Source organism: Ceratotherium simum, chromosome 22, assembly GCF_057802395.1.
Source record: "Ceratotherium simum simum isolate JZ-2026a chromosome 22, ASM5780239v1, whole genome shotgun sequence".
In the NCBI taxonomy this organism is placed as follows: domain Eukaryota; kingdom Metazoa; phylum Chordata; class Mammalia; order Perissodactyla; family Rhinocerotidae; genus Ceratotherium; species Ceratotherium simum.
This window is the reverse complement of record NC_141921.1, coordinates 18,712,051-18,856,229: the sequence shown is the minus strand read 5'-3', so window position 1 is coordinate 18,856,229 and position 144,179 is coordinate 18,712,051. Positions and strand designations below refer to the sequence as shown.

Sequence of the window (144,179 nt, the reverse complement as noted above, 5' to 3'; positions counted from 1 at the left end):
GGCTCATAGGTTAAGAAATTTGTACAGGGTGACTTAGCTACTTGTTGGTGGATCAGTGCTTGAATTCTTTTTTTTTTTTTTTTTTTTAAAGATTTTATTTATTTATTTTTCCCCCAAAGCCCCAGTAGATAGTTGTCTGTCATAGCTGCACATCCTTCTAGTTGCTGTATGTGGGACGCGGCCTCAGCATGGCCAGAGGAGCGGTGCGTCGGTGCGCACCCGGGATCCGAACCCGGGCCGCCGGCAGCGGAGTGTGCACACTTAACCACTAAGCCACGGGACCGGCCCAGTGCTTGAATTCTTATCATTCTGACTCCATGGTTTGTATGCTTATGGCACTATTCTACATGAAGCTTTAGGTCATGTAGACCTCACTGCCTTCTTGGTATCCTTTCCTCCACCAGCTAGTTTAATAATTTTTGTCTCCTCTGTCTCTTCTTTCTATGATTGCTTTTTCAGTGCTTCTCATCAATATCCTGTTTCATGCAGACATATCATTTCTGCCTTCATTAGGATAGGTTAAACTACTATAGCAAATAGACTCAAGAATTTGGCTCAAACAGAAGAGGAATTTCTTGCTCATATACTGGTCTGGGGGAACTGTTTACTTCAATGGACAATTCTTTTCCATATGGCGAATCTGGGACCGAGATTCCTTCCACATGGTGGCTCCAGCATCCCCTAGGGCCTCCTCATCATCTAAATTTAACCAGCAGTAGAATAAGAGCACAGAGGAGCTCATATGGGAGGTCTTTATGGGCCAGCCTGAAGTGGTTCACATCACTTACACTCTCATTCATTAACAAGGGACTTTTGTCGCTTCACTCAATCAAATTCAAGGAAGATTGGGAAATACAGTATAGTTGTATGTCAACAAATGGGGAGAATGGATTTCAGTGAACAGGCAACAGTCTCTGCCACAATCCCCGAGGAGCCTTTTACTCTGCTATTCTATTTCTGTACAAACTCTCACAAATGCATTGTGAGGGTTTCAGCTAGCCCTTTGACACCCATATTCTCCATATTTCCACCTTTGTCTTACAGATCCATATGAACTCTATTCCCACATATCCCTGGTATTTAGGACATCTCTGTATAGATGTACTGTTGTCACTTCAACCCCACTATGTCCAAAAAGAGAAGCCATCTTCTCTCCCAAACAAACTTCTCATCCTGACTCCTCGTATTCTTTCAGTCTCTAAGGCTAGAAATCATGGTATCAGCAAGACTGTATCATATTTTGTACTCTCAGTTTTCCCTCATTCCCCAAGTTTTGTTCTTTGATATTACCTTCTAGATTCACTTCTACTCTTCATCTCTGTTGATGCAATGCAGAGCCAAGTTCCCATCATCTCATGTCTGTTATTATAATTTCTAGTTGCATTTGTTGATGTCTTGTTTTCTTTTTCTGAACCATTTTGAATGTTCCTACTAGATTTGACCACTTGAAATATAACATTTATCTTGTTCTTACTTTAAAAAAAAGTGACTCCCTATTCCCTGTAGTCAGTAATATATTTATTTATTTATTTATTTATTTTGAGGAAGATCAGCCCTGAGCTAACATCCATGCTAATCCTCCTCTTTTTGCTGAGGAAGACCGGCTCTGAGCTAACATCTATTGCCAATCCTCCTCCTTTTTTTTTCCCCCAAAGCCCCAGTAGATAGTTGTATGTCATAGTTGCACATCCTTCTAGTTGCTGTATGTGGGATGCGGCCTCAGCATGGCTGGAGATGGCCGGAGAAGCGGTGCGTCGGTGCGCGCCCGGGATCCGAACCCAGGCCACCAGTAGTGTAACGCGTGCACTTAACCGCTAAGCCACGGGGCCGGCCCCCTGTAGTAAGTAATATAAACATCTCTATTTGCTTTTTAAGTTCGCTCCAAAGTTTATCCAGCTATTACCAAGCACTTTGTATGTGCTATTACTAACGTGAGGTTAGGAATCCTGGGCAATAAGATTTTGCTGTGAATAGGAAATATTGGTGCTTTAGGATGGCAGGGTCTGGAATGGATGGATAGGAATAGAAAGAGTAAAAATAGGGAAATGCCTTCATCCAAAAATATTGCCCCATGTATACTATGGATAGAATATATATTCTCTATCATTTAAGATTTTACAGAGTAGTTAATATTTTGTCACAAATTAAGAAACCATTGATTAATATATAGGCAGAAATTGTGAAGATTGATAAAAATCCAGTGAGTTTGCAGGAAAAGGTACCCACATTCACTGAGAGCACACATACTCACAATCCAATAATTCTTCTTTAGTAGATCTTATGAAATACTGACAGGAGTGTACAGAAATGTATGTATAATGACAAAGTGAAAATTTGGAGACAACCTAAATATTTTTCAGTAGGGGAAAGTCAAATTATGATATGTCCATAAAGTGGAATGCAATGCAGTTGTTAAAAAGAATGAGGTAAATCTGAATGTACAGACATGGAAGGGGGCCCATAAGATATAGTTGAGTTAAAAAACCAAACAAAACAGATACAGAACTGTACGTATATTGTGATCCCTTTTTTACTGCATATGAGTATTTGTGACCATATATACATAAATGCACACATTCACATATACATATTGTTGGGTAATGTCTGAACGGAGGTATTGCAAAATCCTAAGAGACTGGAGGAAATGAGGAGGAGATTGAGAGAGGCTATCCCTTTTTAGTGAATGCATCCCTATTATTATTTAATGTTTTGTTTTGTTTTGTTTTTCTGCTAAGGAAGATTTGCCCTGAGCTAGCATCTGTGCCAGTCTTCCTCTACTTTGTATATGGGTTGCTGCCACAGCATGGCTGGATGAGTGGTGTAGGTCCGTGCCTTGGGATCCAAATCCTCAAGCCTGGGCTGCTGAAGCAGAATGCACCGAACTTAACCACTATACCACAGGGCTTGGCCCCTAATGTTTTATTTAATGTTTAAAACATATGAGATAAATACTTAAAAACTTTTTTTAATAAAGAAAATTTTGTCATAGAAATACAGACTTGAGATGATATGGTGTTAGAATCCTGTCTTCTTTAATCTTGACTCTTGATATTTGCCCTTACAATGATGCTCTCTTCTTAGTCCATTTCCTCTTGCGATTCACATAAATGAATTCCTCCCAATTGCTTAACGTCACCTCCCATACTTCTGACAGCTTCTTTCCTTTGACCACTTCTCCACTTCCTTTCATATTAGCTGTCTAGGTGGCAGGATCACATTTGAAGACAGTCCAAGCTTCCTGTACCAGTATGTGTTATTTTATTTCCTTCCTGTTCTCACTATGGCCATTTATTTTTTAAAGTGCAGTGGATATGGTCATTTGTATTTTTGGATTTCTTTCAGACTTGGGGAGTAAAACAGAGACCAAAGAGTCAGCCTTAAAGAATGACATTTCATGGGAAGAATTACACTATGGCCTGGTGATGGAAAGGTCCACAAGAGGAAGCATGTTGTATTCTGCATTGGGAAGAGTCTCCAAATGTGATAAGTTAGAAAGTCACCAGGAAAATGAAGGAATGGGTGAGGGGCAAATCTCCTTGATCCACAAGAAAACACTCACTCAGGAGAGAGACCAAGAATCTAACAGATTTGAGAAAAGTATTAATGTGAGCTCAAAAGTTATTCCAGGACCAGTAGGTCCTCCAAGAAAAAGAGACCATGAATATGACATATCTGGAAAGAGAAGTAGATACAATTTAGATTTGATTAATCATTCAAGGAGTTGTGCAAGAAGGAAAACCTTTGAATGTAATATTTGTGAAAAAATCTTCAAACAGCTCATTCACCTTACAGAACACATGAGAATTCATACTGGAGAGAAACCTTTCAGATGTAAAGAATGTGGAAAAGCCTTTAGCCAAAGTTCATCCCTTATTCCACATCAGAGAATCCATACTGGTGAGAAACCCTATGAATGTAAGGAATGTGGGAAAACCTTCAGACATCCATCATCTCTTACTCAACATGTTAGAATTCATACTGGGGAGAAGCCCTATGAATGTGGTGTATGCGAGAAAGCATTCAGCCAGAGCATTGGGCTGATCCAGCATTTGAGAACTCATGTTAGAGAGAAACCTTTCACATGCAAAGACTGTGGAAAAGCATTTTTCCAGATTAGACACCTTAGGCAGCATGAGATTATTCATACTGGTGTGAAACCCTATATTTGTAATGTATGCAGTAAAACCTTCAGCCATAGCACATACCTAACTCAACACCAGAGAACTCATACTGGGGAAAGACCATATAAATGTAAGGAATGTGGGAAAGCCTTTAGCCAGAGAATACACCTTTCTATCCATCAGAGAGTCCACACTGGAGTGAAACCTTATGAATGCAATCACTGTGGGAAAGCCTTTAGGCATGATTCATCCTTTGCTAAACATCAGAGAATTCATACTGGAGAAAAACCTTATGACTGTAATGAATGTGGAAAAGCCTTCAGCTGCAGTTCATCACTTATTAGACATTGCAAAACACATTTAAGAAATACTTTCAGCAATGATATGTGAAATATGTTTAACATCAAAGAATCCTCATATTGGAGCAACAGCCTCTAAATTAGTGGTTTTCTGACTTTTGGATTTCAAGAACCAATAACTTTTGTTTAATGGTTTGACCCAATGTTATGACTATTAGTTTTCTCATATTAAAAAAACCCACCTATTGTCAGTATTGTTTAAGAAAAGAAAGAGCATTTTAATATTTAAAAATGTAGGAAGGATATAGTCATAAAGAACAGCCTTTTACATTGAATTAAATCAGCTTTATAAAAATTTCTCAAATTTTTCTTTGTTTTTCTCATTTCACTATGGGCCAGTGAAAATTTCATCAAGGCAGGTCAGTGATCTGTGGATTGGCTTTTGAGAATCACTGTGTTAAATATTTATTTAATGAATCAGAATAAAATATAACATTTTACTATAGCCCTTTATATGGTCAGAAGAGATATAAATAAAAATGTTGGTTGGCTCATTTCTAGAAGAAATAATGTTGAAGGAAGCTTTCTAGAATTGATAGATAACCTACTATACATGAGATACTTATGTATATTTTATGGTTTTGTATAGAGAAGAATTAGCAAACTTTTTCTGTAAAGGGCCAGATAGTAAATATGTTAGGTGTTGTGGGCATATGGTCTCTGTCAGAACTACTTAACTCAACCACTTTAGTGCAAAAGCATCCAGAGACAATATATAAACCGGGGTATGTGGACCTCGGCACTGCTGATATTTTGGGTTGGATTCTTTGTTCTGGGCAGCTGTGGTATGTTCAGCAGTATCTCTGGCCACAAGATGCCAGTACTAGATGCCGGTAGTCCCCCCATCCATTGTGACAACCAAAAATGTCTCCAGACATTGCTAGGTGTCCCTTGGGGTTCAAGATTGTCCCTCCTTGAGAACCACTGACATAAATGAATGAGTGTAGCTGTGTTCCAATAAATTTTATTTAAAAAACAAGTGTCGGGTTGCACTTAGCCCAAGGGCTATAGTTTGCCACTCCTGCTATAGAGAATGTAAATGATTAATAATGGCAAGAGACTCTTATTTAATGTCAAATTAGTATGTTTGTGTATATCTATGCCATAAGTCTTATCTCCTTATCAATTCCTTTGGTATTTTGTTGCAAGAATTTTTTAAAAATCACGTGTAATACTATTGTAGAAGACTAGGAATTGTTTACGGAGATACTTATGCATAATTCAGTCCACAATGATGCTTTTTTTGTTCATCCATAAGTACTTCAAGTTGTGTCTCTAAAAGATAACCACTCTTGAAACATAACCACAATGCCATTATTACACCTAAAAATAATAGGCCATAATTCCTTAATATATAGTGATGCCTTTTTGAAGATAGATATATTGAGATTGGTGGCTGGCATTTTATTTTATTTTATTTATTTTTATTTTTTTTTGTGAGGAAGATCAGCTCTGCGCTAACATCTGCCAATCCTCCTGTTTTTTTTGCTGAGGAAGACTGGCCCTGGGCTAACATCCATGCCCATCTTCCTCCACTTTATATGGGACGCTGCCACAGCATGGCTTGGCAAGCGGTGTGACGGTGTGCACCCGGGATCCTAACCAGTGAACCCTGGGCCACTGCAGCGGAGCGTGCACACTTAACCGCTTGCACCACCGGGCCGGCCCCCTGGCTGGCATTTTAATTGTTTTTAACTTTCCCTTTGACAAGCATACAGCATTATATTCGAAAATGTGCTTTCTGTTAATTGGGAGGGTCTTTGGGATAGTTCCCAGAGCAATACATCTAGGGGCCCACCAAAGTGGACCAGAGAGAAAGTGACTATGGGGGCCATATTGAGGCACGGAAGTGTGAGAGAGGAGGTGGAGGAATTGACTCATAGTACTTCACTACACTTAATAGATACTGCATCCTTCCAAACATAATTGGAGGTAGGTCAGGTTCAACTTCTTACTCTTATGTGGCAGAATAATTGAATTGACTGAACATTTTAAGTGTGAACTATCAAAAGTAAAGCTGTAAATCCGGAATTTGTAATATATACCATTATCCCTAGATTTTTTCCTGTTACTACATTTACTTTTTTTTTTTTTTTTTTCCTACTGGCCTCTAACTCTTTCGTCCTTGTATGACTTTGATGGGTCAAAGGACAGAGGGGATACACTGTTCCTTCTATATATTCTACCGTGTTTCTGTGGTCTTAGATTTCCCAAGAATTTGGGTTTCTCTGATTGCTTCTTTCAGTGAAAGGCATGACTCTCACTTTTCTCCGTCTACACTCCCTGCCTCAGTGACCTCATTTAGTCTTATGGCCTAAAATACCATCTCTATTTAACTGCCAAATTCATGTCTCCAGGCCAGACCTCCCTCCTGAACTCCAGCTTTGTTCCTGCCATTGGCCTTTGCACTGGCTGTTCCTTCAGATATCCTAAACCCTTACCTTCTAATCTTTGCTCAGACGTTGCCTTTTCACAGAAGCCTGTCCTGACCATCCTACTTAATACTGCATCCTGTCCCTTACCCCTCCCCCCCAGCATTCCCAAACCCCCTTAACTTGATCTACTGTTTCTTTTTCCATCACATATCACCTAACGTACTAGATACTTAATATGTATTTCGCTTATTGTTTACTGTTGTTTCCCCCTGCTAGTATGTAAGCTCCGTGAGGGCAGGGCTCTACTCCGTTCACTGATGTATCACAAGTGCCTAGAAAAGTGCCTGGCACACAGTAGAGACTCAATAAATATTGAATTGTTTTGATTTGAACTGAATTGAAATATGTACCCATGATGACAATAGAGAAAGGTGATCCCTATACTTTCCTACCTAGATTTTATAGGTGAGGAAATCGGTTTGTTTCCTTTTTTATTTTTGTCTTTGCAAATGGATCAGAATTTCTAGGCCTCTAAGAACTGTGAGTCGTAAATGACATACTTTTAAGATAGAAGAGTACTTTTAAATTAATTTGCTAAAAATGCAGTTAAATATGGCTGATTAACCACATGAATTTATCTTTGTTTTGTAAATGTGAGTTTATAAAAAACTAGGGGAGGATAAAAGACAATACAGCAGCTGGGAGAGAATGCAGCAGCAGACAGATGTCAACACCTTTTTGGTAGTGAGAAAACAGAAGAAATGTTACTGATTCAACAGAGCCTACTGAAAAGTATACAGGCCAGAGGAGGTCCCCGGGAAGACTGAGGCCTTGGAGACACTGGGCATCATGGAAGACAAGGGGCTGGAAATGGGGATTGGTTGAAATTCTGTGGTTAGATCCTGAGGTCCCCTCATCTGCCTCATACAGTGGGCTGCTACACATACATTCCCCCCCTCATACATTTCTCCATTCCGTTACCACCTTCCCTCATCCCAAAGAAGACTAGAAGTTTGTTCTCTGGAGAAGGAGTGGAGTTGATCTGGAATTGGGGACACCAGACACAGTAGAGACAGGGGGTGAGAAGCAGGGCTAAAATGGAGACTAATGTAAGGCTGCATACTGAACTGTGGGACCCCCAGCCCCTTTTGCCACGGAAAGCCAGGCTCCCCTCATTCAACAGTCCCCACTTTCACCCCAGCAGGAGGTTGGAGGAGTCTTCTCTGGAGGCACTGGATGCCCCTCCCGCCAAAAAAGCACTGCCATTTGTGGATACCTCAGTGGAAAATCAAGGTCAATGATCCAAATGCCCTGCACATGCAGGCCGAGCTCCCATCTCCAGAAAGAGAAGGGAAACTGAAGAGTAGGAAATACATAGACACACATGACAATTTTTCAGAATTGAAGGACATGAATCTTCAGATTAAAAGAATCCATGAGTTCAGCACAGTAAATACCAATAGCTACCATTCATCACATACTTGCAATGTATGAGGTACTGTTCTAAGTACTTTATACATATTCACTCATTTAATTCTCAGAAAAATCATCTGAAGTGGGTAATACTATTATTCCCATTTTACAGATGAGGAAATAGAGACACAGAGAGGCTAAGTAAGTAAGGGCACCCAGATAGTAAATGGCAGAGCTGGGATTTGAACCCAGGCAATCTGCTTCCAGAAAGAACACATACCAAGGAACATCATTATGAAATATCACAACCCCAGAGGAAAGGAGAATGTCCTAAAGGATTCTGGGGCAAGATAATAGGTCATTCACCTATATGGGAATCAGAAAAGCTTTAGACTTCTCACAGCAATAATCAAGCAGTGTCTTCTAATATTTTAGAAAAATGACCTTCAGCCTAGAGTTCTTTGCCCAGCCAACTACCAAACGTGAGGTAGATGGTAGTTGCCCACTCAACTACCAAGAGTGAGGGCAAAATAAAGACATTTTCAGATATGCCAAGTGTCAAAATTTACCCCCATATACCCTTTCTTAGAAAGCTACAGGAGGAATGTGATTCACCAGAAGAAGGAAGTAAACCAAAAAGAGGCAAAGGATCCAGGGAACGGTGGTCTCCAAACACAGGAGGACAGAAGAGAAACTCACTTTTTACATTTGTAAAGTGGGATAATTAATATGGAGTGTCTGGGATCCATATAGAAAAATTTCCCTCAGATACACAATCATCCAAATTTTCTTCCATCCAAATTTTCTTCCAGTTTTGTTTGTATATGTATTACATTTTTACATTTTTTATATTTAGCTCATCACTCCACATAGAATTTATTTTTGTAACTTTTGTGAATCTTACCATCACTGACAAGGTTATTTCCTATATTTCGAGTTTGTTGTTTTTACATCTGATGCAATTGAGGATCTAAACATTTCTGCTTTCCAAATTTCTAGTCAGTTATCCAAATGCCCCTCATAATATGTTATCCTTTCTCAACTGATTGTATGTTTCAGACACACTGTGTACATTTACATAGATGACCTTATTTGGAACTACATCATCCCTGTGAAGTGGTACTATTATTTACCCCCATTTTATAAATGAAGACACTGAGGATCTGAGAAGATAAATGATATGCCAAAGGTTGCATAGCTAAGCTGGATAGGAACTGTGTCTCAGCTACTGGGTTAAACTGCTGAGATGGGAGGCTGGGCCATGCGTGACAGTCATGTGTCTTTATATTTGCCAGTGAGACATGGTTTTTATGACAGAAATATATGTAGTAGATTTCAAAACACAGGTAAATTTCCTCTATTTACCTCTATTTTTCTAAAAATTTCTTCCCCAAATTTGTATGTTGAAGCCTTAACCTCCAATGTGATGGTATTTGGAGATGGGGCCTATGGGAAGTAATTGGAGTTAGATGAGTCATGAGAGTGGGGACCTTATGATGGGATTAGTGCCCTTATAGAGACACTAGAGAGTTCTCTCTCTCTCTCTCTGTCTCTCCTTTGAGCACAAAGAAGAGGTGGTGTGCACACACAGTGAGATGGTGGCTGCCTATAAGCCAAAAGAAGAGGCTTCAGAATGAAACCTACCTTGCTGGCACCTTGACCTTGCACTTCCTACCCTCACGAGCCGTGGGAAAAAAATTTCTGTTGTTTAAGCCACTTAGTCTATGGTATTTTGTTATGGCAGCCTGAGCAGACTAATACAATATCACACCTACTTAAATTTCTGGGTAAACTTTAGTATCCTACACTACTTCTCCCAACTCCATTAGATTTGTATCCTCTCCCCACTCCTCTCTCTCTCACTTTAATTTTCTAAAAATATTAAAAATGCAATACTTATTCATAGGTGATATGGGGGGGGCGTGACACCAACCTGGACGATATAGTACACAATACTATAGAGCTAAAGTAATGTCTCTGTATTCTTTATTACAGGGACAACATAGAGGATTATTTTTGTTCTTTTGAATCCTCTTGTCTGTGTGTACTTTTACATAATTGGGATCACGTTTTAGCTGCTTTTGGAATTGGAATTGTTTTTCACTGAATATTAGATTGTGCTCAGATCCTAAGCCTTCATCGCAAAATGGTAAAGAGCTTGCACTCAGGAATCGTAAATATCTATATTCAAATTCCACCTCAACAACCCCCCCTAGCTTTGTAATATTAGTCAAATTACTTAATTTTTCTTAATCTTATTTTTCCATCTGTAAAGAGGCATTCTTAATAGGCACTACACAACAGGTTTGTTATGCTAGGTACACATAACCACTCAAAAATGGAAACCATCAATATTGCATTTTATGTTCTTTTTACTTGTTATAAAAAAGTAAATGCTTATTTATGAAGACACAGAGACGTATAAAGAAAACAAACATGACAGAATCCAAGTATTACCAGTGTTACCAATGTTACCAAAATTTTAATTTGATGTAAAAAGACAAATACTGTATGATTCCACTTACACGAGGTACCAAAGTAGACAAATTCATAGAAACAGAAAGTAGAATTATTGTTGCCGGGGACTAGGGGGAGGGAGGAAAGGGGAGTTGTTGTTTAATGGGTATAGAGTTTAAGATTTGCGAGATGAAAAAGTTCCGGAGATCGGTTTCACAACACTGTGAATATACTTAACACTACTGAACTGTGCACTTAGAAGTGGTTAAGATAGTAAATTTTATGTTATGTGTTTTTTACGACACATGCAAAGTTTTTAGATGTATTTCTTTCCAGCAGACACACTCTAGTGCCCAGTTTGAAAAATTCTTTAAACCCATGAGTACCAATGCCATATCACTTTTTTTTTAAAGATTTTATTTATTTATTTATTTTCCCCCAAAGCCCCAGTAGATAGTTGTGTGTCATAGCTGCACATCCTTCTAGTTGCTGTATGTGGGATGCGGCCTCAGCATGGCCAGAGAAGCAGTGCGTCAGTGTGCGCCCGGGATCCAAACCCAGGCTGCTAGCAGTGGAGAGCGCGCACTTAACCGCTAAGCCACGGGGCCGGCCCCCATATCACTTCTTTACCGACCTTTACTAGTCATGTCCTCTCTTCTCTCCCTACCCAGCTTTTAGTCATGCCCTGGCAAATACCCTCAACTCCATATATAATATGTTGCTAACACCCTGTCTTAGTCATTTCTGGTTGCTAGAACAAAATATCATAGACTGAGTGACTTATAAACAGCAGAAATTTATTGCTCACAGTTTCCGAGGCTATAAGTCGAAGATCAGGGACCAGCATGGTCGGGTTCTGATGAAGACCCTCTTCTGGGTTGCAGACTGCCAACTTCTTGCTGTGTCCTCACATAGTGGAAGGGGCTAGGGAGTCCTGTGGGGTCTCTTTTATAAGAGCACTAATCCCATGGATTCCACCCTCATGACCTAAGCACCTCCCAAAGGCCCTTCTTCCTAAAAACTATCACACTGGGCATTAGGATTTCAATATATGAATTTTGGGGGGACACAAACATTCAGACCATAGCACACTCCAATTTATATTTCCAACTCCAAACTCTCTGCACGTCATACTCTTAATTCCAAGTGCATACTTGACTCTTGGATGTGTATTAGGTATATCAAATTTAACAAGTCCATTTCTGAACCTTCTCTACCTCCAGTATTTCCTGTCTTAGTAAAGGAGAACATCCAATTGCTCAGTCAGAATCATCCTTGACTCCTCTTTCTCTAATACTACATGCAATCCATCAAAAATTCTGTGGGCTCTATCTTCAAAATATGTCTTTTCTCATGACCTCCACTGCTGCTCCCTGATCCAGGTGACTATTTTCCCGCACTTGGATTATTGCACACTTGCATCCCCCACAGTTCATTCTCCAGATAGCACCCAAATGCTTCTGTTAAAACGTAAGTCAGAGCATCTTGCTTCTCAGTTCAACACCGTCAAGCATTTCCCATTTCTCTCAGAATAGAGCCAAAGTTCTTACTATGGTTTGCCTCAAGCAATACAACATTCCTTGCTGGCTCATGCATATGCCCACATATGCTCCCACCTCAGGGCCTTTTCCTTCTGCTAAGATGCTCTTTCTCCAGATATCAGCATGGTTCACCTCCTGACTTCTTTCAAGTCTCTATTCAAATAGCATCTCATCAGAGGGACATTCCTTGATTACCCTCTATAAAACAACTCCCCACTTCTTATAGCTATTCTCTTCGGAGTTGATTATATTTTATCATTCCTTTACCCCTCTTTACTAATTTGAAGTTAGATACTCTACTTCTGTTCTTTTTGTGGGTGCCCTGAAAGTTATAACAGAAAAATGCAGGGCCGGCCCTGTGGCTTGGTGGTTAAGTGCGCGCGCTGCGATGCTGGTGGCCCGGGTTCGGATCCCGGGTGCGCATCGAGGCACCGCTTCTCTGTTCATCCTGAGGCCGAGTCCCACATACAGCAACTAGAAGGATGTGCAGCTACGACATACAACTATCCACTGGGGCTTTGGGGGGAAAAAATAAAATAAATAAAATCTTTAAAAAAAAAAAAAACAGAAAAATGCATACATATAGATAAATAATTTGATGAATCTTCAAAATTAAACACATCTGTGTAACCAGATTAAGAACAGAAATTATAGCATTCCAGAAGCCCTCCTGTGCTCCCTTCCAGTCACTATCTTCCAAAGAGTAACTTCCAACACTATAGATTAATTTCACCTGTTTTTGTACTTTATATAAATGGAATCATATGGTGTGTATTTCTTTTGCGTCTGGCTTCTTTTACTCAACACTATGTGAGATTCATCGATATCATTGTCCGTAGTTATAGGCTGTTTCTTTTTGCTTTGTTTTGTTTATTTTCATTGCTGTGTGTACTCCATTGTGTGATATAGCAATAATTACCCATTCCACTGTTGATGGGCATTTGGGTAGTTTCCAATCTGGGGCTAATATAAAGAGTGTGCTATGAACATTTTATTATATGTCTTTTGGTGAACATATATATGCATTTCTGTTGGGTATATACCTAGGGATGGGTTTGCTGGGTCATAATGTTCAACTTTAGCAGATAACTGCTGAATAATAGTTGCACCAATTTATACCTTCACCAGAAGTGACTGAAATGCCTGATCCTTAATTTTAATCTGGGTTATCATTTTTCCCTTTATGTTTAGCACATTGTATTCAATGTAATAAATCTATGCCTATTTCAAAGTCATAAAAACATTCTTCTACTTTCTTCTTAAAAGTTTTATTGTTTTACTTATTACATTTAGATCCGCAAGCCATCTGATTGATTTTTGTGTAGGTTGTAAAGTAGGGATCAAAATGAATATCCGATTGATCCAGCACCAATTTATTTAAAACACCTTCTTTTCCCCACCCTTGTCATAAATCAGGTGATGGTCTATGTGGGTGTCTGGATCTGAACTCTTTATTCTGTTCCATTGTTCAGTTTATCTATTCTTGCATCAATACCTACCTCTTTGTCTTAATTACTATAACTTTATAACAGGTCTTCATATTCAGTAATATGTCTTTCAGCTAACAATATATATCATTTTTTACTTATCAAAGTTTAATATTAATGAAGACCTCTGTTCTCCTCTGATAGTCCTTAGAGCACATTAATAACACTTTAACTTGGAATACTTTTAGCTCCATTCATCCGCCTCCTGACCTTATATGCTATTGTTCTTGGGTATTTTAATTCTATTTTTTTAAACCTCACAAATTATTAAGATTTTTAGTCTATATCATTAATGCTCATCTAGATTTAGTCACATTTTTCTGCTTTCTTTGTACTTCTTTCCTTTTTTGCATCTTTGTAACTTTCATCTGGAATCATTTTCTTTCTGCCTGAAGTTCAACCTTGAGAATTACTTTTAAGGTAGTCTGTTGACAAACTCTCTTAGCTTTTGTTTGTTTGAAAATGTCTTTATTTTGCCTTTATTCTTGAAGGATTTTTTTTTTTTACTTTGCATTGAATTCTGGGTTGTCAACTATTTCCTCACAACACATTGAAGATTTCATTGCACTGTCTTCTGACTTCCAGTATTGCTGATGATAAATTAGCTGTCATAATGCCACTTGTGTTAGTTATCAAATTTTCCCACTGTTATTAGTTAGTGATTGCTGCATAACAAATAACTCCAAAACTTAATGGCCTAAAAAAGAAACATTTTTTAATCTTACATTTTTCATGAGTCAATAATTCAGAAGCTGCTTAGATGGGAGGTTCTGGCTCAAGATGCAGTCAATATGAGGTTGCAGTCAAGATGGCCAAGGTTGGAGTCATCTGAAGGCCTGACTGGGGCTAGATGATATGCTTCCAAGATGGCTCACTCACATGGCTGGCAAATTGATGCTAGTTATTCAGCTGGCTTTCCTCAGAGCAAGAAATTAAAGAGTATTCAAGGCAGGAGTGGCAATGTCTTTTATGACTTAGCTTCTGAAATCACATACTATCAATTCCACCACATTCTATTCTTCAGAAGTGAGTCTGCCTCACATTTAAGAGGAAAGAAATTAGTCTCCACCTATTGGAGGAAGGCGTGGGCATATTTTAAAGCCACTACAACAACTTTTAAGATTTTCTTTCTGTCTTTAGTTTTTTGAAGTTTCACTGCGATTTGTCTGGGTGTGGATTTCTTCTTATTTATCCCATTAAAGAGTTATTTGGCTTCTTAAATCTATGGTCTGGTTGCTTTCATAGGTACTGAAAAATATTCAGCCATTATCTCTTCAAATACTGTCACTGCCCTAGCTTCTCTCTTAAACTTATGCTAGATCTTCTCACTGTATCGGCTATGTCTCTTATCCTCTCTTCATTATATTCCATCCTTTTGTTTCTTAATGCTTCATTCTAGGTAATCTTTTCTGACCTACTTTCCATTTCATTTATTTTTTATTCAGCTATGTCTAATCTGCTGTTATATGCATCCACTGAATTCTTAATTTTGTTACTGTATTTCTCAGTCATATAATTTCTATTTAGTTCTTTTTTATATCTGTTCTATCACTCTTTTTTTTTTTTTTCCCCCCAAAGCCCCAGTAGATAGTTGTATGTCATAGCTGAACATCCTTCTAGTTGCTGTATGTGGGACTCGGCCTCAGGATGGACGGAGAAGTGGTGCCTCGATGCGCACCCGGGATCCGAACCTGGGCCACCAGCATTGCGGCGCGCGCACTTAACCACCAAGCCACAGGGCCGGCCCAATGTTCTATCACTCTTTATAGTTCCCAGGCACCTGCCAAAGCTATCTGAGTTATCTTTTATTTCTTTGAACAAAAAAACTTAAATTGTTTTACAGTTTGCATCTGATAATTCCTAAAAGCACTTACCATCACAGGTCTATTTCTGTTGTTTGTTTTTGCTGAAATACTCACTAAAAGAGTCTGGTTTCCATGTGTACCTGGTTATCTTTAATTCTGTACTTAATATTTCTTTTTTTTTTTTTGTGAGGAGATCAGCCAGGTGCTAACATCTGCCAATCCTCCTCTTTTTTTGCTGAGGAAGGCTGGCCCTGGGCTAACATCTGTACCCATCTTCCTCCACTTTATATGGGACGCCGCCACAGCATGGCTTGCCAAGCAGTGCATCGGTCCGCGCCTGGAATCCGAACTGGCGAACCCCGGGCTGCCATAGCGGAGCGCGCGCACTTAACCGCTTGTGCCACCGGGCTGGCCCCTGTACTTAATACTTCTATGAAAACTTATGGGTAGGAACAACTTAAGGCCTACATTATAATGCTTTTCTCCAGAGAGGATTTGTATTTGCTTTTGCCAGGCATCTGGTGGCATCACAGTCAGAGGACACCTTAAACTAAGATCAAGACTTGAGACAGGCAACTGGATCCCAGCCTGTAAATTCCTCTGAAGCTGTTCCACTTCCAATTCATCCTCATCCTGAGGTTGTAGCCCTTTGGAGTCCCAATTATTGTACAGAGGGTCTTCTATTTCACTCCCCACACATTGTGATTTATTTATTTTTTCTTTTTGAAGTGCAAAAGGAAGATTATCATTTTCCAGCTAGGTAAATGCCCTCAGGGCAAAAGTTCCTTCCAAGTTGGATTACCATCTTGGATCCTGGCTTTCTAGTGTTTGGTCTGCTAATTCCCTACTATCCTGCCATCTCTTAGACACCTTGTTATGGCTGAATTGTGTCCAGTCCCTTCACCCCCAAATTCATATGTCAAAACCCTAACCCCTAGTACTTCAGGATGTGATTGTATTTAATCACATATTTAACCGATTAAACTTGTTAACCTTAAACAAATATGCAGCCAGTTATTTCTCCAGCAAAAATGGGTTTGTTTGGGATCAACAAAGAATTGCAACTCAAGATCTGCAAAGTATGGGGAGCCACTGCAAGTTCTGAGAAGCAAGAGGAGGAGAAACGTCTATAAAGGGGAAGAGGAAGTTGGGAGGGCTATTGTAAAGGAAGAGTCCATTGGAGGAGACTGGAATTTGGAAGTGTAGCAGCTTTTCACTGGCTGAGTGTGACAGTCTCTCATTGGCTGAGCTCTTGCCAGACGAGAAAAGGACATCTTTCTGTTGGGCTCTGGGGTGTAGCAGGGCATGAGAGCTCCCTCTTCTGGCCTCCTGACTCCATTTTAAATGAGATTTCTGTTTATTAATTTTCACAAACAAGTCACTTTAAAGAGGTGATTAAGTTAAAATGAGGCATTAGGGTATGCTCTAATCCAATCTGACCTTATAAGAAGAGGAAATTTGGACACACAGACACCAGGCACGTGCAAGCACACACAGGCAAAACCACATGAGAACATAGGGAAAAGGCGGCCATTTGCAAGCCAAGGAGAAAGGCCTCAGAGGAAACCAACCCTGCTGAGACCTGGATCCTGGACTTCTAGCCTCCAGAACTGTGAGAATATTAATTTCTGTTGTTTAAGCCACCCAGTCTGTGGTATATTGTTATGGCAGCCCTAGCAAACTAATACACTCCTTTGAGAACATTAAAAATATATATTCCTGACTTTTATTTTTAAATTTCATTGTTGTTTTCTGAAATGGGTTGATATAAATATCCTAGCCTACTATTATCACAGAGAGGAACTCCAGTCATCCTCTGTTCCCATCTCCACAGGCTGCTTCCCTTTTCCCCGTAGCCCTTACCATCACCTGGGGTATTACCTATTTAATTTTCTATTTATAATCATCTAGTATTTACTTTCGCTGGAATTAAGATCCCAGAAAGCAGGGACTGCGTTTTGATCACTGCTGTATCCTCAGAGCCTGTAACAATGCGTGCAGATGTAGGCACTCAGAAGATAGTTGTCGAATGAATGAATGAATGACAGAGAAGGGGCTTCCCCACCGGAAGAGCTGCCCGGCCACGTGGTCTCTCGGGACCACTGTCAGGAAACAGGGCCATCTGCCCGGGTGGCCGCTGCCCGCTGAGTCTGGGCAGCCCGGGGGGTGCGCGTGCCCGGGGGCGCGCTCCGCCACCTCCGGTTCCGGGTTTTCGGTAGCGCCCTGCATCCCCCGGAGAAGGCGGGCTCCGGCGGCCCCTCGTGGGTGGAGCGGGCGGCGGGGGTGTGGAGCCCGCCGGAAGACGCGAGGGCGCCGGGCTGGGGAGCAGCGCAACCGCGTGGGTGGGCCGCACCCGGAGGCCCACCCGGGCCGGTGCGAGGGCGACCTGCGGCGTGAGCCACGGACAGGGCGCGTCGGGAGGACAGAAGCGCCCGGAGACGGCGGGCTGTGGCCCAAGAGGCGGGGCCCCGGGGTGGACCTGGCCGCCGCCGGCCTCGGTGTTACAGCAGCCGCCGGCGGGGTGTTTCCTCGCCTGGCTCTGCGGGAAGCCAGGTCAGGGCATCCCTCCCATTGCGGCCCCCAGAGCTCCACTCCTGGGGGTGCTGGTGGGAAAGGCCGCCTTGGAGGGTGGGTGCGTTGATCTGGTGCAGCTGCACCCGCCCTAGGCCGCCTCGTTGGGAATTTGGAAAAGACCCACGTCAGTTCTGAGGCTGAGGGTCCTCTGGGCTCCCGAAGGAAGCCTATGTGAACGCTGGGCGTTTTTTGAAGAATCATTGTGTTGAGTGGGCGATGTGGTCTGTCTATGAAAGGCTAGGAAAGAACAAAATCAGTTACCACCCACTTCTCGAAAGAGACACCGTCTGGAGCTGAAAGCCTCAGGAGCGGGCGCTCTCACGCCCCCATCTCTGGTCCTACCAGCGTCCGAGGCGGATCTGGTGAGTAGGAGGCTGCGATGTCTGTGTCTGCAGTCTCTAAGTCCGAGGGAGGCATGGCTGGGAGCAAAAGAAGGGGCATCTTCGAAGTGAACCTTCTTGGGCATTAACCATTTCAGAAGTAAGATTTGAAAGTTTCTCCACTTTGGTAACAAGACATTTACTTTTTATATATTCAGAGGCAGGATATTTTCCACGTGTTCCAGCCTGTAGGATGCAGCTCCTTTCTCTGCATCAGTCATAGCTGGAAAAAAAAAAAGCCCATAAGCCACATACCTTTCCTCACAAACTTCAAAAAGTTGGGCTGGCTCCCTTTCCACGGAGTAGGACTATTCTTGGGGCCCCAGATACACTGGACCTGGTCGCTGTGGAGGCACCTGCTCAGATACCAGGGGGTTGGATGAGTTGATGGATTTGGGTTGTTTCCGAATTTGCCTGATACAAACAGTTCTGCAGTAGTCCTCATTATACACGAAGTACTATATCTCCTCCATTTGAAAACATACCCCCTCCTCCAATTTTAACATTTCTGAAACCAGGATGCGTCTTAACAGAGAGGTCAGAAGGACTTGCCAGCTGCTGGGCATCTGCGCAGGTGGTGATGTGTGCTTGCCCATGTGAAAATGCAGCTGTATGATTATTCTGTCAGTTGAGATACTTGAACTTTAAATTTAGATCTCTAATTGTTTTTAAAAATAACTTGAGATAATGCTATGATATAGCGTTGAAGCAAAAAGTTTATAATGTTTATTAAGGGTTTACTGTATGCCCGACATAGTCTCAATCAACATTGCAACCCTATGAAGTACAATTATTATCCCCATTTTATAGATGAAGAAACTGAAGCTCAGAAAGTTGAAATGCTTTAGAGTTTTTAAGCGCAAGTGTCAGGATTCTAACCCAGGCTGTCTGATTTCAAAGCCTGCGCTCTTAACTCCCAAGTCTTTATCCAGACGGAGGATGCATGCAGCTTACAAGAAGGGAAGTCAAGGCAGGGTCTGTGCATGTTTGTGTATCTTTGGTGTTTGCATGTCTTTGACTATTTGTGTATATGTGTGTGGAACTAGGAGAATGAGCCACATCCAAGAATAGTGATTATGCTTATTCCCACATTGATGCCAAATCTTTGTTTTTAGATCTTTTGCAGTTTTAAATATATTTCTGCAAGTTCTGGAGTTCTGGCTGTCTGACCGATGCTTCTGGATCCCTCCTCTCCTGCCTTTTGCTCCTCTAGAAGAATATAGAGGCATGCACTCAAACCCACTCAACCGGCTGCCTCCCAAGGAGGCAGTACTTAATTTAAGAGGGGAGTCAGTTTCTCAGAGTCGTTCAAGTCACACCAGCCTGTAGGAGCCCCCAGGTTCTGGTGCTACAGGGACACACCAAAGTCCTGAGGGCGGGAGACGGTGATCAGAGGAGGACCACCCAACTGTGAAGTCTCTCAGCAGAGGTTCTGACAGTTTCCTCACCAGAAGTGAACAAGCCCAGTCGCGCAGGTGTCGTCATGCTGCAGCAGCTCCTGATCACCCTGCCCACGGAGGCCAGCACCTGGGTGAAGTTGCACCATCCAAAGAAGGCCAAGGAGGGGGTGCCCCTGTGGGAGGACGTGACTAAGATGTTTGAAGGAGAAGGTGAGACTAGACTGATGGAGGGGGGAAGCGGGGAAGAAGGAGGTCTCATTCATGTGTGAAAAGATAGGTACACACTTCCTTGAGGTGGTCTCTTGGGGAGAAAACTGGGGGAAGGCGGGTCTTTGGGATTCATGCTTTGTGGCTTTTGGGAAGAGGATAGCGTGAGGGAAATGTTGGGCTCTCAGCACAAGCTCCTTGCAACATGCGCTCTATGCTGCTCCCGTCTCCTGTCCTCAAGTACAGCACACAACAGGAAGACAGAATACAAGGTGTTCCCCACCAGAGGCTCCCAGTGCGTGAATATGATTCACGGACAGTGGGGTCAGAGATTTCTACCCTCTTAAGCCCTCCAATGGTTTTCCTTCACAAGTTTCAGTCATTTTAGCCCTAAGCCAATATTTTTCACAAGTATCAGTACTTTCTTTTCATCTTTTGTTGAGAGGAAGGAATGATGTGCTTGATTAACTCTCATTTTACCTTGAAATGTATGGGTTCAGTGGGAAACATGTCCAAGATTACACATTATTTAGTGGTCTGGTCAGGATAGATGGGTAGGCAGAGGAATTTATGTGTCTCGTGTGGTCTGTTGGTAAATGCCTTTAACACTTCAAATTCAGCCAGTATTTATTGTGTGTCAGGCAGGGACTTTGCTAAGCATCTTTTTTGTGTGTGTGTGTGAGGAAGATTAGCCCTGAGCTAACATCTGTTGCCAATCGTCCTCTTTTTGCTGAGGAAGATTGGCCCTGGGCTAACATCCGTGCCCATCTTCCTCCACTTTATATGGGACACCGCCACAGCATGGCTTGACAAGCGGTGCGTTGGTGCGTGCCTGGGATCCGAACCCTTGGGCCACCGCAGCGGAGCACGCACAGTTAACCGCTGTGCCACCGGGCCAGCCCACTAAGCGTCTTGACAGATGGAAAAATGGATAATGATCTCTAATGCTAATTACTAACTGATGGAGATAGACGTGTACCCAGATCACAATAATAGAAGGTAGCCTAAGAAAGTGCTATGGTGAGGTTCTTTGGGAATACAAGAGATGGGAAACATTCTTCTGATTGTACTTATCTGAGAAATTTTCACAGAGCAGATGGCATTGAATTGGGCCTTGAAGGATGTCTAAGTTTTTTAAAGAAGATTTGGGGAAAGGATGCAAAAATAGGTACCTTGAAGAGTAGTTCGCAGCACAGAGAATATTCTAGTCTAACTGAGAGTAAAGAATGTGATGGGTGTATGTGTCCCACATATGAAGGGGACAGTTGTTAGAGGAAACCAATGCTGAGACTGTCTTGAAGTCCATGGGGAGGTGTTTGGATTTTTCTTTATCTTGAACCTTTGAACAAAGGAGAGGCCTGGTAGATCTGTGCTTTTGGACCAGCATTAACCATTGGGAAATATTAATGCCTGAAGCAGTGCACTGCAGATTATCATTAAGGAGACTTTGTGTTGTTCTTTGGTTGCTCTAAATATCCCTGTTTGTGAGTGTACTGAGAGAGGAGACACATTCAGCAGGTCTGCAGGCAGTTTTTCTATTGGGAGGATTTGGGGAGATGCAAACCTCACGGCTCTTTTCCTTCCCCAGCTGTGCTGTCTCAGGATGCTGATGAGACCCAGCAACAAAGTTTAAAGGATGAAGTGACCTCTGGGCCCCCAACAGCAGAATCCCAGGTGGGTTGGAGTTCCCTCTCATTTTATTGACATGCTTATTGGTTTTTAAGGCTATAACTTGCCTTTTTTTTTTAAGAGGAGGGTGTTGAGCGTAACAAATTCAGCCTAGGGAGCTCAGTGTAAGTTGTTCTTATACAGAAAACTGGGCCACAGTGGTGGCAACTTCCCTACTCATTGTGGCCTCCCTCCCTGTAACTCTTGTTTCTTTCTTTTTTTAATTGAGATATAATTGACATATTATAAAAAATATGGAACACTTCACAAATTTGCGTGTCATCCTTACTCAGGGGCCATGCTAATCTTCTCTGTATCATTCCAATTTTTGTAACTCTTGTTTCTGACCAACCTCTAGATCTAACATTGTGCCAATTTCTGTAGAGAAAGCAAAATGAGTGATATAATTCTAGCCCCTAAAAACCAACAGATACACTTGGGCTCTAAGATAAACTTCAATTTTTTGGAGTATTTTATACTCCAGAACAAACTTTCTGAGAAGAAAGTTCTGACATTGTTAATGATGTACACATATCACTGGTGAACTTTGTGAGGTGACCCTTAGTATGGTATTGAGAGCAGACGCCCCTGCGAAGGAGAAGTGAGTGGAGAAGAGATGGTCAGGCAACACAGTGCACACATTAGACAGGCTGGGCAGGTACAGCAGGGTGTTGGAAATGGTGTCCTCACCACCTGGTGGAAGCAAAGGTGAAATAGAAGGAAAATTGTAGAATAAATGAGAAAGGAAGACTCTTAAAGAGGAGATGTTATTTGGAGACAGAAGCGTTTTAAGTGAAAAGAACTTGAGTTCTGAAATTAGCTGGTACAGGATTTCAGTTATCTCTTGTATTTACTTGCTCCGTGATCTGGGGCAATTTTTTTAGCCATTTACAATCTCAGTTTCCTCAGCTAATTCAGATGCTAATGCCTTCTAGGATTGAAATGCACTCCAGAGTTATTTACAATAATATAAAAGTAATAATAGTCTATTTAGAGTTATCTCTGCATTCCACTTATCTGGAATTCCTCACTTCCTGCCATTTATCAAAAATGGATGGGATTCTCAGCACTGGGAAAAGATTAAATGTTTTTAAATTAAGGTATAATTTGCATATAGGAAAATACACTTCAGAAAGCATACAGTTCTGTTTTGACATATGTATACACCATGTAACCAAATCCAGATATAGAATATTTCCTCCATCCCAGAAAGTTCCCTCATGCCCCTTTCCAATCAGAACTCTGCTTTGCCCCCAGCAGAGAGTACCTGGGATCTCTGTATTATTTCTTACAACTGCATGTAAATCTACAGTTATCTCAAAATAAAAAATTTAGTTAAAAAAAGAATGTATATTCTGCAGTTGTAAGGTATAGTGTTCTGTAAAGGTCAATTAGGTTAAGTGGGTTGATAGGTTGTTCAAATCTATATCCTTGATGAATTTTTGTGTACTTGTATCAATTACTGAGAGAGGAATGTTAAAATCTCTAATTATTGTGTTTTGTCTAAATCTCTATTTAGTTCTGTCAATTCTGTCTTATTTATTTTAAAGTTCTATTTTCAGATGCATAAACACATAGGATTGTTGTCTTCTTGATGAACTGACCCTTTATCGTAATGAAATGTCTCTCTTTATGCCTAGTAATATTCCTTTTCCTAAGTCTACTTTGCCTGATTTAATATTGCTCCTCCAGTGTTCTTTTCATTATTGTTTGTATGGTATAGCCTTTTCCATTCTTTTACTTTTAACCTATCTGTGTCTTTATATTTAAAGTGTGACCTTTTTTTTTTTTTTTTTTTTTTTTTGTGAGGAAGCTCAGCCCTCAGCTAACATCTGATGCCAATCCTCCTCTTTTTTTTTTGCTGAGGAAGGTTGGCCCTGAGCTAATATCCGTGCCCGTCTTCCTCTAGTTTATGTGGGACGCCGCTACAGCATGGCTTGACAAGTGGTGCGCCAGTGTGCACCGGGGATCCAAACCTGTGAGAACCCCGGGCCACTGAAGCGGAGCACGCGCACTCAACTGCTTGCGCCACCAGGCCGGCCCCAAAGTGTGACTTTCTTAAATATAGCTGGGTCTTGGGCCGGCCCGTGGTTTAGCGGTTAAGTGCGCGCTCCGCTACTGGCGGCCCAGGGGCAGCCTGGGTTCGGATCCCTGGCGCACACCGACGCACCGCTTCTCTGGCCATGCTGAGGCCGCGTCCCACATACAGCAACTAGAAGGATGTGCAACTGTGACATACAACTATCTACTGGGGCTTTGGGGGAAAAAAAAAGGAGGAGGATTGGCAATAGCTGTTAGCTCAGAGCTGGTCTTCCTCAGCAAAAAGAGAAGGATTAGCACGGATGTTAGCTCAGGGCTGATCTTCCTCACACACACACACAAATATATATATATATATATATATATATTTATATATATATATATATATAGCTGGGTCTTGCTTGTTTAGTCCATTTACAGTTAACATAATCATTGATATGTTGGGATTTAAGTGCATATTCTTGTTCTTGTTTGCTGTTTGTTCCATCTATTCTTTGTTTCTTCATTCCTCCTCCCCTGCCTTCTTTTGGATTGCATAGCTTTTTAGTATTCCATTTTATATCCTCTAATGACTTTTTAGCTATGCTTCCTTGATTTGTTTTTAGTGGTTTCTCTAGCCATTAACATATGCATTTTTAACATATCACAGTTGAATTATCATACTGTTTCATATGAAAGCCTTATATTTCCGTTTACTCTTTCCCATTCTTGTGTATTGTCATCATACATTTCACTTGGCATGTTGTAAACTCTACAATATATTGTTTTTATTTTTGCTTTTAACAATAAATTATCTCATAAAAAATTAAGAAAAGGGGAAAAAATGAGTGCTTCATATTTGCCCACCTATTTGCTGATTCAGGCACTCTTCATTCCTTCCTTTAGTTCCAAGTTCTATCTGGTATCATTTCCCTTCAGCTTAAGAATGTCATTTAGCATTTCTTGTAGCATGAGTGTTCTGATGACAAATTCTCACAGCTTTTGTTGATCTACAGATGTCTCTGTATTGTCTTCCTATTTGAGGATCTTTTAGTGGAGACAGAATTCTAGGTTGACCACTATTTCTTTTAAGCACTTTAAAGATGGTCCATTATCTTTTAGCTTATATTATTTCAGATGAGAGGTCAGCTGCTATTCTTATTCTTTCCTTACGTGTGATGTGTCTGCTTGTTATTTTTTATACCACCTTTTCTTCCTTGTTTTTTTTGTTCCTTCTTATCTACCTTCTTTTGGCTACTTTTACAATCTTCCCTTTTATCTTTACTCTTCAGTGTTTTACTATGATGTGCATAAGTGTGGTTTTCTTCAAATTTATTCTTTTTGGGGTTTTCTGAGCTTTTTGGATCTGTGGCTTGAGTTTTTTTACATCAAATTTGGAAAATTTTCAGCCTTTATTTCTTCAAATATATTTTTATGCCTATTCTCTCATCTCCTTCTATATTAGACTATTTGGTATTATCTGAGATTTTCTTTTTTTCTCTTGGTGCTTCAGTTTGAATAATATCTATGGACCTGCCTTAAGTTTCACTGATCTTGTCTTCATCAGGGTCCAATCTGCTGTTAAGCTCATCCAATGGATTTTTCAGATATTGTATTTTTCAGTTGTAGAATTTTTTTTTAGTTCTTTTTTAGTGTTTCTTTCTCTCCTCAATTACCCCCATGTCTTCATGTATTCTATCCATATTTTATTGTAAATTCTTTAACATATATTTTAATAGTTGCTTTAAGTTTCTTGTCTGCTAATTCCAATGACCTATGGATCTGCTTCTATGGATTTTTTTAATCTTGATTATAGGTCAGATTTTTCTCCTTCTTCACGTCTAATATTTTTTTATCGTAGTTCCAATATTGTGTATAAAAGAACAGTGGAGGATGAAGTGTGCATATATATAAGTATATACATAGTTTGTTTGTTTGTTTTGTTTTGTTTTGTTTATTTCCTAGAGACTCTAAGCCCTTTTCCTCTGTTTGGTGGTTAAGGTGAAGGGTGGATTATTCATATTCCTCCCAGAGCTGTGGCTGAGCTCTGGGTGAAATACAGCTTTAATATGATTGAGTTTACTTCTGATTAACCCAGCTACCCCATGCCACCACTGCTGAGGGGCTGATCTTTTTTATATTTTCAGTATTTGAGCCAGGAAGGGGTTAGACTACAGTTCCATGCAGTTTTGTTCATCTTTGCATTCAACTCCAGCAGGGCCCCAGAATTTAAGCTCAGCAAAAATGCATTGTTCTTGTAGTACTATAAAATGTACAAGAAATGTTAAAAACCTCTCTCTCTCTCCTGCCCCAACCTCCCTGATATTATCTTCTTCCACTCTCCCCTTCATTAATCTGCCTCCAGCCTTCCTGTTCCTCAGACAAGCCAAGGATGCTGTCGCCTTAATGTTCTTTGTACCTGCCTGGAATACTCTCCCCTCAGATCTCCACATGGCTCTTCCTCACTGAATTCATGTCTCTGGTCAAATATCACCCTTTTAGAGAGGCCTTCCCCAGCCACCCTGCATAGAAGATCATCCCTACCCTCAGTATGACTCTCCCTTCCCCTTATCCTGCTTAATTTTTTTCCTAAGGCACTTATGACCATCTTTCCTTCTATGTATTTAATTATTGATAGTAATCTCCAGAGAATCGCCAAACAGATCCAGAGGAGGCTCCCAGTAAAACTGGTTTAGAATCTCTCAGAACTTTGAATACTGTCAGAATTCGTTGGACCTTCATGGAAGTGGTCTCTGGCTGAAAAGGATCATATTTGATATTCTAGGAATTGTTGACCTTCAAGGACATATCTGTGGACTTCACCCAGGAGGAGTGGGGGCAACTGGCCCCTGCTCACCGGAGTCTGTACCGGGAGGTGATGCTGGAGAACTATGGGAACCTGGTCTCAGTGGGTAAGGATGGGCTAAGCATACATCAAGAAACCTGCCCATTACGGGAGAGTCATTATTTCTAAATTATTAAACGTTGTGGATTCCCTGGAGCTTGGCCTTGGGTTCTATATTAGAGATGTCTCATTCCTTTTAAAATCAAGCCAGGGCATATCTGATTCTCCTTCCTTGGGGGAACAATTTTTCTTTGTAGAGCTCAAGTAGAAAGACATGCTGTGGTGGCTTTTCCATTTCAGAGTCCCTAAATACCAGAGGACTGGAACTAAATTCTGGGGATGGTTCTTAGATTGCAACATAAGCATTCATACTCTTTTTTAACTCTACAAGCAGGATATCAACTCTCCAAACCTAGTGTGATTTCCCAGTTGGAGAAAGGAGAAGAGCCATGGATAACAGAGAAAGAAGGCCCAGGAGATCCCAGTTCAGGTGAGACCAGGGGAGATGGTACCTTTTAATATGCACGCCCAAAGTCTTCCCAGGTCATGGGGAAGGCTGAGGCCACGGGACAGGGCATCAACTAACCCCAATTTCACCCCTCCCTCTGTCACCCCTTTTCTTCACTTGACCTTGCAAAAGTCTCTCTGGAGTTGGAGGGAAGAGAAGTCTTATCTTTTTTAAGGTTAAACTTGATTTTCCATCTTTCTTCAGTATCCTAAATTCTGCCACTTGGAAGCTCCTTTCCCTGAGCAGTCATATGTATGGGGTCTCTCCTCACAGAAAACAGGTCTTTTTTTAGGACTCTCCTTGCATTCTATAAAGCTTTAATTTTCTTTGTTGCATTCTATTTCCACTTTTCACCAATTTCATTTTACAATCCCAGCTTCTACCAAATATCGCTCTCTTTTTAACTCACGTATCTTAATTTTTTGTAACAACTACTTTACAAAAACTCCTGCAAGAGAAATTAGAGGATTCCTTCTCACCAAATCCAGTGGCCTTTAACAATCTCCTTAAACTTGGCTTTTATTATAAAATATTTTAGACAGAAAGGCATAGAGAACATTATAACAAATTTCTATGTAGGTTCCACATAGATTAAGAAATAAAAGAGTTGAAGCGCTGCTGTCCCCCTCCTACCTTTGGAAATAACCAACTCTTCTGAGTTTAAATATTATTATTCCCTTGTGTTTTCATACTTTTATTACATGTGTATATCCCCAAACAATATATAGCATTGTTTTGCATGTTCTTATTCTTTAAAAAATGGTATTTATACTTTTTCCACTTGCTTTTCTCATTCAACACTATTGATATTTATCCATGTTGTTCTAGTTCACTCGTTTCTGTTGAATTAATAAACCACAATTTATTTCTCCATTTTCCTGTTATAGACATTTATACTGTTTCTAAATTTAGGGGTTACAAGATGCTGCAGTAAATCTTCATGTATATATCTTCTTGTGTACGTATGTAAGTGTTTCTCTGAGATAGTTGGTAGAAGCAAAATTTGTGGATCATGGAGTATATGCACCTTCGTTTTGCTGAGTATTACCGAATTGCTCTTCAAAGCAGTTGTACCAATTTGTACTCCCATCAACAGGTGTTAGGAGTTTCCAGAACTCAGCATCTTTGTTAACACTTGGCATTGTCAAACTTTAAAATTTTCATAAATTCAGTGAGTGAATATGGTATCTTGTTTCTTTTATTTTCCTGATTACTGGTGAGAGGGAGAGTATTTTTCATGTTTATCGACCATCTGTCTAGGATTCCTCTTCTATAAATTACTTGTTTATATCCTTTGCCAATTGTTCTATTATTGCTTATCTTTTTTCCTGTTGATTTACAGAAAAAAATATATATATAATATTGTTATCCTATATTTTAAAAATTTTGCTTTTCATATTTAGGTTTAATTTACCTGGAATGTATTTTACGTGTAGTGTGAGGTGAGGATCTAGTTTAACTTTTTCTATGTGGATAATCAGCCCAGGAACCATTTGTTTAATAGTTAATTCCCCTCTGTCACCTGTCAAGTTTTCTTATATGCTTGGGTCTGTTTCTGGGCCCTCTCTATTCTGTTCCACTTTTCTATTTTTTTTAATCCCCACTCTAATACCAGGCTATCTTAATTACTGTGTTTCGTAGTGAAACTTAATATCTGGTAGAGGTAGTTCTCCCACCGTGTTCTTCAAAATTGTCCTGGCTATTCCTAGCCCCTTGTTTTTCCATATGAATCATATAATGAGCGCATCAGATTACACACACACACACACACACACACAAATACTCTGGTGGTATTTTGATTGGAATAGAATTGAATTTATAGATCAATTTTGGGGGGAATTAATATTATGATATTGAGTTCCTATTATCCCAGAACATGGTATATTACTCCATTTATTGATATTTCCTAATTTTTTTTTCAAAAAAGTTTTAGGATTTTTCCCATAAAGGTCTCATACATATTGCATCTCTTTTGCTAGATTCATCTTGAAGACCTTACAGTTTGTTGCTATTGTAGATGGTATATTTTTTTTAATTATTTTTTTAAATTATTATTTTTAAATTATTTTCTGTTTGTTGCTGTTGTGTAATAACACAATTGGTGTTGTATATTGATCTTATAGTCAGCCACCTTGTTTCACTCTGTTATTAATTCCCATCATTTGTTTGTACATTCTCCTGGGTTTTCTCTTTTTCAACTTATAATAATGAAAATAATAAATAAAAGTTACCATGAATGTTCTCTCCCTGCCTCTGGATGAAATCTTGAAGAGGTCCCATAGATGGCCCAGTCCCTTTAAATAATAATAACAGTCTGATTTTAGTAAAATGTTTAGGTCAGTGCAATAATAAAACCTGCCAACTTCGTTCAAAGTTAAATCTTCTCTTTGAGCGTGGGCCTGCTTCAGGCTTTGATATTGAATTGGGAAGGGGGACACAGATGGCTTCTTCTCTCTTTCCCTATCTTCTTCTCTTCCTTCTCCCTTACTCATGACCAGAATCAGGGGCCTGGAGAACATAGACTCTATTATTGCCTCTATTCATTTGGAATTTCAAAGTGCTAATGATCCTTTTGTGTTGACCAAAAAATCCTACAAGAAGTTATACCTCTCAGGAATACAGAGCTGTCAGTTGAAATATTAGTCATGGGTACAACAAATTATCAAGTAAGAAAACCTGTCAGAATTTTAAAGGTTAAAGGATATTTTCATAGAACATAGCAATAGTAGCAACGTAGCAGTCTGGGTTTTTTACAAGTCTCCTTTGCATAAATAACACTTCCAGGGACAGATTAATAACCACAGGAAACAACAATGTATAAATATTAATACAAGTTTCAATAAAAGACAGCTTAATGTTCTTGTGAATGTTCTTAGTTTGAACCTTATTTTTTGAACTAGTGTCTCTCTTTCTACTGCTGGAGTGAGGAGAGGGACATCTTTTTATCTTTCTGAGATTGTTTTCCAAGAATAGTTGTCGATTAAAAAGACATATTATTAAGACATAGATCTGAAATTTCATCATTTAGTATTATGAGAAAGAGCAGGACTAAAATGCTCAAATTTTCTCTACATATAAAATCACACTTTTACCATGTTTACTGTTTCTTAATTTCCCATTACCTCTCTGGGCTGCATAACCATATTTAAATATAATAAAAATCTCATGCAATTGATATGTATTATTATCTACATCTCTATTCCATACCCACTAGAATAATTGACTTTTCAAAGGATAATGAATATGAGTTATTTGCATTTTTTCCATTTCTTTCAGACTTGAAGAGTAAAACAGAAACCAATATGTCAACTGCAAAGAATGACATTTTACAGGAACAGTTATATCATGGCATTATGATGGAAAGGTTCATGAGGGATGATGTAATTTATTCCACATTGAGAAAAGTCTCCAAATATGATGACGAGTTAGAAAGGCACCAGGAAACCCATGGAAGAGATGTGATACAAGCCATCTCGATCCACAAGAAGAGAGGCCAAGAAACTAACAAATTTGGGGAAAACATTGTGAGTTCAAATGTTATAAAACAGAGGCACCGTAAATGTGACACACTTAGAAAGAGGAACAAATACAAATTAGATTTGATTAATCATCCACCAAGTTACATAAGAACAAAGACCTATGAATGTACTATATGTGAAAAAATCTTCAAACAACCCATTCACCTCACTGAACACATGAGAATTCATACTGGTGAGAAACCTTTCAGATGTAAGGAATGTGGAAGGGCCTTTAGTCAAAGCGCATCCCTTACTACACACCAGAGAATCCATACTGGTGAGAAACCCTTTGAATGTGAAGAATGTGGCAAAACCTTCAGACATCGCTCATCTCTTAATCAGCATCATAGAACTCACACTGGGGAGAAACCTTATGTATGTGATAAATGTCAGAAAGCTTTCAGCCAGAACATTAGCTTGATCCAACATTTGAGAACTCATTCTGGAGAGAAACCCTTTACGTGCAATGAATGTGGGAAAACCTTTCGACAGATTAGACACCTTAGTGAACATATAAGAATTCATACTGGGGAGAAACCCTATGCATGCACTGCATGTTGTAAAACCTTTAGTCATAGAGCATATCTAACGCATCACCAGAGAATCCATACTGGGGAGAGACCCTACAAATGTAAGGAATGTGGGAAAGCCTTTAGGCAGAGGATACACCTCAGCAACCATAAAACTGTTCATACAGGAGTGAAAGCATATGAATGCAACCGCTGTGGAAAAGCCTACAGGCATGATTCATCCTTTAAGAAACATCAGAGACATCACACTGGAGAAAAACCTTATGAATGTAATGAATGTGGAAAAGCCTTCAGCTATAACTCATCACTTACTCGACACCATGAAATACACAGGAGGAATGCCTTCCGAAATAATGTGTAAAAACAGATTATTCATAAAAACAAAAACCAAGTCTAAATCAATGATTCTATGCTTTTAAATTTCAGGACTGTAAATTTGATGAATTGATATAATGTTGCCAACTTTTAATTTTGCCAATTGTGTAAATAAACACTACATTGATAGCTACTATCTACTAACACCTCCATACAAAGTACTTAAGAATAAAGGATGGTCTTTCAAATGAAATTCAGCAATATGGAAAATCCACACGTTATTATTATTTTTCTGATTTCATGGTAGGTTAATAAATTATTCTTCATGGGTGTTCACTGATTTACAGACCAGCATTTGGGAACTACTGTTTAAAATATCACCACCCCTATTTTTTTAATTAAAATTTTATTTTTTTAATGGGGAAAACTTTCACGTGGTATAAAGTTCAAAAGGCACAAACAGTTGTATAAGTGAAAAGCCTCCTTCCTCCATCCCTCACCACGAATTTATACCTAGAGGCAACCATTTTTTATAACTAATTTTTTTGTGTACCCTTGCAGAGATTTTTCTGTTTATATCCAAGAGAATACAAATATACAGTTTTTCTTTTTAAGCAAAAATGACAGCCTCCTATACAAACACATCTGCACATTACTTTTATTAACCGTATATCATGGAGGTCATTCCACATCCGTAGATAAAGTGCCTACTCATTCTTTTTTACAGCTGCATAGTATTCTATGGCTTGAATGTACTTTATTTATCCAGTTCACAATGGATGGACTTTTGGATTTTCAATCTTTTGTTTATATAATGTTGCAATGAATAGTCTTATACATTTTCATTTCTCACACATGTAGGTATATATACAGGGTAAATTCCTAGAACTGGAATTTGTGTGCTGGAGAGTATGTGCATGTGTATGATGGATATTGCCAAATTGACCTTCATAGAGGTTGGACCAATTTATTTTCCCACCAGCAAGATAGAGAACTATCAGAGCCATATCTGGTGCTGAAGCATCTCCTGGACCAACAGCTGTGTCAGCCATCAAAGAAGTATCAGCTTGTCTCAATAACAGCCTAGAAGTACCGGCTGAGCCGCATCCCCAGAAAGAGCAGCACTTGTCATCTCTGAAGCCAGAGAGGAATCTGCGTGTTACCAAATAGCAGCCAAGCCCCCAAGGCCTCAGCTGGAAAAGGAGTAGACATCTCTCCACCGACTGCTCCAGTCCCTGACTTCTGAGGCTGGAGCTGTCTGATGAATGAGAGTTCCCTTAAAGAGACTGATCCACCTGCCTTAGCAAATATAATCTTGGCTGCAACTCTGATTGGAATGGAGGAAAACTGACAATTGAGTCAGGGTGCTTAAGATGGCAGGGTCTACCTTGGGTGATCAAATGACCGCATGTAGCATTTTCCGGGATGGTTATATTAGTGAGTTATAGTTAACACACGGAGGGAGACAGAAAAGAGGTAGGACATGACCTAATTAATAAACATTAATGAATGAATGAGAGCATTAATTAGTTAACATTGCTTATTATGTTGTGAAAGCTGAGCACCAAGGTCAGGACCACAACGATTTTGTATGTGTTCATTTTGCAGTCTGGTAAAGTTTTATTAAAGTTTTAGTGATTCTGTGAAATGTTGATGGTTTCCCCTCATCTCCACCTCCAGAACCTCTACTCCAGTTATAAACCAAAGCTTGGCACTTAAGATCCTCTATTATATCTAGTCCTACCTTATAGCTTCATCTCCCATTTACTTTTCTCCTTCCCATATGGGCTCTGACCAAGTCCAGTATATTCGTTGGGACTCTTTAGGTTGCCAAAAGCAGAAATAGACTGGGACTATTTAGGTCTCAAAGAGGGGTATTATTAGAGGGATATAGGGCTATCTCATGTAATTCGAGGGTTGTGATACATTCTAACAGTGGACTGGGACCAGGATCTGAAGCACTTGGGAAAGCCCAGGCAGTTTTCTCTCCATCACTCACCTATGCTTCTTGTGTCTTCTTCATTCTGGCTTTTTTTTTTTTTTTTAACAATTCAATGCAAATCACACTTACCATCAGCTCCAGATTTTACAGATATTCAGCTTCCATCACCCAGAGAAAAGCTGTCTTCTTTTTCTCATTGCCAATCTCAAAATCCTGAGGAAGGTCTCTTATTGGCCTAGCTAAGTCAGGTGCCCACCCCTCAACAAGTCAATTTTAGACAGAGATTTCAGCTTCTGTGGGAACTATGTGGATGGTGTGGTGGTGATGGGGGATCTGGAGGGGCACGAGAGCAGAAGAAAGGGTTACTGTTCATGGAATTCCAAGTCCTACCCACTCTTCAATGCCAGCTCATAGGATCAGAATTTTAGAACTGGAAAGGGTGTTCACCTAATTGAAACTCCTCACTTTATATTTTTTATTTTTTTTACATTTATTTTTTGTGTGTGTGAGGAAGATTGGCCCTGAGCGAACATCTGCCAATCCTCCTCTTTTTGCTGAGGAAGACAGGCCCTGGGCTGACATCCATGCCCATCCACCTCCGCTTTATATGGGACGCCTGCCACAGCATAGCCTGACAAGCTGTGCGTTGGTGCGCCCCCGGGATCCTAACGGGGGAACCCTGGGCTGCCGCAGCGGAGCGTGCGCACTTAACCGCTTGCGCCACTGAGCCGGCCCGAAACTCCTCACTTTATAGATAAAGAAATGGAGAATCTGTTTCTTTAGTTACTCATGTTTTTTTACCTGAGTCACATTTTTGAGCATTTTCCCCCCAAGTTTGTTAGCCTAGCTTTCCAAACACCTGCCTTCAATGGCTGAACATAGCTGCTCTTTGCCATTCTAAGAGTTTTACTTCTTAGATCTACCATTGCCCCAAGAGGTCTTCATAAGTTATGCTTCAGAAACTACCTTGGCTTCGCCTGTTATCGGTGCCTGTTCATTGATTCCGTTTATCTCACAGACACTTCTCCCTCTGCTGATCCCATAAAAGAAGTTTTTCCCTAGGGCTGTGTCCTTAGGCATATTCTCTTTTCAAGCTACACATTTTGTCTAATTGATCTTGTTAATAGCCCAACACTTCTTACATCTACATCTATATCTTAGAAATCTCTCCTAAGCTCCAAAACATTATATTCAACTTCTCACTGAATATCGCCACTTGGATATCCCATAGTCACCTCAAAGTCAGTATGTCCTGTGAAAATTAATAAACAGAAACCTCACTTAAAATGGATTCGGGAGGCCAGAAGGGGGAGCGCTCATGTCCTATGATGATGGCAGAGCCCAACAGGAAGAAGAAAGACTTCCTCTTCTTGCCTGGTAAGAACTCAGCCAATGAGAGACTGTCACAACTCAGCCAATGAAAAGCCACTATACTTTGAACTCTCAATTTCTCCAATGGACTCTTTGTTTATAATAGTCCTCTCAACTTCCTTTTCCCCTCTATGAAAGTTTCTCCTCCCCTTGTTGCTCAGAACTTGCACATGGCTTGCCATGGTTGCAGGACTCAAATTGCAATTCTTTGTTGATCTGGGATAAACCCATTTTTGCTGGAGAAATAACTGGCTATTTGTTTTAGGCCAACATTTGGTGGCCTGTATGGGATCCAGAGAAGACCACCAACAACTTCGAGGCTGGTGGGCAAACAGGTGTTGGCACCCATATTGAGCTCACTGCTTTGCTCACTGACCCTGGAGGTTGAGGGGAAATCTTTCTCCTGGATCCAAGCTTCCACTCTCTTTGCATTTTAAAGCTCTCCAGGCTCTATTTGGGATCTATTTTAAGGCTTCATCCTTTTTTGGTTAAGGCTTTGTGTTATCTGTGAGTACTTGGTTGGCACTTCGTCCTGACTCTTCTGAATCATGCTGTTCCATTGCAACTGTGCTGCTCAGCCTTCTGTCCAATTCGTCTGAAATCAGACTGTTTCATTGAAACTGTGCCATTCAGCTTTTGGCCTAATTCCTCTTCATTGGAACTGTGCCATTCAGCCTATGGCCCCACCCCTTCAGAACCAGGCTGTTCTATTGTGTTCTAGTGTGCTGTTCAGCCTTCAGCTTGACTCCTTCAGGATTAGGCCATCCCCTTAGTACTGTGCTGGTATTAAGCCTGCAGGGTGTTTGAGCTGTTCAAGCTGTTTAAGTTGCAAGCTGTTTGAGCTGTTTAGGCTGTTTGAAAATTATGATTTTACTCTAGAGAAAAGCCTATGAGAAATGGGATCCCAGTTATCTAAATATTTTAAGGGCACCCCCACTACAGGGACCCTAGCCGATTTTATGTTTAAAAACCATGGTTGTTCCTCATGCGCATTTCTAACTAAATGGACTGACTTAAGCAAAGGTCATTTAGAACACCAATGGCCACTATGGGGAACTTTTGAACTTCCCAAACTTACTTTTCTTAAAACTGATTGGACAACCATAGCTCTGAAATTTCCAAAACTGAATGGAGCTTATTTTGATTGGTATTTTGAGGCTTCCAAACATTATCAGGAGTCTAAAATTGCCTCTTTACAAAATGAAATTTTAAGATTAACTGAGGCAAATAAACAATTAAAGAAAGATAATATGGCTTCCAAAGCTTCATTTTCCTCTTCCCCAGCTTGTCTTAGGCTCTGCCTCTGATGGCATCATGTTCTTCTCCCCTGGCTCCTCATGCTCAGGCCCCATCTCTGGCACCATCTTCCTCCTTCCCTTCTATACCATCTACATCTCTTCTATACGCTCAGTTCCCCTATACTAACTCTCTTGCCAAACTTTCCCCTTTCCCAGAACCTCTCCCCACTCCCTCTTCCTCTGAACCTATCAGAACCTGTCCCTTTAAAATCAAGCCTTCTGAGGATCCAAAGGCTAAACCTTTAATTTCTTATACTCCCTGGACTAAAGCTGAACTGTGGGCGATAGCCAAAGATTTTCCCAAAGTAACCAAAGATCCTCACAGATTTGCTGGGGAATTTATTATAGTCATTCAAACTTATCAGCCTGGTTTTTCTGACTTATGTCAGCTAGTTCATATGCTTGTCAGTGATGGCCAGGCCCAGCATCGAATGAGAACCACAAATTGGGAAAATCCTAAAAGGTCTCTAGGATTACAACTGGGAGACCGACCGCTGACCTGTTATATGATCAGGCTTAGGCAATTGCTGGGCAACTTCATCAGGCAATTTCTAGAGCTTTCCTAAAGCCTGTTGATTGGAATAAAATTCAGTCTTGTGCACAAAAACCTGATGAACTTGTTCATGACTATTACAATCGACTACAGATTGTTTTTAGAGAAAATCCTGGTCTTCCTTTAGATGTTGGTTCCAGCTGGGTGGTTTTTAACTCTACGTTTATTAATGGGCTGAACTGGGACATTTCCCTTGTAATAAAAAGGACCAGGATGGAATGGGAGACTATGTCCACTTCAGATTTAGTTAATCCGGCACACTAGCTCTCTTGTACCCTCGATGAGACACCTAAAAGAAAGAACACTAAAATTCTTAATCTTCAACTCCAGCAAATGAAGGTCCCTAAATGAAACCACAATTCTAGTTTCTGTTACTATTGCAAAGAGCCAGGACATTGGAAAAGAGGTTGTTGCAAATTTAAGTATTTCAGGCACCTTCAGCCCTCTAACTAGCCTTTCCAATGTCCTCCAAATTCTCAATAATGGGGCTCTGAGGAACTACAGGGGCTCTTCCCAATCCTCTCTCTTAATTGGCTTGGAGAAACACTTCTCCAGATTGGGAATAAATCTTTTTCTGTCCTAATTGACACTGGAGCTACACTCTTGGTGCTCAACCCCATGACTGTAAAGCAGCCCCTGCCTCAGAGTGCCAAAAGAGTTCCAATAGTGGGATAACAAATCTAATAAATCTCAAACAGTTCCTGTCTCTGAACCTGTTCCCTTTTGTTTAGGCCCTTTGAGAGACACACCCCCTTTTCTCCTTAGTTCCTCCATCCCTACTCATATATTAGGCCAAAACTTCTTGGAAACGTATCATGCCAGAATTTCTTTCTCTCAAAAGGGGGAAATAATTCTAGAATTTGATAGTAGTCATCAAAACATTGAATTAAATGACCCTTTGACATATTTTATTTGCTCCATCTCTGACAGTACCAGAGCCAATTCTGGAAACACTGACCATTTGCCCCTATTGAATCAGCTACCACCTTATGGGCAAAATCTCCAACTGATATTGATAAAATTGACAGTGCACCTCCCATCAAGATTCAAATAGATCCCTCAAGACCTCTGCCCAGAATAAATCAATACCTTGTAAGTAAAGAAGCCCTTCAAGGTATAAAGACCCTAATAGAGGATTACAAGGATCAAGGTCTCATTATCCGTTGTATTAACCCCTGTAACACTCCTATTTTACCTGTGAGGAAACCCAAGGGCTGAGTGTAGAGGTTGTCCAGGACCTCCAAGCAATATTGTTATCCCTCAACACTCTGTTGTTCCTAACCCTCATATACTACTAACATCCAATCCCACTGGAAGTAAATTCTTTACTACAATTGATTTATGCAGTGCATTCTTTTGTATTCCAGTTGATGAAGCTCGCCTCTTTGTCTTCACTTGAGAAGGAAAACAATTCACCTGGACAGTAATGTCTCAGGGTTTTACTGAGAGCCCTTATTTCTCACAAATCCTGAAGACTGATCTGGTTGGTAAGTGCCCTCGGAGTTCTACTTTGTTACAATATGTGGACAATTTGCTTCTTTGCTCTCCCTCCCAAGTCTCCTCACAGGAAGACAGCATCCACTTGCTAAGGCTTTTAGCCTTGAAGGGACATAAGGTCACCGAAGAGAAATTGCAGTTTGCCCAAGCCCAGGTTTGATATTTAGGGCATCTGATATCAGAATAAGGGCTACACCTAGATCCAGATAGGCTTCATGGTGTCCTAAGTTTCCCCAAACCCAAAACTAAATGCCAACTGTGAGGGTTTCTCAGGCTAGTTAGTTATTGCTGAAACTGGATTCCAAATTTCTCTCTTATGGCCAAACCTCTGTATGTTTTACTCAAGAACAACAATCCCAACCCAATTTTATGGGAAGAACAAGACGACATAGCCTTTAAGGCCTTGAAGGAGAGTTTGATGAACACACTTGCCCTTGGACATCCCAATTATCAAATTCCTTTTTTCTTTTCTGTATATGAAAAGGGAAGGAATGCCCTTGGGGTACTCATCCCAAAACACAGGGGCCACCATTGGCCTATAGGGTATTACAGCCAGCAACTGGACCCTGTGGCATGGGGATACCCCCCTTGCCTTAGAGCCATTACTGCCACTGCCCTTTTGGTTAAGGCCACCAAGAAAATCATTGTGGAATCCCCTTTAACCATCTTTGTACCTCATGCAGAAGCCCTCCTGAAATCTCATCACCCTCAAAATATTTCAGCCAACTGCGTCACCTCCTATGAAGTCCTTTTGTTAACTGCTCCTCACATAACTTTTTCACTTTAATAAGCTTAACCCTACCACTCCTCTCCCCTCTGTTACTGATGAATCTCCTCATAACTGTTTAACACCAACAGATTACCTCCCGATCCCTTGTGATGATCTGCAGGAAACTCTTTTGAGTAACTCCAACTTCTCATCCTTCACTGATGGTTCTTATTTAAAAGGCGAAACTGGCAAATATTGTTCTGGGTATACTATTGAAACTCCTTTTGACTTCATGGAGGTAGCACTTTTACCTATGACTACTCTGGCCCAACAGGCTGAATTATACACTCTTGCATGGGCTTGTACTTTAGCTGACGGCAGAACTGCCAACATTTATACTGCAAGATACGCTTGTAGCATATCTCATAGTATGAGATATGCTACAAGATATGCTTTTGGAGTAGCTCTTGATTTGGGGATGTTGTGGAAGCAACATGGCTTCCTTACATCCGGTGGAAATAAAATTAAAAATGCCTCCTATGTTCAAGAATTATTTCACCTGTTGCTTTAGCTATTGTTAAGATCGTGGGGCATTCTAAACTTGACTCTCTGGAAGCTAAAGGGAAATCACCTTGCTGACACTTCCATAAGGTATGCTGCCCTTAAAGGAACCAACAGCAGCCAAACCTCTGTCATGGTCCAAAGGGATATTGTCCTAAATAATAACTTAGAAAAACCAACTAGAGGATCCCAACAACTGGCCTCAGAAAATGGAAAACAAGAGTGGAAATTCAACAATTGTTACTTTGATAAAAAGAGAAAGCTCTGGTTTGGACCAAATAACAACCCGGTCTTACCAGACTCTAAAATTCTCACTCCTAACCACTGCACATGCATTTAACCATTGGACTACTGACAAAATGATAGCGTTCATAAATCAATATTGGTGGGGAAGTATTGACAAGGCCGCAAAAAGTGCCTACCTCACTTGTCCCACTTGTCCAAAATACAATTCAAGGAAGCGTGTTCATACTGCTCCTGCACATTTTAAACTGCCTAAGGAGCCATTCGAGGTTCGACAAAGGTATTTCATACAACTTCCCCCAACTCATGGATATATATATGTTTTAATCATGGTCTATATGTTTTCTCAAAGTCTTCCCTTATGGACAGGCTACTGCCTCTTCTTCGGCTAAAGTCCTTTTGGAAAAGATTATCCCTACCTGAGGAATTCCTCTTAACATCCACAGTGACTGAGGACCCCACTTTACTGGTCAGGTACTTCAACAAGTTTGGCTGGTTTTATAACACCTTCACTGTGCTTACCACCCTCAATCCTCTAGTTTAGTTGAACACACTAACAGCATTATTAAGACTTAACTGCAAAAATTTGTAGAGACCCTCCAAAAAATTTGGCCAAAAGCATTGCCATTGGTCCTTCTAAATCTCAGATCCACCTCTTTTGGAACTCATAAACTCTCATCCTTTGAGATAGTCACAGGACATCCAGTGCACTTGACTCCTGTCTCTTTTGACCCACAGTTGATAAAAGGAGATATAATCCAATATTACAAAGGCCTAAATGCTTCTATTAAAAATAACCATGTTTTGGGGCCAGCCCGGTGGCATAGCAGTTAAGTGTGTGTGCTCTGCTGCAGCGGCCGGGGGTTCGCAGGTTCATATCCTGGGCGTGGACCGACACACCACTTGTCAAGCCATGCTGTGGCAATGTCCCATATAAAGTAGAGGAAGATGGGCATGGATGTTAGCCCAGGGCCAATCTTCTTCAGCAAAAATAGGAAGATTGGCAACAGATGTTAACTCAGGGTTAATCTTACTCACAAGAAATAAAAAATAAAAATAATAAAAATAAAAATAACCATGTTTGGTAGAGCAATCTTTTCACAGTGCACTCCAGGAAGATGAAGACCTTAAGCATCATACCTTGCAACCTGGAGATGTCATCTATTGGAAAAGACACCTCTAGAAGGATTCTCTTCAACCTTGCTAGAAAGCCCCCTTTCAGGTACTGCTAACTAACTCTTGTGCTGCAAAACTCCAGGGAATAGACTCTTGGATTCATGTGACACACCTAAAGACTGCACCAAACCCTGACTAGACCAGTACATCATCTGGTGACCTAAAAGTAAAGATTTCCCAGAATTGAAGCAGATGACATCCAATGAGACAGCTTTCCCAAGATGTCTGGACCAGGACTGTTGGAAGTTTGTCTACCAAACCTTTGAGGATGACATAACACTTCAGATGATCTCCAGTGCCTATAATCTGGATAACATACCGACTTTAGAAAAAGAAAATGCCTGAGAGTTCTCCCTCCCACCCCTCCTTGTTACTCAAATGTGAGCTTAATAAGTTTCCAAGCTGTGCACTTTCCTTCTGATGTGGGACATGATACCCAAGAAAGGTCCTTCTTGGCATAGAGGGAAAAGGCCAATGAAACCAGAAAAACCTAACTCTTGATTAGTGATGCTTTCAGAGAAAGATCTTGATGAAAAGGGGAAAATATGAAAATTAATAAACAGAAACCTCATTTAAAGTGGAGTTGGGAGGCCAGAAGGGGGAGCTCTCATACCCTATGATGATGGCAGAGCCCAACAGGAAAGAGAAAGACTTCCTCTTCTTGCCTTGCAACAGCTCAGTCAATGAGAGACTGTCGCAACTCAGCCAATGAAAAGCCACTTTTTTTTTTTTTTTTTGCTGAGGAAGATTTGCCCTAAGCTAACATCCACTGCCAATCTTCCTCTTTTTCTTTTTGTATGTGAGCTGCCACCACAGCATGGCCACTGACAGACGAGTGGTGTAGGTCTGCGCCCAGGAACCAAACCCGGGCCCCGAAGTGGAGTGTGCCAAACTTAACCACTAGGCCACCGGGACTGGCCCGAAAAGCCACTATACTTTGAATTCTCAATTTCTCCAATGGACTCTTCATTTACAATAGCCCTCCCAACTTCCTCTTCCCTTCTACAAAAGAGTTTCTTCTCCCCTTGTTGCTCAGAACTTGCACATGGTTCTCCATGGTTTCAGGTCCTGAATTGCAATTCTTTGTTGATCCCAAATAAACCCATTTTTGCTGGAGAAATAACTGGCTGCCTATTTGTTTAAAGTCAACAGTCCAAAATTCAACTCATAATCTTCTTAATAAAATCTGTATTCCTTAGTCCGGGATGTGGTACCACCCTCCATCTAATTCTCCAGTTTAAACTTCTGCCTCTTCCTCTCATCCATCACCTCCCCCAATCAGTCATCAAGTCCTATATATTCTATTTAGGATCTCTTCAGTCTACATTCTCCTCTCCATTCCTATTGTCAGTGCTTTAATCAGGCTCTTAGTGCTTCCCAACTGTTTTCCTAGATTCCCAACTGGTTTTTCTGTATCTAACCTGGACTCATTTCTCTATCCTCCCCACTGCTGCTGGAGTGATCATTCTAAACCACATATCCAATCAAACTACATTATTGCTTAAAATCTCTCAATGGTTCCTCATAACTTGAAAAGAAAGGTCAGATTTCTTGATATAGAACACTTGGTATAGAGCATTGCCTATTTTTTCTGGCAGTGGGTACCAAATTTCCCCTCAAGCATACTTTACCCTAGCCATAAATATTTAATGGTCCTCCATGCTATTTCATGGTTTCTGGTCCTCGACTGTGCTATTTTTTCTTCCTTCTGTCTAATATCTTTGGTTAGCTCCTACTCATCCTCCCAGATTTAGTTTGTGTCACATCATTAGGGAATACTACACTTCACACAATTTATGCCTTGTTGGGTGAACATTTGAATTCTTGGTTGAATTTACTAAATAAACTAAAGAAATAGGCCTTATATTACAGGATTTTTGACCAGAGAGTGACAACATGGGATTTTAATTTTATAAAATTACTCTAGAATCACTGTGGAAGACCATGGCTCAATATGAAGCAATAGGCAGTACAATAATGCACCACTTCTATTTGCTTCATGTTGTTGCTTGCTTCACCTCTTTCTTTTCTTACCTTTTCTCCCATGGGTTTGCACCTTCAAAGAAAAAAAAAAAGCATCTAATTTTTGCCTTAGGCTTTGTATTCTAGGAAACTCTGGCTAAGACAAGCATATAACCAAGGTTTGACTAATCAGGACCAATGGGACAATTTCTAGACTTATATTTGAGGTATTGGGGAAATGGACTTCCTTTTTTTCCACTGGACACAAATCTGGAAGGCTGTAGCCCTGGAATCTACTGGCAGTGGAAGTGGAGGGAGGCTGCCTGGAAATGGAGCAAACACAGAGGAAATAGATCCAAGAAATGGAGAGAGAAAACTCAATTCTGGTTACACTGTTTTATCCCTGGATCAAGCCTCACCTGAAGCTGGAGCTCCTGGATTTTCAAGCTCTTATAAATGACTAAACCCTAATTGATTCAAGAGTTCAAATGTCTTATATCTGAAGCCACCTGTTTTTAGTAGAAGCATGCCCCAGTCTTAAATCATTAGCTCATTCCCACCTCCCCCAACTTCCTAGCTTTGGGCTATCTTCTCTGGCTTTCTCCAACTAAGCAATGCCCTTTTCAATTATCAGAAATTGATGTTTGGCTGAAGAGAGGTGGATCTTAATATGGGAAAGAGAAGATTCTCAAATACAGAATATTGTCAATGGGCTTCTCGAGCATATAAAAATTATGTCAATAATTGTTCTAGCACCTGTGAGGAACACAAACTTGAACAAGATAAATTCCCTGCCCTTAGGCTCTGATGCTCTAGAGCAGCACTGTCCAAGAGAAATATAATGTGAGCCACAACACATATGTGAAATATTTATGTAATTTAAAATTTTCTAGCAGCCACATTAATAGAATAAAAAGCAATAAGTAAAATTATTTTTAAAAATATATTTAATTTAACCCAATATATCCAAAATATTATCATTTCAACACGTAATCAATATAAAAAATTATTAGTGAGCTATTTTACATTCCTTTTTTTTTGGTACTAAGTCTTCAAAATATGATGCGTATTTTATAATTACAGCACATCTCATTTTGGATTAGCCATATTTCAAGTGCTTGAGAGCCACAAGTGGCTAGTGGCCACTGTGTTGGGCAGTGCAGCTCTAGAGAGTACTCATAAACACTTACTTTTATCGTATAAATACTTATGTGGTAGAATGTAATCAGTATGATGTTAGAAGCACAAATTCTGTGCTCTAAAAGAGTAGGGAAGGAAAGATGGAAAGAGAGGAAAACAGACCATTTGTGTCTAACAGGATTCCCATGGTTACAGATATTCCTGGAGATGGAAGAACTAAATCAATGACTTTTGGGTACAGATGGGCCTTAAATGCCCAGACTTCTTTGGATAGCCTTTTGGGGAAAGAACATCCTTTTCTGAAATTTGAGTCCCAGTGTTGAGAACGAAAGCTTTGAGGAACATGGTCCTACTGTCTTCGATATTTCTTTAAATCACAGACTCCATGATCGTTTCTGCATCTCTTATGCTTCACCCAACTCCTCTGAAGACATGTCCATGTGTGAACCTGGGTTGAGGAGGGGATTTCCTGTCATAGGGAGTTACTTGGAAGCGAAGGAAGGTTATACTGGGGAGGAGGCAGCAACTGTCTCATAGGCCTACTCATATTTCACTTGATTAAACAGATTTTCTTCAATTTTCACATTTCCGAGAACAAGGATGTTTTCCTACACAACCACAAAATCATTATCACACCCAGGATACTTATAATTGATTGATACTATTATCTAATACACGTCACATTTAAATTTCCCCAACTCAAAATGTTCTTCGTAGTTTTTTATTTAACATTTTTGTATTTTTATTTAAGAAGCCTTTCCCTATTCTGAAGTCCAAAAGGTATATTCCTCTATCATATTCTAAAACCTTTACAGTTTAGCTTTTCACATTTAGGACTTAATCCTCCCGGAATTGATTTCTGTGATGAAGTGAGATAGAGGTCTTATTTTATATATTTTCTTTATAAGGATACCCTACTGTCACAGAACCTTCATTGAAAAGACCATCTTTTCTCCATTGCTATGCAATACCACCTTCGTCATAAATCAAGTTCGCAAATATGTGATAAAACTGTAAAGAAAAGCAAAGAAGCCATTGTTATAAAAGTTAGGCTAGTGGTTTCCTCAGGAAGGGGGCATGGGAGGGTACGTGGGAAGGGCCTGACACTTCTATTTTTGCTCTAATGATGCCACGTCTGTTCAATAATTATTATACTTACCTTTATATTTCAGAATATAATTGTGTTATAGTTCCTTTTAAAAAGGTTAACTAAAAAGTAAGCAAATAGAAACAAGTACACTGCAGAGACGTGCGCCAGCGTCTTGGAAGGTGAGTTCGTGGTTATTCTGTCAGCTGGGACAGCTGGTGCGAGGTGCAGAGGGGGATGGAGAATCCAAGGGTGGCAAAGCGAAGACGCGGCCCTTAACAGGCAGAGGCACGTGCCCCGGGGAAAGGGACATGCCCAGACCTTTCTCGGCCCCTGGCTTGGCAGCAGCCGTGAGACCGCGCCAGAGAGGGAGCTTCTAGGTCCAGCGACAGCGCAGTTCCGTCCGGAACGAAACCTCAGGCCCAGCCAGCGGCGCCCAGGCCGCGCCTGCCCAGAGGCGGACCCCGCAGCAGGACCCTCCTCCGCCGGCGGCGACGCGGGTTCCCGTCCGCGCCGCAGACTCGCGAGGAGTGGGCGGCGCCGCCGAGGCCTCCCGGAGGGTGCGGTGCGAGGGCGGCCGCTGGGCTTCCTGGGCCTGGGCTCCGGGTGGCGTTGTGCGAAACGCGGACCGAAAGGGCCTCTGCCCGCCCTGCTCGTGCTCGTCGGAGGAGAGTCCGGGAGCAGGTGCGAGGCCGCGGCGGAGCCGGGTGGAGTCCGCGGTTCGGAGGAGTATTCGAGGTTAGGGGAAGGCCGGCGGATGGGGGTGGCGGGCTGAGGGGCTGCGTTTTGGAGCCCAAGGGTCTGTCCCGCGGTTGCCGCGTCCCCCTCCCCCCTCCCCGGGTAGGAGCGGCTCCGGGACGGCGGCGGGTCTCGTGTGCCCTCGCAGGCCGTGCTCCTGTGGGTTCTGCACCTTCCGCCCGCGGAAGACCCTGCGGTCGGCTGGGACCCCTTGCTGTCATTCCCGGCTCCTCCAGGACATTGAAGGAAGTGCTCAGTAAACTTTGGGGCATGCATGGAACTCCCGGGGAGACAGTGGTTTGGGGCCAGTGGGAAGGTCCCCGCTGAAGGCAGACGTTCTGGAGCCCGCAAATCCAGGCTGCACGGAAGAAGTCAGGATGTTGAGGGTGAAGGCAGCGGCAGTTCAGCAAGCAGTGGGAGCCCATCAGAGAAGAAAAGCTTCTGTCTGACCTGCGGTCTCTGCCCCAGCTTCTGGGCTGAGGTTGGGCCTGGAAGAGGGAACTGACCTCGAAGCTCCCTGGGGGACCTTGGTTATTTTTGACCCTTTTAGGAGCAGGGAGCAGGGATTGGATCAAGTAACTGCATCCAGGGTATGGGGAAAATAAAGAAGTCATGGAGAATTTGCCCTGGGAGAGAGGCAAGCATTACCTAGGATCTGGGCTGGGCAACAGTCTGTGCAGTGTGGATCAGAGAGGAGAAAGCGCCACAATGTGAGGGACTGGTCAGGTGACAAAGGGGCAAAAGTCCCTGTTCTACCACAGCAAGGCCCAGAGTTGCTAATCTGGATTCTTCGATGCAGACCTGGTCTTTCAGAGCTCCTTTCTCCTTCCCCAACCTTGTCATTTCAGCATTCTGCCTTTCCTTGCCAGGAGGAAGATCAACCAAGTCCCAGGTGAGTGGAAATTTCCTCTCCTAGAGTTGAATCTCATTTGTCAGAGGGAATAGTTACAGTATCTCATCTCTGCCTTGGGAAGGGGAAGGAAATACACATTTGTTGAGTCTTAATATATGTACTATGTTTTATACTACATGTTTTATATGTTTACCCAATCTGTTGGGTAGTGAGTACAGTTGGAAGGAGTACTCTAATTTTAAACATGTGTCAGTAGCCTCAGGAAAACTAAACACTTGCTCAAGAGTACTTATTAGGCAAGTAGTGTACTACTAAAGGCTACTGACCTAGTCAGGATCAGGTTCAGAATCCAGATTTGTGGGACCCTCAGACTCTTGACACTATACTGGTGTTTCCCTAACATTTCATTCACCAACTACCTAATGATTTCTGCCATACCTATGTAGCTACCTGTATTGTTATTCTCATATTTTAAGTTTTCTACTTATGTTTATTTAAAAATCAAACTTGTCCTAAGAAACACTATCTATGAAATTATGCATTTGATGGACAGTCTAATAGCTTTATATTTATTATAAGATATATCTAAAAATGTCCATCCATGTACCATGTAAAATCATCTCGTGTCAAAAAGATGCAGACTGTGGTCTGGGACACACTGCACTGCATCATGCTCTTGCCTGGACTTTTTCTGCATAGGAAGGTCCAGGCAACATATCTAAATCTAAGTTGTCCATCCCCAGTATATTGTTTTCTTCTTTTAGATAAATAATTCCACAGAGAATGCCCCCTTTTTGTGTCTTCTCTACAAAACATTTCAATCACCTGTTCAGGGCCACCCTGTTCTCAGTGTTGTATATAAAACAAGTACGAAGTCCATACTTTTCAGGAGCTTACTCTGTTTTTGAGGAATTAATACATACATATGTCCAATAGAACTTTCTGTGATCAGGGAAATGTTCTATATCTGTGCCTTATATAATGTGGTACCCACTAGCTACATGTAGCTACTGAGCACTTGAAATGTGCCTAATGCAACTGAGAAAATATTTTCAATTTTATTTAATTTCAATAATTTAGATAGCTGCATGTGGCTGGTGGCTATATTTTGAACAGCCCAGGTCTAGATATAAGAAATAAAATATTTTCAAGGTCAGTTGATTTGGATTTAGTGCCCTCCCCTGGAAACAAACTATACATGTTAATTGACATTTAACTTTAGTTTCTTGGTGGAGGTTAAAGATTCTCTCTAACATTCAGGTACTTCATAGTCCAAATAAAACTACTCATTTTGAAACTGTCATCATTTAAGGCATATTTACAGTTTAAGACACTTTTGCAAATGTGTAGCTTCTGTGTTTTATTACTATTGAAGTATACTATAAAGCAATAACTTTAGAAGATATAAGCAAAAGCCTTAGCGTCGTATTACTTTTGTTCATTGCAAATAACTTTTCTTCCAGCTATCTATGTTTTCTTTCATTAGGGACATTTAGACTATTTAAAAATTAGTTAAGTAATTTAACAAATAATAATACCATTTTCAAGGCATCAATTCTTAAGCTTTTAACATGAAAGTTGGTGCTTTCACCAACTTATTCACTGCTTATTAGAATAGCAAGGAGGAAATGGCTCATTTCCTCCATCAGCTTACATTCTATGTCAAATTATTTATTTTCCTGGCACCCAAAGTCAAATACTAGTGCCCTGGTCATACCTTGTTTTGTTTTGTTTTCTCTCTGTGCAAGATTAGATATGTGAGGTTACGAGGAAGGCTCAAAAAAGAGTATCTTCACAAGTTGATTTGCCTAGTTTCTTAAGATTAAAAATACTTGAGAGACAAAACAATCAAACATAATGTGTGGTCTTTGTTTCTTGGTTTAAAGAAAAGCTATCCAAGACGTTTCTAGGGTAGTTGGAGAAATTTGAATACAGACTGGAGTGTTACGGAATTATTAGTATTGTTAGATGTGATAATGTATTGTAGTTAATGTAGGAGAATGTACTTATTTGGAAATATATGCTGAAGTATTTATATTTGAAGTGTTACAATGTCTGTAATTTACTTTAAAATAGTTCAGTTGAAAAAAAATATGCACATGAAAGAAGCAAACACGGCAACATGTCAACAGTTGTTTATCTAGGTAGTGTGTATATGGGTGTTCATTGTTCTGTTCTCTTTGTTTCTCTGTATGTGTGAAATTTTTCATAGTAAAAAGTTAAAACAGAGTACCTGTCCCACAGTAGAGTAGTGAGGTATTGGATGTGAAGCACATGGCTCAGTGTCTAGCACACAACAACTGCACAATAAATATTCACTGTTATTTATAGCAAATACAGTAGTACTATAAATAGCAAATACTTATTAGTGCTTATTGACATTTATTTTCAATCATAAGCCAATTTCTTGTGGAGGGAAAAAATAAACTTAGTGGGAAACACCAATTTCTATAATGTTAGGAGAATAATTTATAAAGTCAGTAAGGTAAAGTAAAACCCACCAGGAGCTTTTCTCTCCTTGCCGTTTCCTTAATATATCTCAAGTATAAAAAAGCAGCAGATTTCCACATGTTATTTGTATTTATCTATAATTAGTCTTTGAATTTTGCCATACTGTGTTCAAGAGAACTACATTTAAAAAGTCATTATAGAGCTGATTTTTCTTAAGAATTGTAGGGTCACACTTGTCTAGCAGTAACCTACGTGCCCTATAGTAACCATGTGTCCTTCTGGCCTCCTTCTAGGCGTGACGCCAACCATCTGGTATTGTAATGCTCCAGGGCCTGGCCAACCTGAATCTGCGTATCTCAAAGAACATCACCTCTTGAAGGAACACAGAGCCTTCCACGTAAGCTACTGGTCCTTGGAATGCTGGTCATGCAAGGACAGTCCCTCTTGGCAAGCACGTGGCCTTTGTTCCCCTGCCTACTTAAGCAGCCCCCTCTCAGTTCACAGTAGTGGTGCGCAATTCTGTCCAGCTGGCCGCTCCTGGACTCCCTGTATGTAAGTTCCCAATAAACTGTTATGTCTCCTACCCCGTCTCCAGGTCTTCTTTCAGTCTCTCTGCTGCATATCCAGAACTGCTTGCCCAATTAGGCATGTGGTCAGTCAGGAACAGTTTGTGATTGAGATTTATTTTCCTAGTCAAGGACTTTGTAGCAAAGGAACTATAGAAGTGGCCCATGGTAAACTGTCAGACATGGCTCCAACATTTTCAAAGTTCTGTATTCACTTAAAATAAGGAAATAATGTCCCAAGTCAGTAGAATTTTGAAGCAGAAAAGGCAAACCTCAAATCTCCTTTTAAATGAAGAAATTGAGGCGAAGGAAGGTGATTTGCTTAAAGTCACACACAATGTTAGTGCCAGATTTAGGAATAAAACTATTTTGCACTTAAAAAATTTGGCCAAGTGTTCATATATGGGTGATACGAGGAGCCCTTTTATTGTAAATTGTACCCATACCACAACTCTATAGCAGTACTACTGGGTCATAAATAAATAGGCTTCTTTAAAGAATGTAAATATATAATTAGTCATGATTCTTTCTACCTCATTGGAATTTGAAAGTGCTTTTGAGAAATTTTTTATTTGGATAATGCATTTTTTTAACTTGATATGCAGGACCTTTGCCCGATCCAGAGCTGTGCCATGGCAGAGACTGAGGAAGAGGTGGTGGCGTCAGCAGAGGCCTCAGGGTTCTCAGACTTGAGTGACTCAGAGTTTCTAGAGGTTTTGGACCTGGAAGATACCCAAGAGTCAAATGCTTCACTTAGCAAGCCTGGCCCTTCATCTGAACTCCCTGGGAAGGATGGCAAGCTCATAAGCTTGGAAAAGTGGAAAAGAGGATTGGATGTCTCATCACCCATGGAGCGATTCCACCTTAAATATTTGTACGTCACTGACCTGTCTACTCAGAACTGGTGTGAACAGCAAATGGTATATGAGAAGGAGCTTCCTGGTTTCTTAGTACCTGAGAAGGCAGCTGTTTTGGACACTGGTGCCTGCATCCACCTAGCTAGAGAACTAGAAGTTCATGATCTTGTGACTATCCCCATCACCACTAAAGAAGATGCTTGGGCAGTTAAGTTTCTGAACATATTATCAATGATTCCTACCCTGCAGTCAGAAGGGCGCATCAGAGAGTTTCCAGTGTTTGGAGAAGTCGAGGGTGTGCTTCTTGTTGGAGTGATTGATGAGCTGCACTATACAGCCAAGGGAGAACTGGAACTGGTTGAACTCAAGACACGCAGGCGCCCTGTGCTCCCTCTGGAAGCGCAGAAAAAAAAAGATTGTTTTCAAGTCAGCCTATACAAACATATCTTTGATGCCATGGTACAAGGGAAAGTGACCACTGATAGCCTAATCCACCACACAAAATTGCGTCCAGAAAAGCCACTGGGACCTTCAGTGCTGAGGCATGCCCAGCAGGGAGGCTTCTCTGTGAAGTCCTTGGGTGACCTCATGGAGCTGGTCTTCTTGTCTCTAACATTGTCTGACCTCCCAGTTATTGATATCCTGAAGATTGAGTATATCCACCAAGAGACTTCCACTGTGCTGGGTACAGAGATCGTGGCCTTTGAAGAGAAGGAGGTGAGAGGCAAAGTGCAACACTATATGGCCTACTGGATGGGCCACCGAGAGCCCCAAGGGGTTGATATGGAGGAGGCTTGGAAATGCCGGACATGCAACTATGCAGATATCTGTGAGTGGAGGAAGGGCGGTGGGGTGCACAGCTCCATGCTAGAGCCCCAAGCCAAAAAAGCCAAATGAAGAGAAAGTATGCCTTTAGGAACTTTGATCCTTCCTGCTCCTAATGTACTCAACAGAGTAAAAGAGGACCAGTCTCTGAGCTTGGCTTTCCTGGAGAGTGTTCTTATTTTGGTTCTTTTCATATTTCCTCAACCTCTAACTACTCAAATCCAGGACCAAGGCTCAGGAGTGAGTGGGAAACATCTGGGATTACATTGTATTGTCCCTGGAGCTTTGCTGTAGAGTGCCAAGAAGACAGATGCTCATCATGGCTGGAGCAAAGGTATCCTTCAGCAATCATTGCTTTCCTAAGAATATTCTTCAGTTTCTGTTAAGTCTCTTTCCTATTTTTTCTCATTCAAGGCTTTCTACATTTTATATAATAAAATAAAATGAAACACTGTCCACGTCAGTTGAACTGACTGGTTTTTTTGTAATCTCGTTCTTTCAAAGATGACTCTACTATAAATAGTTATGTGTGTGTTATTCCAAGCCTTTAAGTACATACATAAACATATTTCTGAAGCAGAATTAGGGGAATGAGAAGACAAAGACTTTTAAATAAGCATAATGTGCTCAAAGAAATAAGGAAAAATGAAGCAGGAACAGGAAGTCATGAAAAGTTACAATATTAGATATGAAAAATATAATACATGAAGTAACATGTAACATTCACACACTGTATAATCCAGCAATACCACTCTTAGGTATATACTAAGAGAAACTCTTATACAAGTACAACAGGAAATATGAACAGGAATATACTTTGTAGCACTTCCACAATAGCAAAACCTAAACCTAGAAACTACCCAGGTGCCCATCATCAGAAGAGTGGATGATATGGTACAGCAGCCAAAACAAATGAGCTACAAAGACATGCAACAATGTGGATGAATCTTAGCACAGTATTAAGTGAAAAAGTAAGTCCCCAAAAGGTTACATAGGGTATAATACCCTTTTTATAAAGTGAGAAACAAAAAAATTAAAAACATTTTAAGGAAAATGTAAAGATAGTGGAGAGGAGTCTCAGTGCATCTTAGAAGGCAGTGGAGCCCTTAGCTGCAAACATCACCAAAGAGGCCAGAGGAAAGAAGGATATGGACATCACCTGGAAGGTAAAGGCTTATTTATGGAGACACTTCGGGAGAATTTGCAGAAGTAGGTGGAGGGGGAGAGGAGTTCACCCATTGCACATTCAGCATAAAGCTGAAATAGGAAAAGGGCATCATTTTAAGGACACTTCCTAAATTGGCACCACCATTCCCACTTACATCCCACTGGCCCAAACTTGGCCCAAAAGATATGCCCAGACAAAAACTGGAGATTCTGTGAACTGCAAAAAAGGGAGAATGGATATTGAGTGACAGCTTGCAATCTCTGCCCCGTTGAGATTTTCAGGAACAGAGCTGGCACTTTTTGCCTTGTTAAGGACCCTACACTCTTGGTGAAAAGAGGAAAAGAGGAAGAGATGAACATGACTCGTCCTAAGTTGGTCCCACAATTCCATCCTGACACCAAAATGTGTCAGAACTGACAGTTTCAGATTAAGGCTCATAATTTAAAAAATCTGATGTCATCTGCTAGATGCAATCTGGACAACTTTCCCTGCCTTGCATATGCTGGGGCAAAAGCATCAAGTTGAGAGGGTCACCTTTCAGAATTTGATACTTACAAAACAATTGGAGGCCTGCAGGAGGCAGATCCTCAAGGCCGTGAAATTCTTGGAGACTTAACTGATTCTGGGCATCCTGTGGCACCGAGAAGAGAGCAGGCTTGAGAGGACCCAGCCAAGAGATGTTCAGTTCCAGCCCTCATGTTTTGTATAGTCTAGCAGAGAATACAGACAAGTAAATAGGCAGTGACAGAGCTATGTGATAAGAGCTAGTAGAGGGTGGTACAAGATACTAGAGACTCACAAAAGGAAATCTACACTGGACTTTTAAAGTCAGGACAGCTTTCTGGTGGAAGAGAAGACTGCTGAGAACTAAACAGACTGAATTAGCTGGGTAAAGAGAGTTTGAGCGATAATTTTTCAGGCAGAGAGTGGTATGTGCAACAACCTGGCAGATACAGGATCTGGTGTGTTGAGGGATCAAAGAAGTTTATTAAATTTAGACAATAGGATGAAGGGAAATGGGAGGAGATGAAGGTAAAGAGGTAAGCGGGGCACAGATTACATAAAACCTTATAAATCTTGTTTAAAATTTTGGAGTGAGAGTTGATGAATTTTCTGCCTGCTTGCCCCTAATGTCTCCTTTTCTCAATTTTCAATATCTTAAAAAAATTTTTTAACTGTTGTAAAACACAATGTAAAATTTTAATGGTTTTTAAGTGTACAATTCAGTGGCATTAAGTACATTCATGCTGTTGTGCAACCATCTCCGCCATCCATCTCCAGAACTTTTTCATCTTCCCCCAGCTGAAACTCTGTGCCCATTAAGCGTGAACTCCCTATTCCTCCCTCCCCCCAGTCCCTGCAACCACTATTCTACTTTCTGTCTCTATGAATTTAACTACTCTACCTCATATAAGTGGAATTACTTCCATATTTGTCCTTTTTTGACTTGCTTATTTCACTTAGCGTAATATCTTCAAATTTCATCCATGTTATAGCATTTGTCAGAATTTCCTTCTTTTTTAAGGCTGAATAACATTCCATTGTGCCAATATCTTTTAAAAGTAAGTGGGAGCAAAGTAGGATTCCAGAGGAGGAGCTGACTTGGTAAAAGTTATATTACAGAATAATTTATCTCAGACAGATCTGAAGTCAGAAGTATTGTAGTGCCATCAGTCCACCAGGTTGTGTGGTTATCAGCTCCTCAAATGTAGAAGTAGAAAATGCAGAGAGGTCCTGTTGCTGTGTAAGAAAGGGGAGGCTCCAAGCCCTGAAGGTCTAGACGAAATGAAAAATGAGCTGTATTGAATTCTAGTTCAGTATCCTAGAAACAATGATGATTCAGCCCCATAAGCAGAAGCTGTGAGTATGAGGCACAAGTAAGCTAAGGATCATCATCCTAGCCTCAGTTTCTCCAACTCCACTGAACGTCCCTTCCACCCTCCTTCAATGAAGACTCCAATAACTGTAACCCTCATTGGATATATTTATTGGGAGTATCTTTGTGAGTCTGTGGCTTGCATTTTTACTGTCTTTTGATGATGAAAATTTTAATGAAGCCCAGTCTCAATGTTTTATTAGTGCTTTTTGTGTCCCATTTAAGATATATTTTCCTGCTTCAACACACCTTGCTTCTTTTACTTATCAATTTATTTTGGGGTTGTTTCATATTAATATTTATAGTTTATTCCTTTTAGCAGTGGCAAAGGATTCCATTGTAAAGATATATTGTAGTTTATCTAACCAGGCCTCTATTTATATACATTTAGGTTATTTCCTATCTTTTCCTATTACAAACACTATATAATATGTAAAGTAGAAAGTAAAAGTTGCTCTCACATACACACCCAGTAATCCTAAACCCCAAAATACCCATTGATAGGAAGCTGATAAGGTTCTTCAAGATATTTTTATGGACATATCAAAATATATTTAAGTATAAAACAAATATGTGTGTATTGGGGTGTATGTGATTAGACACAAAAAAATCCTCTGTAGTATCCTTGTTTCAGTCAAGTTTTATCATGGATACAGTTTCATATCAATAGCTGGATAATATAGTATTTCATTGTATGGCTGTAATATAATTCACATAATTATCCCTTCTTAATAGGCACATACAGGGATAGATATAGACACAAATGTATATAGCCTATATAAGTCCATTGATTTTGTGAATATTTTTCTGATTTTCTCCCTCTTACTCCTAGGCCTAGAAATTTGGGGATATAAGATGTGCACATTTAAAATACATCTGGATCCAGATTGCCCTCCAGAAATATTATACCTTTTAGACTCCAGGATCTCTCAAAGCAAGGGTCTTTTGTACTTATCATTATATTATCATCATAGGATATAATAACTCAGATTATTTTCCAGAAAGAAGTACATAAAAGTGTATGTTCCTCCACACTAACACTAGTATTATAATTCTTTTTAATTGACGCCAATATGATGGATAATTGATATCTTAACCTTAGTATTGTTTTAATTTGCACTATTCAGATAATCTGGGAAGATGAATATCTGTCCTTATTGTTAATTTGTATTTCTTTCATGAATTGACTGCTCATATTCACTGCCCATTTTTAATGAAGATTTTAATCTTTTTAAATGATTCTTAAAAGCTAGTTTATTGCATGTCTTTTGATTTCCTTTATGGTAGATTTTTCTGATTAAATAATACATGCTCATTGTAAAAAATCCAAACAATACATTAAAATGTAAAGAAAAATTTCTTCATTATTACTGTTTTAGTTATTGCTTCTTTGTCTGGGTTATTGCTTCTCTGTTCTGTTTTCTCTTTCTGGAATCCTATTACGTTTATTTCTATTATATATACTTTCTGTATCACCTAATTTTTCCTTTCATTATTCTCTTTGTTATTTTCTCTGAACATTGAGAAAATTATTTGTGCTGCTCTTCAACTTCTTCAACTTAGAAAATATTTCCTTGATTTTATTCTCTCTCCATTCATTTTTCTCCTTCTGGACTGCCTGTTATATTAAATTTCCTTGACCTGCATTCTAACCTGTTATCTTTTATATTTCACTTTTTTAATTTTTTGTTTTTACATGCTAAGAATTTTTTCACCCGGTAATCTAGTGAACTAATTGATATTCCTGCATTTTCCAGTCTTTTCTTCTGCTATTCAAGTAGCCATTGAAGTTTTTGTTCAATGATTTTATTTTTCATGCCTCCAAATTTTGCTGTTCTCTGATGTTCCCCTTTTTCTACACGGGGAGTAAATGTTATAAGTATAGCAAATATGGTAGAGGCTCCAGCCTGAGTATTGAGCTCATCATAAAGTCCATACAGAAACCTTTTAAACGTGATGAATGTGGTGGGGATTCAGAGCATAGCTTTTTGCTATAATCAGAGAGTTTACACAGGGGGGAAACCGTTTAAACATGATACATGTGGTAAAGGCTTCAGTTATAATTCTTCATGTCCTCCTGAAAGGAGGAAAAAAAACATTTAAATGTGAGAAATGCAGAAAAGCTTCAGTGCTAGCTCAAATGTTCATATTCATCAGAGAATCTCTACAGGGAGAAGCCCCACAGGTGTGGTGAGTGTGACAAGAGCACAGCTAGAGCACAGATCTTCAAGTTCTTCAGGGAGATTATACAGGAGAAAGGCTTTATAAAGGTGTGAAGAGAGGTAAAGTTTCAGTGATAGCTCAAAACTTTACTTCCGTCAGAGTGCATGCAGCAGAGGAACCCAGTAAGTGTGCTGTGTGTGTTAAGAGCTTCAGCCAGAGTGCAGATCTCTCCATGTACATCAGCGAGAGTCCACACAGAAGGAAAACCCTATAAATGTGAAGAATATGGTGAGGGCTTCTGTCAGAGCTCAAAGTCTTTGTATTCCTCAGAGTCCACACTGGAGAAAAACCTTATACACATGACAATTGTGGAACGGCCTTCAGTTAGAGCTCAAGTCTTCACATTCTTCACAAAGTCCATTGCAGATGAGTTTAAGGAGCTTCAGTCAAAGCGTAGATGATCAAAATCACCATCTTTTCACATATAGGAAACTTTATGAAATTGAAGAATGTACCAAGATTTTCAGTCAGAGCACAGGTCTTCACATTTGTTGCACAGGCCATACGGGAGTGAGAGTCTATAAAAATGAATGTAAGAATTTCATTCAGAGGATAATTATTTGCTTTGTTAACCAATATGGTAAGGGCCTTTTCAATGGTGTAAATTGAAAAGAGAATCAATGGAGCCAGAGAAACTCTTTTTTGATACATTTATGTATTGCAAACTGGAATAGTTTTAGCAAACATCTTTATCATGCCACATAATTATCATTTCCTTTTTGTGTTGAGAACAGTTAAGATCTAGTCTCTTAGCAACTTTGATGTTTATAATACAATATCGTTGACTATAATTAGCATATTGTTCATTAGATATCCAGAACTTATTTATCTATTAGTTGCAAGTTTTTACCCTTAAACAACTGCGCAATTCCCACACCCCCCAGCTTCTGCTAACCACGATTCTACTCTCTGTTTTTATACACTGAAATACAGAGAAACTTTTAAATGTGAAATTTGGGGAGAACATTTTAGTGAAGTTCACAGTTTCTAACCCCATAAAGGATTATATCTAGGAAAGTAATCTCATCAATACCTCAAATAGAGTGAAATATATAAAATTGGTATTCATGTAAAAGGGATCAGGGATGTTTACATGCAAGCCACTCAGTAGCTATAGCTATATTTCACTTTTAGATTTATGTTTATATAGAAACTAATAGAATCACCTGTCGCTTAATGACGGAGATACGTTCTGAGAAACGCGTTGTTTGTTAGGCAATTTCATTGTTGTGCGAACTTCATAGAGGGTACACACACAACCTAGATGATATAGCCTCCTACACATCTAGGCTACATGGTACTAATCTTAGAGGACCCCCATCATATATGCAGTCCGTCATTGACTGAAACATCATTATTGCAACGTATGACTATAGAAGTTTTTTATCTTTTAATCTCACAGTTTATTAGCTGCATTATGCACATAATAATATAAATTCCCTCCTAACATACTCTCTGGAGTCCTGCTTAGAGACATAATTGTTTCATCTGTAACTGTCTCAATTTTCTACTGAAAATGTTACATTCAGTGATCAAGATCAGTGTCTTATCTTCCAGACCGCTTCTTAACCTCCCTTTTGTTTAATTTCAGACATATTAGCCTTTGAAACTGGAAGTCATAATTCTCAGAGTCTAGAGTAGTTATTAATGACATGGATCGTCTGTTTTAATAGACCTTGATAATAACTGACTTAAGATTTTTTTAAATACCCAAATTAAACTTCTAGAAATGAAAAAGACAATGTCTGAGATGAAAAATACAGTGGATGGAATTAATGACAGATTTGACACTGTAGAAGAAAAGATAAGTGAACTTGAAGACATAGCAGTAGAAAGTATTCAAAATGAAGCACAGAGAGAAAAAATACTGAAAGGGAGAAACAGCACATCAGTTAGCTATGGGAAAAATTTTAGCGACGGTCTAATATAAGTGTAATTGTAGTTTACAAAGAAAAGGAAGGGAAGGAGGGCAGAAAAAATATTTGAAGAAATAATGATTAAAAAACTTGCCAAATTTAATGAAAACTATAAACCTACAGATCCAAGAAGCATAATGACCTCCATGCCTAAGAAACATGGGGAAAATTACACCAAGGCACATCATAATCAAATCGCTTAAAGCCAGTGATATAGAGAAAATCTTAAAAGCAGCCAGAGGGAAAAAATACATCACATACAGAGGGAAAAAAGAAAAAAGATGACAGCAGATGGCTCTTTGGAAATAACAGAAGCCAGAGAAAGTGGTGGAGAAATATCTTTAAAGTCCTGAAGTTAAAACTGTCAACCTAGAATTCTTTATGCTGTGAAAATATTTTTCAAAAGTGAAAGTGAAAGACTTATTGACATAGGAAAGTTGAAAGAATTAATCACAAGCAGACCTATATAGAAGGAATGTTATAGGAAGTTCTTCAAGCAGAAGGAAAGTGATACCAAATGGAAATCTGGATATATACAAAGGAAAGAAGACCACAGAAAATGGTAACTGCATGAGTAAATACAAACACTTTAAAAATTATTTAAATCTCTTTAAAAGATAACTTGCCTATTTAAAGTGATGATAATAGCGTGCTTTGTGGGATTTATAACATATGTAGAAGTATGACAATAATAGCACAAAAACCAGGAAGGGAGAAATGAAAGTTTACTGTTGTAAATTTCTTTTTCTTTTTAAGCTGTTTTTTATTAATTTTTATTTATTTTATTTTATTTTTTCCCCCAAAGCCCCAGTAGATAGTTGTATGTCATAGTTGCACAGCCTTCTAGTTGCTGTATGTGGGACGCGGCCTCATCGTGGCAGGAGAAGCGGTGTGTCGGTGCGCGCCCGGGATCCGAACCCAGGCCGCCAGCAGCAGAGCACGCACACTTAACCGCTAAGCCACGGGGCCGGCCCTAAGCTGTTTTTCAAATTGAGATATGATTGACATATAACATTACATGCTGTAGGGTTCTTATTCTCTGGTAAGTGAAGTGGTATAATACACCTTGAAAGATAGCCTGATAAGTTAAAGCTGTATACTATAAACCTGAAAGCAACCACTAAAGAGACAAAATACAGATATATAGCTAATAAGCCAACAAAAGAGATTAAAGTGCAATCATAAAAAATGTTCAGTCCAAAGGAAGGCAAGAAAAAAGGAATAAAGAACAAATGGGAGAAATATAAAACACTTAGCAAGTTGGTAGATTTAAACCAGTCATATCAATCATCACATTAAATGTAAATGTTCTGAAGATCTCAATTAAAAGGCCGTGATTGCCAGATTATATAAAAAAGAAAGACCCACACATATGCTTCCTAAAAGAAACTCACTTTAAATATAAAGATAATAATAGATTAAAACTCAAAGAATTGAAGAAAATATACTATGTTAACACTACTTTGAGAAACCTTGTCAGTAGAGGGTACTGGAGGTACACTGGAGGAAGAAGATGTGATGGTTAATTTTATGTGTCAAACTTGACTAGGCTAAAGGATGCCCAGATAGCTGGAAAAAAAATTATTTTTGGGTATTTCTGTGAGGGTGTCTCCAGAAGAGATTAGCATTTGAATCAGGATTCTGACAGAGTAAAAAAGATCTGCACTCACCAATGTGGAAAGGCATTATCCAATCCGTTGAGGGCCCAAATAGAACAAAAATGGTGAAGGAAGAGAAATTTCTTGCTCTCTTTTGTGCTGAGACATCCATCTTCTGTTCTCAGACATTGGAGCTCCTGGTACTCCAAGACTTACACTAGCATGCCCACTCTACCCCAATTCTCAGGCCTTTGGCCTCAGACTGGGCAATACACCATTGGCTTCCCTGGTTCTTGGGCATTCAGACTTGGAATGAATTATACACACTGTCTTTCCTGGTTCTCCAGCTTGTAGACAGCAGATTGGGGGACTTCGTAGCCTCCATAACTGCTTGAACCAGTTCCTATAATAAATCTCTAGATAGGTAGGTAGATAGATAGATAGATAGATAGATAGATAGATAGATAGATAGATAGGATAGACAGATAGATGGATAGATAGATAGATAGATATAGAGATAGTTATATCTCCCCTATTGGTTTTGTTTCTCTGGAGAATACTGACAAATACAGAAGTTTTCTCTCCTAGTTCCAGTATGCTCATCTGGTTGGGCTCTTGCGGGGTGATGTCTTTTTCGGTAGTGCCCCAGCAGCAAGTGGCACCTGGCTAACTTCCCCACTTCCAACCTGCTCTAGCAGTTTCCAAAAATATCTGGTGGTACTTCCTCATGAACAAGTTCTCCTTGCACACACCCCATCTCAAGCATTTTCAAGAGGCAAGCAGCACCTCCCTGTGAACGGTTTCATCCTATGAATTCAGCACTCCCAAGGGCAGCTAATGAGTTCCACGGATGCCCCAATTCACTTCGTAGCCTTTTACTAGTGACAGCTTTCCCGTGAGTCAACAACAACCACCCTCTCATCAAGTGGCTTCTGGGAGGCTTTCCTGTGAGTCCTGTCCATGCTTCAGTGAGTCAGTCCATGCTGGCTTTCCAGCAAGTCAACTCTAACCCTGCAGGCAGTTTCCTAGCAAATCTCATCAGCATTCTAGCAGGTGGTTCTTTACTCAACAGCCTTGGATTGTCAATTGTGCATCAGCTGTGGTCTGTGACAACCCAGGAAAATTTGTCATTCAGTGGGCTTCAAACATAGCCTCACCTGAATCCCAGCCTTGGGAAGGATTCTCCCCTTCCAAGTTTATTCCTTTTGGAAGGACCCTCCCCAGCTCTAGGGTATTCTTTACAGAGCTTTTTATTAGCCAATTAATAATTCTTTATATTTAACTTTCCCTGTTCAAAATACTTTGCAGTTTCTGTCTCTGGATTGAACTCTAACTAATACACCAGGGATATAGAGGGACACTTAATGATAAAGGGGTCAGTTTATTAGAGGTCATAACAATCCTAAATGTTTAGGCATCTAATACAGAACATCAAAATGCAGAAGGGAAAAAATGATAGGAATACAAGGAGAAATGGACTAGACAAGCCCACAATCATAGAATGAGATTTCAATAGCCCTCTCTCTATAAATGATAGAGGCCAAAATTAGTAAAAATATAGAAGAGTTGAACAACAATATCAACCATTTGATCTAATACTTATACAACACTCTACCCAACGAAAGCAGAGCACATATTTTTTTCAAGTGCACACAGAATATTTACCAAGATAAACTATGTTCTGGGCCATAAAACAAGTGTGAATAAATTTATGTGGATGCAAGTCATACAAAGTATGCTATCTGATGACAATGGAATTAAATTAGAATTTGATAACAGAAAGATATCTGAACAATCAAAAAATATGTGGAAACTAAATAACACACTTAAGTAAGCTATGAGTCAATAAAGAAATCACAAGGAAAATGAGAAATTATTTAGATTTGATTGAAAATGAAAACATAACATATGAAAATGTCTGGGATACAGCAGTACTTATAGGGAAATTGATACCACTAAAAGCCTATATTGGAAAAGAAGAAAGATCTCAAATTACTCACCTCAGTGTCCTCCTTCAACTAAGAAAGGGAGAGAAAATGAAACCCAAAGGAAGCATAAAAAATGAAATAAACATCAGAGCTGAATTCAATGACATAGAACACATAAATAACAGAGAAAAACTGATGAAACCAAAAGCTGGTTCTTTGAGATTAATAAAACTGATAAAGTTCTAGCCAGACTGATCAGAAAAAACAAGAGGGAATTCATATGACCAATATCAGGAATGAGAGGGGTGACATCACTATAAATACCACAGATATTAAAAGAAGAATAAAGGAATATTATGAACAACTTTATGCCAATATATTGACAGCTTAGATGAAATAGGCAAATTCCTCAGAAGATGCAAACTACCAAAGCTCTCTCAAGAAGAAATTTATAACCTGAACATCCCTATATCTAACAAAGAAATTGACCTTGTGGTTAAAGACTTTCCTACAAAGAAAACTCCAGGCCCAGATGACTGCACTGATGAATTCTGCCAAATATTTAAGGAAGAAATAATACTAAAGTCTACACAAACTTCCAAAAATAGAAGAGGAGGGAAACTTCCCTACTCATTCTATGATACCACCATTACTTTGATACCCAGACCAGATATTACAAGAAAAGAAAACTATAGACCAATATGCCCCATGAACACAGATGCAAAAATGTTAAATAAAATTTAGCAAATAGAATCCAACAATATATTAAAAGGAGAATACACCACGACCAAGTGAGGTTTATTCCACAAATGCAAGATTGGTTTGATATTTAAAAAAATCAATCAATGTAATTCACCACTTTCATAGACCAAAAGTGAAAAACAAGATGATAATCTCAATAAAAGCAAAAAAAAAAAAAAAAGAATTTGACAAAATACACCATCCATTCTTCATTAAACTCTTGGAAAACCATATGATAATCTCAAAAAATGCAAAAAAAAAAAAAAGAATTTGACAAAATACACCAACCATTCTTCATTAAACTCTTGGAAAACTAAAACTGAAAGGGAATTTCTTCAGCCTCATGGAAGGCATCTACACAAAACCTACAGCTAAGCTCATACTTAGTGGTGAAAGACAATGTTTTTCCCCTAAGTTCAGGAAAAAGGCAATTATGTCCCCTGTCACCATTTCTATTCATCATTGTAGTGGTGGATAGAGCCAGTGCAATAAGTCAAGGAAAATTGATAAAAGGCATCCAGATTGAAAAGGAAAAAATAAAACTTTTTATTTGCAGAAAACATGATTGTCCATGTAGAAAATCCTGTGGAAATCTTTAAAAAGCTACTAGATCAATATTAAAAAATAAATTGTATTTCTACATAGTCACAACAAACAATCAGAAATGGAAATTTAAAAATACAACTTATAATATCAAAAATATGAAATACTTAGGGATAAATCTGACCAAAAAATATGCAAGAGTTGTACACTGAAAACATTGATGAGAGAAATTAAACCAGACCTAAATAAATGAGTAGATATACCATGCTCATAGATCAGAAAACTCAATATTTTTAAGATATCAGTTCTCTCCAAATTGATCGATAGATTCAAGACCCTGAGCTAGACAAGTTCCATGATGCATTTATGGAGATGAAACTATAGACAATTTCACATTTATTCACTAGTCACAAATATTTATTTAGCACCTATTATGTGCCAGGCTCTGGAGATATAGTCATGAATAAAACTAAGATTCTACTCACACCCATTCCAATGTGTGGGTTTTTTCTCCATCACCAAGCAATTCTCCAACACCAGCTGGGTGTCCTACAATTCAACTGAATTCTAATACTATCTACCTGGTAATAGTGTCAGATCCCACAGGTAACAGCTCAATCCTACAACACTTTCCCCCGCCGCCCCCCCCAACTCCCCTTCAGACACCAATTGCAAGTGCAGGTTGTCTCCTGTGCTTCTGACTTACTAGCTATTGATTGGAGGCTCCAACGACCCCCTCCTGGGGTTCAATTAATTTGCTAGAACAGCTCACAGAACTCAGAGAAACATTTTACTTACTAGATTACCAGTTTATTATAAAAGGATATAACTCAGGAACAGCCAGATGAAAGAGAAGCATAGGGCAAGGTATGGAGAAATGGCATGGAGCTTCCATGCCCTCTCTAGGCGCACCACTCTCCCCACATCTCCACATGTTCACCAACCCAGAAGCTCTCTGAAAACCATCCTTTTGGTATTTTATGGAGGCTTCACTATATAGGCACAATTGACTAAATCGTTGACCATTGATTCAGCCTCTATCCCCTCTCTCATCCCCAGAGGTCAGGGGTGGGGGTGAGGACTGAAAGTTCCAACACTCTAATCACATGGTTGGTTCTCCTGGCACCCAGCCCCCATCATTAGGTGCAGTCCAAAAGTCACCTCATTCATATAACAAAAGATAGTATTATTGCTCTCATCACTTAAGAAATTCCAAGAGTTTTAGGACCTCTGAGCTAGAAATGGGGATGAAGTCCAAATATGTTTCTTATTATAAATCACAATATCACAAAAACAAAAAATATATATGCCCTCATAAAACATATATACTATGAGAGAAAGAGAGGGAAAGGAACAAGATAAATCAAGGATGCCTCCTAAATTTTTGAGTAACCAGGTGGTTGATGGTACATTTATTGAACTAGGAGAAGTGCTACATTGGGGAGGAGGGCAGGAATTAAGAGTTTGATGCGGACATGTGACGTTGGAAGTGGCTTTTAGACATCCAAGGGAAGATTTCAGGTAGGCAGAAGGAATTAGGGGTCTGAAGTTCAGGGGAGAGGTAGGGGCTGGAGATATAGATTTGTAAGCCATTGTCATATAAATCATATTTAAAGCCATGAGACCAAATGAGATCATTTAGAGAAAAATTTCAAAAAGAAAAGGCCCAAGGCCAAACCCATGAGTATTCCAACATTTGGAAGTGGAACAGAGGAAGAGTATTCAGTAAAGGAAATAGAGGAGTAGTCTTAGTGACGTGGGAGAAACTACCTTTTGTGAGATGTTCTAGAAACCAAGATAAGGAAGTATTTCAGCTTTGTTGAATGCTGTTGAGGTCAAATATGGTGAGGACAGAGAGAGTCTCTTTAATGATTCAACTGGAATTTCACTGATAACTTGACAAGAGTAGTTTCAGGACAGTAGTCAGTGTCAAGAAACCAATTAAAGTTGACTGAAGAGAGAATTGGACGTGAGAAAATGTAGGCAGCAACAAGAAGCAACCCTTCAGAAAAATTTTCTATGAAGGAAAGCTAGGAAACGGAGCAATTGCTCAAGTGGGCTATAGGTCAAGAAAGGATTTTTTAAAGATGAGATATAAAAATATGTCTTTATGAGATTGAAAATGCCAGCAAAGTCAATGGCTACTAGCATCAAGTGGGCTCTTAATTGCCAGGCAATACTACTACATTTCCTTAATCCATTCACTCTCCCATATTCCTAAATAACATTAGAATGTCAAATGCCATTGATTATAAAATACATTATTATTTTATGTACTAGTAAGAAAGAAAAAAATGTTGCCAATTAAACTACGGCATGCCATCATTTGCAAGATAGCAATTACACAGATGTTGAAATAGGAAAAAATTGTGTATTAGAATCAATGTAATACAGTATTTATCTTTTCTCTTCTCAAGCCTTGAATACCTTCTCCTTATCTTCACTTTCAGCTTCCCATTTCACTGAGAAAATAGAAGCACACAGAAGAGGCCATCCTCATTCTCCCACCACCAAATCTGTCCACCTATCTACATCTGTACCTGTAAACTCTGCCTCTCCTTTTACTTCAATGGATGAATTGTTCATACTCTTATCTAGAACAGAGCCTTCCAATTGTGTACTGGATTCCATTCCTTCTCTCAAGGACTTTTCCTCCTGCAACTGTCCTGTCTCTCCTGCATTGTCAATTTCCCCCTCTCTCCTGTATCATTTTAATTAGGGTACAAACATACTGTAATCTCTTCCATCTTTAAAAAAAAAATTCTGGACCCAAAATCCATATGCAACAGCAGCATTATTTTTCTGCTCAACTTAAAAAAGCAAAACTTCTTAAAAGTATTGTCTATACTTGCTTTTTCCACTTCCTCTCCTCCCATTCTTTCACCCCACTCTTATCAAACTCTTATCAGACCTCCAAGACTGCCAAAATGGCATGTTTCAACAACCTCCACATTGCTAAATCCAATGGTCAATTCTTAGTTCTCATCCTTCTTGACCTATAGGCACCATTTAACACAGTGGATCACTTCCTACTTGAAATATTTTCTTCCCTTGATTGTGCACATCCAAACGTTCCTACTTTTCCATTTACCTCACGGATTATTACTTCTCAGTCTTTGTTGGGTCCTCTTCATCTCCCTGACCTAAGCTAGTGCACTGCTAGAAGAAATCGAACTGAGTAAGCGTAAATTATTCTCTTAGCATACTGCTGACTTAGATTTGCTAGTATTAAAAATTCCGATGTCTATTTTTTTTTTAACGAAAACGATATAACCACCTCCCTTTTAAAAAGGAGCGTGCGCTCTCAGCGCAGCCCCGGAGACACCATCCCAGGAATCTCTCCGCAAAGACGCCTTCCGGAAACGAGCTCCACAAGCCTTATGGGGAATGTAGTCTCCGATGGATGGCCTGCACCGCAGGGGAGGCTGGGAACTCTGGGTGGGCAATTACTTCCGCACACGCGCAGTGGGGCAGTAACCGGTATTCTGTAATCTTCGAACCAGCGCTCCGTGAAGTGAGAGCAGGGATTGCTCCCCGAGCCTCTCTGGGAGATCCCTGTAACCTGATCTCGGGCTTAGAGCCGGAGCTGGGAGCCTGGCGGTAAAAGGTTCGCAGGTATGACTGTGGGACTCCGAGGACGTAAGGGAAGGGCGGGGAGAAAGAGCAGGACAGGTTTATTGGCTTACCCAACTGAAGATAAAACTTCACAACCCCCACGTGCGATGACTTCGTGTTTGGGTGTGTGGGTCCTGTCCAATTCAGGAGTAGTTCAGAGAAAGCAAGAGCACAGCTCCGACTGCCGCTCAGTGGGTTCCAGATCCCAGGTGGGGTTGGGGCAGACTCAGTTTGCATCCCTGCCGTTGTAGGTAAAGGTGACTCTGTAGGAGTCTGTGCATCAAACTGTACCTTTCGTGGTTACAAGAGCACCGTTGGCCCTACCAGACTGCCACAGGAAATATTAAACCAATTCAAGCGATCTAGAAAGCATTTCTAGAGAAACTGCTATGCACTCTGCTTAGGGCATTCTCACAACAATCATCTGAAGTAAATGTTATCTCCGAATTTCATCTTGTTTTGCAAGACAGCACCCTGCAAAAAATAGAGTTGGATTTATTCTCCTTTTGAAATATTTGAGCAATGAATGCTGCATAAATTTCAATTTGTCTTTTTTTTTTTTTGGAGTCTCTTGGTAAACCTGCAGATCTTTCAGGGGAGAATGTGTAAATAAAGCTGTGAGTCCCTCTTGCACATTTTAGCCTTTCTAGGGCCCCAACAGTGCTGGTTGGAATTTCAAAAAGCCCAGACTGGGCTCATTGGAGATGATGAGTTCCCAGAGAGAGAGAGAAACGGATTTGGAGGCTAAACTGAAGGCTCCAGCTTAAAAAAAAAAAAAAAATTGTTCCTGGGTCCCTGGATCCAGCCTTCTCAAGAAAGCCCAACCTAATTTGAGATCTCTTACCCCAGCTTCAGAGCAGAGACCAGAGAAAAACAGGAAGGAATGACTTCCAGAGATACTGAGCTTGAGAGACCAGGCTTTTAGTTAGTCTTTTAACTCATTCACTATTATTTTCTTCAGCTAAATTTCTGGGAGGGAAAAAAAATGTCACTGGTTCAAAGGTTAATGACTTGCTGTTAGACCAGTAGGACAGAAATGTACAACATCCGTATCTAAACTCCATATATTCATAACAGAATCACAATTAAGAGATTGGTGCTTATAAAATATGGACTTTTCTGACTTGTTGGAAATGTCATTCTCCCACTAGGTGGCATTTTATGAGGCTGCAATGTGGGTGATTCTGTTCTGCGAGAGCAGGGTTCTACATTGCAGTCCTGGTTTTTAATATCTTTCTGTTTTCTTTCCCATTTCTACTTTCATAGATCTCTGTGCAAGAGCTTCACAAAATGATCAACTTCCAGGTAAGACATCCTTTTATTCAGTCATTTAAATCTCTGAAAAATCCACATAAAAGGGAAATGTATAGTCAGGGAAAACGTAGATTGAATAAATCAGATCCAAAAGGGAATTTAGCAAATTGATAAGTTGATATCCATGTCATAAGGTGTACACATAGTTGGAATAAATTTGAGCTGCGTATGTGTAGCCAATCTTTTTGGCAATCATAGAAAGTCGATAGCCAACAAGTTAAAGTAATGGCATTGTCCATGAGGATAAAGCAAAACAATTCCCCAGATAAGTAAAGTTTTTCCTGCCACACTTCTCTGAAGAAAATGTCTTATAATGAGTTTTCATAGAGATAGTGTTAGAATAACATTCACAGCAACAACCCTGTGATAAATATAACATCAGATTTCCTATAACTTTCTTAGAGTGGTCCCTAGAGTCAGCAGAGAACATAATGCCAAGCAGCACTATATGAACTCAATTTGTAAGTCCAGGTACATAGACTTTTAAATGTTCATCCATAAGTAAACCCTGTATCTTTTACAGAGTCTCCAGCTAGTCTTGAGCATTTCCTTTTCCATGTGAATTTTAAAATCAGCTTGTCAAGGTCCATAAAAGAGTATGTTAGGTATTTTTATTGTGATTGCATTACACTTTTAGATTAATTTGGAGAGAATTCATAACTTCAATAATGAGTCCTCCATTTATTCAGTTATTCTTATAGGACCTTCATTACATTTTTATAGGTTTATTATTGTAATTCTTGAACCTTTCTTGTAATGTTTGTTCTTACATATGGTTTAAGTTGATATTGACAATGGGACAGATCTTTTTTCATTATATTTTTTAATTGGCTATTCTGGTATATAGGAAAGTATGAATTTATCTATTTGACTTTATATCAACTTACAGAACTCTTATTAAGTCCAAGAGTTTTTTAGTTGATTCTAGATTTTCTTTATTTTTTTTTTAATTTGGTGTGTAAGATTGGCCCTGAGCTAGCATCTGTTGCCAGTCTTCCTCTTTTTGCTTAATGAAGATTGTCCCTGAGCTAACATCTGTGCCAGTCTTCCTCTATTTTGTATGTGGGACGCCGCCACAGCATGGCTTGATATGAGCAGTGTGTAGGTCTGTGCCCGGGATCTGAACCTGTGAACCCCGGGCCGCTGAAGTGGAGCACACGAACTTAACCACCATGCCTCTGGGCTGGCCCCAATTCTCGATTTTCTAGGTAGAGAGTCATATACTCTTCAAATGGAATTTTGTCCCTTATTGCCCAATACGTAAGTCTCCATTTTTTTTTCTTGTCTTATTGCAATGGACAGGACTTCTAGTAACTATAATTTTGAATGTAATTGCTAGCCAGAATCTTTTTTGTTCCAATTTTAATGGGAATACTTCCAGTGCTTCACTGTTTCCTCTTGTATTTTGGTATATAATTGTTTTTTGGTTTTGTTTTTAATCAAGTTAAGCATATTTAGCTTGTGAAGATTGTTTTCATAAATTAAAGTTTTTTTCTCATATCCTTTTTTTTATAGCTGTCAATAAAATCCTATGTTTTGTCTTCTTTAACATAGCAGTTTAGAGAATTTCTAATACATTTCCCAATATTGAACTATCTGTGCATTCCTGGGATAAACCCTACCTAGTCTCTTAACTTTTTAAAGGGCCACATAGTCAATATTTTAGGCTTGAAGACTATACAGCCTCTGTGGCAACTACTCAACTGAAGTAAATGAATGGGTGTAACTATGTTCCAGTGACATTGTATTTACAAAAACAGGAGGTCAGCCCATGGGTTGTAGTTTGCTGTCCCCTGCTCTATATGGTCTTAACTGTCTCTTTGTGATAGACATGTAACCACATGCTTTTTCAATTTCAGTTTAAACAAACATGGTTTTGGCTTTATGGTTGAGAGGATATATGTTATCATGTAAAAAAAAAACATATCTTCCTATTTTATTATGGTTATGTGAGTCTGGCATATTAACCTTATAGCCCTTGTAACATCTTACTGTACTTATGTGTTTACTTTGTAGTGTCTAATAGATTGTAAGATCTCTGAGGCAGTATTAATTTTATTATTTTTGTATCACTAGTACAGTATCTGGTAGTTTCTCATTAAATATTTTATGAGTGAATGAATGAACATATAAGCAGTATTTTAAAATAATATTGAGATATAATTCACATATTACAAATCAACACATTTAAAGTATATACAATTCAGTGGTTTTTAGTATATTCACCAAATTTTGAAACCATCACCACTATCAATTTCAGAACATTTCCATTACCCTCAAAAGAAAACACCATACCTGTTAGTAGTCACTCCCCATTCCTCCCCTCCCCAGCCCTAATTTACTTTCTGTTTCTATGGATTTGCCTATTCTGAACATTTTATGGAACCATACAATATGTAATCTTTTGTAACTGACTTCTTTCACCCAGCACAGTATTTTCAAGGCTCATCTATGTTGTAGATTCCTTTTTATTGCCAAATAATATTGCATCATATGGATATACCTCATTTTGTTTATCTGTTCATCTGATGATGGATACCCATATTGTTTCCACTTTTTGGCTATTAAGAATAATTCTGCTATGAACATTTGTGTACAGGTTTCTTTTGTGAACGTATGTTTTCAATTCTCTTGTGTATATACCTAGGAGGAATTGCTGGGTCATATGGTAACTCTACGTTTAACATTTTGAGAAACTGCCAAACTGTTTTCCATGGTTGCTGCACCATTTTACAATCCCACCAGCAATGTATGAGAATTCCATTTTCTCCACATCCCTGTCAACACATGTCATTGTCTGTCTTTGATTTTAGCCATCCTAGTGGGTGTGAAGTGATAACCTCATTGTGGTTTTGATTTGCATTTGACTAATGACTAATGCTCTTGAATATATTTTCATGTGCTTATGGACCATATATGTCTTTGGAGAAATGTCTATTCAAATCCTTTGCCCATTTTTAAATTGAGTTGTCTTTTTATTGTTGTGTTGTAAGATTTCTTTTTACATTCTACGTGCAAATCTCTTTTCAGATATATGATTTGCAAATATTTCCTCCCATTCTGTGGATTGTCTTTTCACTTTCTTGATGGTGTTCATTGAAGCACAAAATTTTTAAGTTTTGATGAATTCCAATTTATCTATTTTTTGTTTTGTTACTTATACTTTTTCTGTCATGTCTAAGAAACCACTGCCTAATCCAAGGTCACAAAGATTTACTCCTATGTTTCCGTCTAAGAATTTTATAGTTTTAGCTCTTACATTTAGGTCTCCGATCCATTTTGAGTTCATTTTTATATATGATGTGAGGGGTGTAGGGGAGGGGGAGTCCAACTTCATTCTTTTGCATGTGGATATCCAGTTGTCCCAACACCATTTGTTAAAAAGACTATTCTTTCTCTTATTGAATTGTCTTGGCATTAGTTGAATATTTTTAATAAGATTTTTGTTTCTGTGACAAAGTATATTTCTGAATCAAGTGTACAGTAGTTATCATATGTAACTTTCTGAAAACTCAGCAGTGAACATGATATGATCATAAGAAGCTGCTGTGATTCTCTTGCAAGTCCCCAAATGATACACACTTTAGTTTGAAGATAAATGTGCTGTTACAGGGATCAGTGACATTCCAGGATGTGGCTGTGGACTTCACCCCAGAGGAGTGGCAGCTGCTTGACTGTGATCAGAGAACCTTGTATTGGGATGTGATGTTGGAGAACTTTAGAAACCTCATCTCAGTGGGTAAGGACAGTGGGTGGTAACTTTTCAGTGTAACTCAGAATGTGTTAATAGTGCCCTTCCTTTAAGACTTGTGCAAGCTGTGACCATTCTGAAGCAATAATAAGTCTGGTCCTGAATTTTAGGGGTCAGAGATTGGTCTGATCCCTTTAGGGATCAGATGGTCTGTTTATGCTTCTACTTCCCAAATGGAGGAGAAGGGTCTTTTCTGTTCTAAGGCCCATTTGTCATCCGTTACAGGCCCTGAGACTCAAGGAGGCAGACCTGAATTGTGAGGTAGTTGGTTGTCCCTGGCACTTTGTCTCCAGTTCTGTGTTGTTTCCCATGAACAGGGAGTCCAGTTACCGAAACAAAAGTGATCTTCAAGGTGGAGCAAGGACAAGAGCCGTGGGTGCTGAAGGGAGAGAACTCACACTGGAGCTGTCCACGTGAGTGAGAAAACCAGGTAGACAGGAGTCTTTGGAATTGAGATCCCAGGTGGTCAGAGAGAGACAGGCACCTTTGAAGACTTTTCAGGAAGCACCTCTTAAAAGCCACACACCTTTGGAAGTGACTGGGTCCACTTGACATAGCATCATCATGTCCCCAAATGAGACCTTCACTTTCACTCTCCCCACACAGCTGCTCTTTCTCTCTGCTCAGCTCTCGTGTGGAGGGATGTCCCTCTCCTCTCTACTCTGGCTCCTTGCACTGCCTGTTTCATCTAGATCCTTGCCTTGTTCTCTTAATTCCTAAAATCCTCATTCTTCCCTCCTCCACATGATCTTTTCCATACAGTTAGTCCGTATAATGTAATCACATTGTGTGGATTTGAAGTCTTACTCCACCAGTCACTGTCTAACCTAATTATTTTGTAGCACAGCTTTCTTTATTACATGCAAAACCCTTCAAATAGTTGGCAGATAGTAAGCGTTCAGCATTTGTTAGTTTTTATTTCAAAACGTTTAGTAACATTATGTTCTTCCTAATTATTTTCCTTTCTGTTTTAAACTCATTCCTTTTCTTGTATCATATACCCTACCTGTGTACCCCACCTTGCTCATCTTTAGCCTCACTGCTGACTTGGGGAATCTACTTTCTAGTGCATCTTTCTGCTTCACTTGGTAATAATTCTCCAACTTTATTTGGGTTGGTTCCTTGCTAATCTGCCCTCACCCTTTCTTCTTGCTTATTCATCTTTTGCTTCTTGCCTTCTCTTCCATCTTCTGAACTTCTCTCCACAGTAACTCCCTCAGAAACTTCATCCCTGTAAAGACTAAAGTTATTTGTTTTATGCCATCTCTAGCATCTTTGCCTCACCAACTTTCCATTCCCATAATTTTACCCCACTTGGCCTTATTCTCTGTTTTCTCATGGTAACCAATTTTTAATATTCTTCAACCTTCACCTTTATCTTTACATTACAATAAAGGATAATAACTGGCCTGCTGCTTTGCAATCTGAAAATCACTGTGGTAAGCAATTTGGTTGTTTTTCTCTCAAGAGTTTCTCCTTAAATATTATTGTGACTTATTGCCTATGATTTCAACTATTGTTTATCTCAGACTGATTCAAAATAAGATTTTCCATTTCCACAGAGCCCATAAAAGAAGTATGTTTTAAATGATTAAGACACCAATTAAGTGTACTTTAGATTCCCTGGGACCCGAGCTTCTACTGACATAAACCAAATGAATTTTAACTCCTGATATGGTGTCTAGGCTGTTTATTTTCCTATATTGCCATTTCTGTTTCCTGGTTTATCTTAGATGTTCCTGCAAGATTTATCCAAATTATTTCATTTTTCTTGTCACTCTCCTGACAAATAAACATAAGTTATTCCTTTATAACCTGTATTGTGAAATTTAAATGGCTTTTAAGGCCCTCTTTAATGTGATCCCATTTTGTTTATCCAGAATTGTCCATCTTGTCCCTATTCCATGGCAATTTGGCTCTTTTAGTGTCCTCTGTACACAGTTTTCTTCTCTTCATCAGTCCTTTTGTTTCTGGTGTGCTCCACCTAACTAAAATCAGCGTGCTATTAAGCCTGGATTCAGTTTTCTCTTCTTTCATGGTAACTCCAGCCTAAATTAATCTGTACCTTCTTTGAATTCCCATCCCAACTCTACTATGGCTCCATCATAAAAACTTGACATATACTATCTTATATTTTTTTAAGCCTTATGGCTTTTAAGGCATGTTTTCTCATGATAACACTTGGAAGAGAAAGCCCTATATCATTTTTTCCTTTATACTATTGCTGAGCACATAATGGGCATTCAATGAACATTTCGTTAATTCATTGTTGTAAAGTCAGCCATTGTGGGGGATGCTTCTTATTCTTTCATTCAACAAAGCTTCTTAATGTCTCCTGAGAAGGATTCAAAGAAAGCAAAGAAAAAAGAAATCCATTACCATTTTTCAGACATGTAAATTGTAGTTGAAAAGGCAAAACATAGCCATATAAAATATTTTAAAATTTGACAAGTGCAGCACATTTGTTCAATGCACAATAACATTGTAGTTTTGTTCTAGTTAATTGTCAAAATGAATGGTTTAGGCAGCAGTGGTGACTATCTTAGAAGTTCAGAGAAAATGGAACTTAAAGTATGCAAAGATTGGAGGAGTCTTTTTTGAGATCATGGAACAATGGCTCCTCCCTAACGAATATCTAAGTACTAGATAGGATGAGAGAGGATGAGGGAGGGAAAGTTAAGGTGGGGAAGGAACATGACAAAAAGATTGCAGTTATTTACTCTAGAATCTTTGGAACAGAAGGTATTTGTTGAGGACTAGTGGAATGCATGCTTAGACACCATGAATAAATTCATTATATTGCATAACTTTGTTCACCAGGCTGATTACCCTGGATTTTTCAGTTGGTTGTCATTGGTAGAGGTATGACAGGATGCTGTTTCCCATTGGTTGAAGTAGAGAGGAAAGAAGACAGAATCCGAATCCTCATACTTGGAACCACTCTATAAAGAAATGTATACTGATGGCTGTGTAGCTCACTACTCAGTCCAGCTCCACAGAAGAGGATAAGGCATGGAGCAAGAGGCTGGGGTGTTGTACTAACACTCCACATGGAAGGAAACTCAGGAGTAGGGAATTATAACCTCCTCTCCCTAATTTCTTTATTTTTTTTTTTTTATGGAGCAATGGATTTGGGATTTATAGGATTTTGAAGATAGTGAAAAAATGTGACTTCAAGAGCAAAGCAGCTTTCTGGGGACTAGTTTGTTAGGCAGATTGAAAGAGGATGTAAAAACAGTACTTATCAAATACAAATATGACAGATAGTTGTTATATATAGAAACCCAGCTAGAATAAAAATGATAGCAAGCAGCCAGAATCTGTGCCTGGGCTAAGGATGACTTGCCTTTGAATGACCTGCTGGACAGTTGTGTGCCTGGGCTTACAAGTCCATGTAAAAATGAATCCAAGCTGTAGTAGAGTTGGAGCCCTGTCTACAGATACGTTTCAGCTCTGGTTTTGAGGGGGTTAGAGGGCTGGAGATATAAGAATGCTCCTGAAGGGAACTGACATTGTGCCAGGTGATTAAGAGGAAAAAGAGATGTGAATGAGGGAAACAGGGAGCTATGCTGCCAGGGTAATCTAGGAATTAGGTTGTGAGACCTCTGATTCTGATCTGTCTCCTCAAAATCTAGTCTGTCCTGTGATATTTTCCCTCAATTCCCTTGTCTCTTGTTCCCCTGGTTACCCTATCCCTTAATCAGATCTCCATGGGCTCTAATGGGCTCTCTTTATTCTATGAGCTAGCCATGCACCCTTGTTGAGCAACCTTTTGACTTCCTTTGTACCCTACTCACTGTATCTTGTGCCTATTTTACTGTCTTTCCGCAGGTCACAAGTTAAGCCATCTGTTCTCATTATTGCCATGTATCTGCTCCCATTCCCTCTTTAATGCTTTTATTCTTAAAGCTTAGGAGCAAGGCAAATACAGGATTTGTTTCAAAATGAGAGAATAGATTTGAAATCATATAAGTTTCTTTCTATAACATGTTGATGGAAAAAATTAACTAGGAATATTTTTTTGTACTCCTTTTTAGAGGCTGACTGCCCATGTGTTGATGAATCAGAGAAGCACCAGGAAAGCAAAGACAATTTTTTGAATTCAGTTTTGTTCACGTTCACTAAAATTCTGACTATGGAGAGACTCCATGGTTATAATATGATCACAAGTCTTAATCCTACAAGAAAAAAATCATATAAATGTAAATCATATGGGAAGAGCTTGCAACCTACTTTAGACTTACTTAATTATAATAGAAGTTATACTGGAGAAAACTCTTATGAATGCAATGAATGTGGGAAAGCCTTCAAAAAGAAGTTTCATTTCATTAGGCATGAAAAAAATCATACAAGAAAAAAACCCTTTGAGTGCAATGACTGTGGGAAAGCCTATAGCAGGAAGGCACACCTTACAACTCATCAGAAAATTCATAATGGAGAGAGACCCTTTGTGTGCAGTGATTGTGGGAAAGCGTTTATGCATAAAGCACAACTGGTGGTCCATCAGAGACTTCACACTGGAGAGAAACCTTATGAATGCAGTCAGTGTGGGAAATCATTCACTTGGAACTCTTCCTTTACTCAACATGTGAAATCTCATACACTCGAGAACTCATTTGAATGTAAGGAATGTGGGAAAACCTTCAGGTACAGTTCATCCCTTTATAAACATTCTAGATTTCACACAGGAGAGAAACCCTACCGATGTATTGTATGTGGCAAAGCCTTTGGCAACACATCTGTGCTTGTTACACATCAGAGAATTCATACAGGAGAGAAACCTTATGGATGTATTGAATGTGGCAAAGCCTTCATCAAGAAGTCTCATCTCCTTAGACATCAGATAACTCATACAGGAGAAAAGCCTTATGAATGTAACAAATGTGGGAAAGCATTTTCCCAGAAGTCAAATCTTATCGTACATCAGAAAATTCATACATAATACTCACTTTATGAATTTGAAAAAGCCTTAAATATTACTTAAATCTTATTAAATAGCAGATAATTCATGGTGAGAAGAAATCCATCAATTTGAATGAATTTGGAAGAGTAGATCCCCATAAAAAATAATCAATGCCAATCATGTTCTGGAATTGATAAAGTTTTCACAGAAAAGATGACAGAAAACATTGAATTATAAATAATAGAGCGTAGAGCTTGGAAAGTAAGCATAACTTAATCAAGGAATCAATACATTTACCATCTCTGATTTTTTATTTTTATAATAAATTATACAAGTGTGAGTATAAAATATGTTTATACATTATATCTATTAAGTTTCTGCAGTAAATATCACCATTTTTTTCTTCCAATCCTAACAATACTATGCAAGTGAAAAAATGGTTAAATATATTGTATGATATATTTCAGTAATATTTTCATCCATTTGCTGGCACTTTTAGTGGGCATGGCAGTGTTACTGAATCTGAGAGTCTCGTCTTTATAAAACTCATTATAAAAATGTTTTCCTATGTATGTAAACACCAAAACAAAAAATTTAACAAGATGCCAATTGAGAGGGGAAAAGCAGTTGTATTCTGTATTACAGTAAGTATTTGTTGAGGAAAAGAAGTATTTAAATAAGTATGTAAATAAAACATTTGCACTCAGATATTCCTGTTTTTCATTGGTGTATCTACATAAGATGTAAGCATAGCTCAAGTAGTATTTAACTGGGGTATCATCTGTATTTGATTTTAGTAAAGTGGTGTCATGATACTTTGCAACTTTCAGAGAGCAAGTTTTTGAGTCTGGTTTTTGGGTTTTTTTGGTAAGTAATTGATACAGGTTTAGCTTCTGGGGTGCCTGGAATTTTCCATATGACAGCATAGGCAGCATTAATCGAGTTGCAAAGAGCAAGTTTTTCTGCTTAGCAACTTCACTTTGGGGTATGACACTTTTTTAAGTTCTCCCTTAAAAGGATGAACCATCCATTATTTAAGCTCAAGTTTTTATTGCTGTCTGCAATATTCCTTCATAATGTCAAAAAATCTTTATGCCTTTTCTTGAGTGATGACAAAACAGCTTGAACCTAAATTCAGGAATCAAGCCTCTTCCTTTCAGCTTTAAGCTCAGTTACAACTATGTTGCATTGCTTTTCCTTCATTAGCCATTTTTTGAAGAGTAATGTTGAGTAATGATTATAAATAAATGATAGTGCTTTTTTGAACAAGCACACTAGAACTTAAGGATCTAAATTAAATCTTGTCTGCTGACAAAGAGTCTTTGCTTGACCAAACTTTAGTCAGACTCCTCAGGCTTCTCCTGGGCCCATGTGTGCACCTCCCTGTAAAATTTAGTTTTAGCAAGAATCCTGCTAATTCACTCTAACCAGAACCCCCACTCTGGATAGCTGATCAGTTCCTTCAGGTGACGTGTGATCACCCTGGCTTGTTTTCAGCAAGAATTCCATTAGGTTGATTTAGCCAGAACCTTTCTTACCCCTGATGTTTCCTTTAGTAATTTTCCATCCCTTCCCCCCACCCTGCTCCTTGGCTATACATTCCCACTTGCCCATGCTGTATTTGGAGTTGAGCCCAATCTATCTCCCCGACTAAAATCCCATTGCAGTGGTCCCTATACCTATTGTGATGGTCCTGAATAAAGTCAGTCTTGCTATCTTCAACAAGGAGGCTACATGCTACTTTCACTTCTGCAATCATTCCAACAGTTTCTGGAACCTTCTTGCTTTTGGAATTGTCTTCAGAATCAGTTTGCCAGCTACCCAGGAAATTCTTCAGGTATTTATAGTCACAGGACTTGCAATTTTTGTGTGTGTGTGTGAGGAAGATTAGCCCTGAGCTAACATCTGTTGCCAATCCTCCTCTTTTTGCTGAGGAAGATTGGCCCTGGGCTAACATCCATTTCCATCTTCCTCTACTTTTTCTTTTTTTGTGTGAGGAAGATCAGCCCTGAGCTAACATCCATGCCAATCTTCCTCTTTTTGCTGAGGAAGACTGGCCCTGGGCTAACATCTGTGCCTATCTTCCTCTATTTTATATGGGACACCACCACAGCATGGCTTGACAAGCGGTGTGTCGGTGCGCGCCCAGGATCCGAACCTGCAAACCCCGGGCTGCCCGTGGTGGAGCACATGCACCTAACCGCTACACTACCAGGCCAGCCCAGGACTTGTATTTTTTTCAGGTCAACAGTTTTCTCTCATTTCCTACATAAAATCCTCATTTTTCCCTACTTAGTGGTTACCATTCCCATCCTATCTTCCCTTCCCATGCCCATGCCTCTCATCTGAGAAGCTCCAAACTACTTAAGACTACAGAAAGAGGAAACATTTTAGGAGGGAGTTGGGGGCTCCACTGTTGCCAGCATGATGTGAGGTCCCCTTGAAAGAGCAGCCATGTAGGTCAAGGTGGCAAGAAGTGTGCAATGGTCTGCTCTAGGAATAAGGAAATAGAACAAGGAAGTTTGTTACAAACAAACAAACACAGAGATATGGAGACCAGATTGGTGCTTCCCAGAGGAGAAGGGGGCAGGATGAAGGTGAAAGGGACACATTTGTACAGTGACAGAGGGCAACTAGACTTGTTGTGGTGAACATGATGCGTTCTATACAGAAATTGAAATATGTATACCTGAAATTTATATAATGTTATAAACCAATGTGACCTCAAAAAAATAATAATAAATAAACAAGTGAGTTTTAATTGTAATATATCAGGAAGCATGTAATCTGGGTTCCACAAATTAATTTGTTCCTTTCCTTAAATGAAAGAAGGAATACGGTAGAATAAGTTAAAATATATTTCCACTACTGGACAAATATAAACTGCCACCTGGAGAGCTTTCATCGCTGACCTCATTGTCTTCTTAGGCTGCAAAAGATTTTGGCAAGAAGAAAACCAAAACTATGCTCAGCTCCATCCAAACATCTCGGATTCCCAGAACTCCCTAGTCTATTTGTGCTCTGTGCTGAAACAGCTGTGCACAATCTAAGTGAGAAATCCTCCAATTTTTCCAACCTCTAAGAGTTTGTCATAAATTGAGATATTCTTTCTTTTTTTTTACTCTATAAAAAGATCACTCAAAAATGCCCTCTTTCTCTTTTTTTTACACATAGATGGTAGAGTGGCATTTCCCCCCCAAGGAAACTGTTCATTTTTTCTGATTACATCATATATGCTAATTTTTAAGAATCAAATACAAAAAGTATAATGAAAAGAAACAGAAGAAGTGGAAAAGGGAGAACTGTGTTTGGAGTCCTTGTGTTGTTCTCAAAAAGGACAGAAAGTTTAGGCCTTATAAGACGTAAAAAAATTTAAGGGTAACTAGAAAAGCATAGAAATAGAATGTGTAACATAAATCTGAAGAGAGGAATAATGAAAACTCAATAAACCCAACAGAGGGCAGGAAAGGAGAAAGTTGCAGGAAAAAGGTATGATAAATAGAAAGCAAAAATAATGGCAGAAATACATAAAAGCATATCAATAGTAACATTAACTGCAAATGAGTTAAACTTCACCTATGACGAGAAATAAACAATGACCTGTTATAATGTTTTTAGAAGCACTTGAATCTTTTTATAATTTCCTTTGCAAACTAAAAGCATCTGATTTCCAGTGAGTTAGAGCGGACCACTGCTCACTTGTTGCCACCTTGACCTATGCAGCTGCTCTTGCAAGTGGATCTCCCACTATACACGCAACACTGGAGCCCTCCACACACTTCTTGTTGTCTTAAGTACAGTTTGCAGTTTCTCAGATGAGGGACAGGAGCAGGGGAGAGAAATTACAGTACCAATATTGTATGTTTTATGTACTCTGTTCAAAGTTATTTAAATTGCTTCATTTCTTTGCATGTTTGTTACTGATTTAATACACAGGTTCTTTTTTTTCTGTTTGTATTTGATTTTACAGTTTTGGTTTTTTCTTTTTAGGTAATTAATTTTTAACTTTAGATTATGAAAAAGTTCAAACATTCACAAAAGTGGAGAGAACAGTATAATGAATTCCCATCATATCTCCTACTTCAACAATCAGCAATTCAAGGCCAATCTTATTTCTTCTATCTCCTTTCCTAGTATCCACTCACTCTCAAATTATTTTTTAAGTGAATCCCAGACACTAGATCATTTCATTCACAATACTTCAGCACCTATCTCTAAAAGTTAAGGATTCATTTTAAAGCGCATGACCACAATAGCATTATCTCTACAAACAACATTTATTAAAATAATGCAATATAAATATTGAAACGGTATTTGAATTCTTCTTATTTATTTTTTCTAATTTATTTATTTACTTGTTGCTGAGGAAGATTCGCCCTGAGCTAACATCTGTGCCAATCTTCCTCTATTTTGTACATGGGTCACTGCCACAGCATGGCTGATGAGTGGTGTGGGTCCGTGCCTGGGATCTGAACCCATGAACCCAGGCCGCCAAAGTGGAGCACACTGAACTTAACCACTATGCCACAGGGCTGGCCCCTCTAATTTATTTTTAAACAAATATTTCCAAGGTTCAAAAATCAAAACTATATTTCCTCCATCCCATTACCACCCACCCTATAGATAATCACTTTCATTAATTTCTGATTTATTCTTCTAGGTTCTTTCTGCCAAACACACACACACATACGTATACATATATGTTATTAGTATATATTCTTTCTCCTTTTTTCTTATATAAAAGGTAGCATACTATATATAATCTTTTGCACCTTGCTTGGTTTTTTTTTCGCTTAATGTCTGTATCAATCAAGGTCCAATCAGGAGACAGAAACCACACAGGGAAAGTTTAATATAAGATTTTTTAACTGCAGTCATGCATCCCTTAACAACTGGGGTACATTCTCAGAAATGCATCATTAGGCAATTTCATCATTGTGCAAACGTCATAGAGTGTACTTACACAAACCTAGATAGTATAGCCTACTATACGCCTAGCCTATATGGCACTAATCTTATGGGACCACCATTGTATATGCGATCTGTCCTTGACCAAAACGTCATTATGCAGTGAGGGACTGTATAATGGAATTGGAATAACAAGGGACTGGCTGATAAGACATAAAGAGAACTCTAAAGAATACAGAAATAACAGGTATAAGGACAAGCCACTATCTCTAGGGCTCAGATAGAGTGTCTGAAGGAAGAGCACTCTCCTAGCTTGTGCTGAGCTCCAGGCCTTGGTGGTAAGACCTCAGCTGTGGCTCACTGGATGGCAGAGACGTTGCAGGGGTGGGGGTGGCAGTGAGCTATTTATTGGGAGGTGGATCACAGAAGAAATGTGCTAAAAAAGAACTGCTATGGGAGGCCAGGGGCAGCTGCTAGCCGAGGGGTGCTGCTGGCCACCACGCACAGCAGAAGCCAGGCACAGCAGGAGGTGCAAACGCTGCAGGAGCTACAGGTGCTTTGCTATGACACCAGCCGAGGGGGACACTGGGGCTCATTTACTGCTTTTCATTCCCTGAGATAAACCAAGAGAGCTGCTGAGGAAAAAAAAACTGAATAAAACTCAGTCTTGCAGCAAGGATCAAATCAAGGTTATGGCTGACACATACATTATTAAAACTTCTCAACAGCTTAAGATTTCTCAGAGAAAATACCCAATTAATGTTATGATGCTCATAAATACCTTCAACGAGTAAAATATCTGGAGGTGGGAAGCCAAGACTAAATACAGGTGTGCTTCTCCCCTCAAAGCCTCAAAGTACTTGAATTAAGATGAGAAAGAGAGAGAGGCCTGGGGCCAAGAAAGAAGATAAATGTAGTAAATATAAAAAGTATATCCAGAAAAGAGCTGTGGGTGTGGCTATAGACACCTGGGGCTGACTGGAATCACAAGGGTAGAAGTCTTTGAGACAATTGTACTACCTGAACTATAAGAGACTGCAACTATTCAAGACTTTAAACAGCTCTGGGAGCCCCAATTGTCCACAAGCAGAAAATGGGCTAAGAAAGCTGCACAGGGGGCATATTCTCCAAAGCCTTTTTTAGATGGGGTTGAGGATAATGGAAAAGGAAGAAATTCCCAGAGAGGGAGCCAAGGGCTATGGAGAATAATGGACAAGGAGAACCAAGACCTACACAAGGATCATTTCTCACCACAAGGGAGTGCTGTATTCAGAGTTAAAATGGACTTACTGTGTCTTCCATTTTTCACCTTTCATAATGGGAGTGTATGTTGTGGTCATTCTGTCTCTGTTTTGCCCTATTCCAAATCAAGTTGTGTGAGCTACAGAAAATTTGGCCATTTAGTTCACAGATCTTCAGATCAAGAGGAGCCACACCTGGACTTGATGAAAAGACTACCACGTATCACCCTCTTATTTATACACTACTGTGCATTACCTAGAAATCCTGAACTTAGGAGTTTGATACTGTGACGGAATGGGACTTTTGGGTTTCTCCATTGGGAAGGTGACTGTATTTTGCCATCAGGAGGGAGCATGAGTTGAATATTTGGTGACAAGTGGTTGTTAATGCATTCACCAAATATTTCTAACTCTCTACCTTCTAGGCACTTGGTAGGATAGAATTTCCTGGTTTCTTTGTGTTTGGATGATGCCAAGGGATTAGTTCTGGCCCATTAATTAGTAAATAAAGCTGACGTGTTACTCCCAGTCATAGAATTTAATTGCTAATGCAAGACCCCTCAAAGCTCGATTTTCCCTCTGGCACAGCAACTGACAACATTCAAGATGGTGACTTTTCTTCCAGCTGCATCTTGAGTGACTACAAGGGACAGAGCCCCATGCTGTATTGCAATGGATGTGTAGCAAGTGCTAGAAATAAATCTTTGCTGTTTTAAGCCACTGAGATTTGGGGGTTCTGATAATTAAACTGTTGACCATGACTCCACTCAATCAATTCTAACGAACTCAATTCAATTTAATTACTCAATCCATTCTAAAGCCTGAAGACCCTTTTAATATCAGGAATGCATCTAAAAACAATCCTTCTCACAAACGTAATTTCTCTAGAAAAAGTTTTGTCTCCAACAGATTTTCTTTTACAAATTCTGATTTACTACAACAAAGTATTGCCTCTGGAATAACTCTGCTTCAATCACCTTACATCATTTTGTCACTGTTATGGGCTGACTTGTGTCTCCTCTAAAATTCATACGTTCAAGCCCTAACCCCCAGTACCTCAGAATGTAGCCATATTTGGAGATAAGGTCTTTAAATAGGTAATTAAGTTAAAATAAGGTCTGTAGGGTGGGCCCTAATCCAATCTGACTAGTGTCCTTATCAGAAGAGGAAATTTGGACATGACATGCACACAGAGGAAAGACCATGACAGGAGACAGCAAGAAGGAGACTGTTTGCAAGCCAAGGAGAGAGCCTCAGAAGAAACCACAGCTGTCAAAACCTTGGACTTCCAGCCTCTAGAACTGTGAGAAAATAAAGTTCTACTGTTGAAGCCACCTGGTCTGTGGTATTTTGTTATTGATGCTGGCCCTGATATCGGTTCCCTTCCATTAAACCCAGCATATATGCGGTTAAAACCAAAAGCACTCATCCTCTTTCCCTGCTTCTCTAAGTTACATTCATATGTAAATATCGTTTTTTTAAACATTCCTATCCCTGAACTTCACAAGGCAAATAGAAGTTACAAATTGTTAGAGCCCAGGTGGCCTCATGCTAACATTTTGTAACTTGGCTAGTTACAAGTCCTTTGTTTTGGTTTTTTGTGTGTGTGTGTGAGGATGTTAGCCCTGAGCTAACATCCAATGCCAATCCTCCTCTTTTTTGCTGAGGAAGATTGGCCCTGGGCTAACATCCGTGCCCAGCTTCCTCCACTTTATATGGGATGCTGCCACAGCATGGCTTGACAAGCAGTGTATCGGTGCACGCCCAGGATCTGAACCTGCGAACCCCAGGCCACCAAAGAGAAGCGTGTGCACGTAACCACTGCGCCACCAGGCCGGCCCCAGTTACAGGTCCCTTGAAGTTTTGTTACAGGGAAACTGATATCCAGAGAATATCAAGAAGCTAATGCTTCTCAGACCTCAACTCCTTGGCTTTCTTGCACCAGAATCTACCATCCACTACGGAGACAGACAACCAAGGACACCCACCTTTGATTCCCTTATCTCGCCATCCTCATCAGCAGCCTCACAAGGCCAAAAGCAGGCTAGTGGGAAAGCGCCAACCAGCAAGGCCACAGGCTTCCCCTCCCTAAAAGCAGTCACATTCCTCACATTTAAAACCCTTGCCTCCCATCTTTCAGGGAGACCGGACAAATTTGAGAGCCCTCGTCTCCCGGCTGATGTCACCAGAAATAAAAACTCTTTCCTTGCCATAAGCCTGGCATTCCAGTTTTATTTGGCCCCTCTTGTGTGGCGCGTAAAGAACCTGGGTATGACCCGGTAACATGGCAGCCCTAGCAAAAGAATACACTCACTCTATTAAATATTTAAATTCCTGGGTGGGTGTCAGCCTAGAGTGGATAACATGTTCACCCCTTGGCAGGAGAGCAGGAAAACTTGATTTACATTACCACCAAGATCTCATGTAACAGGGACATCTAGCCCCACCAAAGAAAAACAGGGTCTGTTACCAAAAGAAGGAAGAAGTGGGGCTGAGCAGATGTCCACTAACATTTCACCCCTTTGAACATGGACATTCTGTTACATAACCACAGTTAAATTATCAAAATCAAAAAATTTACCACTGATATAATACTATTACCTAATCTGTTATCCACAAAATTCCTCAATTGTCTCAATAATGTTCTTTTTAAAATAAAATTTTAATTTTGGGAAAATTTTAGATTTACCAAAAAGTTTCAAAGATAGTATAGAGAGTTCCCATATACCCCTCACCTATTTCCCCTAATGTTAACGTCTTATGTTACCAGAGTACAACTAAGAAACCCATATTGGTGCATCACTATTAACTAAACTCCAGCATTTATTCATATTTCACTAGTTTTTCCATGAATGTCCTTTTTCTGTTCTAGGACCCAATCCAAGATATGACATTGCATTTAAACCAATAATGTTCTTTTTAATAAATTTTTTTTCCAGTCAGGATCCAAACCAGGATTACCTGCTATATTTAGTTGTCATATTTTTTAGACTCCTTTAATCTGGAACAATTCCTCAGCCTTTCAACTTCTTTCACGACATTGATATCTTTGAAGAGTACAGGCCAGTTATTTTGTAGAATGCCCCTCAGTTTTGTTTGGTCTGATGTTTCCTCATAATTAGATTCAAGTCACGCATTTTTGGCAAGTATATCACAGAAGTGATACTGTTCTCAGAATTTCATGTGAGGAGACACAGTGTCGACTTGTCTCATTATTGGTGATTTTAACTTTGATCACTTGGTTAAGGTGGCATCCACCAGTCTTCTCCATTGTAAAATTACCATTCTTCCCTTTGTAATTAAGTAATTAGCAGGGGAAATAATATCCTGTTTTTCATCAAATTTTCACTAGAATGCTTGTTTTAACTCTAAATCTGTTAATCTATAGGTTTCCTTCCATCTTTTTTTTTTTTCCTTCTTGAAAATTTTTTGCCAAAGAAACCAGTTCTTTGTCTTATTGAAATTCCCCCAATCTAGACTTTTCAGGCCATGGTCTCTTCAACCCACCCCAAATAGGCTTTTCCCCATACCACTCCACTGAAACTGTTCTTGTCAAGGTCACCAATAAATTCTAATTGCCACACCCAATAATAAATTGTCAGTCTTAATTATCAAGAGTTTTGGACACACTGTATCACTCCCTTCTCCGACACACTTTTTTCACTTGGCTTACAGGATCCACACTCGCCTCGTTCTCCTCCTAGTTCTCTGATTTTCCTTTCAGTCTCTTTGCTGATTTCTTCTCATCTTTATAACCTTTTAACTTGGAAATATACCAGGGCTCACTCCTCAGACATCTTCTCTCTCTATACTCCCTTCATTGGTAACCTCATCTGTCTGATGGTTTTAAAATCTATATAACGATAACTCCCACATTTATTTCCTGTAGACGTCTTCTTCGAACTCAAGAATATTTGCCCAACTTCACCACTTGGATGTCTGTAATAGCATCTCAAACTCAACATGTTCAAACCTGAGGTCCTGATCTCCCTCTCTCTCTCTAGATGTGCTCCTCCAGCAGTGTTCTCCATCTCAGCTGATGGCAATTCCATCCTTTCACTTGCTCAGACCCCAAACTTGGGAATCATCCTTGAGTCCCCTTTTTCTCTCATACCTTACATACAGTCTGCAATAAATCCCATAGACTCTCCCTTCAAATTAGACTTTGAATTCAATTACTTCTCACTACCTCTTCTGCTATGATTTGGTCCAAGCCACCATCATCTCACTTCTTGATTATTCTCATAACGTCCTAACTGGTTGTACCCTTGCTCCCCTCTAGTTTTTTCTCCACACAGCAGCCACAGTGATCTTATTAAAACTTGAGATCATGCCACTCCTCTGCTCAAAATTCTTTTGGCTTCTATTTTCTCTCAGAGGAAAAGCCAGTCCTTACATTGATTGCAAGGCCCTCCACAGTCTGGGCCCTCACCCCTCCTTACCTCTCTGTTACTCTCCCATCTCCAAGCACATGGCCCTCCTTGCTGTTCTTTAAATATATTTGGTACTTTCTGCCTCAGGTCTTTGTTCTAGCTGTTTCCTCTACCTAAAACTCTTTTTCATCTGGCATGAGTTTGCAACTTCATTTCCTTCAGGTCACTTCCTTCCTTTCTTCCTTGAGGCCTTCCTTGACTACTCTATTTAAAATTGCAACCCTCCACTACTTCCTATCCTCTTTCATTGTGCTGTTTTTCTCCATAGCACTTATTAGTATCTAATAAAATAGAACATTAGCTCCATGAGGGCAGGTATTTTTGTCTGCTTTGTTCATTACTGCACATCTAGAACAATGCCTGGAAATAAGTATCCATATGCCAGCTACAGAAAAGGCTATTGGTGGAAGAATGACCTTTCAAACCTTTCCATGTTCTGGAAGCACAGCCTGTCCACTTTTAATACTCCCCCCAGTCTTGTTTTCATAGATATGTGTTCTTTTCTGTGAGCAGCAGAAAAATGACCATTTTCCAGGCAAGACGTCCATCTATCCAGTCATTTCTTCATTCCAATTCCACTTCGTTTTCCGGTGAATTTGCAATGACTTTTAAGAATCCATATACTAAAGTCGAAAAGTAGTAATACTAAGAATATAAATGGGAAAAATATAGATTGAAAGTTAAACTGAACAGAGCTATAAAATTGATATGGTGACCACAGGGTCTGCATGCAGTTTGTAATGTTGAGATGCAAATTTGTATTTGATCTTGTTAGTCATAGAAAAAGATAACGATCAGTGACATTATTGGCCTTGTCCTAGAGAATAAGGTATAACAATTCTTTTTTTTTTTTTTTTTTTTAAAGATTTTATTTATTCATGTTTTTCCCCCCAAAGCCGCAGTAGATAGTTGTATCTCGTAGGTTCACATTCTTCTAGTTGCTGTACGTGGGACTCGGCCTCGCGTTGGACGGAGAAGTGGTGTCTTGGGGCGCGCCCGGGATCCGAACCCGGGCTGCCAGCATCAGAGCGCACGCACTTAACCGCTAAGCCACGGAGCCGGCCAGGTATAACAATTCTATAGATAAATGTTTTCTTGGCACTTATTATGAAGGAAAAATTTTTGATGAGTTTATATAGGAGATTTGTTACACATGCAGTTGCAGTTTTCATATGACCATTTTTTGGTGTCCCTTTATGCAAGCAGAATACATGAGGCCAAAGCAATGCTCAGTAAACTTAATATTTTCTCTCTCTTTTTCCTTCTCTTTCTCTCTCCCTCTTTCCATATGTATGTATGAATGTATATGGTTTAATATGATTTTGTTCTCTGACAAATTTTAATCCTGAATCAAGTATGTAGTAGTTTCTAGTTATCCTATATAACTTATTGCAAACTCTGAACAATGGACATAATCAGAGGACTTGCTCTGAATGCCCTCCACATCCCCCAGTGGTGCTCACTACTGGGTGAAGATGAATGTGCTGTTACAGGGATCAGTGACATTCCAGGATGTGGCTGTGGACTTCACCCCAGAGGAGTGGCAGCTGCTGGGATGTGCTCAGAGGAAAATGTGTTGGAATGTGATGCTGGAGAACTTTAGAAACCTCATCTCAGTGGGAAAGGACAACTTCCCTGTGTAACTCAGAATGTATTAATAGTGCCCTTCCTTTAAGATTTGTGAAAGCTTTGACCATTCTGAAGCATTAATAAATTCGGCTCTGAATGTTAGTGGTCAGAGATTCTTAACCCCTTTGAGATTAAGCATAAACAGATAGTGTGTTTATGCTTCTACCTCCTAAATAGAGGACAAGGGTTTTTTCTATTCTAAAGCCCATTTGTCATCCTTTACAGGCCCTGAGACTCAAGGAGGCAGACCTGAATTGTGAGGTAGTTGGTTGTCCCTGGCACTTTGTCTCCAGTTCTGTGTTGTTTCCCATGAACAGGGGGTCCAATTACCAAAACAAAAGTGATCTTCAAGGTGAAGCAAGGACAAGAGCCATGGATGCTGAAGGGAGAGAGCTCACACTGGAGCTGTCCAGGTGAGTGAGAAAACCAGGTAGACAGGAGTCTTTGGAATTGAGATCCCAGGTGGTCACTGAGGGACAGGCACCTTTGAAAGACTTTTCAGGAAGCACCTCTTAAAAGCCACACACCTTTGGAAGTGACTGGGGACACTTGACATGGCATCATCATGTCCCCAAATGACACCTTCACTTTCACTCTCCCCACACAGCTGCTCTTTCTCTCTGCTCAGCTCTCGTGTGGAGGGATGTCCCTCTCCTCTCTCCTCTGGCTCCTTGCACTGCCTGTTTTATCTAGGTCCTTGCCTTGTTCTCTTAATTCCTAAAATCCTCATTCTTCCCTCCTCCACATGATCTGAGATCTTTTCCATACAGTTAGTTCTTATAATGCAGTAATATTGTGTGGATTTCAGAAATAAGGAATGTTAAGGAGTCCAGAGCATTGCACTAATAAGACTTGCTCTTCAAAGATGGAAATCTCAGAAATAGTGAAGAATTATCTATGTTTCCTAACATTATCATATCAGTGGACTTACCGTTTGTAGAGTTTTGAGCTTGGCAGTGATAATGTCCAATGCTTGCATTGGACATGGTGTGGCGTCATGGTAACAGTCAGAATTAACCTTCTTAACCACAAAGTATATACAGGCAAAGGTTGGTAAAGACTAGGAGTCTTGTGTTTCAGGTCCCCAGAGTTAATGGAAGCCCTAAGTGTAGAAACCAAAATGTGAAATTTGAGTTGAAGAGTGTGGTGTCAGGGGCAAAGCAGGGTTCTGGAGGCTAGTATATCTGGCAGATTGAAAGAGGTTATAAAAAGCAGATTATTAAGACAAATTCATATCAAGTAGTAGAAAATAACTGATGATAGAAGCAAAAGGAATTTGTCTGGTCTCTTTTATTTTTAATTAATTAATTATTATTATTTTTTTTTGCTGAGGAAGATTTGCCCTGAGCTAAAATCTGCTGTCAATCTTCCTCTTTTTCTATGTGAGCCACCACCACAGCATGGCCATGGACAGACGAGTGGTGTAGGTCCACGCCCAGGAACCGAACCTGGGCTGCCAAAGCAGAGTGTGCTGAACTTAACCACTAGGCCACAGGGGCTTGCCCTAAGTCTGGTCTCTTTTAAATGTTCTGCTGGGCCTCTGTGTTCCTGGGTGTATGTAGGCATTGGAGAATGAATCTTAGCTAGAAGTGCAGTTGGGGAACTTTCTACAAATATGCCTCAACTGTGGTTTGGATGGTTTGAGAGGATATAGGAATGTGCCTATAGATAAAAGGGAGTTAATGGTTTGACAGAATTCATTTGGTGGTTTTGTGCAGAATGAGTAAGGAGAAAGAGAAGTGCATGAAAGAGACTAGGGAGTGTCCTAACAGAATAATTTAAATTTTAGATGTTGTAGACCTTGACTCAAATCAAACTTCTCCAGACCAATCCACCTCTTCTCATTTCCCCATAAAGCCTTTATCTCCTTGTTCTCTGATTACCCCAGTTATTCATTCCTCTGAAATGGCTCACCGCATTCTAGAGCTTAGTCTGCATCATCGTTAAGAGTCCTTTTTAAATTCCTATGTCATCATTATAACTTTACTTTGTGCCTATCTCATGATCTTTCACAGGTTGGAAAGTCACATTTATAAATAGAAAAAGCTACTTGTTCTCATTGTTGTTTTCCAGAAGCCCCCATTTCAGCGATTTTTTTCTTAAAGCCCAGGGGCAGGGCAAATACAGATTTCTCTTTTGTTTTGTTGTCCAGAATGGGAAACGAGACCTGAAACCAGAGACTTTTTTGTGTGGTAAAAAACACATAATATGAAATCTACCCTTTTGACAGATTTTTAAGCATACAGTACAATATTGTTAACTATATGCCCATTGTTGTACAGCATATCTCTAGAACTTTTTCATCTTGCATGACTGAAACTCTATACCCATTGAACAGCAACTTTCCATTTCCCACTCCTCCCAGCCCCTGGCAACCACCATTCTACTTTCTGCTTCTATGAGTTGACTATTTTAAATACCTCATATAAGTGGAATCATGTATTTGTTCTTGCAGTATTTGTTCTTCTGTGACTGGCTTATTTCACTTAGCTTAATGTCCTTGATGTTCAACCATATTGTATCATATGACAGGATTTCTTCTTTTTTAAAGTATGTATATACTACATTTTCTTAATCCATTCATCTGTCAATTGACATTTAGATTGTTTCCAACTCTTGGCTATTGTGAATAATGCTGCAATGAACATGAGAGTGCAAATATCTCTAGGAAATCCTGTTTTCAATTTTTTGGATGAATACCCAGAAGTGGGATTGCTGGATACTATGGTGGTTCTATTTTTGATATTTTGAGGAAACTCCATACTGTTTTACATAGTGGTTGCACCATTTTTCATTCCCATCAAGGGCGCACAAGAGTTCCAATTTCTCCACATCCTTGCCAACACTTATCATCTTCTGTTTTTTTGATAATGGACATCCTAACAGATGTGAGGTGATATCGTATTGTGGTTTTGATTTGTATTTCCCTGATGATTAGTGATGTTGAGCATCTTTTCATATACCTGTTGACCATTTGTATGTTTCCTTTGGAGACAGCCCTCTTAAAGTCCATTGCCCACTTTTTTGCTATTGAGTTATAGGGGTTCCTTATGTGTTTTGGATGTTAACCTGTTATCCAATATATGTTTTTTAAATATTTTCTCCTATTTTGTAGATTGCCTTTTCACTCTGTTGATTGTTTCCTTTCCTTTCCTTTCCTTTGCTGCAGAAGCTTTTTAGTTTGATGTAGTCTCACTTGTCTATTTTTGCTTTTGTTACTGGTGCTTTTGGTGTCATATCCAAGAAATCATTGCCAAGACCAGTGTTATGAAGCTTTCCCCCTATGTTTTCTTTCAGGACTTGTATAGCTTCAGGTCTTACGTTTAAGTCTTTAATACATTTTGAGTTGATTTTTGTGTATGATATAAGAGTAGAGTTCAATTTCACTTATTATATGTGGATGTCTGGTTTTCCCAACACCATTTGTTGAAGAGACTATCCTTTCCCCTTGTGTAGTCTTGGCAACTTGTTGAAGACCATATACGCATGGGTGTATTTCTGGGCTCTCTATTCTGTTCCATTGGTCTATATGTCTGTCTTTATGTCAGTACCATATTTTGATTACTGTAACTTTCTAATATGGTTTCAAGTCAGGAAGTGTGAGGCATCCTGCTTTGTTCTTCTTTCTCAAGAATGTTTTGGCTATTTGGAGTCCTTTGTGGTCCCATATGAATTTTAGAGTTGTTTTTTCTATTCCTGCAAAAAAATGCCATTGAGATTGCCTTGAATCTACAGATCGCTTTGGGTAGTATGGACATTTTAACACTATTAAATCTTCTAGTCCATGAACACAGGATATCTTTCCATTTGTTTGTGTTTAATTTCTTTTAGCAGTGTTTTGTAGTTGTCTGTGTACAAGTATTTCACCTTCTTGGTTAAATTTATTCATAAGTATTTTATTCTTTTTGATGCTATTGTAAATAGGATTGTTTTCTTAATTTCCTTTTTGGATTGTTTGTTTTTAGTGTGTAGAAATGCAACTGAATTTTGTATGTTGATTTTGTATCCTATAACTTTGCTGAATTTGTTTATTCTAATAGTTTTTTGTGGAATCTTTAGGGTTTTCTACATATAAGATCATGTCATCTGTGAACAGAGATACTTTTACTTCTTCCTTTCTAATTTGGATGCCTTTTATTTCTTTTTTTTACCTAATTGGTCTAGCTAGGACTTCAGTACTATGTTGAATAGAAGTGGGCAGAATAGGCATCCATGCCTGGAACAATAGACTTTAAAATTTTTCTTTCTATAACATGATATTGGATGAAGTAACTGGGAATATTTCATTTTACTCCTTTTTAGAAGTTATCTACTTACTTGATGATGAGCTAGAGAAACAAGAGGGAAGCAAAGACAATTTTTTGAACCAAGATATGTTCACCTTCAAGAAAAAACTGATCAAGGAGAGAGTCCAAAATTATAATCTGAGTATAAACTTTATTCAAGACGAAAATAACATAAATATGAATCAAATGGAAAGAGTTTGCAACCTAATTTACACTTACTTAGATATAATAAAAGTTATATTGGAGAAAACTCTTATGAATACAAGGAATGTGGAAAAGCCTTCAAAAACAAGTTTTGTCTCATTAGACATGAAAAAAAGCATACAAGAAAAAAGACTTTTGGATGCAGTGAATGTGGGAAAGCCTTCCAAAAGAAGTCTCATCTCATTAGACATGAAAAAAAGCATACAAGGAAAAAAAAAACCTTTGAATGCAATGACTGTGGGAAAGCTTTTAACAGTAAGGGACACCTGGCAGTTCACCAAAAAATTCATAGTGGAGAGAGACCCTTTGTGTTCAGTGATTGTGGGAAAGCATTTATGCATAAAGCACAACTCATGGTCCACCAGAGACTTCACAGTGGAGAGAAGCCTTATGAATGCAGTCAGTGCAGGAAATCATTCACTTGGAACACCTCTTTTACTCAAGATGTGAAATCTCATACACTTGAGAACTTATTTGAATGTAAGGAATGTGGGAAAACCTTCAAGTGCAGTTCATCTCTTTATAAACATTCTAGGTTTCATACAGGAGAAAAACCATATAGATGTAGAGAATGTGGCAAAGCCTTTGCAGACTCATCAGTGCTTGTCATGCATCAGAGAATTCATACAGGTGAGAAACCCCATGGGTGTACTGAATGTGGCAAAGCCTTCATCAAGAAGTCACCTCTCCTTAAACATTACTTAACCCATGCAGCAGAGCAACAAAACAAATGCAACATATATGGGAAATCTTTTAACAAGAAGACACATCTCATTCTCCATCAAAGAAGTCATAAAAACATGGAAGATTTGTGAATGTGGGAAAACTTAAAATTAGCCTTTTAATAAAGCAGCAAAGAATTCATCATGAGAAAAACCCTGACAGTTGAATAAATGTGGAAAAGCATGTTCTGAAGTTCATATTCTGTGATATTATTAATTTTATTGAAAAGATTACAGAAAATTTTGAGTTATAAATAAACAACTTTACTGTATAGTATAAAGCTGAGGAAGTTGTGAAGCACTGGATAAACAGGGCATCAGACTAACTATTATTACATATATGCACTGCCCCTGATTTACGATTTTTACACCTTATTACAAATATCTGCATTGCTTAAGAAATTTGTATAGTCATAGGTTTGAAATATATGCTGCACACATTATACAAAATTATGTCTGTTATGGTGATGGTTGCACAACATTGTGAATGTACTTAATGCCAATGAATTGTACACTTAAAAATGGTTAAAATAGTAAATTTTATGTTATGTATATTTCACCACAATAAAAATATATAAATAAAACTTAAAACAAAACAACCTCCCCCCCAAATTATATCCATTAAAATCTCTAGTAAACACCATCCTCGTCTCTTCAAAGCCTAAAATCACCATATGCAGAATTGTCAATTATAAGTGAAATAATATAGTTATACAGAACGAAGTTCAGTGCTATGAACTTTAACCATTTCCTGGCACCTATAAATAGTTGTGACAGTTGTTACTGAGCCTTTTTGAGCCTCCTTTTAAATAACAGAAGTCAAGAACAGTTAGGAAGTCTTCTACTGCCTCTGCTCAGCTGAGGACATTGTGTAATGTTTTTTTCTCTATGCAGAACACCAAAGTGTGTGTGTGTGTGTGTGTGTGTGTGTGTGTGTGTGTGTATTTAATCCTGTCAACCTAACACTGAAGAAAGCAAGCATCTGCGTTCCGTATTACTCTAAGCACTTAGTACAGGAAAAGAGGCATTTCTTCAGGTAAACAGTCATGTAAATAAAAGCCATGCTATTTCACTGGCACAGCTACATAAGTAGGAGTAAGCTTAGCTCAGGCAGCATATAAGTGGGGTACTTAGTTTAGAAAAATTAGGCATCATGATACTTTGCAGAGACTTCTGGAAGAAAATCAATTATTGCTTTTTTTGTTTTAGAAATTGATTCAGAGATATGTCAGGCTTGTTTGGAAATTTATAGGTGAATAGCATATGTATCATATCGAGCTATTTGAACAGCTTTTCTGCTTCCTTGAGCTGCTTAGCAACTCTTTTATAATTTGACATTATGCAAGTTCTGTGCATTCCCTTTAAAAACACATGAACTAACAATGATTTAAGTGAAAATTCTGTATTTCACTTTGTGTTGCTTGATAATGTTAAAAAGTCTTTAAGCCCTTTCTTCAGTGGTTGTGAAGCTTGGGGACAGCATTGACCCTGAACCTGAAGTCACAAAATCAGGTTTTCTCTTTCAAGCATAAGTTTTCGGATTAAATGAGTGAACTTGCAATTGTTTTTCTCTCATTAGCATTTTTGCAAGGTGATGATGAGTAAAGATTTATGAATGAGAGTGATTTTCTGAATATCCATCAGATCTAAGTTAAGCCTTATCTCACAAAGTTTTCACACTAAGACTGTATGCTAATTAAATTTACACCGAATCTCTTGGCAAACCACAAAAGTACATGTGACTTAATTATAAACTCAGGGAGCTTTATTCAAGTTGGACTGTCTTCTCTCGCATTTTCTTTCTTTTTTTTTTTTTTGTGAGGAAGAGCAGCCCTGAGCTAACATCCATGCCAATCCTCCTCCTTTTTTTTCCCCCAAAGCCCCAGTAGATAGTTGTATATCATAGTTGCACATCCTTATAGTTGCTGTATGTGGGACACGGCCTCACCATGGCCGGAGAAGCGGTGCGTTGGTGCGCGCCTGGGATCCGAACGGAGGTCGCCAGTAGCGGAGCGCACGCAAGTAACCGCTAAGCCACGGGGCCAGCCCTCTCGCATTTTCTTTTAAAGCTGTCATTTTGCTTTATTTAACATTTACTCTTCTCCTCCTAGCTCTTTCTCAGCTCCCGTCCTTAGCAGTAATAGCATCTGAGAAAATCCAAGCTTTAAGACAGCAAGAAGACTCCTTTAGGGAGTAGGACGTGTCTCATTGCTGCCAGAATGATGTGAGACCCCTTTAAAAAGAGGGGCCTGGTGCATCTAGGTGGCAGACTGAAATTAAGAAGGAACCTGGGAGTTTTATTTGGCATTATGATCTGTGCTCTATGAATTAAACTGTTTGCTCCCTTTCTTAAATGCCAGAATTAATAGAGTAAAAGAATTAGGTAAGTATGAACCATAATGAATCAAAATTAAACAGATGTTTGAAAATCGAAACAAGTCATTATTATTATTTTACTATTTAAACCAAGTCATTGTCAGGCACTAAAACAAAACCATCAATCCCTCTAATTCAAATATAATTCATGGGTCTATAGCTCACATTTGAGAAGGAAAAACTGGGCTGCGCTGTTGTACATATGCAAATGCACAGGTCAGCAGCAACATTCTGAGATTAATTTGGAGGAGTGCAGAAAATCATGTCTACTAATAATTGAGTATGTAAATTATTTTTAAGTAATCAAGTGAATTTAAAGTTCTTTTTATAATACATCATATACATTATTGAATAAAATAGGGTTACAAGGAGCACTAGATATTTACACATAATTGGAAGACTCTCTTATCTCTGCCAAGACCCTGTGTTGTTAATTATTCCTGTGATCACAAGTTATTTTAGTGTCTTACTTTCTTGAACATATTTTTTTCTTTTTAAAAAATATATTGCTTAATTTATCTTTTCTTTCATTAAGATATAATTGACATATAACATTATATTAGTTTCAGCTGTACAACATGATTTGATATTTGTATGTATCGTAAAATATTCACCACAGTGGGGCCAGCCTGGTGGCGCAGCAGTTAAGTGCGCACTCCCCTTCAGTGGCCCAGGGTTTGCAGGTCGGATCCTGGGCATGCACTGACACACCACTTGTCACCCCAGACTGTGGCGACGTCCCATATAGGGTAGAGGAAGATGGGCATGGATGTTAGCCCAGGGCCAATCTTCCTCAGCAAAGAGGAGGATTGGCATCGGATGTTAGCTCAGGGCTGATCTTCCTCACCAAAAAAAAAAAATTGTTCACCACAGTAAGTCTAGTTAATGTCCATCACCACACAGTCACAAAAATTTTTTCTTGTGATGAGAACTTTTAAGATTTATTCTCTTAGCAACTTTCAAATATACAATACAGTATTATTAATTATAGTCACCATGCTGTATGTTACATCTCCATGACATTTATTTTATAACTGGAATTTTGTACCTTTTGACCACCACCCATTTTGCCCACCACCCACTTCCTGCCTCTGGCCACCACCAACCTGTTCTCTGTATCTACAAGTTTGGTTTTTGTTTCATTTTTTTTTTAGATTCCACATATAAGAGATCATATGGTATTTGTCTTTCTCTGTCTGACATTTCACTTAGCATAGTGCTCTCAAGGTCCATCCATGATGTTACAAATGGCAAGATTTCCTTCCTTTTTATGGCATTGTATAGATAATCCACAATTTCATTATCCATTCATCCATCAATGGACATTTAGGTTGCTTCCATGTCTTGGCTATTGTAAATAATGCAGCAAGAAAATTTTTAAATGATAACATTTTCTTTTCTTTTTTTTTTTTTTAAGATTTTATTTATTCATTTTTTCCCCCCAAAGCCCCAGTAGATAGTTGTATGTCGTAGGTTCACGTCCTTCTAGTTGCTGTACGCGGGACTCGGCCTCGGGTTGGACGGAGATGTGGTGCCTCGGGGCGCGCCCGGGATCCGAACCCGGGCTGCCAGCATCAGAGCGTGCGCACTTAACCGCTAAGCCACGGAGCCGGCCCACATTTTATTTTCAAATAATATGTTTAATATGTTTTCTTTCAGCCTCAGACACATTTGTGGGCAAAGTACTTCTATACTTAAAGCTATAGGTATGACCATTAATCTGAAAAAAGAACAATAAAAAATTGTTTTCCCACATTTCCGGACTTCTTTAACACCTAGTATTCTAGTACTGGACACATATATTGCTACATGGGGAGCTTTCTACCATTGACTTCATTCTTTTCTTGTAAGATCTCAACCCCAAAACATTATTTTGACAAGAAGAAACCAAAATGTTATTTACACTCAGCTCAAACATGATCTTAGAAGCCCAGAAGTCCATTTTTCTTTATTTGAAGTCTGTGCCTTTGTCTAGTTGTAAAAACCGTCTGACATAGTCATGCATAATGTAAGCAGAATATCCTTTTTCACACCTTCCTTCCCTCTCGAATGTTACACCTTGAGATATTTTTACTTTCACTTTTTTCCCTTCTAACAGGAACGCTAATATGCTACCTTTTCTTTGTTTAAAGTGTTTATACTCAGACATTAGGTTGATTTTTTCCAATATGATGATAGGTTTATTTTTATGCTTATATAATATCTGCTTATTAAAATATATGTATATAGAATACCAAAAAATTTTGATGAAGAAAATATCACCTGAAATCTCATTTTCCTGAGAAAAGCATCATTAACATCAGCCACTCGAGAAGGAAAGAGTAGAACGCAAGAGGCACTGATGATAAAACAAATTGTAAACACTTTGGTAAATTTGAATTTATGTTGAGTGTAAGTAATTTAAATAATTACTGATTTGGAAGAGGACTAGAAATAGGTGAAATGAATATACTACATAATAACATTGGAAAAATGGGAGGAATCAGGGTTAAAGTGTTGTCAAGTCCCTGTTCTGGGAAAGGATAGAGATAACTAACTTTATACTTTGTTGAATATGCATGTTAAAAATTCTAGGCTAATCACTAAAATAAATAGACTATGTTGCAGCAAATCACTAAAGAGAAAAAAGGGAATAAAGAGAACTGTAAATCCAATAGAAAACAGGAAAGGAAAACTAAAGCAACAGAGAAAAGCCACGGTAAACAGAAAGCAAAAATAAAATGTCAGGAATGTGTCCTAGTATATCACCAATCACAATAAATGCAAATGGGCTAAATCACCTATTGTGAGGAATACTAATGTTTTATTTTATATTTAAGGTTTTTTTTTTAATTTTTAATCTCTCAGAAATATTTTATAACTTACGTTGCAAAACACAATCAGGTGCTCTCCCCCAATCCCAAATCAAAAGAGCTGGTACCTTTTTGGAGAAAGGAAGGAAAAGAGAAGATAAATTGGTGATATTAAATTACTTCATAAACTAATACTATCTCAGGTAAAAACTGTTTTCAAATAATTTTTTCAAGTCTAGAAATTAAGTACAACTAGTAAGGCAGTAAACATGTTTAATCAGTATAAGAGTTAATCACTTTCTTGTGGTGATAAACTCCCTTAGCTTTATCTGGGAAAGTTTTTATTTCTCCATTACATCTGAAGGATATTTTTGCTGGATAGTGTTCTCGGCTGAAAGTTTTTGTCTTTCAGAATTTTGAATATATCATTCCACTCTCTCCTAGCCTGTAAGGTTTCTGCTGAGAAATCCACTGAAAGCCTGATAAGGGTTCCTTTGTAAGTTATTTTCTTCTGCCTTACTGCCCTTAATATTTTTTCTTTGTCATTGACTTCTGCCAGCTTTACTACTATATGCCTTGGAGAAGGTCTTCTTACATTGATATATTTAGGAATTCTGTTGGCTTCTTCCACTTGCGTTTCCAGCTCCTTCCCCAGTTTGGGAAGTTCTCAGCTATTATTCCTTTGAACAAGCTTTCTGCTCCATTCTCCTTCTCTTCTCCCTCTGGAATACCTATAATCCTTATGTTGCATTTCCTAATTGAGTCAGATATTTGTCAGAGAATTTCTTCATCTCTTTTTAGTCTTAGTTCTCTCTCCTCCTCCATCTGAAGCATTTCTATATTTCTGTTCTCCAAGCTACTAATTCTGTCCTCCATAATATCAGCTGTGTTGTTCAGGGATTCCAGATTTTTCCTTATCTCATCCATTGTCTTTTTCATCTCCAACATTTCTGATTGGTTTTTCTTTATACTTTCAATCTCTTGTGAAGAAGTTCCTGATTTCATTGAACTGTCTATCTGTATTCTCTTGTAACTTGTTGAGATATTTTATGACAGCTATTTTGAATTATCTGTCATTTAGATCATAAATTTCTGTGCCTTCAGGATTGATTTCTGGGTGCTTGTCATTTTCCTTCTGGTCTGGAGATTTAATATATTTTTTCATACTGTTTGACCCTGTAGATTTGTGCCTCTGCATAGTGGTAGTATCTGTTCGCAGCTTCCACCTGCCACCACTGGGTGGGGGTCAAGAGCTGTGTATTCTGAGGCCACTGTCACCCCGGGTCGCTCCCAGCTGCTAGTTTTCTATCCTTTGCGAGGGCGCTCTGGCCAACCAGCTTAGCTGGAGTGCCGGGTGGGGGGAGGGGCACTTTGTTTACCCTGTGCAATCCCAGGGGTGTTCTCTGCCCTTGCTATCTACTCTCCTAGGGTGCTGGCTTGATGAAGACACCCCCACAGTAGCTTAGTCACCTCTGTGTGGGGCTTTTCCAAGCACTGTGAGGGAACTTGGAGAGCAACAGTGTTCCCGCAGAGGGCTACCCCTCCCCCCCCCCGAGAGCCGCGTGATCCAGAGCCCAGGGTCGCTGCAATTGTGGAGGGAGAAGGGATCTCCTTACCTCCTTCCACTTCTTCCAGGGGGTCCAGCACCTCCACCTTCAGGCATATGGCTGCGTGGGTCTCTCTGACATCTTTTGTGTTGTGTGAATGTCCTCTATTGGTATATGAATGTCCTTTTTGTTGTATCTTAGGGGGGAGAGTCTAAGTCACTCCACCATGATGCTGATGTCACTCCAAGAGTTAATCACTTTCTGTTGGACAGAGAAAGGATGAATTTTGTCTTATTTTTGAGCAAGGCCTTTCACAGCACAGCAGCAGTACAGAGTATCTTTAAGGTCAAAGTGACTCTTTCATTTGCATCAAGGTTCTCTGTCTTCATTATATTTTAATCAAGAGGGAGAAGGAGATACTTTTTATTCCTCCTCCTTTTGTCTTAACAAAAGAGAGCCTAAAAACCCATACTTTTCCAAAGCAGAGACTATCAGATTATTTTTTAAATCTAGATATAAACTGAAAGCAAGACCATTGAAGCCAAATCATAGAGAAAGGATGAAAAATAAAGGAATGAAACAAGATTCACTAGGCAAATAACAGAAAGCTGATGCATCAATATTAACTGCTATAGACCAGAGGCTGGCAAACTTTTTCTGCAAAGGGCCAGATATTAAATATTTTAGGCTTTGTGGGCAATACAGTCTCTGTTAAAACTACTCAGTTCTGTTGCTGTAACATGAAAGCAGCCACAGATATGTAAACGAATGAGTGTGGTTGTATTCTAATAAAACTATTTACAGACAGCAAACCAGATTTGGTCCTCAGGGTGTAGACTGCTGACCCCTGTTCTGACTGTATACTGATTATATAGCAGTGAGCAAAAAAGGCAAGATAGCAGCACTCAGAGAACTCAAAAAACAATAATCAAATGTAATCTCAGATATTAATAATTCAAATATTTTTAAAAACCTGTGAGGAGATTGAATGTGATAGGAAACTAAGATAGAGTGGCCAAGGAAGTCCTCTGGAAAGAGGAGACCTTTAAACAGAGACCTGAATGCAGTGATGGAGGGAGACTTGGAAAGATCATGCAAGGGTCCTGAGGCAAGACTGAGTCTGGCCTGTTGAATATCAGCAAGAAGTCCAGTGTGGCTGGAGCAGTGAAGCGGAGATGAGTTTTCTGCATTAGACAGGTGCCAGATTATGTGAGATTTCAATCTAAATGTGATGGGAAGGTGTGATATTGTGATTTATAAAAAATATATTTTGGTCATTCAGATGATCAAAATATATTTCTCATATATATTTGGTCTTCATCCACAGTTCCTAGCTCACAGCTTCTAAAATCCTTGAAATTTCCTGTGATAAGAGAAATAAAAGTGTCTTTTGTTGTAAGACACCTTTTTTGTTATGAGGTGTCACCTCATTGGTGACTTCTGAAAAGTCCTTAGGTAACCTAGATGGGGGGCTGGTTGCCAAGAGAACCATCCATGTGATTAGAGGGTTGGAACTTTCAGTCCCCTCCTCCCCCACCACCACTGGGGAGGGGCGAGGGGCTAGAGATTGACAATGGCCAATGATTTACTCAATCATGTCTATGTAATGAAGCCGCTATAAAAACCCAAAAGGACAGAGTTTGGAGAGCTTCCACGTTGGTGAACACATGGAGATTTCGGGAGAGTGGCAAGCTTAGAGAGAGTGTGGAAGCTCTGAGACCTTTCCCCATACCTTGCTCTATGCATCTCTTCCATCTGGCTGTTTCTGAGTTATATCTTTTTATAATAAACTGGTAATCTAGTAAGTAAACAGGTTTCCCGAGTTCTGTGAGCCACTCCAGCAAGTTAATTGAACCCAAGGAAGGGGTCTTGGGAACCTCTAATTTATAGCCAGTTGGTCAGAAGTACAGGTAACAACCTGATCTTGTAACTGACCTTTGAAGTGGGCGGGTAGGGGGAAGTCTTATAGTACTGAACCCTTAACCGGTGGAATCTGACACTATCTCTGGGTAGTGTCAGAGTTGAGGTGGATTGTAGGACACCAAGCTGGTGTTGAAGCATTGCCTGTTGTTGGTGTGTTGACCCTCTCCCCCACCAACCACACACACATGTTAGAACTGGGTCTCAGGACACCTAAAGAGGAGGCTTTGAAGATTTTGAGCAGAAGTGGTATAGTCTCATTTACTTTTGAAAAGTTCTCTCTGGATGAATGTAGGGAATATATTCCTACAGGAATGGCAAGAGGGCAAACAGGGATACCAGTTAAGAGGCAATTGCCTCGGAGTCCAGACAAGAGATGATGGTGTATTGGACTAAAGTGGTAGTGGAGATGCTCCTCTGGGACTAGAATGTGTCAGCCAGAGCAACTTTGGAAGCAATGTGTTGAAGAAGGCAGAGCCACTGTCAGTCTGGGTCACTGCTATGGTCTGATTATTTGTGCCTCCCCTAAATCCAAATGTTGAAAACCTAATGCTCAAGGTGATGGTATTAGGAGGTGGGATCTTTGGGAGATGATTAGGTCATAAAGGCAGAGTCCTCATGACTGGATTAGTGCCCTTATAAAAGAGGCCCCACAGAATTAATTAGCCCTTTCCCCTATTTGAGGATACAAGGAGAAGTCTGCCACCCAGAAGAAGGCCCTCACTCGACCATGCTAGTGTCCTGATCTCAGACTTTTAGCCTCTAGAACTGTGAGAAATAAATTTCTGTTTATAGGTTATCTGTTCTATGGTATTTTGTTATAGCAGCCTGAAAGGACAAAGATAGTCACTGAATGACCACACAGAAAAGAGCTGCCCATCAACATGGACCACCTCCCTGGACTGTGAAATGAAGACGAGATATACTTCTATTTTTCCTGAGTCAATGCATTATAAGGTTTATTTGTTACAGCAGTTTAGTCTACTGTAACTAATACAGGGGTTGGCATTGAAGTAGTTCAAGCAGGAGAATAATGATCAGGTTAATATTTTTTGAAAGATCATTTAGGCAAGCTGTGTGGCAGATTGATTAGAGAAAGCAAGACCAGTAGTAGAATATTGCAGTGGGCCACATAAGGAATGATGAAGGCCTCAACCAAGACTGTGGTACTGGGGGATAGAAAGCATCATATTTAAAAAATACTTAGGAAGGGGGAATGAACAGGTTTTTACATCAACATATATGCTTATGATTGCAAGGCAAATAAACTGGTCAGGGTTTGGTGAATCAAACTCCTCCTCAGTGGTAGAAATGTAAATTGGCATAACCTTTTGGACCATAATTTGGTAATGTGCATTAAAAGTCTTAAAACTTCATACCACTTGACTGAGCAATTCCATTTCTAAGAATCTGTCTTAAGATTAGAAACTTGGTAAATGACTTATGTACAAAGATGTTTATCATTATGTTATTTACAGTTGCATAGCTTAGTGCAGTACTCAACCAACCCTCAAATCTACTTAGTGGCTTATAATAAAAAAGATTTCTTTCTCACCCATAACACATGCCCATACTGGACAGGCTGGGGACTCAACTCCACATTGCCTCACTCTGGAATCATCCTGAACGTATTTGTTATCTACTGCTGCATAACAAATGACTCCAACACTTAGTAGCTGAAAACAAACAATTATTATCTCACAATTTCTGTGGGTCAGGAATCTGGTCATAGCTTTACTGGATCCTCTGGCTCAGGGTCTAAGATTTCAACTGAGGTGTTGGCTGGGGCTGCAGTCATCTCAAGGCTCAACTGAGGGAAGGACATGCTTCCAAGCTCACTTATGTGGTGACTGGCAGGCCTCAGCAGATCCACCTCCAAACTTATTCACGTGGCTGTTGGCAGCCCTCAGGTCCTACCTGGCGGGAGACATCAGTTCTTTGCCACACAGACCTCCCCATGTACCACATGAACAGCTCACAACAAAGCAGCTGGCTGCTCTTAGAGTCAGGGAGTGAGGGAGGGTAAAGAGGGCAAGCAAGATGGAAGCCAGAGTCTTTTTGTAACCTAATCTTGGAAGTGATATCCCATCACTTTTGCCATATTCTGTTCCTTAGAAGCAAGTCACTAGGTTCAGCCCACACTCAAGGAGAGGGGATTATAAGGGCTTGAATATCAGGAGAAGGGATCATTGGAGGCCATTTTAGAGGCTGCCTGCCACACTGAACATTACAATTTCTGGGGCAGAGGGTAAAGAAACATGACAAATTGTGCCTTAGCTCTTAAAAGATTCCTTTTGGAAGTGGCACACTTTACATTACAATACTACACATTACATTGCTCATATTGTGTGGCCAAACAAGTCACATTGTCACCACTAACTTCCAAGAAATGGGAAATTGCAATTCTACCACCTACTAGGAGAAGAGGAAACCCAGAATATTTGCGAATGGTGCTGACTACCACAGCTACAGTTTCAACAATGGTAGAACAGTTTACAATTTTTGATACATCCATGTGCAGAACGTGATGTAACTCTAACAGATCTTAAGCAGGATTTGTCCTTTAGCCCAGGAATGGAAACGTGGATCAACAAGTGAGGACCATCAAATACTCTACATTATAAAAAGAGCCACAAATAATTGTGGGCCAGGCAACCTCTCCACTTCCAGGACTTATTACAAGGTGACCAAACCAATTTCTCTATCCTCAGCCATCTTCCCAGGCCTGCTCCACCCACACCCACAACCTCATATAACTAGAAGATTGGCTGGAGGGGAGGAGTGGGAATCAGAAGAGTCTTGAATCAGCCCTGGAGGAGAATGCCCTGGTATTTCTCTCCAAAAATCGAATGAGAAGGATTCCAAGAGATTCCCCCATGGAGACTGGGGCTACTTGCAAGAAGCAGCTTGAAAGCCTGTATAGAAACAGCAACGCAGACAGAGGGGCGGCCAAGTGGACACCACGTGAAGTACACTACCTGGGGGCGGGGGATGGACCCAGAGGGTTGGAACGGGTCACACTGGGGTGGAGCTACCCATCAGAGAATTGCGCGGGAGGGCCGCAGATACCAGCCCCTGGGGACCCTGCCTTAGCACGCCTGCCCGCCCGGAAGCGCCTGTGCGGTGGCATTCCAGGGGGGCCACAGGCCAAGTGAGAGACACCAGTCCCTCTCCCCTCTCTGAGTCCCTAACCCCTAAGCAGCCAGACTCCGAAGTGCGAGGGGAAGAAGTCATCCCCGCCCGCCGCGCTTGGAGCTCCGCCGTACAGCCCGAGCTTCTACCTCGGAAGGAAGGAGGCTGTCGGCACTCCCATTATAGGATCCCAGGAAATAAAATTAAAAAGTGATTTTTCTACCCTTGGCAAGGCTGAAAGTGGAGTCTCCACACGCCACACCGCGAAAGCGAGCGCAGCACCGTCCGGCGGCACAAGTAACCCAGGAGGCAGCCGAGTGGCCCGAAGCGGCGCGCCGCACGGGCTTGTGGGAGGTGCCGCGAGCCCACTCCGCGCAGGCGCAGTGCGGCCGGGCGGCGGAGTTGGCCCTGCATGCAGGTTCAGGGCAGGTGAGACTCGGCGGCTATTCGCAGCGCCCGCGGTTACTCGCGGCAAGACTGGAGGCGCTCCTAGGTCAGCGGGGAGATGGTGATCAGAGGGCCAGAGTGAGGGTGAGATTGAGGGACTTGAAACCCCAAATCTGGGGCTCCTGGAGCAATGGTCCCAAAAAGTGTGGCGCCCGCGATTTGGCTGTGGAGGGTCGGATGCTTCCAGGTTCTCTAAAGTGGTCACTTTACCCAGCTCTACTCACCGCAGGCAGGAGCATTAGTGGAAACTACGGGTAAGGGAGGACTACTTTACCCGAAAGACTTCAGGGTCCCTTTCTCCTTCAGACTCCAGCCTTGTCTTCGCAGCCCTGTGCCCCGCTGCTCCTGGCTGTGAGCACCCCAAATCGGGGCCGCGATCCCTGGATAGCAGCGGGTCCGCCGCGTATCTCCCCTCACGGAGCAGTGTGTGCAGGGTGCTTCCACGCTTTGGTGCCTCAGGTTTCTCCTTAAGTGTTTAGTCGCCTGCTTTGCAATCCCAGTGTCCAGAGGTCCCTAGCCTGAGTTCCTCCAGGTATGTATCCAGGGAGGAGCTTAGTGTAACTTTGAGCCTAGCTGGGTTTCCGACTGTGGGACTCTGGCTGGGGGTACAGAGATTTGGGGCCCAGGAGAAAAATGCCAGCCAAGAAAAAGCTGTTCCTGAGCCCATAGGAATAAGCCATGCTCTTACGAATGAAGGCTGCAGCTCCACAGGCAGCTGGTACCCATCTTGAGAGGACACACCTGTGACCTGAGGCCTCCTGCCAAAACTATGAGCCAAGGCTGGAGTCTGGAGGTGGAAGGGGTTCTGGAGCTGCTGGGGCTGCAGAGGTTACTTAGCAAGGCTTGGATCAGGTGGCCACTTTCAGAGAACAGGGAGAGACCATGGAGGTTTTGACTCAGAATAGAGGGGAGACGATTTACCTGAGATGGTGAACAATCTATAGGGTGGAGAAGAGAAGGCATTGTAGGGCAGGGTGGTTGAGGGAATAGTTCAGGCGGGGCAGAAACAGTTGTCCCAGCTGGCCACTCTGCAAGCTGCAAGGCAGGCTTGGTGTCTCATGGCTCCTTTCTCCTCCAGCTCTGCCTCCTTAACTCCCTGACCTTGCCCAAGAGGAAGAAGAGATGACCAATTCCCAGGTGAGGTGCAGTTTTTGTTTTTCAGTCCAGAAGGTGTCTACTCTTGAGGAAAAAGATAAGTTCCTCTTTCTTCCTTAGGAAAGAAGGAAACCAACATTTATGGAGCACTTACTGCATGCTAGATATACTCAACATTGATTTTTCTTTTAATTCTCACAACAGTTGTGAGAAGTGGATATTATTCCCATTTTACAGATGAAGCAACTGGCTCAGTGAGGTGTAGAGACGTGTAAAGTTCACCAAGCTGTTAAATGGTGGAGCCAGGATTCATCTCTAGGTCTATTGCCTCTGATGTACATGTTGTCCATGGACAAGTCTTCTTATCCAGGGACGGAGCCTAAATTGTCCACATCTAGAGGACTGGGCCTAATCTGTGAAATGAAGAACTCCAAAGGGAGTGCTCCCTTCTTGCCTGGTGCCCTTCTTTAATTTTGGTCTTTTCTGTACCTAACATGATGCTTGTTCATTTCTCTACTTAGTCATGGCTGCTCTGTGCTCATTTGTAAGAGCAAAACAAATTGACTTAGATGCAGTTCTTACTTCAAAGTGTGCGGTTTCTTTGGGGGAGATCAATATATCCATGTATAAAATAGAGATTACAGTAGTCCCCCCTTATCCGAGGGGAGGGATTCAAAGATCCCCAGTGGATGCCTGAAACCATGGATAGTACTCAACTCTATATATACTATGTTTTTTCCTAATTGACAGGCTAATGGGTAGGTAGTGTTTGCAGCGTGGATATACTGGACAAAGGGATGATTCATGTTCCAGGCAGGCCGCTAGGCAACTCAGAACTGGCACGAAATTTCAAACTTACAAATTGTTTATATCTGGAATTTTCCATCTCACGTTTTCAGACCATGGTTGACCTTGGGTAACTGAAAGTGTGGGAAGTGAAACCAAAAAAAGTGAAACTACGGGTAAGGGAGGACTACTCGACTACTCATGTATACATTAAATAAAATGAGAAGAAGCTGTACTTAAGTGCCAGTTTGAGGACTGCAGTCAGTGGTGTCTGTGCTAGAGGAGGGGAAAAATCAGTGTGCACCCGGTGATTGAGGAAGACTTCCTGAAGGAGGTGAGCTTTATATTTCTTAAAGGGAAGACTGGAGTGTATGGTGAGCTTCCATACCTCTTTTAAGTCTCCGCTTTTTTTGGTGTTAATAATTGCTTTGTGGCCTTTATGATCAGTTTTTACAGTGTTTCGTGGGTGCTTGAGTAGAATGTATATTCTCTAACAGAAGGTGCCAACTTCTATAGGTGTCCATAAGATCTGACTTGTTCAAAATTTCTGTATCTTTACTGATTTATTTTTTTTGCTCGACCCATCAATAATTGAGAAAAAATGTGTGGAATCTCTTTGAGTAGTGGATATGTCAATTTCTCTCTGTAGTACTTCCATTTTTTAAAATGTAATTGGAGGATATTTTATGAGGTACATAAAACTTTAGAGTTCTTATGTCTTCATGGAGAATTGAACTTTTTATCCTTATGTAGTCACATTTTATATCACTAGTGATACTTTTTGTCTAGAAATGTATTTTGTTTGATGTTAGTATAGCTATTCCAGCCTTCTTTTGGTTATTATTTGCATAGTTTATCTTTTTTCATACTTTGACTTTTAGCTTTTTCATGACCTTATGCTTTAGGTGTATCTTTTGTTAACAGTTTATAGCTGAATTCCCCCTCTCCCCCTCAATCTGATAATCCCTGCCTTTTTAACTGGCAAGTTTAGTCTATTTGCATTTAGTGTAGTTATTGATCTATTTGATGTGTTTATACTATCTTACATATTTTATTTGTCCTTTTTTTCCTGTTTTTTCCCTCCTTTCTTACCTCTTTGTTGTTGTTGTTGGTTTTTAGGTGGTGAGAGGTTTTTTTTTCGCTCTGTACTTCTTTGAAATTTATAACCTATATCTATTCTTCTGATGGTTACCCTTGAAATTTTATCACGCATATTTGCAAGTCTGAGTTTAAATATTTTAACGCCTTTCAGAATAATGAAAGGACTTTAAAACTCTTTACTACTGGTCACATCCCCACTTGACTTATAAGCTATTGTTTTCTGCATTTTAGTTCTGTCTTTTAAACTTAATAACTTAGATGTTATGAGAATTATTATTTTATACAGACAATGTTCATTTGGATTTGCATATATATTTACCACTTATTTGCTTGTTATTCCCTCTTGTATCTCAGCCCTTCCTCTGGAATCACTTTTCTTTTCCCAGAATACATTCTTTAGAAGGTCCTTTTTAATGATCTTTAGGCATTCCATTTGTTATTTTTTTCACAATTGCATGTTATTTCTAGATAATTTCTTTGCTTAATCATCTTATAATTGCATCTTTTATTTTTTCAAATAATTCATGTATTGCTGTTCAGGTTCTGTATCTGATAGTTTAAATATCTATAATTGGTGGTAGTCTAAATCTGTTTTCTGCTGATTCTCACCTTTGGTGACTTTAATTGTGAGCTCACTGATATGAGTCCTATGGGAAATTATCTCCAGAGAGAATTTGCTTCTGCTCCTAACGTGGGGTGATTCCATTTCCTCAGAGGTCCCAGGTTAAGCTAAGCTCCCCACCCTGCAGCTGGTACAAGGTTCCATATCCCATAGCAGTGCTGCTGTTGGCATCTCTCCAAGGGGCAAACCTTATCCCTTCCAACTGACTGTCACTCTGCTCTCAGTTCACTGGGTTGTTTTGTTTTATTTTTCCTTTTCAGTTGTGGGGAAAAGAGTATTCCTTGTTCTTTGTTTCTAGTTAGGTGAAATTCCTTGTTTTTGTAAAATAATGGTGTTGACCTGTAAAACTTATAAATATTTTTACCATCTGGTGTAGTATTTTTAAACTTCACTAGTAATCCAAGAAATGTTAATTAGAATATAATGAATTTTTTCTATTAGAAAATATTTCTATTAGAAATGTTAATTAGAATATAATGGATTTTTTTGCCACCTATCAAATTGGCAGAGATGTCTAGTAAAACTGTTAAATTAAATGTCATTTTTCTACAAACTTTTTGGAGGGCTTTTGGAAATAAGTGTCAAAAGTCTTTAAAATGCCTATACCTTTGACCTAACAATTCTACTTCAAGGAATTTTCCATAAGAAAAAGAACTGATAAATGCATAAAATTTAAATACAGTGATATAACTTGCAGTATCATTATAATAGTGAAAACTGGGAAGCAACTTAAGTGTCCAATACCAGGAGATTGTTAAATAAATTATGATATATCCATAAGATAAACCACTATGCAGCCATTAACAAGATGTAGGAGAATATTTACTAATAAGGGAAAATGTTCATGATATTTTAATTGAAAAATGTTAAAAAAAGAGGTAAAGAATATCCTTAATTTTAAAAATTTACGTATATATGCCAAAATGTAAATACGGTAGTCCACCCCCCCTTATCTGCGGTTTTGTTTTCTATGGTTTCAGTTATCTGCAGTCAACCGGGGTCCGAAATATTAAATGGAAAATTCCAGAAATAAACGATTCATATGTTTTTTTTTTTAATTTTATGTATTTATTTATTTATTTTCCCCCAAAGCCCCAGTAGATGGTTGTATGTCATAGCTGCACATCCTTCTAGTTGCTGTATGTGGGACGCGGCCTCAGCATGGCTGGAGAAGCGGTGCGTCAGTGCGTGCCCTGGATCCGAACCCTGGCCGCCCGCAGCGGAGCTCACGCACTTGACCGCTAAGCCATGGGGCCGCCCGATTCATATGTTTTAAATTGCACATTGTTCTGAGTAGTGTGATGAAATCTCCTGCCTTCTGCCATCAGCTCCCTCTTTCCTGGGACACGAATCATCCCTTTGTCCAGCGTATCCATGCCGTATGTGCTACCAGCCCATTAGTCATTTAGTAGAGGTCTAGGTTATCAGATGACTGTCTCGGTATCCCAGTGCTTGTGCTCAAGTAACCCTTATTTTAGTTAATAATGGCCCCAAAGTGCAAGAGTAGTGATGCTGGCAATTCAGATATGCCGAAGAAAAGCCATAAAGTGCTTCCTGTAGGTGAAAAGGTAAAAGTTCTTAACTTAATCAGGAAAGAAAAAGAATCATATGCTGAGGTTGCTAAGATCTATGGTAATTTTTGTTACAGTATATTGTTATAATTGTTCTATTTTATTATTATTGTTCATCTCTTACTGTGCCTAATTTATGAATTAAACATTATCATAAGTATGTATTTATAGGAAACTCATAGTATATATCGGGTCTGGTACTGTCCATGCTTTCAGGCATCCACTGGGGGTCTTAGAATGTATCTCGGGCAGATAAGGAGGGACTGCTGTAGTAGTTATTTTGGAGCAATGTGATTATATATTTTGTATTCTTTTCTGTAGTTTTCTCTTATTTTCTGTAATAATTAGCACTTTTGTTATCAGAAAAAAAGTAGCAAATGAGGAGCCGGCCCCGTGGCATAGCGGTTAAGCTCGCCCACTCTGCTGCTGGCGGTCCGGGTTCGGATCCCGGGCTCGGATCCTGGGACGCACCGACGCACCGCTTGTCGGGCCATGCTGTGGCAGCGTCCCACATAAAGTGGAGGAAGATGGGCACAAATGTTAGCTCGGTGCCAGTCTTCCTCGGCAAAGAGAGGAGGATTGGCATGGATGTTAGCTCAGGGCTGATCTTCCTCACCAAAAGAAAAAAAAAAAAAAAAGCAAATGAAATGTGATTCTCTTTGCAGTGGCAGGGGGAGGGGGTTATTTGAAATGTTTGTTGTTTTATCATCAAATTTTCTTTCCATAGATGAATGGTAATTATATCAATACATACCCTAGGCAAAAAGTCATAATTTAAGTGTCTAGGCTAGAAATACAAGCCAGCACTCTATCAAACTAGTGGGCTAGATTACAGACTCAGAGTTCCCAGTGTATTTTTTTAATTATATAAAAAGAATATGCAGCATGTGGAAAAAATCCTCAGCCAAGTGAATAAATAGTACAACTGTATTGCAGAGACATTCTAGAAGCAAGGAATATGAAGAAAAACCAGAGATTGTACTTTCTTTGCATAAGAGCAAATAGATCATAGGCTGAGAGGTTTCATTTCTATTGGCAGCTAACTTAAGTGTGCCTGTCCTACTCACCGTATGTAGGATCATTATAGACATGGGAACATTTCAACACTGCAAATGATTTTTCAGCTTAATCTGTAGTGGTACAGCCATATATACACTTGAGGTTGCTTCTTCTTTAATAGCTGAAATAAAACCTTGGGTTGGGCATTAAAAACTGTGGGTTTAGGCATTTAAACCTACTGTATAGGTTATTTCTATTATATTTCTATACATTTCTATTATATTTAGGAATAAATTTTAGAAAATAACAAAATGTAACTGATGCGATTATTCATTATTGACTAAGAACAAATCCAATTTTATGTATGTACCTGAGTAAATTTGTAAAACAAATTCCTTAACAAATATTGTCAATCTCCCAATATTCAAGACCAAGTCAAAATATTAGCAATGTCCCTATATTCAAGACCAACTTGAATATTTTCATTTTTACAGCCAGTTCCCAAAAGCTTCTGATAATTAAGAATTGAAAATGAGTGCTGCAGTATGAACATGCCTAATTACTGGGAATTTATTTTGATCAGCTTTGTTTTAAAGTTGCTGTATCTCTAGATTTAGCAATTTTGCATTAATTCACTGTGTTATGATGAATGTTTTATATTGGAAATAAGTTTGTGATGATTGAGAAACAGAATTAAGACAGTGGATAGGTATCTAGAACATACGTCTTAAGTGTACCTTTGTCACATATAATATGTACTCTTAGAAAATAAGAGTTACAGTTATTATAGACTAAGCATGAATGATTTGATGCTTGAATTTCAAGACTAACAAATCATTATTGAATTATTTCAAAGCTTTACAAAAGACATTGAATTTCATTCTTAGAGTCTTCCCATGATACAACTTAGTCTTTCTTCTTAGAACCGTAATAAATACAAATAACCACACTAAAAGATCTATCACATCCTTATTCATATTAGACGTTTTATAGTAATTGGGAAGAAAAGCACTAGCTTTTAAGTAATCCCAGAAAATCTTTTTCAGTTCATAGGACACCTGCTTGCCTATTGCCAAAACTGCCAGTTCTTATCAAGGGCATTTTAATACCTGTCCACTCTATTCAGGTATGAATGCAGCTGTGTTTACACTTAGTAGTAGTTAGTCTGTAAGATAGTCTAAGAACCTACAGGTTTGCTTGAAAATAGGAATGACATCTTCCTACTCAAATGAAAACTTTCCATTTCAGGAAAATAGGAGTCAAGAAACTGTCAATATGATCTATCAGAAGAGTTCTGAACTCCTAAGCAAATAGTTACTGTTTAAAAATATTATCATTGCATATTGATATCTGTTATTCTCATTTGGGTTTATATTTTGACTCTTTATTTCACTGATGTATCCCAGGTACCTAGACCAAAGTTCTTTAAAAGTCTTTTTAAATTAGAAGTTGATTTATTTTATTAAATGCTGTTTTGCCATCCTGTGAGGTGATCATATGGATTTTCCTCTTTCACTTGCTATGGTTATATATGTAATAGATTTTCTAGTGCCACCGGTATCAGTCTAAATTCTTAGGTTCAAATAACAAAAACTCACTCTAGCTAAAAGGAATTTATTGAAGGATATTTGGTAGCTCATAGAATCTCCTCAACAGCCAGAGAGACAGGCCTGGAAGCCACACAGTTTGGAACAATGCCCAAATCACATAGCTGGACTGTCCCAGTGGAGACACCACTGCTGCTGGGCCAGACACCACAGTTTGCACTGCTGACCCGGGACCCTAGACACCACCCCTAGAACATTTGCTTCTACTCTTCAGGAAGCTGGTTGCCTCTGCTGCTGTCCTTACCATTTCCAGCCACTAGCTTCTGAATTAAAGACTTGTGCAAATGCAGCTGGTCGGCCGACCAAGCTACAAGGGATGATGGCAAGCTAGTTTCTGGCTTCTATCTTGGGGACACACAAATTCATAAGGTGAAGAATTCCCTAGACATAGGACAGGTGTTTAAAGGTGCTGGGTTACTAAAAAGAATGATAGATCTTGTTTAATAATAAAAGTATCCGTTAGCCTGCCTAGTTAGGCAGCATTCAGTGAACTTAATGTGAAAATATACCTTTGAAATCAAATGTAATGGAACCTGGCTGTGTAGATAAGTAAGTGTATAAAGAATATGGACATCTCCAAGTATGGGTCTAAAACATATATATAACATTATGGGTCTGTGTATAGTTGTGGAGAATAAGGGAAAGGGGAATAGTTAAGGCTGAAACAAGTTTTAGACAGCTAGGTGAAGGGTGATACTCTTCACTGAGATAAGGAACAGAGGAGATGGAGGCTGTGTGTGTGTGTGTGTGTGTGTGTGTGTGTGTGTCTGTGTAGGGGGGAGTTAGAGGACAGTTTGAAGTGCCTGTGGGACACCCAATTAAAGAAGTCTAGAAGGCAGATATCAAGGTTTGAGACAGACCCAGGTTAAAGATACAAATTTCTGTGTTGTCACCATGTATATGGTCATTAAAGTCATACGCTTGGTTGAGATCATCTGGTCAATATGTGAGAAGAAAAGAAAAAGAAGATAATCAGAGAAGACCATTGAAGAACACAGATAGTTATGGAATGGGCGCAAAAAGAGGGGCCAGAGTAGAGGTTATGTTGCAGGAAGGCAAGATGGTACAGACCAACTAGGAGGCAGAAGTGAGAGATCATGGTGGGTCAGAATCAAGTGGTGGCAGCAGAGATAAAAGAGACCTTTAAAAAGACTTAGTGATGGATCAGATATGAGGGGTGAGAGGGAGGAAGTCAAGATGACTCCTGTTTTTCTGACTTGAATATCTGGGTGGTTGGAAGTATGGTTTCCTGAGTTAGGGAACACTGGGAGAGAAGCAGGTTTGGAAAGGGAGATAAAGTCAGAATTGAGCATGTTGATTTAAATGCCTTTGAGACATCCAAGTGGAGATTTATTTCACTTGGTAGATACTCACTGATTATCTGTTATAGATCAGGCACTGTGCTTCACCCTGGATGTTCATCAAGCAGATAGCTGGGTCTGGAACTCTAGGTCTGGCGTGAGGTCTTGTCTACCAATGTACATTTGAGAGATGTCAGTATTCAGATGGCATTTGAAGCTATCAGGATAGATGAGATCACACAGGGAGAGTGAGAAGAGGGCCTAGGCTCCAACCCAGGGAACCCCAACATTGATGAGTTGAGTAGAGAAGGAGATTGAGAAAGAGTGATCAGAGAGGTAGGAGAAAAACCAGATTACTATGATATCCAGACTAGGAGGAGAGAGTTTTGAGGAAGAGTTTGTGTCAGCAGGGCCAAATAATGCCAAGGAATGAAGCATAAAAAGAATTGAAAACTTTGCATTGAATTTATCAGCAAGGAAGTCATTAGTTATCTTAGTGAGGATGAATTTGTAGAATTGCGATTGCTGGATCAAAGAATATGTTTGATAAATATTGCCAAATTGTTCCCCAAAAAATTTTGTACCAGTTTATACTCCTTTCAACAGTATATGAGGGTGCCTGTTTGCTCACACTCTCACTAGTAATGGGTATGATAAGTCTTAATCTTTGCCCAATGGATGGGGAAAATAATGGCTCATTGTTATCTGAATGTCCATTTCTTTGATAATTTGTGAGGCAGCATATCTTTTCATGTGTTTATTGGCCAGTTGTTTTTCTGCTAGGAAGTACTCATTCAGATCATTTTTCATTTGTCCATTTTTAACTGGAGCGTTATATCTTTTTTAAATTGATTTTTAAGAGCCCTTTGTATTATTAGGGTTGGTGGGCCTCTGCATTAGGTATATGTATCTTTTAAATTTTCTTATTGTTCTTTTAATTATCCTTATGGCTCGGGGCAGAGCTCTGAAGTCCCTTTGACTCTGTCTTCCTTTCTCAGTGTTGCCAAGTTTACCCTTTGTACCACGAACACTGGTGTAGATGGTTGCTCATTACTGTTCATTGGTGTTTTAGGAACCTGTTACATTCAAGGATGTGGCCATGGACTTCACCGAGGAGGAGTGGGGGCAACTAGACCCTGCACAAAGGGCCCTGTACAAAGAGGTGATGCTGGAGATCTATGGCAACCTGGTCTCAGTGGGTGAGGACAATTACTCTTCAAGAATTTTTGTTTCCTTGGTTGTTAAAAGCTGTCGGCTCTTAAAGCGTTTAACTAAGCGAGGGCTTGAGAGTCAGATATCAGAGTGTCCAAATCACTATTGAAAGAAAAATGTTGCTACTTAAGTAAAAACCTGAGTCCCCCCGGCCCCCGCATATGTATGTCTTTTTTTTCTTCATTTTGTTGAGGTGAAATTCACATAATATAAAGTTAACTGTTTTAAAGTGTATAATTCAGTGGTATTTATTACATAACCTCCTCTATCAAGTTCCAAAACATTTTCATCACCCCAAAAGAAAACCCCATATCCATTAAACAGTCACTCCCCCTCCCCCCTCCCTGTAATTACTTTTTAATTAGAAAAATATTAAAACAAAGTATATTGCACATAAAGTAAAAAGTGTCTTTTAGGCTACTTTCTATTTATATTTGCATATAAGCAGGCAGAAAATATATAGCTCACACATATATTTATTTTATGTCTGTTCATGTATTTATCTATTTGTTTATTTTACAGAAATGAGTTCTACAACTTTCCTTTCAGTCAATAATATATTAGATATCTTTACATGTCAAAGTATTTAAACCTATTTCATTCTTTTTAATGGCTGTATCATATTCCGTTGTGTGATATATTGATGTACTGAAATTAACTTCTTAACCAATGCTTTATTGATGGATATTTAAGATACCAATTTTTCTCTATTATAAATAATGCTGAAATAAATGTCCTTGTACATGTATTTTGGGATACTTGTTCCAGTGTTTCTATAGAATAAATATCTAGAAGGGGAATTGGTGGATCAGAGATTATATATTTACTTTACTATCAAATTGCCCCCTGAGAAGTTTGAGTCAATTTATATCCCATCATGAGAATTCCCATTCTTCACACTCTCACTGACTCATAGTCTTTTTATTCTTTGCCTGTCTGTAAAGTAGGAATTACCATCTTTTGATTTTCTGCTAGTCTTTTTTTCCTCACAGTAAAACGGAAACGCCACTCTTCAAGTTGCTTAGGCCAAAAACCTTGAAGTCATCTCTGACTCCTTTCTCTCTCACCTCCAAATCAATACATCAGCAAATCTGTCAGCTCTGCTTTCAAATTATATCCAGAATCAAATAACTCCTTACCACCTCCACTGCTGTTACCCTAATCTAATCAACCGCCCTCCCTCATTGTTGAATAGCCTCCTACCTGGTCTTCCTTCCTCCCTTACCTCATCCCAGCCTATTTTTCATATGGCAATCACTCTGATCTTTTAAAACTCTAGTTCAAATCAAAACCTTTTCATATCGTTGTCTTTCAGTTGGTGAATGGTTAAACAAACTGTGGTACTTCCATGCTATGGAACACTCAGCAGTAAAAAGAAACAAGCAATTGATTCACACAGCACCTTGAATAGATCTGAAGGGACTTGTGCTAAGTAAAAAAAAGTCAGTCTCAAAAGGTTACATACCATATGATTTTGTTTATATAACATTCTTGAAATGACAAAATTATAGAGATGCAGAACAGCTTAGTGGTTGCCAGGGATTAGGGATGGGGAGAAGGGGAGTGAGAAGGATCTGGCTATAAAAGAGTAACACAAGGGATCTTTGTGATCAAACAGTTCTATATCTTGGGCCGGCCCCGTGGCTTGGCGGTTAAGTGCGCGCGCTCCGCTGCTGGTGGCCTGGGTTCGGATCCCGGGCGCGCACTGGCGCACCGCTTGTCCGGCCATGCTGATGCCGTGTCCCATGTGCAGGGGCTAGAAGGATGTGCAGCCATGACATGCAACTATCTGCTGGGGCTTTGGGGGGAAAAATAAATAAATAAATAAAATTATAAAAAAAAAACAAAACAGTTCTATATCTTGACTGTGGTAGTTACACATCTATACATGTAATAAAATTGTAGAAATAAGTACACACACTCACAAATGAGTACATATAAAATTGGTGAAATTTGAATGAAGTCTGTGAATTGTTGAGCTCATCATCTTAAATGTAAACAAAATTATAAAAATTGGATTTGAAAAAATATATTTTCGGGCCGGCCCTGTGGCTTAGCGGTTAAGTGCGTGCGCTCCGCTACTGGCGGCCCAGGTTCGGATCCCTGGGGCACACCAACACACTGCTTCTCTGGCCGTGCTGAGGCTGTGTCCCACATACAGCAACTAGAAGGATGTGCAGCTATGACATACAACTATCTACTGGGGCTTTGGGGGGGAAAAAAAAATAAATCTTAGAAAATACAGATGATTAATGAAATTCCATTCCCCGTTTTATTTTTAAATATATTCCATTAAAAATGGAATATTATTCAGTGCTAAAAAGAAATGAGCTATCAAGCCATCAAAAGACATGGAGCAAACTTAAATGCATATAACTAAGTGAAAGAAGCCAATCTGAAAATGCTATATATTGTATGATTCTAACTATGTAACATTCTGGAAAAGGCAAAACTATGGAGACAATAAAAATATGGTTGCCAGGGGTTAGAGGGGCAGTGGGATGAATAGGCAGAGCACAGAGCATTTTTAGGACAGTGAAACTATTTTGTATGATGCTGTAATGGTGGATACATGTCATTATACATTTGTCATTATACAACACCTATGGAATGTTTTCCATACACCAGGAATGAACCCTATTGTAAACTCTGGACTTTGGATGATAATGTGTCAATGTAGGTTGATTGATTATAACAAATGTACCACTCTGTCGAGGGATGTTGATAGTGAGGGAGGTTTGTTGAGGGAAAAGGGGAATGGGCAGGGGGCATATGGGAACTCTCTCCATTTTCTGTTATATTTTGCTGTGAATCTAAAATTGCTCTATAGAATAAAGTCTATTAAAAAACAAAACAAAACACTGCAGCAAAAACAAAAAACCAAAGTAAAGGGGTTGGGGTTAAAAAAATCAAACCCACAAACCGCAGAAAACATCTTGTAAGATTTGATGTGTACACTTCCGTTATTATTTCTCATACATAATATATACACATATGTAAATATGTACTTATACAAAATGGTGTTATACAATTCATACTTTTGTAATCTGCACTTTACACTTAATATATTGTGCCCATCTTTCTATTTTTTTATCTTTTCTGACTCACCAATCGCAGAAGATCCTTACCCCTAAAAGTTAACAGAAGTACATTTTGCATACAAAATTTTATATATATTTCAGGAGATTCATCAACTCCCTGAAGCCCATCCATGAATCCCTATCAATTTTAATAGCTGCATGGTATTCCATTGTATGGAAATACCTTGATTTATCCAAACATTTATTAATTGAATTAAATATTTATAATGGACACTGTTCTAGACACCAGGGATACAGCAGTGGACAAAACAAAGTCTCATCATGTGGCACTTACAGTGGGGAGAGAGATAGACAATAGAGAAACGTAAATATGTATGTATCAAATGATGATAGTGCTCTGAAGCAGGGTGAGGAAAGGGGGGGGTAATGGTAGAGTGAGTGTGATCAGGAAAGGCTTCTCTGGTAAGGTGGCATTTGGTCAGGGATCTGAAGAAAGTGAAGGAGCAAGCATTGGGCATATCTGGAGGAAGAACACTCAGTAAACAATCCACTATTATTGTGTCTTAGTGCGTTTGGGCTGCTATAACAAAATACCACAGACCAGCTGGCTTATAAACAACAGAAATTTACTTTTCACAGTTCTGGAGGCTGGAGGTCCAAGATCAGAGTGCCAGTATGGTCTCCGTGTGGCAGACTTCTCTTTGTATCCTCATATGGCGGAAGGGGCTAGTGGACTCTGTGGGGCTTCTTTTAAAAAGGGCACTAATTCCAATCACGAGGGCTCACCCTTGTGACCTAATCACCTTCCAAAGGCCCCACCTCCTAATACCTTCACCTTGGGCATTAGGTTTCAACGTATTCATTTTGGGAGACACAAACATTGAGATCATAGCATGTTGAATATATGTCTCCTTTCCTCTTATTTTGCTGTTAAATGGTGCTTTAATCTACATTATTGTACATTTGTCTGATTATTTCCTTAAGACAACTTTCTAGAGGTAGAAAATTGTTATGTCAAAGTGTTTGTATCTTCTAAGGCTTTTAACACCCACGACCCAATGGAAATATCTGTATGCCAGCCATTGTTCAAAGTACTTCACTGGAATTAACTGATTTGATCTTCACAGTAACCCTGTGAGATAGATGGATATTAACATCATCTGCATTTTATAGACGAGGAAACCGAGGCACAGATATCTATTTTTCTGTCCATTCTGTAACCTCATTACATTTTAGTCACTGGTTCATCATGGACATGATTCCACATCAGTATATCCAGATCTACCTCATTCTTTTTATTTTTTAACCTCATCCTTTTTTAAGAGCTGGACTGTATTCCTTTGTACAGAAACACTAGAATTCATTTGACTAGTCTCTTCTTGATGGAGATTTAGGCTATTTCCAGTTTGGCAGTATTATAATGTTGCAATTAATATTCTTATGTACATATCTGCTTAGAGTTTTTAAAAGGTTTATGCAATGATTTTGGATTTGACAATTTTTTTATGATTGTTATATTCTACTAATGGATTATACCTTTGTCTTGTTTAGTGTGTTTTGCCTTGAATTCTGCTTTGTCACATACTAATGTTGCTCATCTGCTTTCTTTTTAGCATTTGCCTGGTATATTTTTGTCTCTTGCAAGCTGAATATGGCTAGATTTTTTTTAACCTAATCTTGGAGTCTCTAAGACTCTAAGGGGAATTTAGCCCATTCACATTTTTTTTTTTAATTTTTAAAAATTTTTTGTTTATTGCAGTATCATTGGTTTATAACATGCTATAAATTTCAGGTGTACATCATTAATACTTCTATTTCTGCATAGATTACATCATGGTCACCACCCAAATATTAATTACAACCCATCACCACACACATGTGCCTAATTATCCCTTTCGCCCTCCTCCCTCCCCCCTTCCCGTCTGGTAACCACCAATCCAATCTCTGTCTTTATGTGTTTGTTTGTTGTTGTTATTATCTACTACTTAATGAGTGAGATCATATGGTATTTGACCTTCTCCCTCTGACTTATTTCGCTTTGCATAATACCCTCACTGTCCATCCATGTTGTCACAAATGGCTGGATTTCATCATTTCTTATGGCTGAGTAGTATTCCATTGTGTATATATACCACATCTTCTTTACCCATTCGTCCCTTGATGGGCACTTAGGTTGCTTCCAAGTCTTGGCTATTGTGAATAACGCTGCAATGAACACAGGGGTGCATGTATTTTTACGCATTGGTGTTTTCATGTTCTTTGGATAAATACCCAGCAGTGGAATAGCTGGATCATATGGTAGTTCTATCTTTAATTTTTTGAGGAATCTCCATACTGTTTTCCATAGTGGCTGCACCAGTTTGCACTCCCACCAGCAGTGTATGAGAGTTCCCTTCTCTCCACATCCTCTCCAACACTTGTTATTTCCTGTCTTGTTAATTATAGCCATTCTGACGGGCGTGAGGTGATATCTCATTGTAGTTTTGATTTGCATTTCCCTGATAGTTAATGATGTTGAACATCTTTTCATGTGCCTGTTGGCCATCTGTATATCTTCTTTGGAGAAATGTCTGTTCAGGTCTTTTGCCCATTTTTTAATTGGGTTGTACTTTATTTTGTTGTTGAGATGCATCAGTTCTTTATATATTTTGGAGATTAACCCCTTATCAGATGTATGGTTTACAAATATCTTCTCCCAATTGTTAGGTTGTCTTTTCGTTTTGTTGATGGTTTCCTTTGCTGTGCAGAAGCTTTTTAGTTTGACGTAGTCCCATTTGTTTATTTTTTCTACTGTTTCTCTTGCCCGGTCAGACATGGTACTTGAAAATATGTTGCTAAGACCAATGTCGAAGAGCGTACTGCCTATGTTTTCTTCTAGAAGTTTCATAGTTTCAGGTCATACATTCAAGTCTTTAATCCATTTTGAGTTAATTTTTGTGTGTGCTGTAAGGTAATGGTCTACTTTCATTTTTTTGCATGTGGCTGTCCAGTTTTCCCAACACCATTTGTTGAAGAGACTTTCTTTTCTCCATTGTGTGTTCTTGGCTCCTTTGTCAAAGATTAACTGTCCATAGACGTGTGGGTTTATTTCTGGGCTTTCGATTCTATTCTGTTGATCTCTGTATCTGTTTTTGTGCCAGTACCATGCTGTTTTGGTTGCTATAGCTTTGTAGTATTTTTTGAAATCAGGGAATGTGATACCTCTACCTTTGTTCTTTTTTCTCAGGATTCCTTTAGCTATTCGGGGTCTTTTGTTGTTCCATATAAATTTTAGGATTCTTTGTTCTATTTCTGTGAAAAATGTTGTTGGAACTTTGATAGGGATTGCATTGAATCTATAGATTGCTTTAGGAAGTATGGACATCTTAACTGTGTTAATTCTTCCAATCCAAGAGCATGGAATATCTTTCCATTTCTTTGTGTCTTCTTCAGTTTCTTTCAGCAACGTCGTATAGTTTTCAGTGTACAGATCTTTCACCTCTTTGGTTAAGTTTATACCTAGGTATTTTATTCTTTTTGTTGCAATTGTAAATGGGATTGTATTCTTAATTTCTCTTTCTGCTACTTCGTTGTTAGTGTATAGATATGCAACTGATTTTTTTATGTTGATTTTGTATCCTGCAACTTTACCGTATTTGTTTATTACTTCTAAAAGTTTTTTGGTGGATTCTTTAGGATTTTCTATATATAAAATCATGGCATCTGCAAATAGTGAGAGTTTCACTTCTTCCTTTCCAATTTGGATCCCTTTTATTTCTTTTTCTTGCCTGATTGCTCTGGCTAGGACTTCCAGTACTATGTTAAATAGGAGTGGTGACAGTGGGCATCCTTGTCTGGTTCCTATTCTTAGAGGGATAAGTTTCAGTTTTTCACCATTGAGGATGATATTAGCTGTGGGTTTGTCATTTATGGCCTTTATTATGTTGAGGTACTTTCCTTCTATACCCGTTTTATTCAGAGTTTTTATCATAAATGGATGCTGTATCTTGTCAAATGCTTTCTCTGCATCTATTGAGATGATCGTGTGATTTTTATTCTTCATTTTATTAATGTGGTGTATTACGTTGATTGATTTGCAAATGCTGAACCATCCCTGCATACCTGGAATAAATCCCACTCGATCATGGTGTATAATCTTTTTAATGTATTGTTGTATGTGATTTGCTAGTTGAGGGTTTTTGCATCAATGTTCATCAGCGATATTGGCCTGTAATTTTATTTTTTTGTGTTGTCCTTGTCTGGTTTTGGTATCAAGGTAATGTTGGCTTCGTAGAATGAGTTAGGGAGCTTCCCCCCCTCCTCAATTTTTTGGAAGAGTCTGAGAAGGATAGGTATTAAGTCTTCTTTGAATGTTTGGTAGAATTCACCAGGGAAGCCGTCTGGTCCTGGACTTTTATTTTTGGGGAGGTTTTTGATTACTGTTTTGATCTCCTTACTGGTGATTGGTCTATTCAGATTCTCTATTTCTTCTTGATCCAGTTTTGGAAGGTTGTATGATTCTAAGAATTTATCCATTTCTTCCAGATTGTCGAATTTGTTGGCGTATAGCTTTTCATAGTATTCTCTTAATAATCTTTTGTATTTCTGAGGTGTCTGTTGTAATTTCTCCTCTTTCATTTCTGATTTTACTTATTTGAGCTTTCTCTCTTTTTTTCTTGGTGAGTCTAGCTAAAGGTTTATCAATTTTGTTTATCTTTTCAAAGAACCAGCTCTTGGTTTTATTAATTTTTTCTATTGTTTTTTTAGTCTCTATTTCATTTATTTCTGCTCTGATGTTTATTATTTCCCTTCTTCTACTGATTTTGGGCTTTGTTTTTTCTTCTTTTTCCAGTTCCTTTAGGTGCATTGTTAGATTGTTTATTTGAGATTTTTCTTGTTTGTTGAGATAGGCCTGTATTGCTGTAAACTTCCCTCTTAGAACCGCTTTTGCTGTATCCCATAAATTCTGGCATGTCGTATTTTCATTTTCATTTGTCTCCAGGTATTTTTTGATTTCTCCTTTGATTTCTTCATTGATCCAATCGTTGTTCAGTAGCATTTTGTTTAATCTCCATGTATTTGTGGCTTTTCTGATTTTCTTCCTATAGTTGATTTCTAGTTTCATACCATTGTGGTCAGAAAAGATGCTTGGTATTATTTCAATCTTCTTAAATTTATGTAGACTTGTTTTGTGGCCTAATATGTGATCAGTCCTGGAGAATGTTCCATGTGCATTTGAAAAGAACGTGTATTCTTCTGTTTTTAGATGGAATGTTCTGTATATATCTACTAGATCCATCTGTTCTAGTGTGTCAGTTAAGTGGTTTGATTCTTGACATTTTATGAATTCTGTTTAAGAGCCCCCCCCTTATTATTTGGAAGTTCTAAATGAATTCTTGTTTCTTTCCTTTTTCCCTCTATTATTGTTTTGAAATTCAACCTCTTATTTTTATCCTTCCATTAGTTACCCTTAAGATTTTAACATGTTTTAAAAGTTATGTTTTTTGGGCTGGCCCAGTGGCTTAGTGGTTAAGTTCAGCACGCTCCACTTCGGTGGCCTGGATTCACAGGTTCAGATACCTGGATTCACAGGTTCTAGACCACTCTTCAGCTATGCTGTGGCAGTGACCCCCATACAAAGTAGAGGAAGACTGGCACATATGTTAGCTCAGGGACAATCTTCCTCAAGCAAAAAGAGAAAGATTGGCAGCAGATGTTAGTTCAGAGCCAATGTTCGTCACCAAAAAAAAAAAAGTTATGTTTTTCAATCCGTAGCAAGTGTTAATCAGTATATAAATACCGAAATATAGTACGTAAATGGAAATATAAATTTCCATTCTCCAGAGTCTCCAGAAAAGACAGGACGATTAACATGCTTTTGCTTAGCTTTGATACACACACATACACACACACACACACACACACACACACACCCCTTCTCCCTATATCCTCTGTTTTGTTGAAACCATTTATAGTTATCAGTTTTTTTTTACATTGTACCTCTATTTTCTCAGGATTAAATTAGCCGTAATTTTTATGGGAGCCCTTTCTTTCCATAATTTCTTATATCCCACATCTGCCTTTTGCTTGGAATTTTTTTTTTATTTTCAGATAAACTTTCTGAGTCCCTGCATGTTTGAAAAGGTGTGTATATTCACCCCACTCTTGAACAGTGGTTTGACTGAGTAGAGACCTCTAGATTAAAAATCATTTTCCCTGAGAATGTCCTAGCAATTCTCTTTGTTCTTAAGCATCTGATATTGCTGATTCCAATCTGATTCATTCGTTTAGTCATTCTCTCCTATTTTATTTATTTCATTTCATTTTATTATTTTATTTTATTTTACCTGTTTTTCTTTTCTCTCCCTTCTGGAAACATTTAGAATTTTCAGTTTATCCTAGAATTTTGAAATTTTACCAGGACATGCTTAGATGTGTGATTGGGTTACCAGGACATGCTTAGATGTGTGATTGGGTTTTTTTTTCAGTAATCATGTTTGCCAGTCATTGAGCCTGTTCATCTCTGAATCCTTCAGCTCAGGGAAGTTTTCCCTTGGTATTTCATGAGATTTTGTTGGAAAAAGAGAAAAAGCTTTACTGATTTCATTATTCATTTCTCTTTTTTTTTTTTTTTTTTTGCAAGGACGATTAGCACTGAGCTAACATCCATTGCCAATCCTCCTCCTTTTGCAAAGGCTGATTGGCCCTGGGCTGACGTCCGTGCCCATCTTCCTCTACTTTATATGTGGGATGCCTACCATAGCGTGGCTTGATAAGCGGTGCATCGGTCTGCGCCCAGGATCCGAACTTGTGAACCCCTGGCCACCAAAGCAGTGTACACGAACTTAACCACTATGGCACCGGACTGCCCCTCATTTCTACTTTTTCTATTTCATGTCTCCCTTTTCTTTTTTGGGGGGTGGCAGCTGAGGAATATTGGCCCCAAGCTAACATCTGTGCCAATATTTCTCTATTTTTATATGTGGGACGCTGCCACAGCATGGCTTGATGAGCGATGTGTAGGTCCATGCCCAGGATCTGAACCTGTGAACCCTGGGCTGCTGAAGCAGAGCGTGCTGAACTTAACCACTATGCCATCGGGCTGGCCCCTCCCTTTTCATTTTTTGTTTTGACTAATTTTGGTCATCTTCACTTTTTTTTTTTTTTTTGTATCTTCCTTTTGCCCTTATAGGGTAATCATTGGTTTAGGTTTGGGATTCTCTTTTTTTTTTTTTTTTTTTTTTAAAGATTTTATTTATTTATTTTTTTCCCCCCAAAGCCCCAGTAGATAGTTGTGTGTCATAGCTGCACATCCTTCTAGTTGCTGTATGTGGGACGCGGCCTCAGCATGGCCAGAGAAGCAGCGCGTCGGTGCGAGCCCGGGATCCGAACCCGGGTCGCCAGCAGTGGAGCGCGCTCACTTAACCACCAAGCCACGGGGCCGGCCCAGGTTTGGGATTCTTGACTATAGTTTTTTTCCTCAGGACTCTAGAGGCATTGTACCATTGTCTCCTGCCAATCTTATTCTCTTCTCAAGGGAGTAACTTGTTGGTTTTTTTTTAATGTTTTGTATGCTTATAAGATGTTTTCTTGATCTGCATATGCAGATATGTACATATATTGGTACGTCTTTTTTCAGCACTCTTAAATGGTACGGGGGAATACTTCCAATCTAGAAGAATCAAATTCTCTTTCAGATTAAGTACATTTTTGTTATTTCTTCTTTGTTGGTTTTCTCCTTCTGGATCTCTTATGTGTAGATGAGATCTTCTAGATCTGTCCTTCATGATTTAATATTTTTCTCATAATTTCACTTTTTAAATCCTTTTCCTCTGAGTCCTGGGAGAGCTCTTCAAATTGATCTTTTAATTGACTAACATAGTTTTCCACATTCTTCAGTCTGATATTCTGCTACTTGCAGCCTCCATTGAGATTTTTAATTTAACAGTCATATTTTTCATTGTCATAAACATTGTCTCATTCTTAAAGCATCCCCTTTTCCACACAGGAAAGAAACTTTACAACTGTGCTGAGTGTGGCAAGAGCTTCAGTCGGAGCACAGACCTTCGCTATCATCAGAGAATTCACACTGGAGAGAAACCTTTCGTATGTGATACATGTGGCAAAGGCTTCAGTTATAATACAAATCTTCGCGTTCATCAGAGGGTTCACACAGGAGAGAAACCTTTTAAGTGTGAGGAGTGTGGCAAGGGCTTCAATCAGAGCTCCAACCTTCGCATCCATCGGAGAGTCCACACTGGAGAGAAACCTTTCGTATGTGATACATGTGGCAAAGGCTTCAGTTATAATACAAATCTTCGAGTTCATCAGAGAGTTCACACAGGAGAGACACCTTTTAAGTGTGAGGAGTGTGGCAGGGGTTTTCATCAGAGCTCCAATCTTCGCATCCATCAGAGAGTCCATGCTGGAGAGAAACTGGACAAATGTGATAAGTGTGGTAAGGGCTTCAGTGAAAGCATAGATCTCCAAGTGCATCAGAGAGTCCATGCAAGAGAGACTGTTTAAATGTGAAACTCTTAAAACACAAACTTTCATGCTTATCAGAAAGTCCACACAGGAGAGAATCCTTTAAGTGTGAGGAGTGTGATCAAGACTTCAATCACAGCTCTAATCTTCACATTCTCCAGAGAGTGAAATTGGAGAGACACTCTACAAATGTGGTGTGTGTGATAAGGGCTTCTTCTGAGCATAGATCTTCAAGTATATCAAAGAATTCACAGGATAAAATCATTTTTATGTGGTAAATGTGGTAAGGGCTTTGGAAAGAGTGCTAACCTTGAGCTCATCAATAAATCCACACAGGAGAGAAATGTTACAAATGTGCTGAGTGTGGTAAAGGTTTTGTTTGGAACACAGATCTCAGAGAGTCTACATGGGAGAAAAACCATTAAATGTGATACCTGTGATAAGGCTTCAGTTACAACACAAACCTTCCTGTTCATTAGAGAGTCTACACAGGGTAGAAACCCTGTGCATGTGAGAAGTGAGCTCAAGTCTTCACATCCATCAGATTTCATGTGGGAGAGAAACCCTACGAGTGTGGAGAATGTGGCAAGAACTTTTTCTAGAGTGCATATCTCACCCTTGACCAGACAGTCCATTCCTCCCGTAATCTCTGAGCTCCGTGAGACTGCAGCCATGCGTGCTTCACTCGCCATTGTGTCCCCAGCTCCTAGCGCAGTGCCTGGCATGAGGAGCCACTCAGTAAATATTAGTTGAATGAGAATCCATGTGGGAGAGAACTCCTGTTCGTGTGATGTGTGTGGTAAGAGCTTCAAGGTCCACATGTTGAAACCTTTTTAAAAAACATGTTGTGGTAAAAATTTCAGTCAGATCACGGGTTTCATCATGAGTTAATCCCTGCAGGAGAGAAATCTTCTTAACCTGGCAAATATACTAATGGACTTAATCCGAGATATCATATTAAATCAGTGTAGTAAATTTCAAAATACAGATCTTTAACATAAAAATCCACAACCTCCAAAACTGTCCATTGTAAAAATACTTTGGTCAAAACTCATACGTTAAAACATGTATCTAATTATTTTTCAGGAGAAAAAGATCCTATGAATACCCTAATGAAATTATGTGTCGGGCTTTGGACTGACCACATCTACATAAGGTTGACTCCACTAGAATCTGGTAGTGGTAGCTATTCTTTTGTGTGTTTCATCTCATAGAGGCATATGTTAGACATAACCGGTGAGTTATCTAGGACCAGTGACTAACAAGGTCTGCCTCTGGAAGAGATGCCCCTTGCCTGGCAAGAGTGCCCTTCCCGGCTAGAAGCCTCCTGGCCCTAATTGAGTGTCTCCCTGTCCATCATGTCACCAGGCTGCTGGGTGTCTCACACCATGGATTGTAGAAATCACCAGGTGAGGCATCTTCAGGGTAGAAGAGCTGGCTAAGGAAAGGGGCTGGGTCAGGGTTTATGGAAGGGAGTTAGAGGAGAGGAAAGCAGTTCTGAAAGGGTAGGGAATGGTTAGAAGGAAAAGGAAAAGAACAGTACCTGGAAGGTAGGTCATAGGATGGTGGGGTGGACAGCCCACAGCTTTCTCCAAAGTCTCTAGCAAGTGTAATGACCCCCAGTACAGGGCTCTCCCTGGAGGTCTGTGCTGGCCAAAGAGTGGTCTGTAGTGGGTGGAGATGGACCCCATTGGCATCAGGGCCATTTGGGTCTAGGGGTAGAGGAACTGCTGAGAAGGGCTGTGGAAGGCAACTCTGTGCCCCATCGTTTCCCCAGGTGGGCCAAATTAGGAGGGACCATTATCCGTCCAACGGAAGAAAGGAACATGTATGAAGGCAATAATAAGGTTGACCACCTTCAGGAGGCATAAATTAATCAGAGACAGAGCCTGGGGGCCTGGCCATGAAGAGGGAGGACCTGAGCCAGTGGAGGTTAGGAAGAGTCAGTGACCAAGTTTCATCACTAAATCTGGGTAGAGAAGAGAGAAAGTTTGTCAACATTTCCATCAAATCCTTCACCTAAGAGCAATGTGTTCTACTCTGTGCTCCCTAAGCAGCCATTTCAGAGGAAAGGCTATCCATGATTAGAAAGACTTTTAGGCTCTTTAAGAGGGCTTCCATGGCCCATTGGCCTAAGTCGGGAAAGGGGGTTGTTATCCTCAAGGACTATAATGGCAGCTGGCACGTGGGAGGCACTCAAATATCGGTGAATGAAGGTATTAATAAAATTCTCACAACTCTGAGGTTTTATATTATTTTCTTTTCCTTCTTCCTCTTTGTTTTTCCTTTCTGTCTCTTCCCTTATATTTTTTCTTTCTCTCTGTTTTTAGATTTAAAAAAATATTTTAAGTATAAAATATTTGAGACATACAGAAAAGTTCAGAAAATAATAACTTTTCTCACTTCTGAGATTAAGTAGATGTTAAGATTTTTGCCATATTACCTTCAGATATTTTTGTTAAAGGAAAAAAACAACAGATACAGCTAAAGCCTCATGCTCTATCTTTTCTCTGAACTCTGCTCAGAGGTAACCATTATGCCTAAGTTACTGTGTATTACTCCTGTTATTTTTTTTTCTTGTGACCTGTATGTCCATGGTATTTTAAATTTTTATATAGATTATATCATATTGTATATTATCTTTTTGCAGTTTGTTTTATTCACTGAATAAATTCCTATTACATTTTTGAGATTTTTGAGATTTTTTTATGCTGATGTTTTAGAACTAATTGATGGATTTTAACTTCTGTCCTGTTCTAAGCTATCAGATAGATATTCTTTTAATAAATTATTTGTATACCCCTGTGCCAATAACACACTTTTGACTATTTCAGCTTTATAGGAATTGTCTTGGCTATTTAAAGCCCCTTATTCTTTCATATAAATTGTAGGATCAGCTTGTCAAAATCCTTGAAAAAATCTGTTGGGTTGAGATTCTGGGGGTTTTGTTTTTTTCTTTTTCTCCTCTTTCATTCTTTCCATTGGATTATGTTTTCTTTATTATCCCTTTATTTTCCTCTACAAGATTAGTAGTTAAATTTTATCTCTTTTTGTTTTATGTTAACACGCATAATTTAAAGTCTGTATTATGCCCTCCTTAACAATATAGAGAAGAACACTAACTCTTTTTCTCCTTCTCCCATATTACATGTTATGTTGTTTATGGTTTTAATTTCATTGTGTTTTTAACAACAACAACAACAACAAATTGTCACTATTATTGTTGTTGTAAATAACCAGTGCAAGTTTGGATTAACATACACATTTGCCAATTTCTTGCCACTAGTTCTTGCATTTCCTCCTTCCTTCTGAGTTCCATTTCCTCAGCCTCTGAGAGCAGAGGCATATTGTGTAGTAGTTACAAGCACCAACTCTGCAGCCAGACTGCCTGGGTTTGATATCCAGCTCTATTGATCTCTGGCTATGTGACCTTGAGCAGATCACTTAATTTCTTTGTGCCTCAATTTCTCCTTCTGAAAAATAGGAATGATAATATTATTTACTTCTTGGAGTTAGTATTAGGATCAAATGAATTAATACTTGTAGAATGATTAAAATAAGGCCTGGTACATACTGAGCCTTATAAAAGTGTTTCTTATGTAAATAAAATGAAATCCTCAGTAGTTTTTTAGCAAGTGTGCCTGAGAGTAGTAAATTCTTTATTTCTCCCTTACTGTTGAATTATAGCATAGCTGGGTATAGAATCAAAATTGACATTTATTTTTATTCAGCAGTTCCTTAGCCTTTAGTGCTGCTATTGAAAATTCTGTTATTAGCCTAATTGTTTTTCCCTTTGAGACAGTCTGTCTTTTCTCTCTGGTTGCTTTTAAGATTGCCTCTTTATTTTTAAAGAGGTTTTGCAAAATCCTGAAAATCAAAAAAATGTTGTGCCATTTTACTAAATGTATCTGGATGTAGGTTTACTTATATGTTTCTTAATGAGGATACATTGTGCTTCTACAGTGCTATTTTTTTTTTTTGAGGAAGATCAGCCCTGAGCTAACATCTGATGCCAATCCTCCTCTTTTTTTGCTGAGGAAGATTGGCCCTAGGCTAACATCCATGCCCATCTTCCTCTACTTTATATGGGATGCCGCAACAACATGGCTTGCCAAGCGGTGCGTCGGTGCGTGCCAGGGATCCGAACCCGCAGCCCCTGGGCTGCCAAAGTGGGACGCGCACACTTAACCGCTATGCCACCAGGCCAGCCCCCTACAATGCTATTTTCTATTTTATTAATTTTTTATTCTTTATTATATCAATCTACTTCTTTTAGGTTTATCTTTTTTTCCTAGCTTCTTGAGTTACATGGTTAGAGCTTATTTATTTTTAGCCTTTCTTATTTTCTAATAAATGCATTTCAGTGAATTTAATACTTTGGCAGCATCCTTTCCAGAAGACAGTTTGGCAATATATATCAAAAACATTTACAATGTCTAAGCCTTTTGACTCAGAAATTTCACATCTAAGAATCTGTGTTAAGGAAAAAAACATCAGATGAATTATGTATAAAAGTTATGCATTATGTATAAAAGGTATGCATTACCATGTTATTTCTACTATTTTTAAAAATAAGGAAAGGATTACTTTACAATAACAGAAATATTTTTTCTAAATCATAATATATCTATATAATGCAGTATTCTCCAGCAAGAAAAATGATGTTTGTGGATCATTTTTAATGACTTAGGGACATATGCATAACATAGCAGATATAAAGACACACACATAGAGGAAAAAACTGGAAAGAAATACACTAATATATTAACAATATCAGTGGATGATTTATTTTTATTTTTTATTTTATGCTTTTTAGGATTTTGCAAGCAGTCTCTAATGCTTCCCAATCCCTATTGACAGCAGTATTGATTCTTTTAATTACAAAATGATATATGTATATCTCTCTTATAAATTATCAAACTATTATGAAGCACAAGTAAATATAACTGGTTTATGATGGAGTGTCAACTCAGTGGGGTATGTATGATCATGAAATAGTTTTATTTTTTTTCCAGTCTGCATTCATATTCTGTTGAATTCCCCTGAGTGAATGAATGAATGAATGAATGAATATCGAGTGGGAAAGAGAGACCCTGGAGGAGGGTTTTAGGAAACAATAGGAGTTGTTCTGAGGGGCCGGCCTAGTGGTGTAGTGGTTAAGTTCACGCACTCCGCTTTGGCGGCCCCAGGGTTCGCAGTTCGGACCCCAGGCGTGGACCGACGCACCATTCATCAAGCCATGCTGTGGCAGCATCCAACATACAAAATAGAGGAAGATGGGCACAAATGTTAACTCAGGGCTAATCTTCCTCAGCAAAAAGAGGAGGATTGGCAATGGATGTTAGCTCAGAGCCAGTCTTCCTCACAAAAAGAAAAAAAATCTGAGATACCATTTCCCAGCTATCAGATTAGCAAAAAGTTGAAAAGTTAAAAAACCCATTGTCAGTGAGGCTATAGAGAAATAGGCATTCTCATACATTGTGGGGGAGGTTGCAAAATAGATCAACTCCTATTTGGAGAGGAATTTGACGATATCTACCAAAACTATAGATACATTTACCTTTTGATCCAGTTATCCTATTACTGAGAATCTATCCCACAGATACACCTGCACATGTTCTTTGAAAATATTTGGCATTGTTTCCAATAGTAAAAAATAGAAAACAACACAAATGTCCATCAATAGAGAACTAGTTTAATAAACTATATCCACATGGTGGAATGGTATGCAGCTGTAATAAAAAGTAACAAAAATTTTCTTATTGAAATGGAAATATCTCCAAGATATATTATCAGATGAAAAATGCAAGGTGGAGAACAATGTGTGTATGTGCGTGTATATAAAAATATATATTGTGGGCCGGCTCCGTGGCTTGGCGGTTGAGTGCGCGCGCTCTGATGCTGGCGGCCCGGGTTCGGATCCTGGGCGCGCCCCGAGGCACCACATCTCCGTCCAACCCGAGGCCGAGTCCCGCGTACAGCAACTAGAAGGATGTGAACCTACGACATACAACTGTCTACTGGGGCTTTGGGGGGAAAAAATGAATAAAAAAAAAAAAATCTTTAAAAAATATATATATATATTGTATAAAATATACATTGTATAAAAATATATACATTTTCTGTATGAAAAGGAATGAGAATATATATCCATATTTGCATAACGTCACACTGGAAGGATAAACAAGGGATGAATAAAGTGGTTGTCTGGAGGAGCAGGAGTGGGAGTGAGGCTTTTCTGTACTCTTTTGTTTTGTATTTAAATATAGTTTTGATGTGAACATAGTACCTATTTTTTAAAATAATAATGAATGAGAGCCAATGGCTTTTCAGCATTTATTGATATCATAATATTGGTTTTTCTATTAATTATTTTATGTGATTAATTATTTTTAATAAAATATTTTATATGTAACTTTTGCATCTATAGCTTTGTATGGTTCTTTTATTTTTCTTTTTCCTTTTTTTTTTTTTTTTGGTACTACTTTAATCAGTATTTGGTATTATGGTTATGCAGTCTCCAAAATGGGGTAATTCACCTTAGATAACTTAGGAAAGAGAAGAGCAAAATAAATTCAAAGAAAGCAGAAGGAAATAATAAAAGTAAGAGTAGAAATCAATGAAAGTGAAAGTAGACAAATAGAGAAAATCAATGAAACCAAAAGCTGATTCTCCAAAAAAAATCAGTAAAGTTGATAAATGTCTAGCCAGACTGACCCATAAAAAAAGAGGGAAGACACAAATTATTGACATAAAGAATGAAAGAGGAGACATCATTACTCTACCTACAAACATTAAAAGTATAATAAGGAAATACTATGAACAATTCCATGCACATATATGCAACAATTTAAATGAAATGGATTAATTTCTTGAAAGACACAAATTACCAAAACTCATTCAAGGAGAAATAAATTGAATAATCCTATACCTATTAAAGAAATCTAATTCATGGCTTCTAAAAAAGAAAACTGTATGTCCAGATGATTTCACTGGTGAATTCTACCAAACATTTAAGGAATAAATAACAGCAGTTCTTCACAATTTCCTCCAGAAAATGGAGGCAATACTTTCTAGCTCACTTTATAAAGCCAGCAGTACCTTCATATCAAAAGTAGACAAAGAGTACAAGAAAACTACAGATCAATATCCCCCATGAACATAGATGCAAAAATTCCTCAACAAAATATTAGCAAATCAAATTCAGCAATATATAAAAAGATGACACATAACCAAATGGTGTTTGTTTATCCCAGGAATACAAGACTGTTTCAACACTTGAATATCAATGTAATTCTCCACATTAATAGTCTTAACCAGAAAAACCACATGATCATATCAATAGGTGCAGAAAAAGCATTTGACAAAATTTAACACCCATTCATAACACAAATTCAGCAAATTAGGGATAGAAGGGAACTTTCAGTCTGGTAAAGATCATCTGCATAAAACTACAGCTAACATCATTGTTAATGGTGAAAGATGGAATACTTTCCTCCTAAGATTGGAAACTAAGACAAGAATGTCTCCTGTCACTACTCCTACTGAGTATTGCTCTGGAAGTCTTAGCAAATGCAATAAGGATAGAGAAAAATAAAAGGCATCCTGGTTGAAAAGGAAGAAGTAAAACTATTCACAGATGATATGATTGTCTATGTAGGAAATCCCAAGGAATCTATTAAAAAGCTCCTAGAACTAATAAGTTTATTAGCAAGGTTGCAGGATACAAGATCACTATACAAAATCTATTGTATTTCTATACAGTGACAATGAACAATTGGAAATTGAAATTTAAATAACAGTACCATGTGTAATAGCTCCAAAAGAGAAAGAGAAATAAGAATAAATATAACAAAATATGTGCAGGTTCTATATGCTAAAAACTACAAAGTGCTAATGAAAAAGATGAAAAAAGAACTAAAGGAATGAAGAGACATACCGTGTTCATGGATTGGAATGCTCAATACAGCTAAGATCAGTTCTGCCCAAATTGACCTATAGATTTAATGCATTCCAAACAAAAATTTATATAGAAAGGTAAAGGAACTAGACTAGCAAAGACAATTTTGAAAAAGAACAAAGTTGAAGGACTCATACTTGATTTTAAGACATACTATAAGTCTACAGTGGTCAAGACAGTGTAATATGGGCAAAAGGATAACATATAGAATAGTGGAACAGAACAGAAAATCCAGAAATAGACTCACACACATAAAACCAACTGATTTTTGAGAAAAGTGCAATAACAATTCAGTAGAGAAAGGACAATCTTCAACAAATGGTGCTAGAGCTGGACATCCATATGCAAAAATATGAACCTTGATCTACACTTTACACTGTATACAAAAATTAACTCAAAATGGATTATAACAAAACTACAGTGAGATACAACTTCACATCCACTAACATGGCAATAATCAAAAAGACAATAACAAGTGGTGGTGGTTGGAACTCTCATATATTACTGGTGGAATTGTAAAATGGTGCAACCACTTTGGAAAACAATTTGGCAGTTCCTCAAAAAGTTAAACAGAGTTACCAAAAGACCTAGCAAGTCCACTCCTAAGTATACCCAAGAGAAATGAAAACATACATCCACACAAAAACTTGTACACCAGTGTTCATACAGCAGCATTCATAATAGCTAAAAAGTTGAGACAACCAAAATGTCCATCAACTGATGAATGGATAAATAAAATATAGTATATCCATACAGTGGAATATTATTCAGCTATAAAAAGAAATGAAGTAGTGATACATTTTACATGGATGGACCTTGAAAATATGCTAAGTGAAAGAAGTCAGTCACAAAAGATCACATATTGTGTGATTCCAATTATATGAAATGCTCAGAATAGGCAAATTTATAGAGACAGAAAGTAGATTAGTGGTTGCGTAGGGCTAAGGGTGTGAAGTGGAGAAGGGGATTGATTGCTAATGGGTATTGGTTTTCTTTGGGGGGGATGAAAATGTTCTAAAATTAGATTGTGGTGATGGTTGCATAACTGTGAATATACTAAAAAACATTGAATTTACATGTTAAATGGGTGAATTGTATGGTATGTGAATTATATCTTAATAAAGCTTTTTTTTTTTAAAGAGCAAAGGTTCTGCTTTGCTTTTTTTTTTTTTTTTCGTGAGGAAGATCAGCCCTGAGCTAAGATCCGTGCTAATCCTCCTCTTTTTGCTGAGGAAGACCGGCTCTGAGCTAACATCCATTGCCAATCCTCCTCCTTTTTTTCTTCCCCAAAGCCCTAGTAGATAGTTGTATGTCATAGTTGCACATCCTTCTAGTTGCTGTGTGTGGGACGCGGCCTCAGCATGGCCGGAGAAGCTGTGCGTCGTCAGGATCCGAACCCGGGCCACCAGTAGTGGAGTGCGCGCACTTAACTGCTAAGCCACGGGGCCGGCCCAATAAAGCTATTTTTAAAAAATGGATGAGAGATGTAAATGTAAAGCATAAGATTATAAAAACTCGGGGCCGGCCCAACGCATAGCGGTTAAGTGCGTGCGCTCCACTGTGGCAGCCCCCCGGGTTTGGATCCTGGGTGCACACTGACACACTGCTTGTCAAGCCATGCTGTGGTGGCCTCCCATATAAAGTGGAGGAAGATGGGCATGGATGTTAGCCCAGGGCCAATCTTCCTCAGCAAAAAGAGGAGGATTGGCGACAGATGTTAGCTCAAGGCTAATCTTCCTCACAAAAAATAAAAAAATTTAAAAATTAAAAAAATAATAATAAAATAAAATAAAAAAATAGAAATAAGATTCTAAAAACTCTTAGAAGAAAACAGGAGAAAATCTTCATGACCCTTAGTGAAGCAGAAATCTTAGATATGATACCAATAGCACAATCCATGAAAGAAAAAAATTTGATTTCATCAAAATTAAAAACTTTTTTATTTTGTGAAGGACACTGCTAAGGGAATGGAAAGACAAATCACAGACTAGCAGAAAACATTTGTATGACACATAACAAAGGAATATATCTAGAATATATCCTTAAAAAACCTCTCAAAATTCAACAATGAAAAAAACTCAATTAAAAAAAAGAAATAATATGAATGGACTGAATGGACTGTCCAGTTCACTAGAGAAGATAAACAGATGGTAAACTAGCATCTGAAAAGATGCTCAACATCACTAGTCGTTAGGGAAATGCAAATTAAAACCATAATGAGATATCATTACCCACTGTATTAGTTATCTATTGCTCTGTAACAACTTACCCCAAAACTTAGTGGCTTAAGATAACATATGTTTATTATCTCAGTTTCTGTGGGTCAAAGATCCAGGCATAGCTTAGCTGGGTCTTCTGCTTCAGAGTCTCTCTCAGGCTTCAGTCAAGTTATTGGCTGGGACAGCAGTCTCAAATAAAGGCTCAACTGGAGAAGGATCAACTTCTGAGCATGATTATTGGCAGGATTCAGTTACTTGAGGGCTATTGGACTGTGGGCCTCAGTTCCTTACTGGCTCTTGGCTGGAGACTGTCCTCAGTCCCTTGCCAAGTGGCTGTCTCCCTCAGGGCAAGCTTGGAAGAAGAGCAGAAAGGGAAGACCAGCAAGATGGAAGTTATAGTCATTTGTAATCTGATCACAGAAGTAACACCTCATCACTGTTGCCATAATCATTTCAGTTTAAGAAAATGAAAAGGAAATTAATATTGCTTAGTATTTCTTATTCTGTTTGTTAGAAATGAGTTATTAGATCCAGCCCAAACTCAAGAGGAGGGTATTATCCAAGGATGTGATTGCCTGGACGCATGAATACCATGGGAGCCATGTCAGAAGCTTCCTACCACACGCCCTTTTTAGATGAACTAAAAATTTAAAGTACTGACAATACCAAGTGCTAGCAAGGATGCAAAGCAACAGGAACTCACATATGGGTGTACCCCAGAGATATTGCGAGTTCAGTTCCAGACCACTGCAATAAAGCGAATCACGTGAATTTTTTGGTTTCCCAATGCATATAAAAGTTATATTTACACTATACTGTAGTCACTAAGTGTGACTACAAAAACAAATGTACATACCTTAATTTAAAAATTAATTATTGTTAGAAAATGCTAACCATCATCTTAGTCATAATCTTTTTGCTGGTGCAGGGTCTTGCCTTGATGTTGATGGCTGCTGACTGATCAGGGTGGTGGTTGCTGAAGGCTAGGGTGGCTGTGGCAATTTCTTAAAATAAGACAACAATGAAGTTTGCCACAGCAATTGACTCTTCCTTTCATGAATGATTTCTCTGTAGCATGTGATGCTATTTGATAGCATTTTACTGACAGTAGAACTTCTTTCAAAATTGGAGTCAATCCTCTCAAACCCTGCCACTGCTTTACCAAGTAAGTTTATGTCATATTCTAAATCCTTTGTTGTCATTTCAACAATCTTCACGGCATCTTCACCAGGAATAGTTTCCACCTCAAGAAACCACTTTGCTTACTCATCCCTAAGAAGCAATTACTCATCCTTTAAAGTTTTATCATGAGATTACATCAATTGAGTCATATCCTCAGGTTCCACTTCTACTTCTAGTTCTCTTGCTATTTCCACCACATCTGCAGTTACTTCCTCCACTGAAGCCTTGAGCCCTTCAAAGTCATCCATGAGGGTTGGAATCAGCTTCTTCCAAACTCCTGTTAATTTTGATATCTTGACTTCTTCCCATGAATCATGACTGTTCTTAATGGCATCTAGAATGGTGAATCTTTTCCAGAAGCCTTTCAATTTACTTTGCCCAGATCCATCAGAAAAATCACCATCTATAGCAGCTGTAGCCTTTTAAAATATATTTCTTTTTTTTTTCTTTTTTTTTTAATTTTATTTATTTTTTTCCCCCAAAGCCCCAGTAGATAGTTGTACATCATAGCTGCACATCCTTCTAGTTGCTGTATGTGGGACGCGGCCTCAGCATGGCCAGAGAAGCGGTGCGTCGGTGCGCGCCCGGGATCCGAACCTGGGCCGCCAGCAGCGGAGCGCGCGCACTTAACCGCCAAGCCACGGGGCCGGCCATAAAATATATTTCTTAAATAATAAGACTTGAAAGTCAAAATTACTGCTTGATCCATGAGCTGCAGAATGGATGTTGTGTTAGCAGACATGAAAACAACATTAATCTCATTGTACATCTCCATCAGAGCTCTTGGGTGACCAGGTACATTGTCAATGAGCAGTCATATTTTGAAAGGAATCTTTTTTTCTGAGCAGTAGGTCTTAACAGTGAACTTAAAATATTCAGTAAACCATGTTGTAAATAGATGTGCTGTCATCCAGGCTTTGTTGCTCCATTTCTAGAGCACAGGCAGAGTAGATTTAGCATAATTATTAAGGGCCCTAGGATTTTCAGAATGGTAAATGAGCATTGGCTTCAACTTAAAGTCACCAGCTGCATTAGCCCTTAAGAAGAGAGTCAGCTTGTCCTTTGAAGCTTTGAAGCCAGGCATTGACTTCTCCTCTCTAGCTATGCAAGTCCTAGATGGCATCTCCTTCCAATAGAAGGCCGTTTGTCTACATTGAAAATCTGTTGTTTAGTGTAGCCACCTTCATTAACGATCTTAGCTACATCTTCTGGATAACTTGCTGCAGCTTCTACATTGGGACTTGCTGCTTCACCTTGCACTTTTATGTTATAGAGAGAGCTTCTTTCCTTAAACCTCAGGAACCAACCTCTGCTAGCCTCAAACTCTTTTTCTGTAGCTTCCTCACCTCAGCCTTCACAGAATTGAAGAGAGTTAGGGCCTTGCTCTAGATTAGCCTTTGGCTTCATGGAATGTTTTGGCTGGTATGATTTTCTATCCAGATCACTAAAACTTTCTCCATATCAGCAATAAGGCTGTTTTGCTTTCTTATCATTCATGTGTTCACTGGAGTAGAACTTTTAATTTCCTTAAAGAACTTTTCCTTTTCATTCACAACTTAGCTAACTGTCTGGTGCAAGAGGCCTAGCTTTCAGCCTTTCTTGGCTTTCGATGTGCCTTCCTCACTAAGCTTAATCATTTCTAGCTTTCGATTTAAAGTGAGAGATGTGCAACTCTTCTTTTCACTTGAACACTTAGAGGCCATTGTAGGGTTATTAATTGGCCTAATTTTAATATTGTTGTGTCTCAGGGAATCAGGAGGTCTGAGAAGAGGAAGAGAAATGGGAGAATGGCTGGTTGGTGGAGCAGTCAGAACACACACAACATTTATCAATTGTTTGCCATCTTATATGGGCACAGTTTGTGGCACCCCAAAACAATTACAATAGTAACATCAAAGACCACTGATCACAGATCATCATAACAAATATAATAATAATGAAAAAGTTTGAAGTATTACGAGAATTACTAAAATGTGACACAGAGACACACAAGTGAGCAAATGCTGTTGGAAAAATGGTTGCTCGATGCAGGGTTGCCACAAACCTTCAATTTGTAAAAAATACAATACATATCCATGGAGCACAATAAAGCGAGGCACAATAAAATGAGATATAGCTGCACATTGCTGGTGGGAACGCAAAATGTTACAGCCACTCCGCAAAACAGTTTGGAAGTTTCTTAAAAAGTTGAACATACACCATATCACCCAGCAATCCTGCTTCTAGAAATTTATTCTAGAAAAATGAAAACTTAGAGTCACACAAAAACCTGTACACAAATGTTTATAGCAGCGTTATTCATAATCACCCAAAGCTGGAACCAACCCAAATGTCCTTCAGTGGGTAGATGGATAAACAAATTGTGGTATCCACAAAGTGTAATACTACCCAGCAAGAAAGGGAATGAACTATTAATGCATGATAAGACATGAATGAATCTCAAATGCATTATGCTAAGTAAAAGAACCCAGTCTCCAAAGATTACATACTGTTTGATTCCATTTATACGACATTCTGGAAAAGGGAAAGATAAAGAAATAGAGAACAGATCAGTGGTTGCCATGATTAGGGGTTAGGGGGAGGGTCTGAATACAGATTAGCCAGGAACAGTACATTTGACAATAAAAAGCACGAAGATATGGTTCCTGAACCTGGAGAGGAGAGATGGTGCCCGGATGCTATGAAGACTCATGGGCGCTGATTAGACAATAAATACGTAAATACTTCTTCTCTACCCATTCTAAATCTTCATTGATATATCACTATGCTTCACATGGGCCCATGAAATTGTTAATCTATTTTTTTTAATCAAATGTTTTATATAGACAGGCTCTGCAAAAAATATTTGCCCAGACAGCCACACATCCTAGAGATGACCCTACTTGACTGAAGCAGAGCACATTTGCTTGGGACCAGTGAGGCATAAACTTTAGTACATAGGGAGCCCTTGACCTGCATAGAGATTTTGTATTAGAGAAAGACTTTATCTTCTAGACTTTTGAAAACTGAATTTTTTTTTTTTTTACTATAGAAGTAGATGGGAAAGTGGTAGAGGAAGCAATAGTCGAAGTTAGGAGAATACTAGTTGCATTTATTGCATGTTAACCACATACTAAGTGTGATCTGAAGTGCTTTGCCTATATTAATTAATTTAATCCTCCCAACAATCCTGACGGGCAGGTACCATTATCATCCCCTCTACACAGATGAGGAAATTGAAGCACAGAGAAGTTATACAAAGTAATACTGCCAATAAGGATTTGAGACCAGGCATTCGTGGCTCCAGAGCCACGTTCTTCATTCTTCTTCTGTACTTCCTTTGCAGTATAAGAACATGAAAGAGAAATTGGTATTGTTAGTATTTCTCATGTACCAGCCATTGTGCGAGTATGTTTTATAATAGAAACCATTCATCATCGTTACTATAGCCCTATGTCATGGAAACAGGTTGCTATTCCTGTTTTACTGAAGAAGAAAACTAAGTTACAGACAGATTTCATACCATGTCCCATGTCATACTGTAAAAAGTGATGTGTCAGAATTTGAACCCAGGCTTGTCTGGAAAAGTCCTTATCTACCTATTCTCAAATAGTAAACTCTGAGGAGGTGGGTGCGGGAAACTTACTTGCCCTCATTGATTCTCACAGAAGACTGGAATGAAAACTATACAGGAAATCTTCAAGTAAAAGAGTTTTAGGAACTTTTACAGAAAGAGCTTTCTTGCCAGCAAATCTAGGAAAAGGTGACAGTCAAATAACTGGGAGTCACAACTACATTATGACTCTTCAAGGGGAGCATTCTAGGAACATAGAACAAGATCTTTCCCCTATCATAGATGGGAAGGAGAACTTGCAGAAGCAAAAACTATGAGGTTAATCTTTATGGAGCTGATTCTGAGAACCAAGAAAATCAAGAATGTCTACCTTGAAAAACTGAGAAATCTGCCCCTCAGGGCCTTGTGTAAAAGCCTATGTGAGTGAAGAAATTCATTCTCCAAGCAGCAAAGAATACTTTGAGACCCAGAAAAAGGTTGAAGGAAAAGTAAAATGAGGGGGGAGGGGGCCCTCTCCCAGAGAACATTGCTCAGAGAAGCTCCAAGGTCAACTGTTGCCCAACCTTATACAGCAAGACTCTCCATTACCTAATGGCTAAGTAACCTCCATCCAACTCTGTGTACATAGGTAGAAGAAAATTTATAACTGGAAGTCACAATTTGTCATGAATAGGCATGAAAGAGCTTGCCCAGAAGAGAAGTCCTAAATTTGTAATAACTATGGAAAAATCCTTTATAATAGCTCAAATTTACAAGGATAAAAATAATTCACAGAGAAGAGAATTCATATATATATACATGAATAACTCAGATAGAGCTGAACCCCTTAGCACCTATCTTCAAATTCAGACATTCCACAAAGGAGAAAAACCTTGCAAATGTTTGAGTGTGGTAAGGGCT

General features: G+C 39.2%; 6 protein-coding genes, 1 long non-coding RNA gene and 1 other non-coding gene across 16 annotated transcripts in view; 6 read left to right on the top strand and 2 right to left on the bottom strand.

The window, feature by feature from the left end:
• Positions 1-4,759, top strand: part of ZFP69B (ZFP69 zinc finger protein B) — a 10,526-nt gene extending 5,767 nt beyond the window's left edge. Inside the window, exon 5 of the mRNA XM_014784204.2 lies at positions 3,343-4,759. Coding sequence (XP_014639690.1) covers positions 3,343-4,511 — 1,169 coding nt within the window. The 3' untranslated portion in view covers positions 4,512-4,759. The remainder of the gene's footprint in view (positions 1-3,342) is intronic.
• Positions 4,760-17,886: 13,127 nt separating this feature from the next.
• On the top strand, positions 17,887-33,170 carry ZFP69 (ZFP69 zinc finger protein). Of its 2 annotated transcripts, none has more exons than XM_087446193.1 (6): positions 17,887-18,494; positions 19,628-20,122; positions 21,708-21,793; positions 26,592-26,718; positions 27,043-27,141; positions 30,436-33,170. In XM_087446193.1, the coding sequence occupies exons 2-6, from the start codon at positions 19,996-19,998 to the stop codon at positions 31,566-31,568; spliced, it is 1,572 nt and encodes a 523-aa protein (XP_087302319.1). In that variant the 5' UTR covers positions 17,887-18,494; positions 19,628-19,995; the 3' UTR covers positions 31,569-33,170. The 2 variants fall into 2 exon arrangements, with proteins under 2 accessions (XP_087302319.1, XP_087302320.1); XM_087446194.1 differs by having other exon boundaries at positions 17,888-18,494; positions 27,046-27,141.
• Positions 22,036-22,138, bottom strand: LOC147914084 (U6 spliceosomal RNA). Its single transcript, XR_015555918.1, has one exon. It is a non-coding gene; the product is annotated as a U6 spliceosomal RNA (small nuclear RNA).
• Positions 33,171-45,365: 12,195 nt separating the features above from the next.
• On the top strand, positions 45,366-52,735 carry EXO5 (exonuclease 5). Of its 4 annotated transcripts, none has more exons than XM_087446197.1 (4): positions 45,366-45,745; positions 46,648-46,691; positions 49,397-49,500; positions 50,275-52,735. In XM_087446197.1, exon 4 carries the CDS (start codon positions 50,302-50,304, stop codon positions 51,421-51,423), a length of 1,122 nt encoding a protein of 373 aa, XP_087302323.1. In that variant the 5' UTR covers positions 45,366-45,745; positions 46,648-46,691; positions 49,397-49,500; positions 50,275-50,301; the 3' UTR covers positions 51,424-52,735. The 4 variants fall into 4 exon arrangements, with proteins under 4 accessions (XP_087302323.1, XP_087302322.1, XP_087302321.1 ...); XM_087446196.1 differs by having other exon boundaries at positions 45,366-45,799; positions 46,669-46,691; XM_087446195.1 differs by having other exon boundaries at positions 45,366-45,799.
• Positions 52,736-66,815: 14,080 nt separating this feature from the next.
• LOC101387972 (uncharacterized) lies at positions 66,816-80,880 on the top strand. Of its 2 annotated transcripts, XM_004426025.3 has the most exons (5): positions 66,816-66,959; positions 68,226-68,264; positions 71,886-72,012; positions 72,342-72,437; positions 76,062-80,880. In XM_004426025.3, the coding sequence occupies exons 2-5, from the start codon at positions 68,250-68,252 to the stop codon at positions 76,964-76,966; spliced, it is 1,143 nt and encodes a 380-aa protein (XP_004426082.1). In that variant the 5' UTR covers positions 66,816-66,959; positions 68,226-68,249; the 3' UTR covers positions 76,967-80,880. The 2 variants fall into 2 exon arrangements, with proteins under 2 accessions (XP_004426082.1, XP_087302325.1); XM_087446199.1 differs by lacking the exon at positions 72,342-72,437.
• On the bottom strand, positions 72,428-106,443 carry LOC147914083 (uncharacterized). 2 transcript variants are annotated; one of them, XR_015555784.1, is made up of 4 exons: positions 106,341-106,443; positions 101,135-101,326; positions 99,592-99,646; positions 72,428-74,359 (listed from the first exon to the last, which is right to left on the bottom strand). It is a non-coding gene; the product is annotated as an uncharacterized LOC147914083 (long non-coding RNA). The 2 variants fall into 2 exon arrangements; XR_015555783.1 differs by lacking the exon at positions 72,428-74,359 and having other exon boundaries at positions 99,076-99,646.
• Positions 88,985-94,523, top strand: LOC101401734 (uncharacterized). The gene is made up of 3 exons (XM_087447073.1): positions 88,985-89,125; positions 89,364-89,551; positions 93,621-94,523. Exons 1-3 carry the CDS (start codon positions 88,985-88,987, stop codon positions 94,441-94,443), a joined length of 1,152 nt encoding a protein of 383 aa, XP_087303199.1. The 3' UTR covers positions 94,444-94,523.
• A 63-nt stretch (positions 106,444-106,506) lies between the features above and the next one.
• LOC106801167 (uncharacterized) lies at positions 106,507-134,780 on the top strand. 3 transcript variants are annotated; one of them, XM_087446200.1, is made up of 4 exons: positions 106,507-106,610; positions 107,643-107,701; positions 116,719-116,845; positions 127,887-134,780. In XM_087446200.1, the coding sequence occupies exons 2-4, from the start codon at positions 107,687-107,689 to the stop codon at positions 128,402-128,404; spliced, it is 660 nt and encodes a 219-aa protein (XP_087302326.1). In that variant the 5' UTR covers positions 106,507-106,610; positions 107,643-107,686; the 3' UTR covers positions 128,405-134,780. The 3 variants fall into 3 exon arrangements, with proteins under 3 accessions (XP_087302326.1, XP_087302327.1, XP_087302328.1); XM_087446201.1 differs by having other exon boundaries at positions 106,521-106,648; XM_087446202.1 differs by lacking the exon at positions 106,507-106,610 and adding an exon at positions 106,665-107,096.
• Positions 134,781-144,179: the final 9,399 nt, after the last annotated feature.

What these genes read in the sequence shown, in the direction of transcription:
- LOC101401734 (XM_087447073.1), top strand. Translation starts at nt 88,985, where the DNA reads ATGAATGTGCTGTTACAGGGATCAGTGACATTCCAGGATGTGGCTGTG. An exon ending in ACTTTAGAAACCTCATCTCA is followed by an intron (nt 89,126 to 89,363) that starts GTGGGAAAGGAC and finishes CATCCTTTACAG; the next exon opens with GCCCTGAGACTCAAGGAGGC. An exon ending in CTCACACTGGAGCTGTCCAG is followed by an intron (nt 89,552 to 93,620) that starts GTGAGTGAGAAA and finishes AAATGGAAAGAG; the next exon opens with TTTGCAACCTAATTTACACT.
- EXO5 (XM_087446197.1), top strand. Translation starts at nt 50,302, where the DNA reads ATGGCAGAGACTGAGGAAGAGGTGGTGGCGTCAGCAGAGGCCTCAGGG.
- LOC101387972 (XM_004426025.3), top strand. An exon ending in TAGAAACCTCATCTCAGTGG is followed by an intron (nt 72,013 to 72,341) that starts GTAAGGACAGTG and finishes TCCCATGAACAG; the next exon opens with GGAGTCCAGTTACCGAAACA. An exon ending in CTCACACTGGAGCTGTCCAC is followed by an intron (nt 72,438 to 76,061) that starts GTGAGTGAGAAA and finishes ACTCCTTTTTAG; the next exon opens with AGGCTGACTGCCCATGTGTT.
- LOC106801167 (XM_087446200.1), top strand. An exon ending in TGGCAACCTGGTCTCAGTGG is followed by an intron (nt 116,846 to 127,886) that starts GTGAGGACAATT and finishes TTTTCCACACAG; the next exon opens with GAAAGAAACTTTACAACTGT.
- ZFP69 (XM_087446193.1), top strand. Translation starts at nt 19,996, where the DNA reads ATGCTGCAGCAGCTCCTGATCACCCTGCCCACGGAGGCCAGCACCTGG. An exon ending in CCCCAACAGCAGAATCCCAG is followed by an intron (nt 21,794 to 26,591) that starts GTGGGTTGGAGT and finishes TTGATATTCTAG; the next exon opens with GAATTGTTGACCTTCAAGGA. An exon ending in TGGGAACCTGGTCTCAGTGG is followed by an intron (nt 26,719 to 27,042) that starts GTAAGGATGGGC and finishes TAACTCTACAAG; the next exon opens with CAGGATATCAACTCTCCAAA.